This window comes from Moschus berezovskii, chromosome 10 (genome assembly GCF_049115385.1).
Source record: "Moschus berezovskii isolate FMDL1 chromosome 10, NW_MosBer_1.0, whole genome shotgun sequence".
Lineage (NCBI taxonomy): Eukaryota > Metazoa > Chordata > Mammalia > Artiodactyla > Moschidae > Moschus > Moschus berezovskii.
This window is the reverse complement of record NC_142469.1, coordinates 91,999,095-92,143,273: the sequence shown is the minus strand read 5'-3', so window position 1 is coordinate 92,143,273 and position 144,179 is coordinate 91,999,095. Positions and strand designations below refer to the sequence as shown.

Genomic DNA, 144,179 nt, shown 5'->3' with positions numbered 1-144,179 from the left:
TCACCAAGATCAAGTGGATTTTATTCCAGGAATGCAAGATGGTTCAATATCCACAAGTCAATCAATGTGATACATCACATTAACAAACTAAAGAATAAAAACCATATGGTTATCTTGTTGAATGCATAAAAAACTTTTGACAAAATTCAGGATTCATTTATGATAAAAAAAAAATTCAACAAACTGGGTATACTGGCACTATACTTCAGTATAACACAGTATGTCCCCTACTTGCGAACCTTCTAGTTGTGAACTTTCAAAGATTGCAAACATGTGTTTGCATGTTCAATCATGTAAGTTACTTCATGTTTGGCATACATTGTCACGTGTGTGCATCCTCTACAAGTGGTTGTCTTTTTGTGTATTTTGCTTTACAGTACTGCATGCAGTACAGGACAGTATCTTTATTTCAAGCTCAGGATGTCCAGAAGCAAAAGGGGAGACAGAATTGAATCCAGCAAGGAGTCAGAACCTGTGCCATCAATGTCAGGCACGAGTGAAATCACAACTTACCCTCCATCTCCTACTGCAGAGGACCCTTAGTTCTACCATCTCCCACCTCCTATCCCTCCTGCAGGCAGTAACTCTTCTTGCCTGTTCACTTGATCCCAGCCCCTGTATGCCAGCTGTTGTACTATACAACTGTACTTTATTCAAGGTACTGTATGGTAAGATTAAAAGCATTCATTTTTTATGTTTGTTTTTTATGTATCATTTGTGCTATGTATTATTACTGTAGTGCAATAGGTTTATAATACTTTTCACACAAGTCACTTTTTCTGTACTATTTGTGTGAAAAGTATTATAAACCTATTACATTACAGTACTATATAGCCGAGAAAGAAGAATACCACAATATCTCACTTCAATGGGGAGTCTAAAAGACAAAACATTCAAACAAGAAAAACTGAAAACAGATTCAGAAACAGAGAATAAAGGGACGGCTTCAAGAAGGGAGGTGAGTAAGGAAGTAGGTAAAATAGATAAACAGGATTAAGAGATAAAAAGCCTGTCAGCAGAATTCGGTAGCTCAGTTGTCTGACTCTGCAACCCCATGGACTGCAGCACCACAGGCTTCCCTGTCCTTCACCAACTCCTGGAGCTTGCTCAAATTCATGTCCATCGAGTCAGTGATGCCATCCACCCATCTCATCTTCTGTATTCCCCCTCTCCTCCTGCCTTCAATCTTTCCCAGCAACAAGGTCTTTTACAAGGAATCAATTCTTCACATCAGGTAGCCAAAGTATTGGAGTTTCAGCTTCAGCATCAATCATTCCAATGAATATTCAGGATTGATTTCCTTTAGGATTGACTGGTTAGATCTCCGTGCAATCCAAGTGAATCTCAAGAGTCTTCTCCAACACCACATTTCAAAAGCATCAATTCTTCAGTGCTCAGCTTTCTTTATAGTACAACTCTCACATCCATACATGACTCCTGGAAAAACCATAGCTTTGACTAGATGGACCTGTGTCAGCAAAGTAATGTCTCTGCTTTTTAATATGCTGTCTAGGTTGGTCTGAGCTTTACTTCCAAGAAGTAAGCTTGTTTTAATTTCATGGCTGCAGTCACCATATGCAGTGATTTTGAAGCCCAAGAACATAAAGTCTGTCACTGTTTCCATTGTTTCCCCATCTATTTGCCATGAAGTGATGGGACCAGATGCCATGATCTTAGTTTTTTGAATGTTGAGTTTTAAACCAGTTTTTTCAAGCTGGCTGATCTATTGTATAAGCTTCAGTTATATGGGGATGTACTATATAGCATAAGTAATATGGTCAATAATATTATAATAACTTTCTAAAGGGTAATATAGACATTAGACTTATCATGGTGATCATTTCCTAACATATGCAAATGTTAACTTATTATGTAACACACTTGAAACTAGCATAATACTGCACATTAATTATCTTTCAATTTAAAAATAATAAAGAAATAAACTGGAGCTTCAAAAGATTTCTGGGATCATCTAGGGTACATCTTGAGAGTCCCTTGGACTGCAAGGAGATCCAACCAGTCCATCCTAAAGGAGACCAGTCCTGGGTGTTCATTGGAAGGACTGATGTTGGAGCTGAAACTCCAAAACTTTGGCCACCTGATGCGAAGAGCTGATTCATTTGAAAAGACCCTGATGCTGGGAAAGATTGAGGGCAGGAGAAGAAGGGGACGACAAAGGATGAGATGCTTCGATGGCATCACTGACTCAATGGACATGAGTTTCGGTAAACTCCAGGAGTTGGTGATGGACAGGGAGACCTGGCGTGCTGCGGTTCATGGGGTCGCAAAGAGTCAGACACGACTGAGCGACTGAACTGAACTGAGGGTACACCTTCCATTTTATAGATAAGGAAGCTGATGTCCAGAGAGCTGACATTTCTACCAACAAGGATATTATTTAGGGCTTTTTCATAACCTTTGATATATGAAATTAAATGCACAAACAACAACAATGAATAAAAATGAGAAGAGCTGGAAGCTGAAAACTTTTATAAAATCTTTAAAGCAAGAAAGTTTAAAAGAAAATGGATTCTTTAAACTAAGAAATAATTACAAGTGCCACATACATTTTTGCAATAAGCTACAATAGCTCATTATTTTCCTATAGAGAAAAAGAAAACATATTGTGTGATGTGTGTATAATAACCTCGTTCTTCACTCTACAGGAAACAAAAGAGAAAGTTTCAACAAAAGGTGTAATTCATTATTTCCAGACTCTAGGAATTAAAATAGAACAATAAAACAGGACAACAAATCAAACATCTTTATGTTTTACTGTCATTGCTATAACAAAAACACAAGTATTCCAAGAATATGATTTTTCTTCTAAGCATCTTATAACTGAATTAAGAGGAATTTATTTTAGTAAATACATCATGAATCCAAACTCCAGTGAAACAAGCAAGAATTTTACTGCAAAACTCTAAAAGCTAAATTATCTCAAGTTTTTAGGTAAAATGAATAGATTCTATACTGCTTGCCTCTCATTAAACACTATAAATATAAGTCTTGCAGTGGCATGTAGGGCAGAATACCAAAGAAAGCTCACAGCAGAGTTTGAGGCAGCTGAATGTTAATCACGTACAAAGCTCTTAAAAATTTAGGATCTGGATCATTTAAAAACACACATTCTTTATAGACATTTGAAATTTTATGATGAGAGTCTCGTCATCCAATCATTCAATTTTTGAGCCAAAAATTTCAAAAAGACAATGAGAGGAAGAGAGTCAGAGTATCATAAGGTGGTAACCAAGTTGGAGAGACCAGCCTGACCTGCAGAAGCTCTGAAAGGCACCTGTCCTTGTGTCTCTTTTCTGAACACTGCCCTTTATACTCAGTCACTTCAGTCATGTCCAACTCTTTGTGACCATATGGACAGTAGCTCGCAGGGCTCCTCTGTTCATGGGATTCTCCAGGCAAAAATACTAGAGTGGGTTGCCAATTTTGCCCTTTACCGTGTTTAAAAGGTCCACCTTCCCAATGAGGTTGATTTGCTCCATCAAACCCACTGTGAAGAGAGCTCTTTGACTTCACTGTAGCCAATGAATCAGCTCGCAACTAAGTAGAGCCTTCCCCCGCAAAAGGGCAGAGGACTGGCTGCATCGTGTGCTGATGATGCCTGTTTTAACGGAAGGACATGGGAAAAGAAATTCTTGGAGGAAATTTTCCAATCTTGGATCTCCAACTTTGAATCAAATATCTCTGTTGCAATGTGGATGGACCTAAAGATTGTGATGCTAATTGAAGTAAGGGAGACAAAGAAGGAGATCTATCATATGACATCCCTTATATGTGAAATCTAAAAAGAAATGAGACAAATGAATTTATTTACAAAACAGAAACAGACTTAAAAAAAGAACTTATGGTTGCCAGGGGGAATGTTAGAAGGGATAGTTAGGGAGTTCGGGACTGACATGTACACACTGCTAGATTTAAAACAGATAACCAACAAGGTACTGGGGGCTTCTCTGGTGGCTCAGACTGTAAAGAATCTGCCTGCAATGGAGACCTGTGTTTGATCCCTGAGTTGGGAAGATTGCCTGGAGAAGGGAATGGCAACTCACTCTAGTATTCTTGCCTGGTGAATTCCATGGACAGAGAAGCTTAGCAGGCTACAGTCCATGGGGTAGCATAGAGTCAGACACAACTAAGTGACGAACACTTTCACTTTCAACAAGGAACTACTGCATAGCAGAACTCTGCTCAATGTTATGTGGCAGCCCGGATGGGAGGGGAGTTTGAGAGGGGGGGAATGGATACAGGTATATGTATGGTTGAGTCCCTCTGCTGCCCACCTGAAACTATCACAACATTCTTAATCAGCTATACTCCAATCTAAAGTTAAAAGTTTTAAAACAACAAGTATTTCCGTTGCAAGAGCTGAGTGCTGAAGGGGTTATTATAGGTAGAAGAATTCAGGAATCATGTTAAAAATCTGGATTTCTCAGATCCTGTATCCCGTCCCAGTCTACAAAGCAATTCCCATCTATCATTGTCCAACTATTATTAATGTCTCTCGGATGTTAAAGCAGGTTTACAGAGGATTAGGGAGCCTAAAGTTACTATTATGCAATTTTAAAGTTTCTACAAGAGTTCAATGAATCTTCAAAGGGATATTTGAGTTGAGGAGGCAGAACAAGGGAAGCTAACATTAAATTAAAAAATGCTTAACTGCTTAGCAACGAGATAAGTATCTGAGTGATCTTCTTGAAGAAAGTCCTCAGGTCTAACTAACTTTGGAGGTCATGGCTTTGAAGCAAAAATCTGACAAAGCCAGTGACCATTTGACTTGGCAACTTTTCTAGATGCTTTTCTGTTTTGCCATTAAGGAAAAGGCATCAAAACATCTTACTTCTTTTAATAAGGAAACTTCACATGAAACCTGTTTTAAATGGGGTGAACAAAGCAATCCTGGTTTACTGGGGAAATATGAAGTTTGAAAATGTACCTTTCTTCAAGTTGTAAGAAGATTTTAGAATTCTAACCATTTTTTAGGATTCCTCTCTGGAACTTGGCTAGATTTTGCAGAGCTCTGATGAATTTTACATGTATCCTCTCTTACCTCTAATCCTTTTAACTGCAATGTGTACAGTCTCAGTCTTAAATAATAATTATTCTTCTCCCCCGCCTTTACCCTCATAAAAAACCCTGCAATATCCTTGCCCTTTACAATTGGCAGCAACAACCTTTCCTAGTAAAAATCAATCCATCAATAACTTCCTCGATTGGAAGTTGTCCTTGTTTCTACATGGATATCAGAAATTACCTATGCTGAAGTTTTTAGGGAATGGATTAAAACAATTAAACAGAGTGGATGCTCGCATTGATGAATCTGAATAACTATTATCTCCTGATCTTCTAAGAGTGAACATATGAAAATCCTTCCAAAAAAGAAGCAAAGGAAACATGTATAAGCATGTTTTTCAATCCTTCTTAGTTAGAAAGGCAGCACCTCTGAGGGAATGGAAACCTATTTTCTCTCTATTCCTCCAGGCCTTCTTGCTAACAAAAGACAACTTTGTTGGCAGGAGGATGTAGCGCCCACACTTTGGTCATGGAGCCCGCTGAGATGAAGAGCCATCACTACTCAGGGGGACCCCAGAAGAGCAGCTTCATCCTTCCTGAGAAGGCTGAGCAGAGGTTTGAGCTTTGCATGAAGCTTAGCAACATCTCATATTGAAACTATCATTCATTAATTTAAAAAAAAAAAGAAAATATCATTCACACTCATAAATTTATGCATTGGCTACACAGAATAAAACCTGAATATCCTTACCTTGAGCATACCTTGAATATACGTATATTTTCACAGATCCAATACTGGATAATGTTCAGCATTTTTAACATTACAAATCTCATTAATTGCGCTTTTGTGTTTTGCTACTAATTCATACAACTAGAGTATTATACTTAGATCAGAACTGAAACCACATCAAAGTTAGAAACTCTGGCATCCTGGCATGGATGCCATGACTAAAAATTTCACAAAAGGTTAGAAACTGAATAACTTTCACTTGCCAAGTTGTTGAAAGTCACAGCTTAAATCACTGACTTTATCCTGTCTATTCTGAGGACCAGAATACACAGCACAGTGCCTGTGCACAACACACCTAGGTCGAAGGATGCCTAGCTCTGTGCCCTAACTATTCTTTCTTACTAGGAAAAATCAGCCAGCGTTTGGTGTGAAACAAATTAATCAACATACATGAAAACATCAGCCTACCAAATCATTAGCTAGTAAATGAATAGATTATTAAATTTGAGTCAAAATACATATACAGGTAACACAAAATAAACTTAACAGCACTGTCCCTGACTTAGAGAAGGTTACTATCTAAAATAGAAAATTTTGAAATTGACAGACTCATGAAGAATAAATTCTGCATTTAATTTATTCCAAATTAAGTCATAAAATGCTGGCATCAAGGTTTGAGGGCCCCCACACTATTTACCTGCAGATGATTTGGCCAATCTATTGGCCATGGCACAAGCAAGCTTACTCAGACCACAGTTCTCAAAATAATGTCATCCACCTCAGGGCAGGCCCTGCTGGACAGAGCTGAATTTCTAGTCAGTTGCATCTTACATTCCTAATCAGGCTTTTCAAAGGAATTCCCAAGGTAGCTGTGATTCACAGAATGGACAGAGAAAATGTAATTATGCTACTTTAAAAAAAAATCAAAATGTCAAAGTATATATCTTGGCAGAAAAAAATATCTTTATGTAATTCCTTTGAAGCCTTTGGTGAGCAAAAGAAAATTTTTGTCGTGTGGATAAATGGGCTAATATTCCTAACTGACAAACAACAAGTAGATTACATGTGCTGTAACCATCCTGTTTCTTATCAAGAGCAAAGCATTTTCAGAAATAACTGTATTTTAAAATAGCATCCAAATTGGCTTTTCCTTTGCTTAATGCTATATTTTTTCTAAATATTTGGTGGAAAGACGGAGAGAGGGAGATTGAGAGACAGCACAGGAGAGAGCAGGTATAAATGATAATGCTTTTCTCTGTAGTCCCACTACCATTGCTAAATGTAATTGAACACATTAGCAGGTCTCTGTAGGGATGTGATATGCTAACACACTCTAATTTTCATTAGTTTCTCAAAGCTGTCAGGTGAGGAATTTAAAATATGTACACGATAGAAATTAATAATGGCTGGTACTGAACAAAAGTATTAAACTGGTTTAAATGAATAAAAAAAAAAAAAAGCAGAAATTGCCCATGAAAAGGAAGATGGTTAAATAACACACAGGAATGCTCTCAGATGACAGTCCCCTATCCATTTTCCTGAAACAGCTGCTGTGCCAAAGAGTAAGAACACGTAAGAGAATGAACACGTACGTCCTCATGTCCCCATCATGGTGAACAGCCTTGGATCCTACAGTGGGGCGCTTAGAGAAGCTAAAACTGTGGAAGAGGTGGAGGGTTCCTTTTTCTTTTTCTAAAATGAAAAGCCATACAAGTGTCAGCTAAGACTTGTCAGTTAAACTGCACATTTTCAAGAGAACGCTGCTGATTTAGGAGAAAAAAAAAAGCCAGCTTCGCTGAGATGTTCATACCTGGACATATCTGGGGAGGTATCAAAAATGGCAAAATAGCTTTCAAGTCCATCCTTTACATTCAACAGGCACATGAGGGTTTAAGTCCATCTAAATGCAGTATTTCATTCCAATCTTGAAATAACCCAAAGGACAATAGGTAGGTAATATTTTCTCCAATTTTCAGAGAAGAAGAGCTGTGGTTCAGAGAACTAAAGACATACTTGCCCATGAAGACACATATTCACCAGGGATCTGGAGCTGAACTGAGTTTACTCCTTCAATCCTAGGTTGATGGAGACCCTTAGGTGCTGAGCTGAATATGGGAGGCACTCTTCATCCAACCTAGACTCCCCCTGTTGTGGTGGAATCTCCTCTTAATACAGTGAGAGCTTAGCAGATGAAGTCGTGCTGCCTGGAGTGTCTCGGCAGGTCCCAGAGAATGGAGGCTGGCCAGTGTCTGGGCTTGATGTGCCAGGTGAGCAGTCTTCCGTGGGCTTTCCAACACCCAGATTTCAGCTTACTCCTGGCTGCTGCCACTTCTCTCTCTGCTGTCCACATGTGGCTGGAGGATCACTTCTTGGGATGAGTGATTCTCACACATATTCTTCTATTCACCCAAGTCAATGTCTTTTATAAAAAAAATTTCCCTAAATCTTTTTTTTTTTCCATCTGAATTAAAGGTAGATTTAAAATTTGTCTGTTGAGCATGTCAGAACATTAGGCAGCAGCAGGGGACTCACGAGTCTCAGGAGCTGTTCATCAAGGGTTTAGATCATACTGTGAATAATAGTGTTTAACATCTGATAATAGTCTGCCACATGACTGACCCTTTATGAAGATTCCTTGGTGCCGAAAGGCTGGACCTTCACACAGGTTTATCTGACCCCAGTGTCTAAATGCTTAACCACTGGGCAACATCATGCCAGGCACTGGCCACAGGGAAAAAAAATTGGTAAGAAGTGACAGATGTAGGAATCCAATGACAGGTATCTTCTTTTTATGATCCAGGCCAAGTGACATAAAAAGAACACAATGAGATTTCATATTTCATCCCTACGGTTTCATGCAAGTACTTCGATCATGTGCTGATACAAATGGAGATATTTCAATTTCTCAATTTTTACTGATGGCTTTCTAATTTCTAAATTTTTGGTAAGCATGTCATCTCTGTTTACTAAAAACATTACAGTCAAACCTCACGAATGTGTACTTTTCTTGGTATTCAGCAGAGTTTAATTCTCTTAGTTATTACATACACTACCTGCCATTCTCATAGTCCCCCAGCCTTTCTGTATTCTTTCAGTCAGTCATAATATCCTCTCCTTGGAACTCCTAGAGCATAGACTTAGCTACTTGCTAGGGCACTGACAGGCACTTTATCCTGTGTTCTAATAATGTTATGGACACATCATCTTTCCTGACTTTCCAAAGACAAGACAATAAAGACTTTACTGGATGCATCTTTATAAGCCCAACACCTGCTACAAGGTAGACAAACAAATCAGCCTTGGTTAAATCAATTACTAACTGAATGAAACAAATAAATACTATTATAATACTCAGTACTGCCACAATAAGTCAGTGTAACTAACCATCTCACTCTGGTTGTTTGCAACGTCAAGCATTTAGTCTCATGCTCTTAGATTTGCATAGTTAAGCTGATCTGGGTGGGTTTCAGGCTGAGGGTTAGCTGGGGGTGATGCCAGACAGATGGGCTCAGGTCTGCTCCATACATATTCATTGTAGGCCCTAGTCTTGAAGGGGCAGAGGCTATTTGGGCATTCTCTTTTTGTGGTGGATGTATGGTGCGTGAAAGTTCAAAGAGTGCAAGCACGTTTAATGCCTCTGCTTAGGTCGTATCCCTTAACGTTCCATTGGCAGAAGCCAGTCACATGAGCCCCAATTAATGGAATGAGAAGCACATGCCATCCGCAGAGAAAGCAGGAGGGACGTGAATATTTACTGACAAGTACCTATAACTATGAAATTATTAGTTATTATACCATAACTATGAAATCATCACCAAGTCAAAAAGGGACTGAAGCAGAAATTAGACTAAAAGGTCAGGAGCTGAAACTAGAAATTACTTTAAAATAGGCACGGATATCAGAGTCCCCCAAATCTAGTTAAAAATCCAGCCTCACTTTTCTCATATATATTAATAAAACTGAGGCTATTAATAGGTCCTACCTCATAGAACTGTTCAGTTCAGTTCAGTCACTCAGTCGTGTCTGACTCTGCAACCCCATGAATCACAGCACGCCAGGCCTCCCTGTCCATCACCAACTCCCGGAGTTTGCTCAAACTCATGCCCATCCAGTCGGTGATGCCATCCAGCCATCTCATCCTCTGTCGTCCCCTTCTCCTCCTGCCCTCAATCCCTCCCAGCATCAGAGTCTTTTCCAGTGAGTCAGTTCTTCGCATGAGGTGGCCAAAGTATTGGAGTTTCAGCTTCAACATCAGTCCTTCCAATGAACACCCAGGACTGATCTCCTTTAGAATGGACTGGTTGGATCTCCTTGCAGTCCAAGGGACTCTCAAGAGTCTTCTCCAACACCACAGTTCAAAAGCATCAATTCTTCGGCGATCAGCTTTCTTCACAGTCCAACTCTCACATCCATACATGACCATGGGAAAAACCATAGCCTTGACTAGACAGACCTTTGTTGGCAAAGTAATGTCTCTGCTTTTTAATATGCTATCTAGGTTGGTCATAACTTTCCTTCCAAGGAGTAAGCGTCTTATAATTTCCTGGCTGCAATCAGCATCCGCAGTGATTTTGGAGCCCCCCAAAATAAAGTCTGACACTGTTTCTACTGTTTCCCCATCTATTTCCCATGAAGTGATGGGACCAGATGCCATGATCTTAGTTTTCTGAATGTTGAGCTTTAAGCCAACTTTTTCATTCTCCTCTTTCACTTTCATCAAGAGGCATAGAACTGTTAGGAAGACTAATAAAATGATCCATGTGAAATAGTTTACCCTAGCATCCTAAACACCAAGCAATGGTCACTTTCAATACATTTAAATATGCATTCAGTAAACGCTGCGGCAGCTGATGGCAGTGGTGGCAACAGGGGTGACGTGAGGGCGAAGCCAGTGATGGCAGTGGTGATGACAGTGACAAGTCACAACAAATGTCAATTATTCACGAATGAACTAATTCCCATTTCAACAACTTCATGGTATCTACAAAACTAAACAAACAAAGCAAAGCAAAATTTTGGCAGTTGTCTCTGCGCGTAAGCTGTGATGAATATTCTAAAATTTTGCTTCAACTCGAACTGCTCCTATGTGTCTACATGTGTCTCTAATTGGCTACTCCCACTCTTTGAGTCCTCTTTCCAAATCCCTCTTTGTCCATCTAAGGAGTTTTGCCCCTCTTCTTTATATATATATATATTTTAATTTCTTACTCATTCAATCTACTATGTCAATCATTTCTCTCACGGTTCCTTTTATATCTTTCCTTTATAACCTTCACTTTGTTGAAACCAAAAGAGCAAACTCATTTCTTCCACACCTACTTCTAGAGCATCAATTCAACACTACTGAATTTTCACTGTGTTACAGGTGTTGTATTGTATGCTGGAGAACACATAAGCCTCATAGGAGAAGAATCCGTCCTCTTAAAATACTTGTAATCTAATAAATGAGCCAAACGTTTGATGTCTCAAGAAGATGAGAGAATGGGAAAGGGGTAATCTCTATGCAGTAGAATATCAGTCAGCCATTAAAAAGGAATGAAGCATTGACTCATGCTTCAGTGTGGATGGACCTTGTAAACATTATGTTGAATAAAGACGCCCATTATAAAAGACCATCTATTATAAAAGACCAGATAAATGACTCCATTTATATTAAATTTCTAGAACAGAAAAATCTCTAGAGAGAAAAAGCAGATTAGCAGCTGCTGAGGGTTGGTGGTAGATGGGAGCTGAGGATAAATGAGGTGTGACTACCAACACATACAGGATTAATTTTTGAGGTGATAAAAATTGGCTGAGGTAGTGGTTACAAAATTCTGTGAATATACTAAAAACCATTGGATTGTATACTTTAAATGAGTGAATGGTATGTGGATTGTATAGTATGTGGATGACATCTCAGTGATACTATTTTTAAATAAAGGGGGGAAAATACAGTTTGCACCAATAATTCTCAAAATGAATTCTCAAAAATTCTCAAAATGAAGCAAAAGAAAGGGAAAAGAGAAATAGGAAGAAGGAGAAGCAGCAGTACCATAACTTTTTGGAATGGTGTCAAAAAATTATCTGGAATGTTCAAATTATATGCAAATTACCAGATCAAGTTAGATGCTTTGCATAAAAGCTGTTGTGCATTGGCCTCTAGAGAAAACTATTTCCATACCGATATCAGAACTTCAGTTGGAAAAGTAGCAGTTGTCAGCTCACGGGGTTATCCACAAAAGGCGAGACTAGTGAGAGCAGACGAGGTCTCCCGTCACTCCCAACGCACTCAGCAACCAGCAAAGCTAATGCTGTCATTGGCCATTTCCCCCGGTGACAGAAGGAATAAGAAATTGTGGCCTGAGGGTCAGGAAACTTCATAAAGAGAAGTCAGAGCAGGAGGTGCCAGCTGGAAATTTTCATATTCTCAAAGGAAGAAGAGTATAACCCTGATGAGAGTTTATCTACAATAATTACTACAGTTTTAAAATAAAGAACTAGGCACTTTGCCCCAAAAATGCTGTATTTGGTGCATTTTGGAAGAAACATCATTGAGCCTTAGGCATTGAGTAAGATGGTCTCTTTTAAGAAAGTAACCAAAAACTAAAACTGCCTTCTATCTTTCATTCAACTGTCTGCTGTGTCGACAGGTTATACCTGAACACTGACTCACTGACCACACTTTTTTTCTGTTCTCTAGAACCTTTTTTAGCATAGAAATGCTTAATATGTGTTGAAGGAAGGAAAGAAGTTAAGACAATGGCAAGGGAAGAATGTAAAAAAGAGAAAGGAAGAATTTAGATAAATTATAAGATTTTAATTAGAATAGCCTGCTACAAATTTAAGTTATGAGGTATAAATAGTGGAGTGATCTAATGTCCATAGCATGAACTTGGAAAGACTATTATTTTTAAGGCTTATTATGTTTAAATGGATGGCATCACCAACTCTGTGGACATGAATTTGGGTGAACTCCGGGAGTTGGTGATGGACAGGGAGGCCTGGCGTGCTGTGATTCATGGGGTCGCAGAGAGTCGGACACGACTGAGCGACTGAACTGAACTGAACTGATGTTTAAATGAGCATTAGCCACTGACACATGCTTTCAAATTTTATGACTCAGGACTGGATTAGAAGTGAGCAGTCAAGAGCAGTCTATTGTCACAGGACACATATCAAGCCTATAGTCTGAATCAACCCTGATCCTTTGATTTCTTCTTTTTTAGAACAGGGGAAAACTACATGAATTTTGTCTTTAAGACAATCAAAGGATCAGGACTCACTGAAAACTCTTCAGTGGATGGGAGTAGGTCATGGATCTTTCAGGGCAATCACTGCTGGTGACTAGGATGGCACCCAGGATACCTCCTCCATTGCCTGTGGGCTGTGAGAAGAGGTGACACCAATGGGAGATTTCCGATGCACCCACGCAAGAAGAATTCATACGGTCAAAAATCCAGGGATAACAGTCCACGCAAAGTAAAAGTAAGTCTGATGCAGAGCAAGCATTTAACAATGATTATGACCACACTGAACCCCACAATTCACATCGGTTCTGACAATCAGTATGAGATCACTGTGCTGTCCATTTTTAGACGTTATTCTTTTACTACTTTTGACTAGTAGTCATTTTAAAATGGACTAAAACCCCCAAACCTCTTCACACTTAAGTTCACACTGCTAAATTACATCCTGTGTCTTGTAGGCATGCGACTGGTGTTAATAACCTAAGTGCAGGGCTTTTCATGCATTCCACCACATTTCATTCTATTGGACTGCCTGTCACTCTACACCTTGAGAGCTGTTTAGAGTCTGATTTTGCCATCCAATATATTAATATTTTCCCTAGCATCATATTCAGGGATTTGATCATCACAAATACCTTTATCCACCCAAGAAAATTAGAAAATGGGGAGCATGAGATACAGATGATGAATCTCTGTGATGTTCCACTATAGGACGTATTCCAGAATGTCTTCAAGATAGCAGTGGGCACTGCCTGGGTATGGTCACTCAACCAATAAGAACCCAACCAAAGATGTTATTCTGTAGGCCAGTGGTTTCCCATCTATCCTCTGTAGAGTATTAGGAGTTCCAGGGACTGTAGGAGAGAAGGGAGCAAAGGGTGGGAACTCTCTCATCTCCCTAAGCCAACTCTTTTTCATTTATTTTCTTTCTTTTTTTTTTTTTTAACATATTGTATTTCCTCATGATGCTTTGTTTGAAAAAAATTCATGTGTTCAAATACATCTTTGAAAACCACTGATTTAGACCAAATTTCTCTATTTTCTATGAGTGCATTATGAAATCCTTTTGACAAATATCTTTTGAAATTCAGATAGACTGTCCTGACCTCCCCTCACCAGCACTCCCCTAATCCTACCATCAAAGCAAATCATCTTCCCAAGTTCAGTTCGTTCCTGGTGATCAGCTTCTTTTTCTCTTTTTAATCCCCCAAATATGTTTGTTTAAGGAACCCTCTCACTGGAATGAGCATTAAGTTTATTATTTTTAAAATTTAGTGCCATACTTGCCAAACCATAGAATTTTAGAAATTATTAATACTATTTTCCCCACAAATTCTTAGAAATGGTCAGTAATGGTGTAAAGATGCAATTTTCAAGTTATTTCAGTATGCTAGATTGCAAATCATTCCTACTAAAGGGTGAAGGTAATTTAAAGGAGTCAGGAGCTCTTGTATAATCTCCTTGTATTTGGAGCCTCATTCCTCTACCTAATACTTGTAATGAGATTAAAGAAACTTCATCAACATTCGGGAATCAAACAACAAGCACATCTATCAGCATTATCAAATGGCCTACAATAATAATAATTTCATTCATGAGGAATTATACATCTTCATAGACTAAAAATATTTATTAGGCTTTCCTTCAATATTCAATAACTATTCTGAACAAATCCCAGGCACTGGGCTATGGAGGCTGACATTATCAACCTTTCTGCACATATCAAAAATGTAGAACAATAATCGAGTGGCAGGGAATATCTGTACAAAAAAAAGGAAATAAAACATCAGTGAAATGTGAACAGTGTCTTTAAAACTCTGGTAAAATTCCATTTTTGCCAATGAAAATGGCAAAATAGCTTAAAAGAAAGAGCTTGGTTTCTTTTGAGCCAAATTTCATGTAGGTATAAGACTGGCAATACTTTAGGCTGTCATCCAAATACAAAGAAATGTTCACTGCAGATTTACTAGATAGCGCTGCAAAATCTAGCCTGGGCATCATAAAGAACACAGGAAAAAGGAAGGATAATTATGTAAAGCCAACATTTGAATGCATTGTGTGTGGCTGGCAGACTTCTCCTGACTCACATTAATATTCACATCGGGCACTGTTTAATGATGCCATTCAGAATGGGGATATGAGCAGGAAGAAGTATAGAGGCAATCAAAAAATAATTTATTACAAGAGAAATATTCCTCCCTTTGAAGCATCATTTTAAAAAGAGGCACTTTTTTTACCCCCTGTACCTAATTTTACTAAATAGATTCTCTTCCCTGTCAAAACCCCAAGGTTACTTTATGAGAAATATAAATTGGTATGATAAAAAAAATCCTACACAAAATGTATATCACTCAGGTGACACACCACACGGATCCTTTAAAAAAAAAAAATCACACTGTGTTAAACACAAGCAGGGGCCTTGAGTTAGCAATAAGGTGCTTTTCTAAATATTTTTTTCCAGTTCACCCAGGTAACTTTCAAAACCTGAAAGAAATGCTTCCATTGCTATCACTGTACTGCAGATCTGTCCAGTATCAAAAACCCAAATTAAAATTACATCAGGAATGAGAAACCATCAGGCCATTTCCAACACTGAATTTAAAGGTTCAAATTTCTCCTCCTTAGGTAAGTATTTCCTGAGTAGCTCTAAAGTCATTTGTACTATTAATGAAGTGGTACAGTTCTATATTTAACCTAAAATGTTTATCTTTTGTGGAAGACCTAGAGAAAGAGGAGGAGGAGGAAGAGAAACAGAAGAGTTATAACAATAAAACAACAGCAACAACACACACATATTGAGCAGTAATTATGTGCCAGACACTTTGCTAAATGTTTTATATGCATTAATTTTTTAAGCCCCCAAAGGACCTTATAATGTAGGTACTATTATTTTTCCCATTTTAGAAATCTGGAAACTGAAAGGATAAGTAATTTTCCAAGGTTGTGGAGTTTATTTAAAATGCATAAGTTAACACAAATTACAAAGGCTAAACCTGTATCTTGGGCTTCCCTTGTGGCTCAGCAGGTATAGAATCCGTCTGCAATGCAGGAGGACCAGAGTTCGATCCCTGAGTTTGGAAGATCCCCTGGAGAAGGGAAAGGCTACCCACTCCAGTATTCTGGTCTGGAGAATTACATGGACTGTATGGTCCATGGGGTTGCTAAGAGTCGGACATGACTGAGCAATTTGCACTTCAGTTTTGCCAGGACGAGGTGGCCGAGTGTTTAAGGCAATGGACTGCTAATCCATTGTGCTCTGCACACATGGGTTCGTATCCCATCCTTGTCGGCTTGCAGCTTCCACTTCCTGCCTTCAGCTTGGGCTTCCCAAGTGGTGCTGGTGGTTTTTAAGAAAAAAGAAAAACAACCTCTCCTGCCAATGCAGGAGACATGAGTTCCATCAGGAAGATCCCTGAAGGAGGGCATGGCAACCTACTCTAGTATTCTCGCCTGGAGAATTAATTTCCTTCAGCACAGACAACTACTTTTGGACTTCCTCCATAGCTTAGTTGCTAAAGCATCTGCCTGCAATGCAGGAGACACCAGTTTGATTCCTGGGTTGGGAAGATCCCCTGGAGAAGGGATAAGCTACCCATTCCAGTGTTCTTGGGCTTCCCTGTTGGTTCAGACACTAAAGAACCTACCTGCTAATGCAGGAGACTGAACAGCCGCGGGTTGGATTCCTGCATTAGGAAGATCCCCTGGAGGAGGGCATGGAAAGCCACTCCAGTATTCTTGCCTGGAGAATCCCATGGACAGAGGAACCTTGAGGGCTCAGTCCATGGGGTCACAAAGAGTCAGACACAACTGGGTGACTAAGTACACAGCAGAGAGAGGAGCCAAAGATGACCTTGCATGGGGCAGAGCTGGGACATGAACTCTGCAGTCTGGTTCTGAGCCTGAGCTCTTAACCACTAGACTATCATGTCAACAGAGGAGTTGACATGGAGAATTGCCTGGAGAATTAATTTCCCTCAGCAAAGGCAACTACTTTTGGGCTTCCCCCATAGCTCAGTTGTTAAAGCATCTGCCTGCAATGCAGGAGACACTGGTTCGATCCCTGGGTTGGGAAGATCTCCTGGAGAAGGGAAAGGATGCCCACTCCAGTATACTGGCCTGGAGAATTCCATGGACCTTATCATCCATGAGGTCGCAAAAAGCTGGACATGACTGAGCGACTTTCACTTCAACTTCAAACCTGTATCAGCATTAAGTAACAAGGAGACCAGGCAATCATGGATAAAAATAGAGGCTAAGAAAAGTCCAGTAACTCTTGATTGACCAGAAACCATTTCCTATGGGGAAAAAAACTGGAAAAAATCGAAATTTTTGAGTCTGGATAGTGCTCCTTTCAGTAGGAAGATATTTGATAACAGATAAAACGATTTCAGTGGCTTAAGCAAACATAGATGTAATTTCCTTACACATGGCAAGATATCTTGAGATAGGGGGTTGCTGCTCTTAGTTTAATAATGTTAAGGCCAATGACCCTGCAAACCTCATGGCCACTTCCTCATTGAAACAAAAGAGCTGCTGCACCAGCCATCATATCACATTCAAAGACGTGAACCAGGTGTCATCAAATGAACACTCCAGAAAAGCAAAAGCTTCCCCAAATGAATCCCATTCCCCTGATCCAAAGATTTCCACTTAGAGCTCAAAAAACAGAACTAAGTTACATGTCTACTTTGAACAGCAAAACAGACTGAGAAATATGAACAGAATTATCATGACTGACTGGATGATTTGTGACAAATTGTCTGGAGCTGAGCACCCTGCTGCCTGGAATTAAAGTGGGGTTTTGTTAGCAAGGCTGGGACTCGATTTGGCACTACATAGTCGGACATCTGCCTTCGGGGTCTTTATTCATATAAAGAAACTGAGAGTAAATATTTCAGACTTTGAGGGCCACATATGATCTTTGACATATATTCCTCTTCGTTTTTGTTTTTACAAATCCCTACACAACTTAGCAACTAAACAACAAACAAAAAAATCTTAGTTCCTGAGCTATCTAAAAATCAGCTATGAGTGGAACTGTAGTTTGCCTGAGGTTTAGGATAAGGATCCACGTATAAAACACAGCACTGAAGAAATTAAATTAAGACTGGTTAGAAGCATTAACATATCCCTATATCTAAACTTTTATTTTCTCAAAAGGAATAAGACTGAAAGTTAGGAAAACCAAATTCCTAGCCTAATAAATTTATTAATAAATTAACTAATAAATAACTGAGTGACTTAACAGCTAAATTATTGCAGTAACTCACCTAGTAACTTTAGCTCTTTCGACCAGACAATATTCTGTACAGTAAGAGACCAAAAAAGCCACAAGTCCACCCCAGTTCCAATACTGAGTGATTCTAACCCTATGAAAGTACAAAAGATGAAAGCAGCAGCATTTATCATGATGACTAAAAGCCCAAACAGTGGGACCGCCCATCCATATTAACCAGAAAATATTATCAGATTGATTCTACAATCCTTGGAAGACCCGGAGCCCTTCACAGACATGGAATATTCATACGGATATTCACACAGACTCTCCGCATATGCCCCCTCCCCCATAAAATCCACACCAATGGAATATTTGGTCTGAAATAATTTACCCATTTCTTTCAGTCTCCTGACTTGAATCTCATTCCAACTCCCCACTTCCCTGCAACTCCCAGCACAACAATGTCCAACCAAGGGAAGGGTGCTCTAAATAGACAATTTTTTATTTTAAAAAAAGTTTAATTTCAAAAAAAAACAAAAATCAAGAGCTTCTTGTATTTACTCTATAAGGTACCCCTGTTTTCTGTTTTTTTAATTATTTTTCAATTGAAGAAAAATGGCTTTACAGAATTTTGTTAGTTTCTGCCCAACATCAGCATGAATCAGCCATAGGTATACATATGTCCCCTCTCTCTTGAACCACCCTCCCCATCCCATCCCCCTAGGTTGTGACAGAGGCCCTGTTTGAGTTCCCGAGTCATACTACAAATTCCCATTGGCTATCTATTTTGCACAGAACATATCCCTTTAACATAAAAAAGTTTTTCATGACTTCATATTAAGCAAAACCAACGCCCCAGGCAGATAAGCCCTGGTTCCCAAGGCCCCACCAAAGGATCCTCTTATTAGCATCTCTGGATCCTCAAGGACGAGGCAGAGGTATTCATGCACCAAGCCTAGGATCCACTTTCAGGTTCCTTGTAAGCCTAATTGGCGGGTTTTACATTCTTCCCTCTCCTTTGATTTCAGTACTACAAAAATTCAGAAAATAAATTTAGCCAGGAAATAAACACAATAAAAAACAAATGTATATGCCCTCTGTTAAATTTCAGTCTAATTGAAATTGGCAGCTACCATTTACCGATCCTTCATTTCTCTAATGTGCGCAATCTTACTTAAGTTTAATGGCCCTTTGAGATCATAACTCTTCAGATACACTAGGCATAATGCGGTCAGAGTTATGATGAGCAAATGCTTAGTTTTCCACAACGTACACTGTTTTTAGGAAGAACGGTTACAAGGATCTGCTGAGTTATATTGTTTTTTTTCTGATGAAAATGTTCTCACTGGAAAACAAATCATGGAAACAGCAAAGATAATATCACATTACTCCATCTACCCTATCCCTTCCTGTATTATCTTCAGTGGGGAAGGAGCCAGTTACCGCTTACAATGCTAATGTACTATTTCTACAGTTCAAAAGCATAGCATATATCCTAAAATATGGGCATACCATTTTTATGTCCAAGGCCTCTGGAATTAGAACAACGGTTTTAACATTAAAATGGTTTGCCATAGGCGAAAAGCTTCACCATTCAGAATCCTAGTGTGTGTGAGGGGTTATTGAAAAACAATAACCAAGTAAGCAGTGAGCGTATAAGAACAGTACACCTATTCAGGGAGTATGGGCAGGTCACAGGACCCTGCCTGCTTGCCCCCTGCCCCGTCTCCCCCATATCCACACACATAAGGTTGCCCTCCTTGTAAATTGTAGTCTTACCGTCCTGGGCAGTGAATTACACCCAGCCAGACCGTCTGCCCAAGAATGCAAGATTGCCATCAAGTAACTATATTCCTTTAGGTTGGTCTCTGGAGAAGAGAGACAGGAAAAGGTTCCCGGTGCCTTTGACAATGAAGGATTCCAGCTCAGTTCAGTCACTCAGTCGTGTCTGACTCTTTGCCAGCCCATGGACTGCAGCACACCAGGCTTCCCTGTCCGTCACCAACCCCCCAGAGCTTATTCAAACTCATGTCCATCGAGTTGGTGATGAGATCCAACCATCTCATCCTCTGTTATCCGCTTCTCCTCCCGCCTTCAATCTTTCCCAGCATCAGGGTCTTTTCAAATGAGTCAGTTCTTCACACCAGGTTGCCAAAGTATTAGAGTTTCAGCTTCAGCATCAGTCCTTCCAATGAATATTCAGGACTGATTTCCTTTAGAATGGACTGGTTGGATCTCCTTGCAGTCCAAGGGACTCTCAAGAGTTTCTCCAACACCATAGTTCAAAAGCATCAATTCTTCAGCACTCAGCCTTCTTTATAGTCCAACTCTCACATCCATATATGACTACTGGAAAAACCATAGCTTTGACTAAATGGACTTTTGTCATCAAAGTAATGTCCCTGTTTTTTAATATGTTGTTTAGGTTAGTCATAGCTTTTCTTCCAAGGAGCAGGCATCTTTTAATTTCATGGCTGCAGTCACCATCTGCAGTGACTTTCAGTTCAGTTCAGTTCAGTTGCTCAGTCGTGTCCGACTCTTTGCAACCCCATGAATCACAGCACGTCAGGCCTCCCTGTCCATCACCAACTCCCAGAGTTCACTCAAACTCATGTCCATTGAGTCGGTGATGCCATCCAGCCATCTCATTCTCTGTCATCCCCTTCTCCTTCTGCCCCCAATCCCTCCCAGCATCAGAGTTTTTCCAGTAAGTCAACTCTTCACATGAGGTGGCCAAAGTATTGGAGTTTCAGCTTTAGCATCAGTCCTTCCAATGAACACCCAGGACTGATCTCCTTTAGAATGGACTGGTTGGATCTCTTTGCAATCCAAGGGACTTTGGGGCCCCCCAAAATAAAGTCTGTCACTGTTTCTATTATTTCCCCACCTATTTGCCATGAAATGATGGGACCAGATGCCATGATCTTAGTTTTCTGAATGTTGAGTTTTAAGCCAACTTTTTCACTCTCCTCTTTCACTTTCATCAAGAGGCCCCTTAGTTCTTCTTTGCCTTCTGCCATAAGGGTGGTGTCATCTGTGTATCTGAGGTTATTGATACTTCTCCCGGCAATCTTGATTCCAGCTTGTGCTTCATTCAACCCAACATCTCGCATGATGTCCTCTGCATATAAGTTAAATAAGCAAGGTGACAGCAGACAGCTCTGTTGTACTCCTTTCCCAATTTGGAACCAGTCTATTGTTCCACGTCCATTTCTAACTGTTGCTTCTTGACCTGCATACAGATTTCTCAGGAGGCAGGTCAGGTGGTCTGGTATTCCCATCTCCAAGAATTTCCCATAGTTTGTTGTGATCCACACAGTCAAAGGATTTGGCATAGTCAATAAAGCATAAGTAGATGTTTTCCTGGAACTCTGGTTCTTTTTTGGTGATCCAACTGATGTTGGCAATTCAACCCTACCTTATTCCTTACATATAAACTTCAAAACCTCCCCCAAGGACTTCTCCAGCCCATCTTCCTTTCTACCCCAAGAAATACATAAGTACCTAAGAAGCTTCGCTCTGATTATCACCCTCCACAAGCATAAACTTCACCGACAACCCAGACTTCAAAGTAAAAGTCAAGCTGAGAACCCTGGAGTGTAAGAAGGCCCTGCGTGAGGGCGCACTGATCCATCTTTTTAGCCTCACTGGCTATTGCTATGCACACAAAAATCCAGTCATATCCACAAACATAAAAACACAGAAGAGTCTCTACTGCCTCCCTCGGAACTCTCCCTGAGACCCACAATCCAGACGTCCAAATCTAACCCCTCTTTAAAAATAAAAAGTTCCTGCCGTTTTCCTAACAGGATACACGCAGGAAAATATAATTCTGTACAGTCCACGGAGGAAAACTGGCCTGACTACCTCCAGGCGCTCCAGTGGGCTGAGTACAAGAGATGAGCTCATCTGTATCCTATTTCCAGCAACCAGGGGAAGACGTGCTCTCTGCCTCAGGAACACTGTTTCCTTCAGGAAGTTTCTCCGGCTCTTTCTGGAAGTGTTTTCGCCTTCGGTAATGTACAGGCGCTTGGGGCATGCGATTTACACGCTCTTGCGGCCTCGAACCCGCATTAGTTATTCCCGTATGTTATCTCCCCCCTGGTGAACGCCTGCCAGGCTCTGCCCACGACGCCTGCTCAGGCTGCAGGAATGAACGTGCAAAGCAAACACTGTGCTCTGCGGTCTTGGTTCTGAGAGCAGAGCGGAGTAGGAAGTGGGCAAGTCGGCGGCTGAGGGGCCCGCCAGGAGGGAGGCTAAGGCGGGAATCTGTGAAGAGAAGAGGAGGAGGGAGTCCTGAGAGGAATAGGGGCAGGTTAGCCACGCAGGCTGAGCTCCAAGTTAAAGGGGGACAGACAGCAGGCTGGATGGAGTCAGGGCAGTTAGTGAAAAGGAAGGGATGAGACACACAGGCTGGCTCGGGACCAAGGAAGAGCACAGCGCCTTGGCTCTTTCCCGCAAGCAGTACATGTGGCTTAAAGGAGGAAACACCAACACTCAATTGATTTGATGAAATAACATCATACTTCCGACAGAATCCATATCAACTGAAATGGTGATCACGTATCACCAGTCCATTAACCAGAAAAGAACTGCAGTGGAAGCTTCCCTAGCCTACTAGGACTCCACCAGACCTTCTCCAGCGGCATAAGCCTGCAGGGGCTCCTGGAACTCTAATGCCAGGGTGTCAGTCTTTTGGGTAATCAGCACAAGAGGGCGCCCTCCTTTGCTAGGCAGCTTAGCTGAGACGCAAGGGGCCTCTCTAGACTGAGGATAGCAGTGACTATCGTCCAAACATGCCTGCTGCCAACTGCACTTAAATAGATGTCTCTAGTCACTGATACTGAAAACAGTTCCCCTGTCTGCTCTGCTCCTCAAAAATTTCCAAAGGAGGCTATGCGCCCTCATTCTTAGAAAACACAATGAAGCACAACTGGTCCGATTTCCCCTCCAATTCATTTATTTAGAGACAAAACCCAGCCATCTCGTCTTGCATTAATTTAGACTTTAGGAGTAACAAGGAGTATCTTTTCTTGAAAGTATCCTCAAGAGTAGCATACCCGCCATGCTTGTAGAGAAAATGCTTACAGAGAACTCAGCAAAGTTTCTCTCCAGATCAGGGGTTATGCTTCTTTTCTGTCAGGTTATAGGACTAAAGGATCCAGAGCATTTTCCTTTATACTTTGACTACTAGAAAGTTCAGCGATAAAAGCAATGTTCACTTAAGTATTTAATTCATTTCAAGTACATGATGACTTTCTATTATTTTTTAATTTTCCAATCTCATATATTTCTCTCAAGAATGGGGAAGATGTTATTTTTGAATGGTTTGAAAGCATAGCTCCCATTTAATTATGTTTTTGCAAAGAATTCCAGTTTTCTAGTTAGAGATACAATCTCCTTAAAAGATGAAGTAACTTAAGAAACATTGTCGAGCCAGGGGAATGTACCAAAGGAATACAATAATTGAAAGAGATGAATCCTATAGGCAGACTGATGTTGCTCAAATGGCTTAAACTGAAAAATGAGATGCTCAGAAGAATGAGCTTGGACGTCCAGGTACCCTGAGGGACACGTCCCACATTAGCAAAGTGAGTCATTGGTTCTAACTTCCTCAGAAACTGAAGCTCTCCAGGCTCACTAGAAAATGGGTTCCCCATTAAGGTCTAGGTATTAGAGGGTCCTCTCTGTCTCCTCACATATAGCTTCGGCAGTGGACAGTCCCCCCGAGTTTCTGACTTTACCTTGCTCTGTCTGTTCAGTTCCTGATAAAATGTAAAGCTCACTTTATTTTGACTTCTGATACTTTAACCACTGGCTTCAAAGTCCAGCTGCCTAGTGTATGCTCCAGACTCCCTTTAGTCCAAGCTTTCTCCCAAGCCCTTGGACCTTTTCCCCATCATTTGGTCCAAAATGCTTCCAGGTGTCCCTCCATGGAGCTCCTTGAGGACCAAGCCAGTTCTCCATCTTCAGGCCCATCAGTTTTCCTATTCTTGTTTTCCCCACAACTAGGCTTTAATGTTCTCATACTTCAGGCTGTATCTTATTGACCTGTGTGTTCCTACCACCCAGCACAGTGCAAGGACTCAAAAAATGCTGCTTTTATTTTATTTAAAGCACTTTTTAAAATGCTTTAGATTTAAAGCACTCAACAAATGCTGATCAAATCATTTCACCTCTATGCCTCAGCTATATCAGTTTTTTCACTTATAAAACAGAGATTATAGGGCTATTGTGAGGATTCAGTGAGCTAAAACAAAAAACACAGTGTTCTAGCATATTCTAAGCATTCAATAAATGTTAACCATTTTTATTAAGCACTCAATAAATAACCAAATTATTAGGCATTTGATAAATGTTTATTGAAGAAATGACTATGAATATAATGAATATAATGTGTATATTAAAAAGCAGAGACATTACTTTGCCAACCAAGGTCCGTCTAGTTAAGGCAATGGTTTTTCCCGTGGTCATGTATGGATGTGAGAGTTGGACTGTGAAGAAAGCTGATCGCCGAAGAATCGATGCTTTTGAACTGTGGTGTTGGAGAAGACTCTTGAGAGTCCCTTATACTGCAAGGAGATCCAACCAGTCCATTCTAAAGGAGATCAATCCTGGATGTTCATTGGAGGGACTGATGCTAAAGCTGAAACTGCAATACTTTGGCCACCTCATGCAACGAGTTGACTCACTGGAAAAGACTCTGATGCTGGGAAAGGTTGGGGGTGGGAGGAGAAGGGGACGACGGAGAATGAGATGGCTGGATGGCATCACCGACTCTGTGGACATGAGTTTGAGTGAACTCCGGGAGTTGGTGATGGACAGGGAGGCCTGGCGTGCTGTGATTCATGGGGTCGCGGAGAGTCGGACACGACTGAGCGACTGAACTGAACTGAACTGAATGTCATTATCTGCCCTGGGATTGGAAGATCCCCTGGAGATGGGAAAGGCTACCCATTCCAGTATTCTGACCTGGAGAATTCCATGAACCGTATAGTCCATGGGGTCTCAAAGAGTCAGACACGACTGAGTGACTTTCACTTTCCCTTTATAATGACAAAATTAATATTAAGAAGTACAAGACACACATGCCCAGTAAGCATTGCCTTTTATACAATCTGTGTCAACAAATCTGTGTGGCAATCATGGGAAGTGCATGCATGCATGCTAAGTCACTTCAGTCATGTCTGACTCTTTGCAATCCCTTGGACTATAACCTGCCAGGTTCGTCTGTCCATGGAATTCTCCAGGCAAGAATACTGGAGTGGGGAGCCATTCCCTTCTCCAAGGGATCTTCCCGACCTAGGAATTGAACCCAGGTCTCCTGCATTGCAGGCACATTCTTTACCATCTGAGCCATCAGGGAAGCCCCATGATGAGAAGTAGGTATTATTATTGTATGAGGCCCAGGGCTGGAATGCCACCAGAAATATGCATCGTATGGAAGGCAGCAGCCAAATTCTCTTTCTCCAAGGCCTGTGCGCTTTCCTAGAATCCAGGCCAGTCTGACAAGTTTTACATGTGACAGTGGAGAAAGTGACCCCCATAAGCTAATGTAACCCAGCATTTGTTTCCAGCATCTGCCAGAGCAATTTCAATTAGCTTCCAGAATAGACACTACCATGTAGCTGATGCAGCAATTTCCATTGAAAGCACTATGGAGCAATTTCATTTCATAAAGCAGTCCCCGCAGCTTAGATTTGAGAGCGTGCCGCATTTGCGAAGATGGAAATGACATAATTATGTTCTAAGTTGAGTTTATAAGTCACAAACCAATTCCAAAGGCCAATGAATCTGAAAAGTTGCTTTTCCCAGGTATCTTTTCAGTCCTTTGGGGCCTCGCGGCACGGCAGCCAGCGCTGTGCACACAGCCTACACAGGAGCTGCTGCTTCAGCTGAGGTTCCTGTGTTTCTCACTTACTTTTCAAGACACACTATTAATTTTTCTTAATATGTTTTCAGGTCACCATAGCCTATGCAAATCTCCTCTTCAGGGAACAGCATCTGTACACCAGGTAAGATTCTCTCAAGAGAAAGACTGTCTACAATATCCCCCAGATGGTGAAGAGAGAAAGCCACATGACCCCAATTATTCAAATTCACAGATGAGAAATTTGAATCCCATGGCTTCAACTTGCTAGGTCCAACTTGAATGTATTTATTAACACTGAAAACAAGGGAGAAAAACTATCTGAACCAAAGATCACTCACTCTATTCTTACTAATATATATTCTGAAATTAGTATATGGTAAGTGAACAGAACTATTAAAGCTAAAAGCTACTGTAGTAGTAGCTTTGTTATTCACTTTGCAACCCCGTGGACTGTAGTCCGCCAGGCTCCTCTGTCCATGGGATTCTCCAAGCAAGAATACTGGAGTGGGTAGCCGGTGGCTATTCCCTTCTCCAGGGGATCTTCCTGACCTGGGGATCGAAGCCAGGTCTCTTGCATTGCAGGCAGATTCTTTACCATCTGAGCTACAGGGAAGCCCCCAAAGCTGCTGTATGTATAGCTAATAGAGGGATCACAGTGGTCATGGTATCCCTGGAAAAGCAGGAAAGGAGGGGTGGAGAGAAGCACTTATTGAGCACCTATCATATGCCAGACCTGGTGTTTTTAGCTTGCCGTGCATTCACATCTCATGAGGCTACACATGGAGGCAGGTACTAGGAGCTTGCATTCCATTTCTCAGTAAGTCATTTAAGCAACATGTGTCTACCCAGGGATTCACTCTCTGAATATGAATCCTTGTTTTTCCATGGCTCAACAATGAGGCTTTCTTTTTAAAAAAAATTTTTTTGGCCACAAGGCATGTGAGGTCTTAGTTCCCCAACCAAGGAGTGAACCCAGGCCCCCTGCACTGGAAGCACAGAATCTTAACCACTGTACAGCAGGGAAGTCCCTCACCAATGTTTTTTAAATTACTTCACCCTTCGAGGACACTGGGGCTTCCCTGATGGCTCAGCAAGTAAGGAACCTGCCCACCAATGCAGGAGATGTAAAGAGATGCAGGTTCGATCCCTGGATTGGGAAGATCCCCTGGAGGGGGGCGTGGCAACCCATTCCAGTATTCTTGCTGCGAAAATCCCACGGACAGAGGTCTCTGGTGGGCTACAGTCTAAAAGGGTTGCAAAGAGTCAGACAAGAATGAAGCAGCGAGAACACAAGGGACGTTGAAACTCTTTGTAAAAACACAGTTAAATGGGAGATGTGCTTTTATTCATAAGTAACTTCTTCCCCCATTCTTATTTAAAGGAAATATACAAAATTTGGAATCTAAAATGAAAACAATAAATAGAAACTCACCATATACTTGAATTACGTACTTAAGTGAACATGCATTTATATCTGAACTTCCTAATAGCCAAGGGAAAAGGGGAAATGCATTGGGTTATTTAGTCCCCTGAGACCTTTGCAGCATTTTCTCTTACCAACATAAAAGCTAAGATTAAAGTCATGACCTCGGTCTAGAGCCACAGAGTTCCAGTGAAGAAACTGTTTATGTCTTTGGTATATTTCAAACTGTGCCTAATATAATTTACTTATTAAAAAAATACTTAATGCATATACTTTCAATTCACAAAAATATGAATCTTTCCAGCCAATATTTTCACATGACTACGTTAAGGAAAGTATGTTTATACTGACACACACCCCAGGCATATTTCAAGGAACTAAACATTTATTAATATTTGGATTTTGCTAGTAGAGCATGCACAGCAAATTTCTCAACTATTTCTGCAGGGCATTTATAAAAACAAGTTCACAGTCATGAATGAAATAATGGATACTTTGCTCCTCAAATAAATAAAAATAACATTTTTTTTCAATTTTACTAGTTGCTGATATAAATAAAAATGAGTACTTTATCCCAAGTCATAAAAAACAGGTGCCCAAATGGTACGAGAAAAACATTACCAGTGATCTATTTTTTAAGATGATAATTATTTAAAGGTACTCATTTATTAAATCTAACCTTCAAATCAGAACTATAATGTATTTGCATGGCACTAATGCAGCCTAATTTTAAATTTCAACAAGCTTCAAAAAATCAGAAATATACATTTTAAAATCAGGGCTAGTTGTCTAATAGACTTTCTGTTGGCATTTTAAATGTACAGTTCTATGTGTAAACTTTCTTCTACTTAGTATTTTTTAATTGCAGTATATTTCAGATATAATGAAATGCAAAAACCTTACATGTGCAGAATGATGAATTTTTACATATGTATATTCCCATTTGCTCATTATCCAAGTCAACACATAGCAAATTTACAACATCACAGAAAGTTTTTTAGTACTCCTTGTCCCATGGAATATTACCCTCAATTCCAGGTAATCACTTTACAGCTTCTAAAATCATAGATTTGTTTTGCCTGTTCTTCACCTTAATAAAGGGCTTTCCAGGTGGCCCAGTGGTTAAAAAATCCCCCTTCACTGCGTGAGACAAAGAAGATCCCTGGGTTGGGAAGATTCCCTGGAGGAGGGCATGGCAATCCACTCCAGGATTCTTGCCTGGAGAAGCCCATGGACAGAGGAGTCTGGCAGGCTACAGTCCATATGGTCGCAAAGAACTGGACACAACTGAAGCGACTGAGCAGGCATGCATCCTTATAAAATGGGGTCATAGGAAAGTCTCTCCTGTGTCTGGCTTTGACTCAAATAGTGTTTATGAGATTCTGAGACCACGGTGTTGCCTGTAACAATAGTTCCTTCATCTGTATCAGCTCATCTATTTGCCGAATAGTAAAGAATTTACCTGCCAGTGCAGGAGATACAAGAGACGCGGGTTTGATCCCTGCGTCAGGGGGACCCCTGGAGTCATTAATGGCAACCTACTCCAGTATTTTTTTCCTGGAACATTCCATGGACAGAGGAGCCTGGCGGGCTACAGTCCATGGGGTCGCAAAGAGTTGGACATGACTGAGCATGCGCGCGCACACACACACGCGCGCGCGCGCGCAGACACACACACACACACACCTTTTTGCAGGCTGGTCTCAACCTGGATACCTCATTCTTTGCCTAACACAGCCTGCTGATCTTGCTGGGCTCACCCAATGCCATCTCCTTCATCAAACACTTCTTCATCTCTGCAGATATTAGCAGCTCCTTTTCTGATCATGTCTTTTTCTTTAAAACATATTTTAATCTGCGTCTTGTGGTTTGATGCCCCCATTCTGCAGAGCAATCATCAGGAGAAGTAAAGGAGAGAAGACCAGATGGATAGTCACTTAGTGGATAAATATGAACAGGTGGTGCAGCTGTGGAGCGCTGGTTGAGAAAAATATGTAATTTAGGCAAAGATCTAGTCTCACAATTTTCCTTCTCTCCTGCCTCTTCTGCCACCTTCTTTTCCTCTGGCCTCTCCACCTCTCCCTCTTCTCTACTTTTTCCCTCCTCTTCTTCCTCACACCTTCCATCTATCTCCCCCTGTGTCTCTTAATTTAATTTTCTTTACTTTCTTTGCATTCATTTTTTTTTTCTTTTCTTGTGTTAGTTAATTCACTTGAAAAACGTTTAATGGAATATCAGGCCATTGAGCCCAGACAATAGGTGACATGACCAGCGGTCACTGAACAGGGTATCACGAGGAGAAAATGAGTGACTCAAGTATGCCCATGGAAGAGAAGAGCTGTTAGGAGTACAGAATAATCCCTGCATGTGTGACCAGGCAAGCGCCCAAATATCTAACTGGCCAGGAAGGTGTTGGACCATGACTGTGGGTTAGACTGGTCTCCCAGCACATGGGGCTCAAAGAAGGCGTTTAATAAGAGGCTCAGGACACTCAACAGGGAAGCAAAGCTACAGGTTCACAGGGCTCCCCTGCACTGCACAGCCCCTATAGGGGGTGCAGGAGCAAGGGGGAAGATTATAGAGCAGTGACTCTATCAAATATCATCACAATGAACTTTCAAACAAAAGCTGAGATTTCAAATGCAATGACTTCAGAAAAGAAAAAGAGATAAGATTGAGTCCAGGCACTGGTTCAGCCCTCCACAGGATATAAGAGGAAGAAAGAAACTTAGATAACATGATGTAATTTAGTATATTTTGTAAATGAGACAATGGCCCAGAGATGACAGATAACTTATCCAATATCACACAGCAGTTTCCTCTGTTCTCCAGCATTATTGTTGTTCTTGTTGTTTTTGAGGCCAATCCTAGCATCGTGCCTAACACTTTTCTCAAAACAAGAGGCTCAGGACTATAATTATTAGGGAAATAAATTTTAGAGCGATTCAAGATATCATGGAAGGTCAGAATAGAATAGTTATGGAAGGGGAGGTGAGGAAAGTAGTCTGAGGTCAGATTACTAAGAATTTGCACTCCAAGTAAGAAAGTGCAAACTTGATCCTTGGGAAATAGTAACAAAAATAAGGATTTTTTAACCAGAGGATATGCAAGTAAAAACAATGTTTGGGGAGCTGCATTAGTCCGGCACTGATGCACACTGTGACTGATGGTGCTACTTGTGTTTGGGTGGCCAGGTCACAGTATGGTACAATCTACAGCCCCTGTCACAAGCACCACACAGATAGCAGGTGACCACCCCATTACAGCCAGAGATGGGTCCTTGACCCAAGATCAGCCCGCCTTCCTGCTGGACAGCAACTAGGTGACAGTCAAGCCAACTAAACCGATACCACCCTTGCTTTGTGGGAGTGTGAACTTGAGACCTATGATGATAGATCAGCAATTGGTGGGTGCAATGGAAGCCAAGACAGATAAAGGAAAACAGAATCAGAGAGAGATGTGAACTGCATCAATGGCGCCACGTATATATATATATATATATTTTAGTTCATTTCATTCACAGTCATGTCCGACTCGTTGCAACCCCATGGACTGTGGTACACTAGGCTTCCCTGTCCATCACCAAATCCCGGAACCTGCTCAAACTCATGTCCATTGACTTAGTGATGATATCCAACCATCTTATCCTCTGTCGTCTCCTTCTCCTCCTGTCTTCAATCTTTACAGGGTCTTTTCAAGTGAGTCAGTTCTTCTCATCAGGTGGCCAAAGTATTGGAGTTTCAGCTTCAGCATCAGTCCTTCCAATGAACATTCAAGACTGATTTCCTTGAGGATTGACTGGTTGGATCTCCTTGCAGTCCAAGGGACTCTCAAGCGTCTTCTCCAACACCACAGTTCAAATGCATCAATTTTTCGGCACTCAGTTTTCCTTATAGTCCAACTCTCACATCCCTACATGACTACTGGAAAAACGATAGCTTTGACTAAACAGAATTTTGTTGGCAAAGTAATGTCTCTGCTTTTTAATATGCTTTCTATGTTGATCATAGCTTTTCTTCCAAGGAGCAAGTGTCTTTTAATTTCATGGCTGCAGTCACTATCTGCAGTGATTTTAGAGCCCCCCAAAATAAAGACTCTCACTGTTTCCATTGTTTTCCCATCTATTTGCCATGAGGTGATGGGACCAGATGCCATGATCTTAGTTTTCTGAATGTTGAGCTTTAAGCCAACTTTTTCACTCTCCTCTTTGGCCTTCATCAAGAGGCTCTTTAGTTCTTCTTTGCTTTCTGCCATAAGGGTGGTATCATCTGCGTATCTGAGGTTATTGATATTTCTCCCAGCAATCTTGATTCCAGCTTGTGCTTCATCCAGCCCAGAATCTCGCATGATATACTCTGCATATAAGTTAAATAAGCAGGGTGACAGCAGACAGCCCTGTTGTATTCCTTTCCTGACCTGGAACCAGTCTGTTGTTCCATGTCCAGATCTAACTGTTGCTTTTTGACTGGCATGCAGATTCCTTAGGAGGCAGGTAAGGTGGTCTGGTATTCCCATCTCTTAAAGAATTTTCCACAGTTTGTGGTGATCTACAAAGTCAAAGGCTTTGACACAATCAATAAAGCAGTAGATTTTTTTCTGGAACTCTCTTGCTTTTTCAATGACTCTGCGGATGTTAGCAATTTGATCTCTAGATCCTCGGCCTTTTCTAAACCCAACTTGAACATCTGGAAATTCACAGTTCATGAACTGTTGAAGCCTGCCTTAGAGAATTTTGAGCATTACTTTGCTAGTGTGTGAGATGAGTGCAATTGTATGGTAGTTTGGACATTCTTTGGCATTGCCTTTCTTTGGGATTGGAATGAAAACTGACCTTTTCCAGTCCAGTGACACTGCCGAGGTTTCCAAATTTGCTGGCATATTGAGTGCAGCACTTTCACAGCATCATCTTTAAGATTTGAAATAACTCAACTGGAATTCCATCACCTCCACTAGCTTTGTTCGCAGTGATGCTTCCTAAGGTCCATTTGACTTTGCATTCCAGGATTTATTAAATAAGAAAGCTTACTTATTCAATAAGAACTTGAACACGAGGGAAAATAGACATTTATTTAAAGTCTGGTGAGCTGGAGAGGCAGGAAGAGAATCAGAAATTGCAGCTGCCTTAGAGCCCTGATGATAACCATCCTTTTCCCAAATGACATTTGTATGACTGTTCCCAGAGTTCTAGGCAACTGAAGTGAGATTCCTGTCCCAGAGCCTTATAATGAGACTGCACTACTCCAGGTGACTTCAGGGAGTCTCTGTTCCTCCTAAATAAACAATTTAAGCAGCAGAAAAGCTGAGGACTATCTGGCTCCATTCTGGTCTTCAGAGGAGTCCATTCCCATCATGGAAAACCTCACTGAGGTCAGGGTGATTGCCCCTCACTCTCTCTGGGTGGATTTCCCTGGTGGCTCAGTGGTGAAGAATCCCCCTGCCAAACAGCAGGCGCGGGTTTGATCCCTGGGTTGGGAAGATCCCCTGGAGGCAGAAATGGCAACCCACTCCAGTATTCTTGCCTGGGAAGTTCCACGGACAGAGGAGCCTGGCGGGCTACAGTCCTTGGGGTCACAAAGAGTCGGGCATGCCCACTGCCTGGGTACCTCTGATCAGCTTCCACTGTAATCAATCCTCAGTCTCTCCTCTCACCTTCCTTACTTGCGCTTTCCATCTGAGAATATCTGGTCACTCCAGAGCCAGGTCTAATCTCCTATGAAGACCTCTGACTTTTACGGACCCCCCTGGTTCTTTCTTCCTCGTCTTCCCTCAGTAGGACACCCATCCCAGGTCATGCCCATGGGCCCAGCCCCAAATCCTGATCAAACCTTTTGTGGCAACGAGGAAAATGGTCAGACCCTCCCCCAAATGACTGGTTCAGGGACCTCGGGCCCTATCACAAGACTGCGGCTCCAGGACAGTGTGCAAAGGTCTGATTTAAAGGACTAGAAGGTGATCTGAATTTCAAAGATCGTCTGGTGTTACTTTGACATGTCCAGCAAGTGTCACACTCATAGTAAAATACTGGTAATAAGCCAAATTTCAATTCCATGCTTGAATACGATTTTGTGGGAGATACATTGCACAACAGATGGTGGTGGGTGGGGGGAGACTGCTGGAGAATCACATCCCCCGGGCACTGCTTACACACAACATCGCCCGGCTTGACAACTGCTCCCAGGAGTGCAGTCACTGCACGAGACCCAGCCATGTCCTGAATAAAGTCTCTGTTGAAAAGGGACATTTTTCTCCTGTTTTTACTCTGATGGGGCAGATCAGCAAGGAATAATAAAAGTTGCAAAGGACTAAATGCTTCAGGTAAATTACTTCCCTCCACTGTGTGTTTATCAGCCAGCCCAAATACTGTTCACATATAAATGTAAATGGAAACCTGAACACGGACAGTGTCAGATGTGTGACAAGAGGTGTGTGCCCAGCATGGAAAGTATCTCATAAGTGCGAAAATTATGTGCCTCGTTTACAGAAAGAACACAGCACAATGTGGGATCTTCACGCTTTGCTGGTGGCTCTTTTCCCAACTGTTTAATGAAAGCGACAAAAGTTGCAAAGAGTTGTGTTAATGTAAACCGGACTGTGAGTAAAACTAAAGCCAGATGTATCTGAGGAAAATAAATATTTCATATGAAGCAACTGTTTTCTCTTATCTACCAAATATGTTCCCCTGTTAGGGACCCAGTAGAGATGTAAAGTACTGTCTTTTAGGGACTGCACTACTTTGCTAGCACAGGTAGCTAAGCAAGTAGCACAAACTTAATGGCTTAAACAATAGAGATTTAGTGTCTGATGATTCTGGAGGCTAGAAGTCCAAGACCAAGGTGTTCACAGGATTGGTTCCTTCTGTGGCCAGTGAGGAAAGGACCCATTCCAGCTTTTTCTCCTTGGCCTGTAGATGTCCGTCTCCATGTTCACCTGGTATCCTCCCTGCACATGTGTCTGTATCCGGATTTCTCTTTTCATAAGGACCCTAGTTATTTCGGATCAGTGCCCATCCTAATGAACTCCTGCCGGTGCAGGAGCCACAAGAGACGTGGGTTTGATCCCTGGGTTGGGGAGATCCCCTGGAAGAGGAAATGGCAACCCACTCGAGTACTCTTGCCTGGAGAATCCTATGGACAGAGAAGTCTAGCAGGCTGCAGTCCAAGGGGTCGCAAAAGTCAGACACTGAGCACGCACTGTTGTATTGTATTTGTATCTAATGAGCTCGTTTTAACTTGATTACCTCTGTAAAGACCGTATCTCAGGGAAGATCACATTTTGAGGTATTAGGAGTTAAGACTTCAACAGATGAATTTTAGGGGAGACACAGTCAAACCCATATCAGGGGATTTAAAAGTAACAGCTTTTCAAGGTGGTTCTTACCTACCTAATACAGGAAAGTAAGCAGCTTTTAAAATGTAACTGGACTTTTAAACTCCCCCAGAGTTTATAAAAAGAATTCTAAACACTAAAATGGAGTGGAAACATCAGCTCCTCTCGCCACACATACAGTGTATAGGACAGGGGTCCCCAGCCTCCAGGATCCACTGCCTGATGATCTGAGGTGGAGCTGATGGAGTGATAATAGAAACAGTGCACAATGAATGCAACGTGTCTGAATCCTTCCGAAATCAGCAACCCCCCAGCCCCCCCACCCCAGCTCATGGAAAAACTGTCTTCTACAAAGCCAGACCCTGGCGCCAAAAACGCCGGGGCCTGCTGGAGAGAAGATCCAGTGAGGGCCACCCAGGCCTGCCTCATCTCACGCATGGCTTTTTCATTTTCTTTTGTTCTGTTTCAATAAATCCAAAGGCATTGGTATTATAAAACCTCAACATTTGCCAAAACAGAATGAGGAAATTGAGTAGGATTCCAAGAAAAACAAACAAACACAGAAGATCACTTTACAGCATGTCAGAATCAAAAGGAAAAAGAAAAAGCCAGCAAACTCCCCTGACCCCATCTTCTCTGCACTTCTTGAATCCTCTCCATGGCAACCACAGCAAAGGGCCGTGTAGTCTGTACTACTCCGCAAACTCACCCAGAGGATGCTGGTCCCTCTTTACACAGTTGGAAGTTCTCCCTTTTATGGAGTAGACTGGATCCTAACTCTATCTATGGGACAAACCTATCTTATTCCTTTCACATGACAGTCCCCAAGCATTATGAAGATAGGTATTCATGCGTTCAACAAATATTTGCTGTGTACATACTGTATGGCAACACATTTCTGCTCCAACTAGAATCTTGTCTATGGTAAACAGTCTTGTGCCTCAAACATCCTTCATGGGAAATAGTTCTTTTCCCTTTACCATTCTGGCTTTTCTGCTTGAAAAAGGAATTTTTCTCCTTGTAAATGCTGGGAAAAGTTGGGAGCGGGAGGAGAAGGGGACGACAGAGAATGAGATGGCTGGATGGCATCACTGACTCTGTGGACATGAGTTTGAGTGAACTCCGGGAGTTGGTGATGGACAGGGAGGCCTGGCGTGCTGTGATTCATGGGGTCGCGGAGAGTCGGACACGACCAAGCGACTGAACTGAACTGAACTGAAAGTATATTACCCAGAACCAGATAGAAACTTTATGGTTAATTTGTTTTTCTTTCAGTCCTAACAGTAAATTTGTTTATCTTTTTGGTTCAGCTCATCACTCCATCTTGAATTACTGCATGGCTGGAATCAAGATTGCTGGGAGAAATATCAATAACCTCAGATATGCAGATGACACTACCCTTATGGCAGAAAGTGAAGAGGAACTCAAAAGCCTCTTGATGAAAGTGAAAGAGGAGAGTGAGAAGGTTGGCTTGAAGCTCAACATTCAGAAAACAAAGATCATGGCATCTGGTCCCATCACTTCATGGGAAATAGATGGAAAAACAGTGGAAACAGTGTCAGACTTTATTTTTTTGGGCTCCAAAATCACTGCAGATGCTGATTGCAGCCATGAAATTAAAAGACGCTTGCTCCTTGGAAGGAAAGTTATGACCAACCTTGATAGTATATTAAAAAGCAGAGACATTACTTTGCCAACAAAGGTCCGTCTAGTCAAGGCAATGGTTTTTCCCGTGGTCATGTATGGATGTGAGAGTTGGACTGTGAAGAAAGCTGATCGCCGAAAAATTGATGCTTTTGAACTGTGGTGTTGGAGAAGACTCTTGAGAGTCCCTTATACTGCAAGGAGATCCAACCAGTCCATTCTAAAGGAGATCAATCCTGGGTGTTCATTGGAGGGACTGATGCTAAAGCTGAAACTCCAATACTTTGGCTACCTCATGCGACGAGTTGACTCATTGGAAAAGACTCTGATGCTGGGAAAGGTTGGGGGCGGGAGGAGAAGGGGACGACGGAGAATGAGATGGCTGGATGGCATCACTGACTCTGTGGACATGAGTTTGAGTGTACTCCGGGAGTTGGTGATGGACAGGGAGGCCTGGCGTGCTGTGATTCATAGGGTCACGGAGAGTTGGACACGACTGAGCGACTGAACTGAACTGAACTGAAACTTGCAAAATGTCATGATCTAATTAGTGTAAATTCTGTTGAAGAAAACATAAAGAAGTAAATGATTGCTTTTTATGGAATTTCAGTAGATTTTTTAAATGTATTAATATTTTTTAGAAACATCCCTTCTATCCTTCACATTTTTCGTAGGTTATTTTGTTTTTAAAAACTTGAAAAATATTTAAATTTATTTCAAATACCCTACATAATTCTTTGGTTTCCAGAATAAGACTAAAGCCACTGAGATTACTCAGTTCTTCACCATCCATTCTTACCAACATATTTTATAAAATTAAAAATTAAAAACAGCAACATGAGCACAACATTGACCTGATGCTGAAAGTGACACACAGATAGTGCCAGAGAAACCTTGGATGGGAAAACACAACCAGACCATATCTGAGTGGTCAAGACTCTGACTGTCCGCCACAAGATACACATCAGTGGCCACAGCTCAGAGCTTCAGAAGTTCTTACAGTAAAAATTTTTGTTCTCCATTTTTTTTTAAATTATCTTACTCTCTTCACTCCAGTTATCCAGTGAGGCACAGCCTGGCATTTTCCTAACAGCAGCGTGCGTGGAAAGAAGGTGTTGTAGAAGACGTACTTGGGAAGCTATCGGGAAGGCAATTACACCCAATACGAATTCATTTGGTAAATTTGCCAGCCTTGGTTCACAAATTCCATGATGCTGAAGCTTCATTAAGTCAGTGTGTCAGAGGATCAAAAGAATTCTTCCCACCAAGCTGAGCAAAGGATTCATGGTACTTGAAGGAAAGATGAGCCAATGCTAGTTCCCTCCTCAAAAACTAGAATTGAAACTGAATTCCCATCTAACACTGCTGGCACATGCTTATATGTTTCAAAACTCTCCAGACCTGACAACTGACCTCACACCCCTATCTTGAAAATGACTTTGTAATTACAGAGCACTTAATCTGACAGGGAATCTATCTCCTGGCTCCGATCTACCTGGTTGGAGGGAAAAGGGTATAATTTCCTCACAGTCTCATACCAACTGCAGAACACTTGTGCTGTCTTTTCAAACTATATTCATCAAGAACTGCCAGGTCTTTATAATAGGAAAAATTAACAGTAGTTTTAAAAAGGAGATTTTTACCTATGACGGATCCATGCTGACCTATGGCAGAAACCAACACAATATTGTAACTATCCTTAAATTTAAAATAAATAAATTTATTAAAAATGAGATTTTTTTTCACAATCTTGTCACAGCTCACTTTTGATGGTTTCATTAAATCTAAAATTCTCCAGCTGTTGGTCTTCATGTTAGAAATGAAACATTGCTTTCTACTAATATTAAGTCTATATCCTAAATTTAAAAAAATATTAAATTTAAAATTGTGTATTTTTAATCTAGCCTCTGTGGAAAATCAAGGCCTAAAACTACACACACAGCCTCATAAACTAACACAAAATTTCTTTTAGAAAAATTCCTAGAGGGTATTTCCAATGAAAGTTAGAAGCACACAGGAACTAAGTCTGTCCTGCCCAGTTTTCAATTACTGCATAAATACGGAAAAATCTAAAAAACCTCTATCTCCCAGAAAAGGTAGAGTTTTTTTTGTATCAAATGACTTTGCTCCATTCACAGATATGCTAAAATGTTAATGTACCTGAAATCTTTGTGTAACAAATTAATGGAAAGCTATTGGTCAGGAAATTGGGAAACCACTATTTCAGACCTGACTCCACAGAGAATTAGCTCTGTAACATAGCAAGTCACCCACCCTCAATGGACACTGAAGAAACTAAAGAGCAGACAGCAGTGAAGGCACAGGTCCTGGGGTTCTGAGAGAGGGTACCAAATGCCCATCACTCCCCAAACTCAATATCTACTTATTATTGTCAGTTTCTAACTGGAGCAAATCTGAAATACTGATTCTCTGAACTTTTTCTTTTTTTCTTTGGCGTCAGAATATTTAACATGAGACCTACCCTTTCAACAATTCTTTTAAGAGCACAGTGAGGTATTAACTCTAGTTACAATGCTGCATATTGTCACCCTGCTTATTTAACTTATATGCAGAGTACATCATGAGGAACGCTGGGCTGGAAGAAGCACAAGCTGGAATCAAGATTGCTGGGAGAAATATCAATAACCTCAGACATGCAGATGACACCGCCCTTATGGCAGAAAGTGAAGAGGAACTCAAAAGCCTCTTGAGGAAAGTGAAAGAGGAGAGTGAAAAGGTTGGCTTGAAGCTCAACATTCAGAAAACTAAGATCATGGCATCTGGTCCCATCACTTCATGGGAAATAGATGGAGAAACAGTGGAAACAGTGTCAGACTTTATTTTGGGGGACTCCAAAATCACTGCAGATGCTGATTGCAGCCAGAAAATTAAAAGACGCTTACTCCTTGGAAGGAAAGTTATGACCAACCTAGATAGCATATTAAAAAGCAGAGACATTACTTTGCCAACCAAGGTCTGTCTAGTCAAGGCTATGGTTTTTCCGGTGGTCATGTATGGATGTGAGAGTTGGACTGTGAAGAAAGCTGATTGCCGAAGAATTGATGCTTTTGATCTGTGGTGTTGGAGAAGACTCCTGAGAGTCCCTTGGACTGCACAGAGATTCAGCCAGTCCATTCTAAAGATCAGTCCTGGGTGTTCATTGGAAGGACTGATGCTAAAGCTGAAACTCCAGTACGTTGGCCACCTTATGCGAAGAGTTGACTCATTGGAAAAGACTCTGATGCTGGGAGGGATTGGGGGCAGGAGAAGAAGGGGATGACAGAGGATGAGATGGCTGGATGACATCACCAACTCGATGCATATCAGTTTGGGTGAACTCCGGGAGTTGGTGACGGACAGGGAGGCCTGGCGTGCTGCGATTCATGGAGTCACACAGAGTCGGACACGACTGAGCGACTGAACTGAACAATGTTGTACAGCGATCTCTAGAATTCATGCATCTTGATAACTGAAATTTTCTATCCCTTGATCAGCAACTGCCATTTCCCCCTCCCTCCGGCTCCAGAGTCAGCATCACAGACTCAATGGACATGAGTCTGAGCAAACTCCAGAAGATGGTGAAGGACAGGGAAGCCTGGCATGCTGCAGTCCATGGGATCACAAAGAGTTAGGCACAACTTAGTGACTGAACAACACCAGCTCCAGAAACAACATTCTACTCGCTGCTTCTATGAGCTGGACTATTGTAGATACTTCCTGTAAGTGAAATCATGCAGTGTTTGTCTCTCTGTGGTTGGCTTATCTCATTTAACTTCGTATCCTCCAAGTTCATCTAAGTCGTCATGTTTTATAGGAGGTCTTTCTTCCTTAAAGTTGAACAATATTATGTTGCAAATATAAACCTTTATTTTGTTTATCCATTCGATTGTCAATGGACATTTAAGTTGTTTCCACATCCTGGCTATTATAAATAATGTTGCAATGAGTAGGGGGGTGCAAATATTGCTTTGAGATCTTGATTTTGATTCCTGTAACTTGAAAGTAAGGAGTGCCTTCAACTAGAAATCCAATAAACAGTATCTCTTCTTTTGTCAATATAAACTCACATTAATATCTACATAGACCTCCACACACAAAATTATTGCATCAAGCACTAAAAACATCACACTTGCCTGGGTAATATTATATCAGCTGGCCTAAAATTATGCTGACAACAGACTCTGTTTTATTAATACTTGGGATCTTTTCCTCCCTAATACTCAATTTAATTTCTGCTGTAATCACCTAGAAATAACTTCAGTTAACATACCTGATGCAATTCCTTAGGAAGAAACATATCAGTTTCTTTTTAAAGAATGTGAATCTTGAACTTAAAGTCTTATCTTTTCAATTTTATCTTTACCTTTACATGGCTTTAAAATTACAGCATGTTAATCTGCTTCATACATAGACAATGTATTTCCATTACATCCATTCTAGCAGATGCTCATCAACTTCAAATAATGTAGCTGTTTTGACATGAGTTCTAGTGAACTGTGTGCTTTCAGGGTCCCCATCTTTCCCATCCTACACCATTTTGCTTCAGTATTCTTGACCCAATATTTTCCTATACTATTTTTAATTACCTAACAATTTTCCTTATTCTGGAACTATACTTATACTACTGGGGTGAGAAACTTTTGTGACTTTGTTTCCACAATGATCCCTTCAAACAGAGCAAAGGCACATTCTGAAATACGATCTAATATAGTACCCCCATATAATTTTTAAAATAGATTAGTAAAGAAAAAAACTGCAGAATTTATAATACTGATTCAGCCCCACCATTCTTTTTAATCCAGAAGTTCTGCTCTGAATTCAAAATGTTATGTTGAAAATGATGAACCTTCACTGCCAAAAAAAGAAAAAAAAGAATGTGAGGTTTTCAGCCTGTCCAACCTCAAAGGGGAATGAAAGATGTTTCATAAGTGAGAGATTTTACCAATTTTCAGGCTGTTACAGAGCTCTCAATCTGTGCTAAGACATTTCAAAAGTGTAAAATACATTTGTTTCTTTTACAAACTAAGACAGCACAAATGAAACAAAACAAGTTGCTGCAATTTGGTGTGAGCAAATTCAGGCAGCTGCTGCTGTGCTAACGAGACTGGGGTTATCTTTCCAGCTCTGCTGAGCCTTCAGCCCCTTCCTCAAGGATAATTGAGTGGTAATTCAAGGGTAGGAGGCAATGGACCAAGATAGTTTTCATAAAATATGAACACTCCCCAGCACACATTCCTTCTGGCAGCTGCTTCTTCATGAAAATTCTGAAATGCATAATCGCATTCACAGTGAATGTGGTTAGCTCTATCAGTTCTATAGGTCAGCCAACATACCGTGATTAATCTTTTTGTACCATATGGATGAGAATCACAGTAACATAAGACAAAAATAATGCTTTAACTGAACTGTTTTTTATATCTTCTTAAGTTTTCTGACATGACTAGGATTTAGGATTGTAATCTAAGGTACATTTACATTCACACAATGTGGATATGTGTTCTTCTGTGAAGGTGTGTGAAGAAAGTGTCCTCAAGATGTACCAAGGTTTCAAGTCTCTAAAACAGTATTAAGCAGACACACATACAGTGGTATTTTTAAAAAATAATAAATCACAAGTTAGAACTAAATACAAGTTTTGAACTAAAATAAACTCTTACATGAATTGGAGAAGTTGTTCTGGATATAAAAGTAACCTGATTAAACATCTGAATGAAATAGTTGCATGCAGATCAGCAGAAAAGATCTAATTGGTGGTGTTCGGTGTGTATACAATATTATTAATTTATAATCTATAAATTTTTGTGGCAGAAACCTGATGGATTTCATGATTTGCTTATTTTTGTATACTTGTTTCCTAATGAACCACTGCCAACTTGCCTGCTATTCTGCACTGATTCAGAGTAAGAGATAGACCTCATATAAGAAGTCCCACTGGAGAAGCAAATAAACTCAGTGTGTCTCGGAGTCAGCTTGTGAGTTCCACATGAAATCTATGGAAAATGAATCAATCTGCTTTCATGTTATGTATGTTACACAATCATCACAGTCCAGTCCCGAACACTGCAAGAAAAATCTACACCTATTTTTGAAGAGTCTGTTCATGTGGTTAGGTCGTTCTAAGTTTTAGCAGTCATCCCCATTGCTTGATGAACTAGTCACACAGTCAGGAACAGAACAGCTCTCGAGCTGTTTGATTTCCTTAAGGAATTCTGATTTGGCATCTCCTCGCCTCACCTCTGGCCTCATCCACAAGAATCCATAATTTGTCCTCACACTTCCCACTTTCTCCAAGTCTCCTGAACGTGTCCTATATACCATCAGACAGAACGTAGAGATCCTGTGATCAAGTCTTGACAAGCTTCATCTCATTAGTGCCTTTTTTAATCATCCAGGGTGACAACCCATGATAAATTATGTCAAAACATAGGATTCGAAATGAGGAGAGGGAAAGTGAAGGAAAGGAATGTACTCCAAGAATAGATGTGTTTATTCATCTAATTTTGAAATTAAGAAGAAAGAAAGATAAACCCAAGAAGGCCAGGGAGCACTTTAAACTAGACTGGGGTTGGGGGTTGGGAGGAGAAATGAGGAAGAAGAATTGCAAATGAAACTCCCCAAAAGCGAAAAGACAGGGAAGCTAGCCATTTCTCGGTTCTGTTTACTGACCTCTTTTACCTATCAAGGGATAAAGAATGTATCTGAATCCAAGAAGGAAGGAAACAAAGAAGAGAAGGAGGAGGGAAGGAAGCAAGAAAGGAAGGAAAGCAGAGAGGGAAGAAAGAAAAAAAAGTTTGGCATCACGAACTGAGACACTTGGTTAGTTCCTTTGCAGGAATACATTGACTCCTCTGTGAATTCCCGGAAGCAGAGTTGGAGTGAAAGCAGAGTTAGCCAAAAGAGGCAGGACCAGGGAGAACCACTGCAAGAATCATTACCATCCCCTGCTACACAGAACATCCAAGAGGGGGCCTTCCCCTACGCTCTCCTGCCCTAAAGGAGCTTCTCAAGGACCCAGAGGCTGAATAAGCAGCAGTTCTGACCACACTGCAAAGAGAGTCCTATCTCCTTGTCACTTTCCTTCCTGTCTCTGTTAATAGTGTGACTCTCCCTCCTAAAAATAAGAATCCGGGGAAGACAAAAAGGGGAGGAAAGATGGGGAGAACCCTGAGCCCAGCAAAACTCTTGAGTTTAGCAGCTGTTGCTCACAGGTCAGCTGCTAAACTGACCTGGGCTTTTTTGCTGGGCTCAGGGTGACCTGACCTCACAGGTCAGACTCATCCAATAAGAATCTATGTAATGACTGAAAGAAAGGGCCCAGGATCAGTTTGATATAGTGGGGTCTTTAGTTTAACCAAGCAGTCAGGCAAACATGTTCTTTTTTCTACAAATCTCCTATGACAAGGGGTCTGGTTCTCATTGCTTCTAATTCCAACTCGGGAAGGAAACATCTGAGCTTAACACTGAGGCGTCAAAGATGTTCATGGAAAACTGTTTAGATTGGGTCTTTTTCCCCCAAAGTATTTCACAAGTCAAAATATCAGGTTTAATCTGCAAAAACTGAATACAAAATTTAAAGTAAATGCATTTCCCCTCCAACTCTGACAAATACAATAACTGTGTTAGGTTAGAATTTATATCTTACTTCAATCATTAAAATGGAGGTGACAGATTAATTTCCATTTTCACAATTATAGAAACCTTAGTTCATTGCAAATTTTACACTTTTTTGGCAAGCAAAACTCCAGAACGTATCACAACGTGCTCAGTCTCCTTCATCTGAAAAAACAAGCCTGTCTTAACTCTTCTTGCCTCTTTTATTGCCTTCTTTCCTACAAACCCATGCTTCTTTCAAGAAATTTATATTTCCACCTTGCTATCCACCTCCAAAACTATGACAGTTTGGCATCCGTTGCCATGACTCCATCAAGGCCACCAACATCTTGGTCTTGCCGAATCCAAGAGACACTCAGAATTCAAGCTGTGTCCCACTGCCCACTGGCTCCGTGGAACTCCCTGTGTCTTCTGTGATGCCACCCGCTGTGGCTTCATCTCCCTTCCTGGCTCTCCTCCCACCCCACTGATCACACCTCCTCAGTTTTTATTACCGACCCTTCTTCTGCTCTCCTTGTAAATGTCTCTGTTCCCCAAAGGTCCATCAACAGTTTTTTTTAATTTCCACACATTTCTGCTGGTGAGTTCAAATGGGTCCACAACCTCAACAACTTCCCATGGCATATTCTTCCCTCTGGTCCTCTTCCACACCTTTATGCACCCGGGACACATCTTCAAGACTTAACACAGTGTTGGACACAATGGATGGACACTAAGTACCTACTGAAGAATGAATGGATGCACGCGTTTGATTTACAGAACAGTCTTAACTCTGCTGGGGAAACCAACAGCTGAATTTCCAAAGAGGAGCCTGGATTACATTCAGTCTTGCAATAGCTCAAAGCTACCCTTGTAAAGTCACCATCATCATCACTACCCTCTGTTTAATGTATGTAGACAGTGGATATTCATTGGAAGGATTGATGCTGAAGCTGAAGCTCTAATGCTCTGGCCACCTGACATAAAAAGCCAACTCATTATTGGAAAAGACCCTGATGCTGGGAAAGACTGAAGGCAGGAGGAGAAGGGGGAGACAGAGGATGAGATGGTTGGATGGCATCACCTACTCAATGGATATGAGTTTGAGCAAACTCCAGGGGCTAATGAAGGACTGGAAGCCTGGCGTGCTGCAGTCCATGGGGTCACAAAGAGTCGGACACGACTGAGGGACTGAACAACAAGACAATAGATGGACGAATACCCAAATCCAAGTCTTTCTGGTTCTAAAACTCATGGTATTTTTTGCTATTTTATCTGTTCCCACAAAAAGGGGAGAACCATTCTTTCCCACTTTTAAAAAGAGTACTCAGAAGTTTTGTCACCTCATGGACTCCTCTGCATCAGTGGGTTGGTAAAGCTGTGCCAGACAGACTGGCATCCTCCAGTCTGAGTAATGTAACTCCAGGAAGGAGACAGCTATGCAGCAGGACTGGCCAAGCAGAGCTGAGGTGATGGGCAGCCTTCAGGGAAGAGAAGTGGCCCTATTTTAGCAGTAGACAAGTAAACAGAGGCCACAGTAATTCAGCCATGCCCAGAGGAGGAAGTCATTCCTTTACCTACTAGACAGTGACTCTCTGGGGATTCCCAGGTATTGCCCCAGAAAGGCTATTCTGGGAACCTGGAGTCAGTCATGGGTTTGGAGTTAAGACTGAGGAAAACAGTTTGCCATGAAAAGTTTTACCTTGGAATACAGTAGCTCTCAAAGAAGTCATGAAATTTATATGACTAGAAATATCGGTATAATTTTCTTGCTTTATTGAAATAAATAAATCATGTTTTAGAATGTGATGACTCTTCTCTTTTCAGCAGGAATGTTTAATTTTGTAAGTACACTTTCCCATAAGGTGAGAGGAAATATATCTGAAAAGCTATTAAGATTTTATCAAATGTTATCAATTCATGACACCAAAGTATGTCACATATGCCAGTGAGAAGGATATCCTGAAATAATTACAAATAGATTTTTGCTCACAGCAAACCCACAACAAGCTCTGTTATAAATAGTCTCCTTTTACCATAAAGTTGAGTAAATGAAAGGGATTAATTCATGGTCTGAACACTCATCCCAGCAGTGCTCAGGGGACAGTATCTCAACAGACATCTGGAGAAGCCACTGATTAATTAATAGATTAATTAATCAGACAGCTGTACTCTTAGGAGAAAATTTAATTGTTTGGATTAATAACCCTACTAATTAATCCTAAAAATCAACAACCCTACAGTTGAGAAACTGCTGATTGTCTAAAGCCCCATCTGTATGATAAATATCCTTCTCAAGCACTTACTGGCTAACTGGACAACAGCATACCAGGATGCTCAGTGCCATCAAGGTGATTTTTCAGCTGGGTCAACACTCTTCCTCCCTCACCCCCACCATCATAACCCCACAAGTCTTTATGGCATGAAGGGGAAGTCCTCAGATGGTGTTTATTTGAAACTTGAAGCACGTGACACCAAAATAAAGCATGCCATTTCCTAGAAAGAAGGCTGTGAATAAATTTAAAGAAAGATTGCCACAAGCTAGTATGATTGGTCCATATGACATTTTTCAAGATGAAATAGAAACAGACAGAACCTTATTCCATATCACCTATCTAACAGATAAAGCAGGCATGTACAAATATTAATAAATGGGCATGTTTGTCAAGTTAGGAGGAAAAATGGTTTGGGATAGCAGCTTATTAATAACTGGGGACAGAGAAACACTTGAGCATTTGATAACTCATTATTCAAATAGAATTTTTTTCAAGTGACATTCTTAGAGCAAAAGATAATTTCATTTCACTGGAAAATGTGTGTTTAGAGAATAGACATTAGTTTCCAATTTTCAAGTACACATACACAGAATCAAAAATTTTGCCAAAGTAGCATTTATGGCCACAATTAAACCCCAGTAGTTTAATAAACAAGCTGCCAGAAATATACTTTTAATCAATTTTTGCAAATCATATTAAGTTTCACAAGTTGAGAATACTGTAAGTTCACGGTAATGACTATGCAGAGATAAAGACAGTCCTGGACCAGTAAGTCCATCTACATCATGACATACTGTTTGACAAAAGTAGAGGAGGCATTAAAAAAAAAAACCTACAGAGAAAAAAAAGACAAGTACATATCCTGGCAAAGAAGAAAACATTAATGAAGATAAAAGAAATACTAGAATAATGTGATTTTCTAGATAAATTTTAGTTACTTTTACATGGCCTAAAGTACCTTACCTAACCGGGAACCTGGCAAACCAGCAGGGGTTCCAGCTAAATACATCATATAAACAGGATGTATTCCAAATATATTTTCCTTAGATACCCATGCCAGCTAAATCTATGCTGCATAAGTCTATATCACATTCATCTGTGTCATAAAGATAAAATAATAATACTGAGTTGTATAATGGACTCCTGTTATCATTATTTTCCAGATAAGAATTCAGAGGCATGAAGGGTATGGATGAAATGCCTACAAACTAAAATGTAGATAAATGTTGAAAAGGGTGTGGAGAAAAAGGCTTCTTCTTACACTGTTGGTGGGAATGTAAACTGGTGCAGCCACTATGGAGAAGAGTATGGAGATTTCTCAAAAAACTAAAAATAGAGTTACCATATCATCCAGTGATCCCACTCCTGGGCATACATCAAGAGAAACACATATAACTTGAAAAGATACACGCACCCCAATACTCATTGGCTATTTACAATAGCCAAGACGTGGAAGCAACCAAGTGTCCATCAATAGATGATTAGTATACAAAGAAGATTAGTATATACACACAAGGGAACATTACTCAGCCATAAAATAGAGTGAAATAACGCCATTTTCAGCAACGAGGGTGGACCTAGAGATTATCACACTAAGTGAAGTAAGTCAGATAAAGTAAAAATTCATATGATATCACTTACATGTGAAATCTAAAAAAAGGATACAAACAAACTTATTCAAAACACAAATAGATACTTATGGCTACCAGAGGGAAAAGCAAGGAGAGGGATTAATTACACAGGAGTTTGGGATTAAAATATATACATTATATAAAACAGATAACCAACAAGGACCCACTGTACAATACAGGGAACTACACACATACATATATTCTTTCTTAGATTCTTTTACATTATACATTATTACAAGATACTGAGTATGGTTCCCTGTGATCCATCTAGGTGATCATTTACCTAGAGCCAGACACCCTGGAATGCGAAGTCAAGTGGGCCTTAGGAAGCATCACTATGAACAAAGCTGTGGAGGTGATGGAATTCCAATTGAGCTATTTCAAATCCTAAAAGATAATGCTGTGAAAGTGCTGCCCTCAATATGCCAGCAAACTTGGAAAACTCAGCAGTGGCCACAGGACTAGAAAAGGTCAGTTTTCATTCCAATCCCAAAGGAAGACAATGCCAAAGAATGTCCAAACTACCACACAATTGCACTCATCTCACACGTTACCAAAGTAGTGTTCAAAATTCTGCAAGTCAGGCTTCAACAGTCTGTGAACCATGAACTTCCAGATGTTCAAGCTGGATTTAGAAAAGGCAGAGGAACCAGAGATCAAATTGCCAACATCTGCTGGGTCATTGAAAAAGCAAGAGAGTTCCAGAAAAACATCTACTTCTGCTTTATTGACTACACCAAAGCCTTTGACTGTGTGGATCACAACAAACTGTGGAAAATTCTTCAAGAGATGGGAATACCAGACCATCTTTCCTGCCTCCTGAGAGATCTATTTGCAGGTCAAGAAGCAACAGTTAGAACTGGACATGGAACAACAGACTGGTTCCAAACTGGGAAAGGAGTACGTCAAGGCTGTATATTGTCACCCTGCTTATTTAACTTATATGCAGAGTACATCATGAGAGATGCTGGGCTGGGTGAAGCACAAGCGGGAATCAAGATTGCCAGGATAAACACCAGATGACACCACCCTTATGGCAGAAAGCAAGGAAGAACTAAAGAGCCTCTTGATGAAAGTGAAAGAAGAGAGTGAAAAAGCTGGCTTAAAGCTCAACATTCAGAAAACAAAGATCATGGCATCTGGCCCCATCACTTCATGGGAAATAGATGGGGAAGCAGTGGAAACAATGTCAGACTTTATTTTTTTGGGCTCCAAAATCACTGCAGATGCTGACTGCAGCCATGAAATTAAAAGACACTTGCTCCTTGGAAGAAAAGCTATGGTCAACCTAGACAGCATACCAAAAAGCACAGACATTACTTTGCCAACAAAGGTCCATCTAGTCAAAGTCATGGTTTTTCCAATAGTCATGTATGGATGTGAGAGTTGGACTATAAAGAAAGCTGAGCGCTAAAGAATTGATGCTTTTGAACTGTGGTGTTGGAGAAGACTCTTGAGAGTCCCTTGGACTGCAAGGAGATCCAACCAGTCCATTCTAAAGGAGATCAGTCCTGGGTGTTCACTGGAATGACTAATGTTGAAGCTGAAACTCCAATACTTTGGCCACCTGATGCGAAGAACTGACTCATTTCAAAAGACCCTGATGCTGGGAAAGATTGAAGGCAGGAGGAGAAGGGGAGGACAGAGGATGAGATGGTTGGATGGCATCACCGATTTGATGGACATGAGTTTGAGTAAGCTTCGGCGTTTGGTGATGGACAGGGAAGCCTGGCATGCTGTAGTCCGTCAGGTTGCATAGAGTTGGACATGACTGAGCGACTGAACTGAACTGAAAATTAACGCAACATTGTAAATCAATACTTACAAAAGCAATAATTTTTTTTTTGTAAATAATTTATTTTTTATTGGAGGCAAATTATTTTACAATATTATATTGGTTGGTTTTGCCATACATTGACATGAATTCGCCCCGGGTTTACATAAGTTCCCCCTCCTGAACACCCCTCCCACCTCCCTCCTCCCTTTATCCTCCCTCTGGGTCATCCCCGCATGCCAGCCCCGAGCATCCTATAACATGCATTGACCCTGAACTAGTGATTCATTTCACATATGACAACATACGTGTTTCAGTGCCATTCTCCCAAATCATCCCACCCTCACCCTCTCCCACAGAGTCCCAAAGACTGATCTATACATCTGTGTCTCTTTTGCTGTCTCGTATACAGGGTTATCATTTGCATCTTTCTAAATTCCATATATATGCGTTAGTATGCTGTATTGGTGTTTCCTAGATGTCCATCTGCAGACGAATGGATAAGAAAGCTTTGGTACATATACACAATGGAGTATTATTCAGCCATTAAAAAGAATACATTTGAATCAGTTCTAATGAGGTGGATGAAACTGGAGCCTATTATACAGAGTGAAGTAAGCCAGAAAGAAAAACACCAATACAGCATACTAACGCAACAATTTTTTAAAAGCAATAATTTTTTAAAAAATTCAGTATTGCAATCACTGTGAGATGGGGTGGGAAGTCGGGGGGCAAGTAGCCCAGAACACCTTCATGACCAGGGAGGACAAAAAACAAGGGCATAAGGGCTGCACTAGAGACCTGAGTTAGAATCTGAACTCTACTGACTGACTCCTGGGAAAGTTATTCTAAGCTGCAGTACTAATTGGGAAAAATAATAGCCTTGATCTCAGAAGGCTGATGTGAACATTAAGTTATTGATTGTGTATAAAGCTTTTTGCACCATGTTAAAACAGTAATACTTATTGTCTTCAGTATGAAAAAAAAAAGATTGCACGGTCTGTGTAAGCATTCCACACAGAATGTGGAGTTTTGAGGGGGTGGCTCAAGGTGCAGCGGGCCTCAGAGCAGGATCAGTTTTCAGGGTGACATACTGTGCAGTGGTGTTAACATGCTGAGGAAGTTCTAAGGCAGTTGATGAAAATCTTTCTACCATATAAAATTAAATTAATAGCTTTACCAAGGTTTTCTCCTGTAGCTTTAGAGAAGCTAAATTCTGTTCTCCATTTGGGCCTGGAGGAGAGACGTTCAACTCAGTAAATATTCTGGAAACAGAACTGGCACATTTTAAGAACACATGTCGACTTCTAAGGAAAGCGTCAAAGTGTTAGTCCCTCAGTCGTGTCCGACTCTTTGTGACCCCATGGACTGTAGCCCACCAGGCTCCTCTGTTCATGGAATTCTCCTGGCAAGAATACTGGAGTGTGGTGGGTTGTCATTTCCTTCTCCAGAGGAAAACATACACACATATGACACACATATTTTAAAATGACATCGAAGTTACTTCAGTTTTTCCGTAAGTTTTCGAAGATGCTTCAAGCTCTTGAATTACCCAAGGACCAATCAGGTTGAACCTCGATTTTCCTCTAATGGCCAGAATTCACAGACATGCAAGTTGGTGGCAATTTCTGATTAACTGACTATTAATAAAGACTGTTCAGAGTTTCCTTTCCAGTAATATGTCTCAAGAGTGGATGACTTCTGAACGCCCACCTCCTTGCACCATACTCATGCCTAGTATCTTTCTCCTTTCACTACTGAAAAGAATCAGCCATCATAATAACTCTCTGAAATCTGTTTAATTATATACCTTAAAGTGGAAACAGCTATTTACCAACACCCATCTTTGTCACATAACGGATTAGATGAAAACTTGTAAAAATCCACTCAATTTCAATTACCTCTGCTGCTCAGAACTTGGTATAATTAAAGTCAATGGCATTATCTGCAAACTTCATTATAATCTCATTTTACCTTCAATCCTCCCTGCCACCAAAACCTTTTACAAGAGCTGTTAATAAAAAGGAAAAGAGACTATTGCATTCTCCTCTTTCTGCTCTTACCTAACCTCTGATCAAGTCTTAACAAGCAAAGAAATGAGAGAAAGAAGAACAAGGGAGGGGCACAAAGAAGATCAAAGTGCTCAGATAATACCAAATGGACTAATTAAGGCTATGAAATGGAAGCGCTCATGGTTGCACTTTTCTCTTTGGCTTCTGGTGCTTTGTATTTTACCTTCACAGGAATGAGTTTGCAGAAAGACTGTCGACCTCGTACAATGGATCTGTTTGCTAAGCCTCAGGACATAGAGGCAGAAAGTAAGTACAAGAGATGATCTGGGAGAAGAAAGCACAATGCAGTCTGATGTCAATGAATGATTTTGCAGTTTTAATTCTTCTGAAGTTCATGCTCAAGTGATACCGGTATCTGGGACAAGCTTTCAGATACAGACAACCTGAAAAGTACTGCATTCAGCCAACTGCGGAGAAGGAAATGGCAACCCACTACAGTATTCTTGCCTGGAGAATCCCAGGGACAGAGGAGCCTGGTGGGCTACCGTCTATGGGGTCACACAGAGTCAGACACGACTGAAGCGACTTAGCATGCGTGCATGCGTGCATTGGAGAAGGAAATAACAACCCTCTCCAGTATTCTTGCCTGGAGAATCCCAGGGACAGAGGAGCCTGGTAGGCTGCCATCTGTGGGGTTGCACAGAGTCGGACACGACTGAAGCAACTTAGCAGCAGCAGCAGCAGCCAACTGCAAATGCCTGGTACCCAACGCCACTATACAAAGCTTGGGCATTAGTTACAATTTCAAACACATTAACTGTAAGGAATCTACCAGAAGTATTGACCAATCATTCTGTAGTATTAATAACAGGTCTATTAAATTGGCAACTTTTCGTACAGAAGGTCTTTCTTGTTTCCTCGGTCTAAAGTAGGTCACCTACCCCTCCTCCCAGTGTCCTGTCCTTTGGCTTTAGTACACTGATCATATATTTATTTGAATATTTATTCATATCACTATGTTGTCTGCCTCTCCTCTAGATGGTAAGCTCTGTTAGGACAGGGAACCAAGTCTATTTTGTTTGCCATTATAAATTCATATATTTTCCAGGATGACAGAGGAGGCTGTCAATATTCAATAAAATGAATGAGAGAATGAACGAGTGGGCAAATACATGGGGGCTAGAATTCAGCCCTGGTCACGAACTTCCGATGTGACCTCGTGAAGTCACTCCCCTTCACCAAAATTTCTGTTCTCTCTGTTGCTGTTATTGTTGTTTAGTCAATAAGCTGTGTCTTTTGTGACCTCACGGACTAACCCACCAGGCTCCTCTGTCCATGGAATTTCCCAGGCGAGAATACTGGAGTAGGTTGCCCTCTCCTTTTCCAGGGATCAAACCCACATCTCCTGCTTTGGCAGGCAGATTCATTACCACTGAGCCACCTGGGAAGCCCTCTTCCCTCTACACAGCCTTAATTACCTCTGCAATATCCCAGGACATGACTTCATAATTTTTAAAAAAATCATCATAAGCTGATCACAAAAAAAAGTTCAAAACTGCATTCATATGTCACTCAGTGAGGTCAAGCAGACTTCTAACTACTGAAGTTTGTTCCCGGTAAACAGGAAATGGGAAGAAAAAAAAAAGACCATGAAATCAAGTAGTAGCTGCCCCCCTCATGTGGGGTGTGACCCCTTTCCCTTCAGTAAATGCTCACTAGTTTCTGATATGTACAGGACCCATGCCAGGCACATGAGGGATACAAAATACTTCTTTCACTGAAGGAACTTGTATTCCACAGGAGTTATATGTTCTTTGAAGAATGCTAAAGAAAAATAATTTCTCTTGGTTCCTATGTGAAAATAGCTATTGGCCATTTAAGAGATAAATACAATCTTTCTCTCCTGGAAAAACCCAAAGAAATATTTGGGAGCATTAAACCATCACAATTCTGGCTCTGACTTCAAATAAACAGGACCAATAAACCCTCCCTTCTCTGCATTTCTAATTTAGCAAGGCCTTTATACACCCTCTAAGAGCAAGTGAATTTCATATTTGCATCTATTCAAAATGTGTTGGCATTTTGCTAGATTTTTTAACTGTAGTTGGCAGCACTGAACCATCTATTTGGGAATACAGAGCAATATCTGCTCAGAGCTCCTATTCTGGGCCCATACACACACATACCTGAAAGTACATATTTAGAATATCTATGATGAATGTTTTTTTAATGGAATTAGGGAGGGAGAAAAAACAGAGACACATCAGGTTAGTGTCCAGTAATACCACTAGATCTCATTTACTGAGTGCTGACTATGTGTTCAGTTCAGTTCAGTCGCTCAGTCGTGTCCGACTCTTTGCAACCCCATGAATCACAGCACGCCAGGCCTCCCTGTCCATCACCAACTCCCGGAGTTCACTCAAACTCATGTCCACAGAGTCAGTGATACCATTCAGCCATCTCATTCTCTGTCATCCCCTTCTCCTCCCGCCCCCAATCATTCCCAGCATCAGAGTCTTTTCCAGTGAGTCAACTCATCGCATGAGGTGGCCAAAGTATTGCAGTTTCAGCTTTAGCATCAGTCCTTCCAATGAACACCCAGGATTGATCTCCTTTAGAATGGACTGGTTGGATCTCCTTGCGGTACAAGGGACTCTCAAGAGTCTTCTCCAACACCACGGTTCAAAAGCATCAATTCTTCGGCGATCAGCTTTCTTCACAGTCCAACTCTCACTTGCATTTATATCATATTTAATTCTCTCAGAGCACTATAAACAATTACTATCACTTACCTAGTACTGGTGGTTCAGGCAGTAAAGACACCGCCTGCAATGCAGGAGACCGGAGTTCAACCCCTGGGTTGGGAAGATCCCCTAGAGAGGGAAATGGCAACCTATTCCAGTATTCTTGCCTGGAGAATTCCACGGACAGAAGAGCCTCACAGGCTACATTTCATGGAGTCGCAAAGAGTAGGACATGACTGAGCAATTAACACTTTTACTTTTCTATGAGCCAGGTTCTATTTTAAGAGCCTGTAAATGTGTCGTCTTATTTAAGGCTCTCATAGTCTTATGTTATGGCAGAGCACTCAGGCAGTTGGGCACCAGAGTCGAGTCCTGTAACTACCTCTCCATGAAATGCTGCTGTAACCCCACGTGCAAATGAAGGCTGGGGCTTGGCAGGCTGGCTGGCTGGCCCAAGGTCACATACCCTGCAAATGGCCAAGCTGGGCTCTCAAACTAGGTCATCTGTCTTCAGCTCCCAATCCTTTATGTCCTCGTGGTATGATGGCCACGCTAGATTTGTCTCTGTGGCATATATGAGGAAGAAAAGCTTGATGTTTGAGAAGCAGAGTTAGAGAAAAGAGGGAAATGTTTAGAGTATGAAGAAGTTGTTCTAAAAGGCCTTACAGACTGACTAACCACAAAAGTTACTGTCCAAACTTTCAAAAGTGAAATGGGTGCTGTTAATAATAATACCTGGACAACAGGCATAAACCAAGAGGTGTGATCACCCAAAAGAACTTTGATGCGATTCACCTTATTAGTTGAAGTGAGTAAAAAGATGCATAGGAAAAGTAACCCACATACCACTTTCTCTAAGTTAGGTGATCCTTATGAGCAACAAAAGTATAAATCACATTGACGAACAGATGATTTTTTTTTAGTAGTCCTCTAAAATGTATTTCAAAATCATATCACAGAGTAAGAAAATGAGTTTTATTCAGGGAACTGAAGTAATTGTCTGAAACCAGGTAATATCAATCACATCATATATTTGCCTAAAATACTTGAAAACAAATTAGGTGTTTCAGACTCCTAGGAAGACTTGTTAATTAGCATAAAAATGATTCTCAAGAATAAATGAGGTAAATTGAAAGCAGCTTTACCCTGGTCTTTGCTTCTCATCTTCCTATTAGACTCACTTTATTGCTTGTTTCACCTTAATTTCTTGGCTTCCATTTTAAAAATCCTATAGTAGCAAGTGTCTACCACTGTAAGAAATCAATAGAATTTTAAAAGTGGAAACAGATCTTCATTCGTTTTGAAAAACGCAAAGCTTCAAACATGGAAAGTTTCCAGGTTGTAGACTATCTTTCTGGCAAATGAGTCCTCACAGTCCAACTTTATTTGTTATTATAATCTCAGAAATGGAACAGAAGAGAGGGGCTAAGTTCTAGGAGACTAAACAACAAAATAAGTCATTGCTCTGGCAGGCTGAGAGGGGCAACGCGTGTTAGACAGTGGAAGGGAAAACACAGAAGCGGAGAAGTCCCATCAAGTCTGGAGAAATCTGCAATAGAAAAAATAATCACACAGTCAATTCCAGGGCCTACAGGGGCATCCCTGCTGGTATATTAGTAAATTCACTATGACATGAGTGGAAAATATCTCTTAACCATCTATATTCATTTATTTTACAAGATTTTAGATTTATTATACTTGATGATACTTTTACAGAACAGCATGTCTTCAAGAGTCATTAAAAAAATATCTTTAGCAAGAATTATAGTTGTTGAAGGAATGATGCTGAGGCTGAATCTCCAGTACTTTGGCCACCTGATGAGAAGAGCTGACTCATTAGAAAGGACCCTGAGGAAGAAGAATGGAACCGGGGGAATCAACCTGCCGGACTTCAGGCTCTACTACAAAGCCACAGTCATCAAGACAGTATGGTACTGGCATAAAGACAGAAATATAGATCAATGGAACAAAATAGAAAGCCCAGAGATAAATCCACGCACCTATGGACACCTTATCTTTGACAAAGGAGGCAAGAATATAAAATGGAGAAAAGATAGTCTCTTCAACAAGTGGTGCTGGGAAAACTGGTTAGCCACTTGTAAAAGAATGAAACTAGATCACTTCCTAACACCATACACAAAAATAAACTCAAAATGGATTAAAGATCTAAATGTAAGACCAGAAACTATAAAACTCCTAGAGGAGAACATAGGCAAAACACTCTCCTACATAAATCATAGCAGGATCCCCCAAGACCCACCTCCCAGAATATTGGAAATAAAAGCAAAAATAAACAAATGGGACCTAATTAAAATGAAAAGCTTCTGCACAGCAAAGGAAACTATAAGCAAGGTGAAAAGACAGCCTTCAGAATGGGAGAAAATAATAGCAAATGAAACAAATGACAAAGAATCTCCAAAATATACAAGCAACTCCTGCAGCTCAATTCCAGAAAAATAAACGACCCAAACAAAAAATGGACCAAAGAACTAAACAGACATTTCTCCAAAGAAGACATACAGATGGCTAACAAACACATGAAAAAATGCTCAACATCCCTCATAATCAGAGAAATGCAAATCAAAACTACAATGAGATACCATTACACACCAGTCAGAATGGCAGCTATCCAAAAGTCTACATGCAATAAATGCTGGAGAGGGTGTGGAGAAACGGGAACCCTCTTACACTGTTGGTGGGAATGCAAACTAGTACAGCCACTATGGAGAACAGTGTGGAGATTCCTCAAAAAACTGGAAATAGAACTGCCATACGACCCAGCAATCGCACTCCTGGGCATACACACCGAGGAAACCAAAATTGAAAGAAACACATGTACTCCAATGTTCATCGCAGCACTGTTTATAATAGCAAGGACATGGAAGCAAGCTAGATGTCCATCTGCAGACAAATGGATAAGAAAGCTTGGTACATATACACAATGGAGTATTATTCAGCCATTAAAAAGAATACATTTGAATCAGTTCTAATGAGGTGGATGAAACTGGAGCCTATTATGCAGAGTGAAGTAAGGCAGAAAAGAAAAACACCAATACAGTATACTAACGCATATATATGGAATTTAGAAAGATGGTAACCTTAACCCTGTATACGAGACAGCAAAAGAAACATAGGTGTATAGAACAGTCTTTGGGACTCTGTGGGAGAAGGTGAGGGTGGGATGATTTGGGAGAATGGCATTGAAACATGTATATTATCATATGTGAAACGAATCACCAGTCCAGGCTTGACACATGATACAGGATGCTCAGGGCTGGTGCACTGGGATGAACCAGAGGGATCGGATGGGGAGGGAGGTGGGAGGGGGGTTCAAGATGAGGAACGCATGTACACCCGGGGCAGATTCATGTCAATGTATGGCAAAACCAACCAATATAATATTGTAAAGTAATTAGCCTCCAATAAAAAAAAAATTAAAATAAAAAAAAAAGAAGGGACCCTGATGCTGGGAAAGATTGAAAGCAAAAAGAAAAGAGGGTGGCAGAGGATGAGATGGTTGGATGGCACCACCAACTCAATGGACATGAACTTGAGCAAACTTCAGGATATAGTGAGGGACAGGGAGACCTGGCGTGCTCCAGTTTGTGAGGTCACAAAGAGCTGGACATGACTTAGGGGCTGAACAATAACAACATAGTTGTTGCAGGTGATGGGAATAGAATGGTGAAAAAGTTACAGGCCTCATGTCTAAAAGCTTACAGTCTAGCAGAGAAGAGAAGAATTAAACAAGCGCACACACAAATAAAGACTGTCAAGTTCCCTAACTAAATCTAACAGGAAAATAACATTTGTTCTATTGGCATTCACGTTACAATCAATGTTGCAGGAAAACAGCTATTTCCTTCAAAACTTAAAATAACATATAAAACCTTAGACGAGGAGCAGCAGAATACATCATTTATGTGCTAATAACTGTTTATTATTTCTCATAATTTTTTCTTTCAGCCTATTAGAGAAAGGCAGGTGAGGAGGAAAAAAAAAAAAGGAAGAATGCTAATTTTTTTTTTCATTTTGACTTTTATTAATTGGCCTTTTATTTTTGCTGTCATAGGCCCTTTTCCATTCTTTCTGTGTCTTTATATTTATATCACTTACATCTTTATATTATTGCAGTATGAATTATAATGGCTAATACTATAACCCCTGTTATTTTCACAGAGTATGGAGGAAATGATAAAAAGAAAAATCTAGGCAGCATGGACTTATTTAGAGAAAGACCATGGTATTATTGATTGGTTTAAATGTGGGGGGATATTCAGGGAGAAATATTCTAGACTCTCCACTCAGCAATCTCTCTGTAAACACCCAAAGAGCTATTAACATCAACATTAACACAGATATCCCTTCTTTAGTTTGTTTCCCTTGTGAAAGGCAGAAGCATTTTTATTAAATATTTATATGAGTGAAATTTCAGAAGATTGGGTGTTTTCGAATATACGTACACAAGGATTTTTCCCCACCCTTTAAAAAATAAGTCAAATACTTCTGTTTCCAGAGCTTTCCAAAGACACACATCCTAACAAATTGGTTTGTGATGATATGAAACTAGGCAGTTTGCCCATAATTGGAGACATTTTGCAAACAAGTCCCAGGCTGCCAAGAGAAGCGGTGACAACACTCTGAATATGAGTGTATGATCCCTATGTAAATATCTAGGCATTCTGCCCTTTTGAAGCCATGATACAGGCCCATATGACTGGCAGATTCCTTAATTAATCGTGGCGCCCTGTGATGGCCATCCTTAAGGATGACTGCTACCTCAGCTCCAAGCTAATATTCACTTCCCACCCCATTCTTTGATCTGACCCATTTCTTTTTGTCATGACCGCATTGTTCAGAAATGAGGCACCAAGAAAATTCACTTAAACTACTACTCTTATCTTTTTGTGGTCCTTACCACTAAAAGAACTTTGATTTTCTTAACACATAATTTTCACTTTTCACTAGCTATTTTCTGCATTCATGGTATGAATATATGTATATATTTCCTCTCTCAAACTGAGATGGTATTAGGACTTAAGAAAATCAAAGTTCTTTACAAATCCATAATTTAAGACCAAAAATAAGAATCCTTTAAATGACACCAAAAAATGGCAGGTTCTTCATATGTATATAGGGCTTGTTCATCCTGAAAAGAAGGAAGTAAATTGCCACTCCATTGGAACACTTTTTCAAGCTATGAAGGAGTAATTTTTTATGCTAGAGTAGTAATTTATTAAATGAATTCCTAGTGACCTGAAGACTTAATGCACCTACTAACAGAAGCACTTTGCTGCCTTCTCATTAATAGTTCTTGCCCATTACATAAAGTTCATAAGAGGCAGGAGCAAGCCCATCACTGCTCTTAAGAGCAACATCTTACTCTCTTTGGTGAGATTAATTATTGACTTTGGGGGCATGTTTTCTGACTTAACAATCACTGGGCAAAGTGTTCATGCTATAACTTCACCCAGCTTCATCCTTTCCCTCCAATAATATTAACAGCAGCATTTGGAGTTATCTCTGTAGCTTTTCATTTGAAACTGTCAGTGTTTAAAAATCCTCCACGGGCCTCCTGTGCTTAGTCGCTCAGTCATGTCCGACTCTTTTCAACCCCGTGGACTGTAGCCCACCAGGCTTCTCTGTCCATGGGCATTCTCCAGGCAAGAATACTGGAGTGGGTTACCATGCCCTCCTCCAGGGTATCTTCCCAACTTAGGGATTGAACCCAGGTCACCCACATTGTAGGTGGATTCTTTACCATCTGAGCCACCAGGGAACCACTGGTCTCCATCCCTCTCCATTAATAGATCCTCATCTATTTGCCACGACATTCTGCAGATTCTTGTATCTATCAGTGGTTCTCAACCTTTTGTCTGCACTATATACACTTCCTATAAATAAGAGATGTTCATTCAAGGGCTGGGGCATTGGTGGTTGGGAATGAAACTTATAGAGTCAGTGTGTTGGTAATGTGAGCAGCTCAGTCATATCTGACTCCTTGAGACCCCATGGACTATAGCCCGTCAGGCTCCTCTGTCCATGGGATTCTCCAGGCAACAGTGCTGGAGAGGGTAGCTGTTCCCTTCCCCAGGAGATCTTCCTGACCCAGGGATTAAACCTGGGTCTCCTGCACTGCAGGCAGATTCTTTACCATCTGAGCCACCAGGAGTCAATGTGGATGGGTGCAATTTTTAGAACCCTACCCCAAAATACGGTTAACATAGCTATACATTTATATATCCTTGATAATATTAAGAACCATTTGTTTGTCATAGCTATTTCTACCAGCAAGCTACTTTTGAAAACTCAACAATTTTCTCTCATGCTCTTTTCTTCCTTTCTGTCACATTTCCTATTAAGGGTTTTATAGTTGATAGCACATTTGCCAAAGATAACACCCAAGTTACATTCTGCCAGGCACTCACAGAGCTAATCTAATTAGTGGCTTGAAACCCTTTAAGGATAAGTATGTGTCCTCATTTACTTATTCTAAGAAGGTATGTTACACTAACAAAATAAGTATCTAATTGGAATTTATATAATAATTCATCAGTGGTAAGACACTGTGTAGAAACAGGGAAACAAATGTCACCCAAAGCCATGTTCCCACGCTGCCTGGCATGGTCGCTGGGCTGCATTATCCAGTCATAAGGAGAGGGGTGTGGGCCAGGAATTGGCCAGAGCAGCAGCTGTGAGTACAGAGCAACGCTGGCTGCGCTAGAAAAGCAAGTGGAAGGCGTAGGCTCTGGGCAGCTTCAGGCTAAGTAAGCCCTGCCCGGAACCAGCACTGGGTCTCTGGTATCTTAGGATAAGGAGTATGAGTGGCAAAGAGTTAAAGAAGCTTTGGATCACACTATAGAGATTAAAGAATTCCTTTATAAATATAATGAAAAGACAAATGACAGTTCTCTGAGAAACAAAAGAAAGTCCTTAGTCAAGAGCATCTGAATGGTCTCCATGAACTGTCCATAAAAATGTGTGAAGTGGGCTGGTTTGTTTGTTTTTGATGGGCTGTCTTTAGTAATCATGGAAGCAGTACATGCTCAGAGTTAATATTCATTAATAAAGGAAAAATCATAACAATGACTATAAATCCAATCAAAGATAAAAATTGTTGCATACTGCCTGGTATTTTTCCTACATGGATAGGCTGTATAAATTTTTACTGAAATCCTATATGCTTTGAAGTAGGTTAAAGTATTTTAAACTTGGTAATATAACTGAACATTTTATGCATATACATCTTAGAGGAATATTCCAGAGATGTAGCTTTATTTGAAAAAAAAAATGAACTAGTTTTTTTTCTAATAAGTTTCTTCCAGGTAAATTGCCAATTTTTGCAGACTTTTTTTAATTCCACGTAATTATCAGGTAACTCATTCCAGAGCAACGGAATCCTTCCATAAATTTCCTTTGCTCTTCATTTTACCACTCTTCGAGCAGAATGGCAAGAGGTTATGGACTACTTTATGAGCAGTTTTTCATTTCAGTATAGGGCTGATGGTTCCTGCATAAAAATTACCTGTAACCTTCTGGATCTATCTTTCAAGTAGTTATGCATATGATTTAATATGCTGGCCCAGGCATACTAGAGTCAGCTAAATATATGGATTGTATGTGTCAGCTCTTTCTCATAAATAATAATGTTGTACTTTCTCTCTCAAAACAATTGGCTGCCACAATGACAACTGATTGTAGGAAAAACAAAGAGGGTTTCTTGAGATGGATCCTTAATAGGTTTTAAATAATAAAAATTAGAACATGATAAGCTCAAAAGCATAGCGATTACATTTCCCTTGTTTAGAATGTAATCCAAATTCTTGCATTAATTCCGTGCTGTGTTTATATTTTGGTTCACTGAGGTTCACTGATTAGACCAGATACATCTTGTAGCATTTCTTTCAATATCCAGCTCACTGTGGTATTGGATTGAGCAACTATTCCCTCCAGAGCGCTGATCTGGCATCTGGAGAAACAGCTGCTCTGTTTCATATTGGAGAAATATTCACATAATGAAATGTTTACACTTAAAACTGGATATGGATTTTATACATCCTGTTTTTATGTAATGAAAGGGGTATGTTATTTTAAGAAATCATTAAGTATTCTAATGTTTAGTCAGATTTTCATTTCGCGTAACAAGATTTTCCCAGAAGCTGATGCCACACAGACCCCAACCCACCCCATCCGCCTAAAGCAACTGTGTTTTCTAGCACCTGCAAAAACAATGAAGGTTTCAGCTGTGCACCACGGCAGGCAGGCGCTACGGAACCCAATCTCACACAAGCAGGTGCAGCTAACACCAGGCCCACAGTACTGGGACAATCCGAAGTCTTACTCACAGCTTTTGGGGCTCTGCACCTTAGAGACTCAAACTTGGGTTTCCCCGGTGGCTCAGTGGTAAAGAATCCACCTGAAAATGCAGGAGATACAGGAGACGTGGGTTTGCTCCCTGGGTGGGGAAGATCCCCTGGAGGAGGAAATGGCAACCCACTCCAGTATGCTTGCCTGAAAAATTCCATGGAGAAAGAAGCCTGGCGGGATATAGTCTACAGGGTCACAAAAAGCCGGGCATGCCTGAGCACACACGCATACTATGGTATGGTACAACTTAGAAACTCAGGGATGTGTTTTCATAGAGTTTTTAAAATTAAAACCACACATTTGCAATACAAAGTGCAGAGAGGAAAAGCCAAAACAGTTACTATGCTCGTTTTCTGCTTTTAACATACTCAAGGGGGATACCTAGAACTCCCCTTGATTTTAGAGCCTGCATACTGCCTGCTGCCAAGACGTCCTTCTGCAGAGGACAGCAGGCCAGTCTCTTTCCTAAAGCCCGGGACCAACTTCGGGAGCACAGCTTATTCTGATGGGCACTCTTTTGATGAGCATATTACTATTTCTATTAGGTCAAATATAAAGGTCACTTTAGGGATACAGAGAATCTTAGACATAAAACTAGCTTTGGCAAAGCCAGCACCGGGGATTTTCTCACTATCTACTAGCCTACTAACTTACCACTCTGGTCCTTTCTATCTTAGATGGAAAGACGCCCTCCTCCCCCTGCTGAAGGTTGCTGTCTCCCCCTGTACCTGTTCCTGACCCCTTCTTAGGAACCCCTCTCTGGATGATCTGCTCACTCTATCCCCACATCTCACCTTTAACTCCTCTCTACAGACCCCTCAACCATCACTAACCTACCTGTAGAACTAAACAAAACCAAATCCAAACACCTCTGCAGCCATCTCCCCTCCCCGCCGGCTCCAGTCATTCCAGCCCCCTCCCCTTCACAGCCACACTTATTCTAAGTGGATCCCTCTTGCTGCCCTTGTTTTCTCACCTTCCATCCATCTGTCAAAGCCATGTCACCCTTTTTTCATTGTAGTCTCTACCTTCCACGTCGTGGGACTTCATCTAATGGCTACTTTTCAGTCCTTCCTTACCTAGACCTTTCACAACACATGACATTGTCCAGTGTTCTTTTTCTGGGAATTGTCTCTCTTTTTGTCTTTGGCGACCTTCTTCTCTTGGCTGTTTCCTCCTACCTTGATCAAAGCTCCTATGCTTCATGGGTTCATGTGAATACTGATGCTTAGGGCTATGAGCTGTCTCTTGTCCTTTCCTTCTCTCACTTGCCACACTGTGCCAGGGCCACCCTATCTTTCCTGTGGTTTTAATTAGCATATGCCGATGACCCCCAGACAGTTATCTCTAGCACAGATCACTCTCCAGAGATGCAGACATACATCCTCCATCCAACTGCACATCTCACCCAAGACCTCAAATTCAACGCATCCAAAATGGAGTTCACCATATCCCTAGCCCTGCTAACAGACTCCTTATCTTGTGCATCCTTCATGAATGAATGACATAATTCATGGAGATACCTGTCAGGTCATATATGACCCGTCCCTCTCCTTCACCTCCCATCCCCCAACTACCAGGAGCCAGTAAAGGAGAATCATATCACTTTTCAGAGTACCTTTCTGTCTCAACAGTACTATCTCTTCTCTCTCGCGACTCTTAGCTTGAGGAAGCCTGTTCAAAAAGAGAGGAAGAAAAATACTGTTCTTTTCCTTGGTGAGAGACTGGCAAGAGGTAGATTAAAATAAAAAGCCTCAACAAAGCTGTACCCCCAACGTGGCATCTTTTTCCTGCCTGCTGCTGTGGCTGGAAGGCCATGTGTAGACAAACAGCAAGAGGTAATGTCACTTTCCTGCTCCTAGATCTAGGTGAGAATTTTCATTAAAAAAAAAAATCATAGATTGGCTGCAAAAAGGGAATTCCAGCTATGTGAAAACTAGAAAAATCAAATGTAAGAATTTGCCAGAAATATGATCGTCAACCAAACAGAATATGGGCTTGGAGAGTTTTTATGAACATCTACTTCTACACTGTCTAACATGTTACTGCTAGCCACCAAAGACGATTTAAATGTGAGTTAATTAAATTTTAAAAATTAAATTAAATTTTAAAATGTTGTATCCTCAGCAGCATGAGCCGTACTCCAAACACTCAGCAGTCACATATGGCTAGTGGCTACCGTATTGAACGGGGCAGAATAAAACATTCCCGTCATTGCACAGAGTGCTACCTGACAGGGCTGGTCCAGACAAATATAATTAAAGAAGTGAGAATGGGAAATAAAATAGAGGGAGCTAAGATTGAATGAGAGGAATGGGCCGGTGGTAGATTGGCACTGACAAGAGCTGTACCTTTGGCCTTTAAGGTATAAAGGTGGTGAAGACCAAATAAGAAGGAGGAAGTCTCAGGGGAGAACCAGGGAAGGGCTGTCATGAATTCTCAGAATAATGGTGCTCACAGGAAGACTAGCAATTTTTTCTTTTTTCTTGGCCGCACAGCACAGCATGCAAGATCTTAGATGCTGGACCAGGAATCAAATCTGTGTGCCCTGCAGTGGAAGCACAGAGGCTTAACCCCTATCAACACTAGCCTTAATATTAGCATCCTCTGGTTTCTTCTCAGATGACATCACTTCCCTCCTCAAAGACTTGAGCAGCAGTTGTCAGTGCTGGGAGCCAGACACTCGGAAGAGCTGGTGTGGATTTTCAGTGTACCAGTAATCTGCTGACAAGAATATTTAAAGCTGCAGTTTGTGCATAATTGGTGATTTTATGCACTAGGCTCTTCCTATCATAACCAGATTATCATGGATTTGCATTCTAATATAGCACTAAATGACCCACACCTATATTTCTTCAGAAAATCACTCTCCATGATGGCAGTATTATGTCTCGTTTTCCCTAGCACTTAAAACAGTGCCTGGTGTGACTAAGGAATCAATACGCATTTGTCATATATGAAAATACGCTGGGCATGTGAATGCCGACAGCCATACACCTTGAGAAACAAAAGCTTGAAAATATCCAGCCTACAAAATAAAGGCGGTCCTCTCAGTATATTAATAATATTTAGGAATCAGAGACCACTTTCCAAGCCAAGACATATCTTCCCTTTATTCACCTATTCATCCTATGTGCCTAGGCTCCAGAGCCACTAACCGACATCCTTTCCTCCACAAACACCACACACTTTCAACCCTTTAGGCCTCTGCTCAAGCAGCTCCCCTCTTGGGGAATCCCTCCCCCTCACTTCTCTTTCACCCTCCCCAAAATCAAAATCCTACCCAGCTTTTAAGACTGTTCATCTAACTCATACACATCATGCAACAGGAATTTACTTGGCACAAAAAGGAGATCAAGCCAGTCAATCCTGAAGGAAATCAGTCCTGAATATTCACTGGAAGGACTGATGCTGAAGCTGAAGCTCCAATACTTTGGCCACCTGATGTGAAGAGCTGACTCACTGGAAAAGAGTCTGATGCTGGGAAAGACTGAGGGCAGGCAGAGAAGGGGGCAACAGAGATGGTCGAATGGCATCACCAACTCAAGGGACATGAGGTTGAGGAAACTCTGGGAGATAGTAACCGACAGGAAAGCCTGGTGTGCTGAAGTCCATGGGGTTGCAGAGTCGGATAGGACTCAGCAACTGAACAACCACCAGTGCCATTTTGTTTTGATGGAGTTTGAATCCTCTGTACACCCACCTCCTTCCTATATACAGTAAATACTTTGTTCATTCCTCCGTGTGCTCCCTTTGGAGCCCACTGTGGTACCTGCAGGAATACTGCTCAATAAACTCTCCTCAAATAGCCTCATTTAGAGTTGGGCCTTGGTTCATGACACAGCAAAGTTGTCGAATGTGAAAATGAATTCTGATGCAACTACTAACATTTATTGGGCACTTACTATATGCATTCAGTTCAGTTCAGTTCAGTCGCTTAGTCGTGTCCGACTCTTTGCGACCCCATGAACCACAGCACGCCAGGCCTCCCTGTCCATCACCAACTCCAGAACTACACAAACAGTTCATATAATCCTGACATAGGTGAGGTAACTCACCCAAGGCCACATGGATTAAGGTGGCAGAAAGGAAGTCAAATCCACGTGTAACTCCTTTCCACTGACTTTTGTGTTTTCTTTTCTTTGCACTGTGTTTTATGATCTGTAATAAGTGTAGATCAGCTTAATTTTTTCACTTTGAGTATATGACTCTATAAAATATGAATGATTGTTACCCACAGACAACTCTCAACCTCTGCTGTATATTTTTTCCTGCGGATGTTAATTCCAAAATGCTTGAAAGCATTTTTAACTACAGGATGTGGATTATAAGCTATTAATATTTATCATGCTCTATGTCTACTGTAACCAAGTTTACCATCAAGGGGAAAATTATGCTTAATTTTTTTTCTATAACTAGACAATGCCTTAGAATTGTTTTTGAATCATGCAAAAAATAAACTCATCCTTTATTGTGAAGACGTATTTATACTCATGCAATTTTTCAATAATTAGAAGCTCCCTTGGGATCCCCAAGGTGAGCAGAGAGGAGCACTGGGTAGTTCAAGTTACTCTCCTAACTGGAAGTCACTCTTCTTTTGGGAGGTGGGAATGAAAATGGGCATAGCATTTTATTTGTTCAATGTTATTTACTCTTTATGAAACAAGGTGGATTTATACATAAGCAGACCCCAAATGTGGGGCTTCCCAGGTGGCGCTAGAGGTAAAGAACCCACCTGCCAATGCAAGAGGAATGAGACTGGAGTTCAATCCCTAGGTCACGGAGCTCCTCTGGAAGAAGGTGTGGCAATCCACTCCAGTATTCCTGCCTGGAGAATTCCATGGATAGAGGAGCCTTGTGGGTTACAGTCCACAGGGCTGCAAAGAGTTGAAACAACTGAAGCGACTTAGCAGGCACACAGAGCCCAAACATTCTACTAACACCACAACTAAGCAGTACACTATCAAAATGACTAAACTTCAAGCAACTATTAATCAGAGTCAAAAAAATCTAAAGGCAAGATGCAAAACACTTATAAAGCAGAAAGGCAATAAACCTCTGATGGCAGTAAGCTTCCTTCACAGCACTTTCTGGTCCTTATTCTGTCAGCTGTATGTAACTCTGTGAAGCAGGCTCTGCAAATGTGTTCCAACTTCTCCCCATTGAATGATACAGTCAGAGGCCTTGCCTTATTCTTATTATTGCATTTAACAGACCTATTATTTTGACAGATTGGACTTTTTAAATAGTACACTCGATGTTAGAATATAGACTTCATCAGTTTATTCTTTTCAATTATTGGTTGAGATTTATACTATGGTTTGTGTTTTAAAAACACTAAACACTAGACTTATATATAAATTTAGTTGTTACATGCTTTTTTAAAAGACTCATTTCTCTAAATCACATACAACTGGCTGTTTTCCATACTACAAACGCTATTTTGGTTTGTATCAATGATGTCTGGAGATTTTAAATCTAAGTAGAGATTTAATTTTTCATTCAAAAGTAACTTCTTTGCCAACCCTTTCCTCACACCTCTAAAATCTAGGAAATGTGCCAAAATTTTCAGAAAACATATTTACTTATTCTTTGAATGTACTTGGAGGGAGATTAAAGCATAGAAAAATAAAAGCAGATGAATAGGACTTGTGGGCTAAAAGAGATATATTTGATTCATTTTGTTGTCAGTTACAAGTAGGAAAGAGAGAAAAACAAAAAAGGAAAGAAGACAGGCTCAAAAATTTGAGGCAATGAGTGCAATGTTTCCTAAAACTATGCCTTAGTCAATTACATCTAGCAAACTCTTCAGTGAATTCCTTTGTCTTAACATGTACATAAATATTACCCTGTTTTGTATTTCATGGGGGGCAATAAATTAAAAATAATATTTCTAACGCTAATATTGGGATTTCATCAAGATGAGAACTATTGGAAGTTATAGTTTGTTATAGTCTAACTGGATGATCATTGGTTCAAAGTACAGAAGATACTACGTTTTCTCCCCAAAGGCCCAATTAAAAAATATTTGGTCACCAAATTCCTTCAGATCAGGCATCATGGAGAATATTCACAGACATTTGGAAATGTTTGGATCTTGGTACAAAGCTGCCCACTAGGTTATATAAGTAAAAAAAAAAATTTGACATGTACACACTGCTATACTGAAAATGTATAACCAACAAGGGCCTAGTATATAGCACAGGAACTCTGCCAAATATTATGGAAAACCTAAATGCAAAGAGAGTTTGAAAAAAGAATATATACATATATATGTATAACTGAATCATTCTGCTATACACTTGAAACTAACACAATGTTGTTTATCACTTATACTCCAATATAAAAAAAGGTTAAAAACGGTTATCAGTTGACAAGAAGAATCAATATGTGTAAGAGAAAATGATTTGGGGGAGGGTCAAAAATCCCAAAATGTTTATTTTCCTCTCAGAATGTATAGAGTGATTTCAAATGGCAAATTATTATATCTTAGGGGGCACACATCGGAGAAGGCAATGGCACCCCACTCCAGTACTCTTGCCTGGAAAATCCCATGGATGGAGGAGCCTGGTAGGCTGCGGCCCACGGGGTCGCGAAGAGTCGGACACAACTGAGCGCCCTCACTTTCACTTTTCTCTTTCATGCATTGGAGAAGGAAATGGCAACCCACTCCAGTGTTCTTGCCTGGAGAATCCCAGGGATGGGAGAGCCTAGTGGGCTGCCGTCTATGGGGTCGCACAGAGTCAGACACGACTGAAGCAACTTAGCAGCAGAGGAGGAAAAAGTAATTAAAAACCAGTGTAATAAAATTAGTTTCCATTTCAAGCATCTGATATATGCAGTGTGTTTCCAGGATATGGCTAGTACTCACAAGCACACCTTTTATAAAACTAAGGACACCTAAAATGAAAGAGGTGAAATGAATTTCCTAAGATACTTTAAAAGTCTCTGTGTCTTAGTTTCCTTACCTATTAAATGGAGCAGCAACAGCTACTTTATTGGGTTATTATAAGAATTAAATGGAATTTGCATACCTTGCTCTGACCAATGAAAGCACTGGGTATTTTTTCACCAAGGCCACTCAGTAGGGCGCTAGGGTTCCTTTCTCCCAATGACCCACCCTCTTTCTGCTACATCACACTTACTCTGAGCATAAGGAATGGAAGCCTAATAGCTCCTGAGGAAATTTAGAAACTTCAGATATTTTAACAGGGCCCTAATATTTAAAGGTCAAATAGTAAATTATGAGCTGCTGCTTGGAATTTCTTGCCCTGAAGCATTAGTGAGAACAAACTCCTGCTTTCAGCAGTGGTTGGGGACACTGGTGCTATGATGGCTAACTCTATAATAAGGCATCATCATTAAAGGACTCAGGCTTCCCTGATAGCTCAGTTGGTAAAGAATCCATCTGCAGTGGAGACCCTGGTTTGATTCATGGGTCGGGACGATCCCCTGGAGAAGGGATAGACTACCTACTAGTATTCTTGGGCTTCCCTGGTGACTTAGCTGGTAAAGAATCTGCCTACAATGAAGGAGACCTGGGTTCGATCCCTGGGTTGGGAAGATCCACTGGAGAAGGGAAAGGCTACCCATTCCAGTATTCTGGCCTGGAGAATTCCATGGACTGTATGGTCCATATGGCTGCAAAGAGTTGGACACGACTGAATGACTTTCATACACCATTAAAGGACTCAAATGAAAAATTATCATTCCATAGCAGAAGGTGCTAAATTTTATAAAATATAATATTTAAATCATCATTTAAAACTCTCCATGAACCAGAGATCCCCATGAAATACAGAATACAGTAAACCAAATTTACCAGTATTTATTGTGTGTGTATGTATGTGTGTGTTAGTTGCTCAGTCCTATCGGACTCTTTGCAATCCTATGGACCGTAGCCCACCAAGCTTCTCTGTCCGTGGGATTCTCCAGGCAAGAGTACTGGAGTGGCTAGCTATTCTCTTCTCCAGGTTATCTTCCAAACCCAGGGATCAAACCTGGTTATGTCTCCTGCATTACAGGCAGATTCCTTACCACCTGAGCCAACAGGGAAGCTCACGTATGACATGACTGTAGGGTAAATCAGATCAGAAGACCACAGAATAATATTAACACAGATTCAACTACAAAAAATGTCAAAAGAAATTCTTATGGAGTCTAAGGTAGTTACAGACAAAATTACTAATATATAATTATCAAAAGTTAGTAATATATAATATATAGAGGAACAGAAAGTAAAATGAGATGGATGGTCTAATTTTCCTCATAATTTTACAGACAAGTGTATTTTGTGGATTTGAAAGCACACTTTGTACCATTTCAATGACATCAGGACAGACACCCATGGAAGGGAAGCTACAGCTGATGACACAGGGCTAGTGACACAACTGCTATGAGGTGTGCATATGCAAACTCGGATGCCACTCCTGGCAGGACAATTGCAGAGACTCTAGCCTACATTTCAGCTAACAAACCATTTAATCACCATTTGAAGAAAGAATGAGACACTGTCTGGAAACCTTCTGCAGACAAGTAAGATCAAGATAGTCCCAGCATCTAAACTCATATTAATAGAAGGACTTGGATGAAATCCAGGGATGACAGAGGCTCTCAGACAGGCTCCATCAGCCATCCTCCTGCCGACCAGGACACTGTGAAGACAGACCTGAGTCCAAAAGTGACTCAGAAGAGTCTGCCTAGAAAAACGCTGAAGGATGACCTCATGCTTCCTTTGCTTTACTTCTACAGCTGTGTGTGTCTGAGTGATAAATCATAAATATCTACAAACAAAGAAGTCTAAGATAGCTCTGCCGATAAGCTAAAAAGAAAAATCTTAATGAAAAAGCTGTAAGGTGCACTAGTTGAACATTTCTTCTCTCTCAGTGGCACTGACTAGTGGCCTTACCCTCTACAGCACCTTAGACATGCAGTATATTTCACCCCTTCTTCACCTTGTCTCCTGACCCCTCTAGCATTCCATCTTTTAAGATAAACTTTCTCTCATCAATCTGCCCTCTCCTGCTTCTTAATATAAGGCCCTCATAACAGAGGAGCCGGGCAGGCTACAGTCCATGGGGTCACAAGAGTCAGACACAACTGAAGGACTAAGCACACGCTTGGTCTCATAATTTAACCCTATAAAAAGTAAATAAAGGTGAAGGTGCTCAGTCATGCCTGACTCTCTGCAGCCCCATGGACCATAGCCTGCTGGGCTCCTGTGTCCATGGAATTTTTCAGGCAAGAATACTGGAGTGAGTCTTAGGCACTCCATTTCCTCTTCCAGGGGATCGTCTCAACCCAGGGATGGAACCTGTGCCTCTTGCATCTCCTGCACTGGCAGGTTCTTAACCACTGTGCCACCTGGGAAGCCCCACTGTTTGTGTAGGACAGGTTATCAAAGTATCTTTGCATCTTTCCTAGTAACACAGCATACACTAGCATTCATGGATAAGTACATTCATCAGAGTTTGATAAACTTTAATTGCAAGAATAGATTTATATTTTATTAACTTTAATTGCAGGAATAGGTGATATCTTTCTCACAATCCATGATAGGAAAATATAACCAAAGGAAAATCAATTTGGCAATTTGGTACTTTCAGACGCCTTCACAAATTATATTTGATATATTTCTGCAGAAGAAAACTTAAATGAGCATGTAGATTTTTATTTTATAAAATATTTGCACTTATAGCTTTATACAAAAGGAAACAGGAAACTCTGAGGACTTGAACACCAATAAACCCCCACCTCAAGGTGAACTTCTGATAAAGAGAAATTTGGTTTCTTGGGTCCTGGAGTGAAAGGCACATATTGTGCAACTGCTCAGTCGTGTCCGACTCTTTGTGACCCCATGGACTATAGCTCTCAAGACTCCTCTGCCCATGGGATTCTCCATGCAAGAATACTGGAGTGGGTAGCCATTTCTTTCTCCAGGGGATCTTTCTGACTCAGGGACTGAACCTGGGTCTCCTGCACTGCAGACAGAATCTTTACAATCTGCGCTACTAGGGAAGTCCCAGTGAAAGGCATGCTCTCGTTCAAACACAAAGGCCAGCAAGTTCCTGCAAGTTCCCTGAGACCAGAAATGCCCTGGTAGAACCAACTGACACAACTGGAGTTCAGTTTCCTTATGCATGTGAGCAAGTTCACTTGGCTCTTCATTTATTCAACAATATTATTGAACACCTACAATGTACTAGAAACGCTCCAGAACTACATAAGGATCAGTTATAAGCAGGAACAACTCTAGTGGGGGTGAACCAGATGTGCTCACAGCCTTGGGAAGGTCACAGTAAAAAAACAGACCACGTTACTCAGTGACTTTCTTCTGAAGGACGTGACGTTATTCACAGATACCATCTGTTTCCCAGACCTTTCAAGGGTGTGTTTAGGTAACGCTGTCCAGTGGAACTGTTTACAGACCTGAGCACAGCAAAGGGGTGAAAGGAAGTGGTTAGATAGCTACTCACCAGAAAAACCAAGACTAGATTGCAATCAGGGCTTCTGATTTACAGGTCAGGATTTAGAAAAAGATTAAATGTAAATGCTTCACTCAAAATGGCTATTTTCGCAAATGCTAGTATGTAGACTGATTAATTTCCAAAATGAAGTTGAAGTTGAATTGATGAAGCTCGATGGATGTACAAGAATGCACACCGAATATATACAATCCATGATTTGTGTTCATTACTCAACCAAGAGACAGATGAGATTCCACAGATATCCTGTTAATGGTATGTGGATATAATAAAGCGGAGAAAGTGAGCCAAAAAAGTGTCCATAATTATATGAAGGCGCTCTGTCCTCAGAGTAACTCTAGGGTCAGGGAGGGAGGGGAGTAAGCTTTTCACTAAAATTGTTCAAGATTCCTCTTTTAAATTAGGAAATCCTCAATGGAGCATATGACCTGCAATGAAACTAAAAGGTATTCATTTCCCGGATTCAGCTGACAGACTTTAAAGGCTGCCTTAGGCAAAGTGATTTTACTAATAACATAAACCATCTTATTTTCCATTAAATCCTCCTTACTTGGGATCACCACTGCATGCTCATAGGAAAAACATTTTTTAAAAAATACATTTTACAGCTGCTCACCAACATTATTGACTTTTCTAAATAATGCTCAACAGATCAAGGAAGATTTGAAGCATGAGATTTTAGAGCTGAAAGATTAGGTTTTCATACCATAACGCTGGCCCCTGCAGAACCCAGAGGCTGGTTGGAGCTTTAGTTTATGAACAAAAGCATGTCTTGAAAACCTTTGCAACTAAGCTGAAATTAAGGCCAGTCTACAAAGATGGGTCTTTTATTTAAGATGCCACAGATCCCTTTAGGTATCTTTCTAGGACCTGACATCAGACAAAAAGCCAGGATTAGAGGATCTGGGAAAACCTCAACTGTCTATTGCCAGCCCAATGTTATGGTGGGCTTGTCACACATTCCAGGCTCCAGTGTGTTTTAACTACACTATTTCTGAATCTATTTAGGTCTTCCTTAGGTCCTTTTCCATTTCTAAAAATCAGAAATCTGCATATTTCTTCCTAATATTTATTCCACGTCTTCCTTGTTTTAAATTTACTTTCCTCTCATCTTGTATTCAGTGTGAATAAAAACAGCTATTCATTATCATCAAAACATACCACATGATACCATATATACAGAACCCAAAACATTATTTCAAAACTTCTTTGAATTAATGTTGGGGGATGCTTATCATGTGCTAATTAGTGTGCTAAGCATTTACAATGATTATTCCATTTGTTCAAAGGTCCTGAAGGCAGAAAGTGGTAAGGCTGGAATTTAAATGTTTAGGTCTCATGACCCCCGAGATGCCACTTATTTATAGTTGAATCACATCAACCTGTGGGTGATGGAGTTTCAGGGACTCTGGAAGCCACAGCAGTATCCGTGGGAGAAACTCCACAAATGACCCCACCGACCCCCTAATATATCCCAGCACTCTCCCTCCCACTCTGGGGGGCCGCAATAACTGGCACAGAATCGCATGCTATTTATCACCCTCAAAAGTACTTTTTTAATCAGAAAAGAGGTGGGGAGAGAAGGGAGAAGCCACAACACACACATACATAGCCATCACACAAACAACGCATCCAAGCAAACATCATCAAGGATTTATTTGAATTTTGCAGGCAGTGTGGGGAGCCAGGCTTTCTCCTCTTCTGTGTTAGCACTCTGATTTCCCATGCTAACCATAATGCTCCAGTAACGTAAACATTTATATATCATCCATTTAAATAACGCACATACTAGGTCCCATTCATTGAAATGTAAATGATTACAAAAGAGCCAAGGCGGGAATCGCAGTGAAAGCTGTAACGTTTATTGAACAGAGGACATATGTTTGCAGATCACAGCGCTGCGTGAGCATACATTCCAGGATTCATAACATGGTTCCAATTTAGCTTCCTCACACAGTCCCTTTTTCAAACGGTAACTGAAAGGAATAAGGTGTCAACTGCAATTATACATGCAAAACCACAGGGCAACTTTCATTTAGATGCATCTCTGCTCTACTACCTAGATGGACACAAGGTGCTTTTTCAGGTCCGTGCACCCATTTTTGTATGATTAGAACTTTTCAAAGAACAATGCTTTCATAACTCACAGGGTATCCGAGAATACTGTCCAGCTTATCAAGCTGAGCAACAACTTCAATGAACAATTTCTAACATTTGTCTTAATCAATATCCCACTTTGCCCTCAAGATACTCAATACAGCATCTCAGTTTTTGAAATAACAAAGGAAAATTCATCTGACAAAGGGCATGGTACAGAATATATCTATAAAAGGTATTTCTCATCAACATTAAATAGCCAACTTCTTTCCTTTTGTTCTAGTGGAAGAAATTCTGGCCAAATTGTAAAAAAAAAAAAAACCCACCAAGCTCTTGAAGTAGTCTTTAACCTGCAATTTTTCTCTAAATATTATCTTTAAATAATAACAATAAAAAAATAAAATTTAATTTCTAGGAATTTAAACAATTTAAAAGAAAATCTCTATTTTGATCAGTTAAAAAAAAGTAAGGTTATTCATTTTTCTGAACTACTGTTCTTTTTTCTTTCCTTTTATGGAAATATCTAAAATAGTGATCATGAAATAGAAAACAATTATATTTTATCTCCTTAAGAGATTAATAACAAAAAGCTGAAGAGGATTTTTGAATCAAAGAATCTGAGAGTGTAAAACATCTGATATGCTTCATTGATTACCACTCAGACTATTAATGAGAATAAAATTAGGAAATCTAAAAGAGAAAGCCTAGCTGATTCACTTTGCTCTGCAAAACTTATTTTGTTTAATTTAATACAGCATCTATGATCTAGGATGGCTTTCTTCTAAGCACAAGTTGTCAGTTGATCTCTTCTAAGAATTCCCTATTACTCCATCCTTGGTCTGAATGGAGACCTGGCCATTTTTAAGGTGAAGCTCTTGCTTATGTCTTGCATATGTCTTTGGATATAATCTTCTTTATTTTGAAATTCAGAAATCCTCTGCCTGTCTGAACATGATATTTTAACACATAATTAAATATTACATGTAAATATTAATCGTTTTGTCCAAGAACTAAATTTTCTTTGACCTTTTTTGTTACTGCTCAAGGCTCATGTAAAGACCTTTTTACAATACCCAGACTCTTCACTGAGAACAAACCAGACAGGCTCATCTGTTTGCTGGCAGGTGCATCCCAGGCATAGCACATCTGGTTTCTCTTCATCTAGAAAAGAGTTTGCCGATCCACCATCATCTGCTTTGTGTCTTGGCAGGATTTATCTCAGAAAAGGCTTTGGGTGAATGCCCACGTGCACTCCTAATTTGTAAATCACAGTCATAAAATGATAGGAAAATGCACATTTTCCCTCACTAATTTGCAGAGCAAATTTATAAATTTAGAGCTGTTTTAAAAAGAGGTAAATTAAAGAGTTCCTTTATATGTGACTATTTCCCCAGACTTGAAAAACGTTGACCTTAGTCATTGGTTCATTGTTTTTAAATTCACAGTCTTTTTCAATCTATCAATAAACGTTTATTCAACCCTACTATGAGCAGGCACTGAAACCCTGTTTTATCCTTCCTAAAAGAAAGCAAGGGTTTCCCAGGAGCCACAGTGGTAAAAAAATCTGCCTGCAATGCAAGAGATGCAAGAGATGTGGGTTAAATCCCTGGGTGTAGAAGATCACCCAGAGAAAGAAAAGGCAACCTACTCCAGTATTCTAGGCAGGGAAATCCCATGGACAGACGAGCCTGGCGGGCTACCGTCCATGGGGTTGCAAAGAGTCAGACAGGACTGAGCACACACACAAACACACACACGAAAGAAAGCAAAGGGGGTTTTAAAACAGCCACGAGGACGTGTCAATTTATGCTTGAGTGGTCTAGGCAGTTTTAAGGCAATCTCTTTTATATGAGGAAAAAAAGAAGGCAAGAGAGGGAGGCACTGTGCCCCTACTATGTGTCAAATGCCATGAACTGTGTGGGGTTGTTGCAGAACTCTTAAGCCTCCAGAGAACTAAGGAGGGTACTTATTCTTCCCCTTGAATGGACAAGGATAAAAAGTCTTTGATGAGTTCAGTAATTGTTCAAGATCATTTCCCATGCTACAGTCTCAGCTTCTTTTTTAAAAATTTTATTGAAGTATCATTGATTTACGATGTTGAGTCCGTTTCATGTGTGCAGTACAATGAATCAGTTATACACATGCATACATCCAGTCTTTTTTCTAGATTCTTTTCCCATATAGGTCATTATAGGGTATTCACTAGAATTCCCTCTGCTACATAATAAGTAGGTCCTTATTAATTATCTATTTTTATATATAATAGTTAGCTTATGTTCATAACACAATCACCACAGGAAGAAGCTATCAACATGATTCTAGAATTTGAACTCGGATCTGAGGAACTCCAAAATGAAAACTCAATGCTTATTGTTTCTGTTATTAATTTCACAACATTAAGATGCTATAAATTTCTCTAGACAGAAAAAATGCTTGAGTAACAGCTATTCTCAATTGATATAAATTCCTTTGTGAGGAAAGAACTCTTAAAATTATGCATTCACTCTGCCAAAAATATGAGTAAAATCTTCATCTGCAAATTTTTAGATCAAATGAAGAAAATTTTGCTATAATCCTCCCCATTCCTCAATATTATGAAGTCTGTAATTAACCTCTCTCGATGGTCTAGGAAATACAAATCCAGATAATCCTCTAGTTTTGATAATATATTTATTTATCCCTCCATTACTTCCTTCTTAAAAAATTAAGCATACCATGAATATTAGATAAAAGAAAAAAACACTGTGAAAAATTACTCTTCTTAAGCATTATTATCTCCAGATACAATTCACGGTAAGATTTCTTCCTTTCTCATACCTATAGTCTAACTCTTAACTCATCTTCATTTCATGCAAAGGAATTAATGGGCTTCCTTCAACACTTTTCTGCTTATTTTAAAGCTTTCTTCCTCTACTTTCAGGTAAGAAATCTTTAAACTCCATAGGCTATTTCACTGTTCTAGATTGTGCCTCTTAATTTAGATTGCTGTTGTTGTTCAGTTGCTAAGTCATGTAACTCTTTGCCACTTTGTGGACTGCAGAACACCACAGCTCCTCTGTCCTCCATTCTCAATGAGTTTGCTCAAATTCATGTCTACTGAGTGGATAATGCTATCTAACCATCTTACCCTCTGCTGTCCCCTTCTCCTTTTGCCTTCAGTCTTTCCCAGCATCAGGATCTTTTCCTATGAGTAGGGTCTTTTCCAGTGAGTCAGTTCTTCGCACAGCTGGCCAAAGTACTGGAGCTTCAGCTTCAGCATCAGTCCTTCCAATAAATATTCAGGACTGATTTCCTTTAGGATTGACTGGTTTGATCTCCTTGCAGTCCAAGTGACTCTCAAGAGTCTTCTCCAGCACCACAGTTCAAAAGCATCAATTCTTAGGTACTCAGTCATCTTTATGGTCCAACTCTCACATCCATACATGACCACTGGAAAAAAACCATAGCTTGGACTATATGGACCTCTGTTGGTAAAGTGATGCCTCTTCTTTTTAATAGGCTGTCTAGGTTTATCATAGCTTTTCTTCCAAGGAGTAAGCGTCTTTTAATTTCATGGCTGCAATCACCATCTGCAGTGATTTTGGAGTCCAAGAAAATAGCCTGTCACTGTTTCCATTGTTTCCCCATCTATTTGCCATGAAGTGATGGGACTGGATGCCATGATCTCTGTTTTTTGAATGTTGAGTTTCAAGCCAGCTTTTTCACTCTCCTCTTTCACCCCATCAAGAGTCTTTTTAGTTCCTCTTCACATTCTGCCATTTTGCCAGTGGTATCATCTGCATACCTGAGGTTGTTGATACTTCTCCTGGCAATGTAGGTAGAGGATTATCATTTTCAAATTTCAAGAGCAAACCCAAAGAGAAGACTTAAACTTGGCAAAATAATTGAAGTTACACATTATACAAACAGAAAATCAAACTTGAAATGACTGAAGAATTTTCTAGTTCCTGTAGATTGCATCATAATGCCCAGGGTGAAAATAATAGATTTTTCAGAAATCAGGTCCTCTCCAGCAACAAATGCATGAAAATATACATCTGTGAAATAAATCTGCCACAGATGCTGCACCTGGAAATGAGGTCTAGAACAGGAAGCCATTTATGATCACAATAAATCATATCTATAATCTACAGAGATCCCCACTCCTGAAAGAAAACAAAAACAAAAACCTAGTTTGGAAATTTTAAAGACTGCAGTTCACTTAAAAAAAACAATGATGAAAGATTGATTGGAATATAACTCTTACAGAGTTGCAAGCTACAGCACGTTGTTTAAAAGACAATGTATACATACTTTCAGAGCTTAATTTCCTTGCATTTGTACTTAAGAATGAGACTGAATTTACCCAATCTAAAGTAATCTTTGGAAGTGGCTAAACTATGTAAACCTGCTATTTTTAAAGTGATTAAAAAGGCCCTTGGAGACCTTAACTGCCTACCCATCCCAGTATGCACCAGGAAAAAAATGAAGGCAAATTTCTCTTTTTTCTGAGTTGCCTACCCTTGAGTATTGTGTGATGTAAACTTTTATCTCTTATGTACATCTAAGCAGTGCAGAGAAGATTTTGGAATACAGTACTGCCTAGCTGCTCTCAGAAGCTGGCTGTGTTTCTAGATCTTTTTGATGGTCTTCTTTCAACTAAGTTTTTGGTCTTCTCAACATGGTTGCATTTTCTAAGTAGAAAAAGAAAACTGCCAACATCCAAAGGCAAGAACACCAGGAAGCAGAAAAAATTCAAGATTCATCTTCATTTCCTCCTCTCACCTCCTTCTATGCTCCTTTTAGGCTTTGGTTATAAAAGGCTTTTAATATCCACTCCCACTGCTCACTCCTCGCCAAAGGCCTGCAATCAGAATTTGGGGAGGCAATCTGGGCCATAGCTGCGTCCAGGGCTGAGGAAAACCAGCCTTCAAGCCACACAGCTGGCCCTTGCTCAACGTATGTCAGAGTAAGACACTCTTACAGGTCCCAATACTCAAGTTCAGTCAGATGAAATTTAAAAAGAGAAGTTAGAAAAAAGTTTCTTCCTTTGCTTTTCTTTCCTTACAAGTATATCTTGTAAGAAACATAAATTTGTCACCTTTATCATTGTACTTATATGTGAAATAACTATATAAAGTACCTTAAAATAAGAGCTCCTTCACCAAACTATTCTACATAGAATTATGTAAAATATCTCAACCTATGAAAACACAATCTTATATAGAATGGAAAAAAAATGTTTATAAAATTAAAATGACTATTCTCAAATTAAAGGCTAATTTAGAAATGATGTAATGTCTAGCTCTTGCCAGAAACTTTTTTGTCTTGTATTATACACGTAGTCAGATTTACCAAAAGCTTTAGCCAGTCTCATTTGTTTTCATCAGAATTTATAGTACAGAGGGCAGAACCCCCAAACACGCAGAAGACTGTTTCTAACAATGGTATGTTTTTTAAAAAAATGAATTCAGTACTTCTTTATGTGTGATATTTCACTGCCTTTTGTCTAACTATTATGAATGTGTTACCCAGTGTACTAAGTTGATAATTCCAGAATTTTTCCAAGCAAAAAGTTAGGCTGATGAGTATTTCCAGGGTCATCATCCATTTCCCTTTTTGAAAGAAGATTATAAATATGCCCTTTTCCAGTCTTCAGGCACCTTATCAGTCCTCCACGAGTTTTCAAAAATGATATCTAGCGGTTCTGTGATGACTTCGGCCAATTCATTAAGAACTCTAGGATGCCAGCCATTGGGACCTGTGGATTTGAACATATTGGGGTTATTTAAGTTCTCCTTCACCCATTCTTCCCCTAGTCCATCACGGATTTCTGCTCCATTTTTTAAATCATACTTGTCCCTTTCTGGTTACCATATGGACTTTTGAAAACTAACTTTAAGACTCTGTTGTTTATCAATCAATTTTCTCTTTGAAGCTAATAATAAGAAAATGTATTTTATTCTTCTCAAGCCTATATTTGTTTTTTTTAAGGTCTATTTCTCTTTCCTTTAATGTTTCTTATGAGAATAGGAAAGTTTAAAAAAATTAAATAAAAATATATCTTGTAAATAGTTTGCCTTCCTAAATCACATCACTCAGTTCTACACTCTGGCAGCCTTAGTCATAGAATATATACTGCAAAATATTTCAAATGCTACCTAGCTCATGCTCAGGAGGTATGTATCTATCCAGCTTGTCTGTGTAAAGGCTAATTCAAAATGCACCTTCCTAAATAAAAGATTCACAATCATCTTTAACCATAATCATTTGTGTGCACAAACAGTAACTTTTTCACACAGGCGTTTAAAAGCATATTTGTGCATAAGCTGGAAAGAGATGAATAAGGATTTCTTACAAAGCAGTAACCTAGCAGAATTCATCTGCTATTGTGTGGTCACCTGCACCAGTGTTCTGGGATTGATATTACACTAATTATCTCCAAGCTCTGATTGGTGTTGACAGTTTTAACCCCTTCATGGTCACCATGATCCCTCCACAGATGAAAAGCAGCAACAGATTACAGTTTCCTGCCCATCTGTCTCTGCTATGCCCTGGGCCAAGAGTCCCTTGACAGATCAGAATGGACAAAGGAGAAGGGAAAAAAGAGTGCAAAGGAAGAACGAGGAAGCCTGGCTCTTTCCCGTGATTTTTGATAAGACAGGCAGATTGTGCTGCTTGGATTCAACCATTTACTTGTTTTTTGATGTGTTTGTTTTTATTATTGTTTAACTGGAAAAGCTTTTGGAAAAGGTTGAAGCACTTTTGTTCTCTTTCATTTTTGTTTTTCTAGTCTACAACTCTCCAGTGTTATCCCCAGTTCTATCTCTTGCAAAAAAATTGTATTACAGGCATTATTGAAAGACTTTAAAAAATGATTCTGCACATTTCTCTAGGGTACAATAATTTGTCTTAGCACATGCCATGTTCACCCCTGATCAAACAGCCACCTGCTGATAGCAATATGTTAACTAATATGTCACTATTAATTACTTTGGGTAAAATCATCCAACAATTGTATCTAAATGGATAGAAAGTATTACTAGCCATGCTCAGAAAGTTTCTTTCCCCAGAGAATCAGGCTGTTGTGAGATCTTTTTGTCCCTGTAATACCAAGTAATAATATCTTAGTACTCACTAATATATTCAAATAGTCACTCAGATAAACCCATATCCAAGCCAATCAATTCTTCTATGAAAATCAAGCTCTTATTATAAACTATGTAAAAGTAATGTTCGATCTAACTTGACAAGCTAAGTTTTTTGGTTTTATTTATTTATTTTTTTGAAGGGAGGAGTGAGGGAAATTTAGCTTAACATGAAGGCAAAACTGTTTCATTTTCAATGCTGTAATAAATGAATAAATGAAAAAGTGCTGCAACAAAAGTGTATCTGCTTTAGAGTGTGAGTTAACTTGTATTTCTACCTGAAAAGCCAGAAAGAGCCTCTGGTTACAGCATTAGGGCAACTGAGAGCCAACTCATTAGAAAAAACTCTGTTGTTGGGAAAGATTGAAGGCAGGAGGAGAAGGGAATGACAGAGGATAAGATGGCTGGATGGCATCACTGACTCAATGGACATGAGTTTGAGCAAGCTCCGGGAAATAGTGAAGGACAGGGAAGCCTGGAGTGCTGGAGTCCATGGAGTCGCAAAGAGTCGGACACTACTGAGCGACTGAACAACTGAACAGCAAAAGACCTCAGGAAGACTACAGCTGAATTTTGACAAAGTCACCAAGGAAGGAGACACCATCCTGAGAAGACTCTTGTTAAAACAAAAGATTCTCAGATGTTGCACCATGCCTGATACAGATCTGGCTGAAGTCAGCAAGATACCCTCCGCCAACCACTAAAGGTCACTGTGTTAAAGATCATTGTCTTCCAGGAACCTATGGAAATAAAAAAAATGCCTTGGACAGGCTATCATCTAGTAAACGCAGGCACCCTCCACATTAAACTTAGCTAAAGATGTGGACCACGAAGTCATTCACAAATACAGCATCAAGCTAACAGCCCCAACTGAAAGCTCTTGCGTCTTAGGTTCAGCGAAAACAAACTGCATTGATTAAACAAGCCCAGCCTTGCCATTTGCTAGTTTTCATTCTTTGGGGGAAAGGGTGGGAGGCAGACCAACAGGATTTCTGCACTTGGGTCATAGAGAGTTTCAAGATGTGAGAGTCTAAGAGAACAGTAATTAGCGGAACACATGTTGCTTCATGATCAGAGGAAACATTAGTAATTTCCCTGCGAGGAAGGCTCCTTGGAGCTCTGGCACCTGGCATGCACTGTGACATCCTAGATCCTGCTCCTTATGGATCCCACTCTTCAAGCAGAAGAGAAATGAACAGATGTTTACAACACTGATCAGCATTAAGGAGATAACTGCTAAAAAGAAGTCTTATGGGCAAACAGGCGATGTCAGTCCAGTCTCACTTCACAGAGCTGCTCCTATCACCTCACATTTTTCCATTTCATGTTCCCCCTAAATTGTCCAGCATATTCCTACAGAGAAAAAAAAAAAAGCCCTTTCTTCATTCCTCCAAGGAAAATAACAATCTGTTTTATACACGTTTGGGCTTTCCAGGTGACGCTAGTGGTAAAGAATCCGCTTGCCAATGCAGGAGATACAAGAGACACGTATTCAATCCCTGGGTCAGGAAGATCCCCCGGAAGAGGAAATGGCAACCCGAATATTTTTGCCTGGGAAATCCCATGGACAGAGGAGCCTGCCAGGTTATAGTCCATGGGCTCACAAAGAGTCATACATGACTGAGAACACATACATACACACACCTTATAAGCATTTACAGCCTTCTTTGGATATATATAGGACTATGTTGACTTAAAAAAAAATCATGAAAGAAACTGCCTCAAATCTGGTCCTTTCTCAAAACTCGCAAAAATCCATCTCTGGACCAATAAACGAGTGAGTGCGTGAGTGAAAGTAGCTCAGTCGTGTCCAACTTTCTGCAACCCCATGGGCTACACAGTCCATGGGATTCTCCAGGCCAGAATACTGGAGTGGGTAGCCTTTCCTTCTCCAGGGGATCTTCCCGACCCAGGAATTGAACCTTGTCTCCTGCATTGCAGGCAGATTCTTTACCAACTGAGCCATCAGGGAGATCACACGACCAATAAATGGTAAATTACATTTTTGGTTCTACTAATGCTCTTGAAGCTTTACTGTTTTTAAAGACAGAGTTTATAAAAACTGAATGCCAGCAGTCTGTAATGTGCCAAATTATTATCTGTTTCTGAGGAGATATTACTAAAACATTTATAACCCTAGCTGGCCTAATTCTTCCCCGACCTGCTTTGAGACACTCAGAGTTCTTACCTCAGGGCCATACAAACCTAATTCCTGGGCTGAACTGTGGCTTTCTCAGTTTTATTTGTTCTAGGCTATTAAGGAGGGTGAGAGAAGAAGAGAGGACATCTTTCATTTCCCACATATCTGGCAATTCTAATCTGTTAGAGTTCCAATCGGAAAAACAAAGGTGGTGGACGGAGGCACAGAAAAAGTTATTTAAAGAATAAAAAAACTATTATCCTGTGGCTAAATATTAAGTTTTATGAGATAATGTGTGTTTTTTTCTCAGCTGATTATTCTGATTTTTAACTGACTTCAGGACTGTTACTTGTTTTAGCTTCTAATTTCCCCCTAATTAAAAGGCAATCAGTGTCAGATGCAGGCTAAGCCATTTAGACGTTATTTTGCTATTGTGATATCATTTGAAAGGATGTAGCCCCACTGCAGATGTAGAACCAATAAATTCTCCACATTTGGTGGCTGAGATTTAAAAAAAAAAACAAAAACTGGTGACTGTATAATAATAGTCCATGCAATTTCCTTACAATTGGGGGTGGGTCAACTGTCTCTTAGGAAAAAATTAATAAAAAATAATGGTACAAATTTTGCCGGGATGGCACACATGCACTAATCTGGTGATATACAAGATTTTCTTTTACCACATGACTTTCTCAACATTTAGCCATGTCACACTACCTATCACTATGGACCCAAGGAAGATTGGTAATACTCTAACAGACCGGGGAGGTGGCAGGTGTGTATAAATACAGCCTCTTTTTAACTTCAAATTTCTCCAAAGGCATAACCACATTTTACACTTCTTTATATCCACTGCAGCCGTGAAATTAGAAGATGACTGCTTCTAGGAAGGAGAGCTATGATGAACCTAGAAAGTATGTTAAAAAGCAAAGACATCACTTTGCAGAGATCCATATAGTCAGGGATATGGTCTTTCCAGTAGTCATGTATGGATGTGAGAGTTGGACCATAAAGAAGGCACAGTGCCAAAAAATTGATGTTTCTGAACTGTGCTGCTGGAGAAGACTCTTGAGAGTCACTTGTCAAGCAAGAGATCAAACCAGTCAATCCTAAAGGAAATCAACCCTGAATATTCATTGGAAGGATTGATGTTGACGCTGAAGCTCCAATCCTTGGCCACCTGATGCAAAGAGCTGACCCGTTGGAAAAGACCCTGATGCAGGGAAAGACTGAAGGTAGACGAGAAGGGCAACAGAGGATGAGATGGTTGGATGGCCATCACTGATTCAATGGACATGAACTTGGGCAATCTCAGGGAGATGGTGAGGGACAAGGAGGCCTGCCTTGCTGCAGAACATGGGGTCACAAAGAGTCAGACAGGACTTGACCTCTGAACAACAACAGCAATATCCACCCTGGGAATATTATAGAAAACGTCATACTACTACTGCTGGCTGATTCAACTTTCCACAGTACAATTTTTACATCCAACTTCTCAGTAAACTAAGTTGCTATCAAGAAATTTAAGTCTAGCAAGTCAGACAGGAGTACAGATACCTTTGCCTACATGTCAGAGAAAAAAATATCAATATGTTCACTAATCCCATGGGTATCTTCATGGTCACCTCTCAGTTCCTCCAAAGGCCTCTGAGGGGCGCCTCTGAGCTGCTGGGAAGGTTGAAGCTGCCTCCCTGAACAACAATCTGGAGGACACAATGTCATGTTACACAGTGAGCTGGCATGGATGTCCTTTTTCTTGCTACAGGAGTTTCACAGGGTAGGTTTCTTAGGGATTCTACAGACTAGAAAAACATTTGCCCTCTCCAGAATGATCTATGTATACTTTCTTTTTTTGACTGTAAACACAAATACCCAAATGCATTATAAACTGTTCTTTACAGCTATCCTGTCTTCATGTATGGTGTGTCCTTGCTGAGTACTGATTTACTAGCTAGTTCCTGGACAAAACTAAATAGGTTATAACAAACTGCACTGCTACTCACCACCTTCTCTGGACTCACAAGAGTTCTAGGCTTCACTCAGGATTAAATTTGCAGGTTTTCAGCAAATGGAAAGGATACTGGAGAGGATGGAAATTTTCCTACCCCTTCTTATTCAGAAAAATCTCAGGAAAAAACTCGGAGGTTAAAAGACAAAAGCGTCTTTGTTTATTCTCTCCTCCAGGCATTAACTGGCTTTATAATTTTTCCAACTGAATAGCTATGTAAATTCCCGATTTCTGAAAAGCACTTCGTTGTAGTCATCGCATATTCCGAATATGCAAAAATTCCCCCACATGGAGAGCAGCCCACAGGCCTATGGTCTGCAAGCTGCAGAAAACTCAAGGAGACAAGAGGCCTGGGACCTCCCTCACTGCCCAGAGCTGGTCCTGTCTTATCTCTACCAGGAAGAAATTATCAGGAGTTGAACTGTTAGGAATTCTGAATTGTTCTTTCAGCAATTTTATAATAATTAACAGCTGGTCACAACATGAAGCTGAGGTTAGATCACCACACTTTCAAGAAGTATAACAGCACAGTTAAGGAGGCAAAATAGTAGCTGGAGGGGACAGTGCTTTTAAGAACAAGGAAGGATCTGGGCACGTTTACAGAAGGAGTGGAAGGGTTCCATGGAGAAAGACCAAATGCAAGAAAACAAAGGGATAATTATGGGCCATAATTATGGCTAGGACCAAGAGTAGATACGCAGAGGATGGATTAGTCTTAGAGTGGAGAGGGTAATTCTTCACCAGTAACAGGAAACAAAGAAAGATGGGCAAAGATGCCAGCACACTTTGAGATGAAGGAGAGGCGAGGGAGGGAGATCTTGTGCAATAGACCCGACGTTCTAGGTAATGACGTAGCCAATGCCATCTGCACAAGGGGAGGTGAGGGGGCAAGGGTAGTTTTAAGGCACCTGAAGGTGGCATGGGGGGATCTGAAACAGTCACCAAGAGAACTGTGACATGAAATCAGTTTGACAGTTCCAAGGGGACAGATTAGGCTGGGCTGGGCAAGACTGGCACAGAATTACAAGGAAAGGGCTTTTAGAGATTTTCTGTACTATGCTTCAAAGTCTCCAAATGCTGCCCAAAATGTGATCAAGACACAGGCCTAGAAACGCTCAACAGAAGTCCAGAACAGAAACAATGATCAATGCTACAGTATGCTGAATACTAGGGCTTCCCAGGGGGCTCAGTGGTAAAAATGCACCCGCAATGCAGGAGATGCAGGAGACGTGGGTTCTCATATCCATCGAGTCGGTGATGCCATCCAACCATCTCATCCTCTGCCATCCCCTTCTCCTCCTGCCCTCAGTCTTTCCCAGCATCAGGGTCTTTTCCAATGAGTCAGTTCTTCGCATCAGGTGGCCAAAGTACTGGAGTTTCAGCCTCAGCATCAGTCCTTCCAACGAACACCCAGGACTGATCTCCTTTAGAATGGACTGGTTGGATCTCCCTGCAGTCTAAGGACTCTCAAGAGTCTTCTCCAGCACCACAGTTCAAAAGCATCAATTCTTCGGCGATCAGCTTTCTTTATAGTCCAACTCTCACATCCATACATGACCACGGGAAAAACCACAGCCTTGTTGGCAAAGAGATGTCTTTGCTTTTTAATACCCTGTCTAGCTTTGTCCTTACAAGGAGCAAGTGCCTTTTAATATTGTTGCTGCGGTCTCCGTCCACAGTGATTTTGGAGCCCAAGAAAATAAAAGCTGTCACTGTTTCTACTTTTTCCTCATCTAATTGCCATGAAGTGATGGGACCAGATGCCATGATCTTGGTTTTTTAAATGTTGAGCTTTAAGCCAGGTTTTTCACTCTCCTCTTTCATCCTCATCAAGAGGCTCTTTAGTTCCTTTAGCTCTTTATGTTTATAGTACATACTATGATTACAAACAGTCTACCTCAGTAACAGTCAACAACTACTAATAGTAACTGAATAAACTTCTTCTGTGCCAGGCACTGTGCTGAGGACACAGCGTATTTAAACATAATCTCCTTTACTTCTTACCATAAGCCCACATGATGGCTGTCCTGGACTCAGTTTTACAAGGAATCTGAGGCTTTGAAGTGTAGATATCCTGATAGTGTCAAATTAGTGGCAGAGCAGTTCTATCCAACCGTGAAGCCCACCCTTGTAAAAGTATGTCTGGGCACTCCCCATCATTTTTGTTTTATTTTATTTATGTATTTACTTATTTATTTTGGTTGCACAGCATGCAGGACTCACCCAATCAGGGATTGAACCCATGCTCCCTGCAAAGGAAGTAAGGAGTCTTAACTACTGGGCCGCCAGGGAATTCCCCCCACCATTTTTGATTGGGAATGTACAACAGTTGAATAACATCCCCCCAAACTCACAGCCACCTGAAATTCCAGAATGTGAACTTGGAAATACAGCCTTTGCAGATGATGTAAGCTCTGTAGATGCCATCACTGGTGTCCTTTCAAGAGGAGAGGAGACACACACAAAGACGGCCATATGAAGACAGACACGCAGAATCCAGTGATGCAGCTATTAATACAAGCCGAGTAATGCCAGGAGCCATCTGACACTGGGAGAGAGGCAGGGAAGAATTCTCCCTTCAAGGCTTTGGAAGGGAGCATGGCCTCACCAAAACTGTGTTTTCATACTTCTGGACTCCCAAACTGCCAGAGAGTAAATGTATGTCACTTTAAGCCACTCAGTTTGTGGTACAGCCCTCAGATACTAATATGGAACCCTTTCATAGAAATACATAATTTCTCAAATGAGCTTAGGAGTATTTTTAATCACTTCATTTTCAGCAGTACATGCAAATGTGATTTTAAGCAAAAAGTATTTCATTTTTATTCAGGGTAAGAAATGTGCATAACACTTACTTAGATATTATATTTAATGTCATTCATAATATGTAAGAAAATTTTAACTTCATCTTATTAAATAAATGATGCCAACTATTTAATTATGTAGGAAAAATATGATTTATAAAAAATACATTAAAAACTAAATACTGTGTTTCTGCATGGCCTCCATGTATATTAAGATGCAGACTGAGATTTAACTATTTCCTACAAGATCAAAAATATAAAATAGCCAGCAGTTGGGGTTAATGTTTTTATTTTGCTTGATGTCCACTAGTTTATATACCTGAATATTTATGATTTGCTTTAAATTGCAAGATAAGAAAAAAGGTTTCAGTGACTACTTGTAAGTATCTCTCTACAAATCACATATTACATACGTGGACATTTTTATTTCTAATAAGTTAAAAATGAATATAAACGCCAGTATTTTTCTATTCTGCTGTCAGTTATTGAAGAATTGAAGAATGAGAGTTTGACGTGCAATGTAAGCATATTTGAGCTCTGAGAGGTTTTCATTTCACAGAGGTAAATATTTAAATAATTTCCATTGTATGTTTAAAGATAGGCAATGAAAGAGTTACTATTCCCAACCTGGAGAACTTTTTTGACTCCCTTAACAGTTCAGAAACCTCCAGCTAGTCAACATGGCGATTTCTATATTAGCAGTTCTCAAACATCTGGTTCCAGGAACAATTTGCAGTTTTAAAAACCACTGAGGATTTCAAAGAGCTTTTGTTCATGAATTGTAACTCATATATATATGTATATATATATACATATATAAATAAAATAACTTGATATTTACCATATTTAAAACTGCAAATGTGAAATATTTAAAATATATAATTCATTTAAAAATTAAAATAGTACATTCATCATGTTAACATGAATAACATTTTTATGAACGATAAATATATTTACCCCCAAATTAATAATAAGCATGGCATTGTTTTGCATATTTGCATATTTATTTAATGGCTACTTTAATAGGCTACTGAGTACTTACATCTTCCACACTTGAACTGTGATAATATGTTGTTTTAGTTGAAATATATGAAGAAAATCTGTCATTAGAAAGGAAAATATTTTAATAGTTTTTTTAGGTAGACAATTGTAGACATTCTTTTGATACCATGCCAAAATTTACAATGTATAGTTTCTTAAGTCAGTTACAATGTAAAATCTGAAACCATATCAATAAACTTTTTGTACTCCATTAATTACATGAAAATCTGTCTGTCTTCTACCATTAACAGATCCTTTCTCATATGTGACTCGGTAATATCATGCATTAATCATTTGGAAAGTACTGGGTTCCTGCGTTATGCAAATCTTCAAATGTTAACACTTAATCATCATTCAATGTCAGAAAAGAAACATATGCTACTATCACCACCCACCTCATCAAAAAAGGCTTCCAAGTCTTGGGAAACTGTCAGTTTTACTGTGGCATACACAAGTTTTTAATGTAAGCTTTACTTAAATATTCAAATTTTATCATTAACAAATATTGTCCATTGTTTTTCTTAAACTATTCCTAGTTGTTCAGTAGTGTATGATTCTTTGTGACCCCATGGACTGTAGTTCACCAGGTTCCTGGGATTTTCCAAGCAAGAATACTGGAGTGGGCTCCATTTCCTTCTCCAGGGGACCTTCCCAACTCAGGAATCAAACCTGGGTCTCCCACATTGCAGGCAGACTCTTTACTATCTGAGCCACCAGGGAAAGGTTCAGTTTATCCACTTTCAAGAAATTTAGCTGCCAAACATCCAGTAGGTAACCACAGTCTGTTCTGCAGTGTTCTTCTAAGTGAAAATGATATTCCATGACTAAAGCAGCTAATTGAGCTGGTAACTTAGACAACTTAGAAGGGTTGGTAAGAGGCAAGGTTCACGTTCACTTCCATTTGCAACAGAAATCTTTGTGAGCAGTTACCATTTTGTCACACAAACTTTCTTTAAAAAACATGTACTCAAAAGTTGAGATTTAATAAGCTTACTAATTTCTATTGCTTCATTAAGGACATTTTAAGGAAAATGGTCATTTTTTTTTGGCATGTGTACAAGAATGCCATAAGCACCAACGTAGTAGCCTTGATTGGCATTAATAGCATTTTTACACCTAGTGGCTTTTGTGATACTAATGCAAATGTCCACAAGGTGGAAAAGGCAAATAATGTCAAAGAGTATTGTTATGAAATAATTATGACCTTGTAAACTACTGAGTCTTGGAGACCCCCAGGGAATCTATAGATCACACATTGAGAACCACAGTCTAAACCACTTCTAGACACCAGAGTCAAAATACAGGCCACACACACACACAAATCACCAGTGGATCTCAGACCAGTGCATCAGTCTGGAATATAATTCCGCCCTTTGCAATGATAACTCCTTCCTTACAATCACTCTGCATTTACCTTCCTGGCTCCCTACCTGCCTCAACCTCATGAAACTAGGAAGTCTGTATATAGTCTTTCTGCCTTGAAGGTGAGGTGACTTTCCTCCTCTGGGGAGAGGGTTTGCAAAGATAGCTAGGTTGGCTTGGGCGGAAGGGGTGGGCGGGGAAACACATCTCAAAAGGATTGTGCTTACCAGCCTTTACAAAAGCAAGAGCTTTTGAAGTGACTTAGGCAATTCTGATCAAAAATAACCCTTTGTCTCTTGGTGTCCAGTCCCAGCTCCCTGAACACTGAAGCGTGGCCTCCACTGGGCTTTAACCTCACCTGCCAAATTGGAATGGGCAGGGAAGCAAGACAACTGTCATAATCCTCTTTAGCAATTCCTTGGAAAGCACATTTGCATGTTTAGTGGCAGCCAGAGTGAAGCACTACTCAGGGGATCTCTGCTATTTTCCATCACTCCATCTCTTCTCTGGTTTTGGCAGGGAAAAGAGGGACACTTTCAAATGTCTCAAGAAAGCCACAAGCTCTGATGCCCTCATTCTGGGTCTTAAGAACCATCATCTAACTGTTTTTATAAAAAAATAAAAAATAGTCCTTATGAAGTCTTCTGAATAATCAAATTCTGGCCTTGTCCAAATGAACTCTGAGGACACGTAAATGGGTTACTGAAGCAGCAAAACATGTCAGTAGGACTGAGTTCCATCACTCACTGAAGGTCTTTTGCACACATACACTTGCTGTTATGAAGTGATACTCTGAGAAGGTTTGGGTGCAAAACACAAATCAGAGGGCTTCAAACAGTTACCGTTCAAGGTAGCCTAATGTCATATGTCCAGAGTAAGTCCAGGGTGGCTCTGTATGTGTGGATGTGTGTGTGAGAGAGAGCTGTTGAGGCGGGGAGGGTGGGGGAGAACGGAGGAAGCATATCTACTTCCTCAAACCAAACCAGCCTATCCTCCAGGTTTTCCTCGGCAGTCATCACATCCCTTCCTGCCAGGACAGAAGTGAAACCATGGGGGAGGCAGTGCAGGGTTAGAGATCCGTGCTCAGACTCTAGAAGGAAACTCCAGGCTGATGGCTCCCTGGATGGGTGGCCACGGACACATAGCTGCTCTGTGCTTCTTTCCCATCTGAAATGGGAACCACAGTGCTACCTACATTTCAGAGAGTTATTATTAGAATTAAATGAGAAAATATTTGCAAGATGGTTTAGAACAGTATCTGGCACAGTGTAAGCCGACATAAGTATCTTAAAGTTTTTTCTAACACATGCCCCATAACAGGCATGGAATTCTATTTCTTCATTCAATCACAGAGTGATATAAACCCACCCCTAAGGTGGACATGAGTTTGAGTGAACTCCGGGAGTTGGTGATGGACAGGGAGGCCTGGCGTGCTGTGATTCATGGGGTCGCAGAGAGTCGGACACAACTGAGCAACTGAACTGAACTGAATTGAAGGAGGCATAGATACTTAGACACATTTTCAGACCAAAAACATAATGGATGTGCGGCAACATTATTAAGTTAGTCATCCACAAATGTTATTAGAATAAATCATGAATAATGTGTATGCTTTAAGCACTGTCTAGCCATTAACTTTTAAAAATTTCATTTAGCTTTGTGAAGCATGCCCTATAGAACATAACTCCCATAGCAGTCGTTCTCAGCTTGTTCAAGCATAAAGACCTTTTTTTAATTGTTTTAAAACATAAGACCCCCCCCACTTCTGCCATAGGGCATGTCTGATGCACACCCCCAACCCCACTATACACTCACAAAAGAGAGTAACTCATATTACATTCTTCTTACTTTTCTCCCACTCTTTGAGAAAAACTGTTGCTTTAAAAGTGGCCAAAAGGGAATTCCCTGGTGGTCCAATGGTTAGGACTCTGAGCTTTAGCTGCTGAGGATGTGGGTTCAATCCCTGATCAGGGAACTAAGATCCCACAAGCCCTATGATGCAGCCAAAAATAAAGAAAAATAAAATAAAATATACATTGTTGTATAAAAAAGTGACCTAGAATTCAAGAACTCCCTCAAATAAATTTATACGAAACATAGTATTTATGCACAAATCCACTGAGAATAGTTGGTACCCAAGTAAGTTTCCAAGACCCTTGGATTAATTCCTCAAGAGTCTGGGTTTCTCATGTTAGAAGATGCTTTCACAGAGGAAAGGGAATCATCAGAAACTAAGATCATGTTCTTGAAGAAATTCAAATACATTAAAATAGAAGATTAACCAAGTGAAAGTCAAATGCCAGAATCACGACTTCTTTAATACCGTGTGGTCGGCCCAGTTATGCATGGGTGTGTATGCCAGTCAAGAAGTATTTCAGTGCATCTGAATACAGCAGTATTTCAATAAGCTAAAGGCCAACATTTTTTATGACTTGAATCAGAATAGCTTGCTTTCATCTTCACACAGTCTTCCACAGTTGAGCCTGACAATTTTTCACTGTTTACTCCTTTAGGAATCTGACCCACTGCAACAAAGTTGTTAAAAAACAGAGAAACAGATAATCCCATGTAGTTTCTGCAAGAATCATGTCTGGTTCCAGAGATAATAGAAAGGACTGAAATTTCCTGGAATTAATACAGATCCATGGAAACATCCCCAAGCAAAAACAGAGAAATTCAATGGACTGGACATCTTTCAGACAATTCAAAACTAGGATAACAAGAGATTTCAGAAACCCCCTATTGTTGATAGGAGTTTCCCTTGTATGACATGGAACACAACCCCAAGAGCTGACTTTTTGTCCCTCAGATAAAACTGTATTTTAAATATGTATAAAGTTATGTATAAAGATCCACATTTAGGAACCAGTTATTCAGTTATTTTCTTCTGTGTTTCCCATTTCCTTTGGGACCTAATGTAAAATCACCTCTCACATAACTGCATTCTGCCATCACTTTGAAGGCAGAGTTGTTTTTATTTTAGGATATCAAGTGCAAAATCATGCTATATGACACTACATTATATTCACAGATGATGCAAGTTAAATAAAGACACCTTGCTGATTTCTTAATATAGATTCAGCTAAGATTAGTTATGCATCTGCCACCTTAACATTCAGACTGGGGGGAAAAAAGCCTTAGTTAAAAATCACACTTGCATCAGAAGCACTTAGAATTTCACGGTTCATTTAAGAGCATCACAATCAAGAATTTAATTATGTCAGAAAAGAATGGTAGCTTCTTAACAACCAAAATGGCACCCCCTCCATTTCTCTTGCGTCCACCGCCAAAGTGGGTCATTTTCCTTAACCTTTATGGGCTTGTCCTCTGATCTATGGAACACGGAGTTTGATGAGATGATTTTCAGATACCCTCTGGTCTTACCATGCTGTGATTTTAAGACTTTTAGAGAACAGACTGACAAGGAGGTGAAGGGAAACAGAGCCAAGATGCTATGGGAACTTGGCCAATTCAGTTCCAAAACAAGGCAGTATTTCCCACGATGCAGACACACATTTCACTTGTCTCTGTCAGTGGACTGGCCACTCGGAGCTCCCAAAGAACAATTTCACCAAAACCACAATTCTGTATTAACATTTAAACAACATCTGCCTACTTTATTCAATCCATCCTATTGTTCATGCAAGGAACTCTATGACACCTGTTATAAAACAAAATTCAACTGAGAAAATGTGAAGATCTAATTGGCTTTTAAAATAAATAAAACTTAAATAAACATTCGCCTAGTAGTAGTAGCAGTGTAGTGTTAATCACTCAGTTGTGTCTTGACTCTTTGCGACCCCATGGACCGTAGCCCACCAGTCTCCTCTGTCCATGGGATTTTCCAGGCAAGAATACTAGAGTGGGTAGCCATGCCCTCCTCCAGGGGATCTTCCTGTCCCAGTGACAGGACTTGGGTCTCCTGCATTGCAGGCAGATTCTTTACTGTCTGAGCCAGCAGGGAACCCCAACAGTATGTTAGTCAATAAATCACTGAACCTCAAAAAAACATGATTCCTCCCAAATAAAGTCTGTGTTACAACATCAGAATAGACTGAGAACTAAGGACAGGAAATTAATCTCTGTGAGGTGGAGGGGAAAGTCATATTTTGGAATCAGCAAATCTAACAATAACTTCCAGGCTGAGTAACAAAGTGCTTATGCTTCACAAGCTTCTATAAATGTAGTAAAATCCTTTACAGCGTCAAGTTAAAGTTTACACCACTGAATTACTTAAAGAATTCACTCTGGTGGTGGATAACGTTCTAATTGTTTCAATTTAAAAAATGTCTGACTGGTTTCTCCACCAAACATAAACTGAGACAAAAGCTTTAGGTACGGGTCATTTATTTGAGAATGTGACCCCAGAGAGCCGGAATAGTGGCCAGGGAGAGTGAAATAAACACAAGGATGCAACTGGCCACTCTGTGATGTGCTGTTCGATTCTGTAAGATGGTCAGAGGAACCTCAGGAAATGCATTTCAAAACCATGCATTCGAGAGAGGAAAGAAGAAACATTTAGCCCTCATCTCCTATTACCCACTTGTCAAGGTTTGCTTTGTGGGTGGTCCTTTTTCTGCACTTCCTGCTTACACACGTTGAGTGCCCAGTCAGCTCTCATAGGAGCTAGTGACAAAGTCAAAGTTGCTCCTGGCGATAAAACAAGAAGCACAGACTTGAGCCAATGAGCCGTCAGGCTACACCTCAGAGCTACCTGTTGAAGCTTGTGCTGAACTGTTCACTCAGCAGTGGGTGGAATAAGAAATAAGGCCAAGATGATTTGAACTGATGCACACAAGCGTCAGGCATGTGTATGAGTCAGGATGGGCCACTTATGCTGCAGTAACAAATGACCCCATGATTTCAATGAATTACAACTACAAAGGTTTCTTTTTACTCGTGATGCGATTCCAAGGTGGGTATGCTATGCTTCTGGGACATTTTCTTCACTCTAGGACCAAAACTGACAAATCAGTGTCCATCAAAAACATAGCCAATCATTGTGCTTTGAGGGAAAATATTAAATTTGTGAACTCTGCACAGTTTTATGAAGCTTCTGCCTGGAAGAGGTCCATACCACTTCTACTCACCTTTCATTGACTAAAGCACGCCATCTGCCTAAATTTAATTCAAAGGGCTGGAATATCTAATCCTTTGGCAGAAAGGGGCATAATGTGGCAAGGTGACTCAGAATACAGTAACGCAGTCTATTACTCTGTACTTTCATTTTCACAGGAGAAAAGCCAAGCGTAAGAGGAGCAATTCCCTTTAAGGAACCCTGTGAAAATTCTTTCATGGCACCATCTTTTCTTTGAGCACATGGCAATCAATATTTAGGAATATTAAGTTTCAATCAAAGAAACTAAATCTTTTACCAATGAGGAAAAAAACAAAGCATGAGGGATACCTCATGAGGAAGGATAAGAAACCATCACACGTCCTATGCTGTGAATTTCTTCATCTTATGGATGTTGAAATGATTCTCAGAAATCACAAATAATGTTGACTTCCAAGGACGTTAATGACAGACCTGGGCCGAGGCTTCAATTCTCTGTATTCCCATTCCAGGGCAAAGTTGATAGGGAACATTCATGATCATTTTATTAAATACCACTGCAACTAAGCATGTTACAGTTAGAACATTTGATTTATCAGCCTGCTGACCAGAAACATCGAGGTCTTTGTATTAATACAAACTTAAGTATCATCATCAGAATTCTATTAGATGAGACAACCAAGTGGGAAGAGGGAAGAGGTTAGAAGAGCCTCATAAAATAAAGGGAGTCCCTACTTGGGAGAGAAAACTGTAACCTCCAAGCCTTTACTTAATTTGCTCTGCCTCAGGGGCCAATGACGAAAGGGCGGTGGACCATTCCAGTAGTTTATTCATTCCATCTGTATTTACTGAGTGCTCAGCCTGTGCTCAGCAGAGTTCCAGGCACTGGGCTCAATGCCTAGAAGAGCAAGGCAGCTGTGACCCTCCCTTCATGGAGTGTACACTTTAGGGAGAGGGAGGGGATACAGAGAATAAACAATAAGATGTGCAAATAACCAAGATAACTTCAAATTAGGGCAGGTCTTTAAAGACAGTACCAGCAGTTTGAAGGGGAGAGATGGGATGCCAGTCTCTAAGTGGTCATCTCTCTGAATGGCAACATGTAAGAAAATTATGACACCGTGTGTGTAAAGTGCAACCTGGCTGTTAGAAAGAGCAACATATCCTTTAAGGGCTGTTGTTACTCTAGTAAGATCTCCGAATGTTTTAGTCTCTGCGCTCTCCCCCCACTTCCCATTCTCCACTAAATCTCTCTTTTAATTGCCCAGTATTATATTTTTTCCTTGCTTTATTTATTAAATGCATTTTTCTGATTATAGTCTTAATTTAAAAAATAAGCTATTTTATATCCCCATTATCCGAATTAAGTTGCTTTTTAAGCATTTTGTATACATCATGAATACTTTGCAAGAAAATTCATCCTCCCACCTCACCAACCTGTTTCCTCCTCTTCCCCTGCTGCTGCTGCTGCTAAGACGCTTCAGTCGTGTCCGACTCTGTGCAGCCCCATAGACGGCAGCCCACCAGGCTCCCCCATCCCTAGGATTCTCCAGGCAAGAACACTGGAGTGGGTTACCATTTCCTTCTCTACCTGCATTTAATTCCTGTTGTATAAAGATTTCTTCCCTTTCAAAGCTGTGTTTGGGGGAAAAAAAAAACAAACAGGTTCTGCACAACAAAAACTTCATTTCTAACGTATCCTGGGCAGAAGCACTTAAGGGAGACAGAATTCTAAGAATGTCGTCACTGACTCTCGCCTTTGTCCAAACCCCCTGCCCTTTGAGCAAGGCTGACACCCATGAGTACATGATGTCACTCCCATGACTAAATTACACTGTATGACAAAACGCAGATTCTTCGGGTTGGCTTAATCTAATTCTAGTCATTGTAAACCACAGTGTTCCTCTGGCTAGAAGACAGAAAGACAAACTGGGAGCAGGAGAAGGACTTGGCTCACCACTTCCAGTTGGAAGATGGAAGGGCTTCCATGAGAAGGAATACAGTCAGCCCCTGGTTGCCCACCACTGCTGCTGCTGCTGCTAAGTCACTTCAGTCATGTCCGACTCTATATGACCCCATAGATGGCAGCCCACCAGGCTCCGCCATCCCTGGGATTCTCCAGGCAAGAACACTGGAGTGGGTTGCCATTTCCTTCTCCAATGTGTGAAAGTGAAAAGTGAAAGTGAAGTCGCTCAGTCGTGTCCGACCCTTAGCGACCCCATGGATGGTAGCCCACCTCTGTCCATGGTATTTTCCAGGCAAGAGTACTGGAGTGGCTTGCCATTGCCTTCTCACTAACAGCCAGCAAAAACGTGGGAACCTCAAATCTACAGCTGAACACATTGGATTCTCCCAACAACTTATGATCTGAGGAGCAGATTCTCCCCCAAATCCTCCAGATAAGAGCCCAAGTTGACTGATACCTTGGCTTTGCCTTCTAAGAGCCTGAGCAGAGAATCCAGTCAACTTGCCCACTGTGGACCTACAGAACTGTGAGATAACCAATGAGGGTTATTTTTAACCATTAAGTTGGTGGAAACTTGTCATGCAGCAAGAGAAAACTAATACAAAATGTAACCAGATTTATCAACCTAGTATTCTATTGTCCAACCAGTCCATTCTAAGGGAGATCGATCCTGGGTGTTCATTGGAAGGACTGATGCTAAAGCTGAAACTGCAATACTCTGGCCACCTCATGCGACGAGTTGACTCACTGGAAAAGACTCTGATGCTGGGAAAGGTTGGGGGCAGGAGGAGAAGGGGACAACTGAGAATAGGATGGCTGGATGGCATCACCGACTCTGTGGACATGGGTTTGAGTGAACTCCGGGAGTTGGTGATGGACAGGGAGGCTGGCATGCTGTGATTCATGGGGTCGCGGAGAGTCAGACACGACTGAGCGACTGAACTGAACTGAACTGATTCTATTGTTAAATGGCTGAATAATGACTCTTTTCCACCTTCAGAATGTGTATCATTAATTCTAATGAAAGGAGGGGAATTTTCTGGGAACAAAGGGGGAGGAGGGTCAGTGATGAAAAAGTGGGAGCCAATGTGGGACAGATTCAGGGCAAACACACTGTATGATTTACCCTGCCCAGGTTCAGTGTCACAGTTGTGCTGGGCCACCAACTTCTCTAAAGGAAGGAAAGAGAAAAGCTAGGAAAAACTAACATGTGTCATAGCACAAGTGACAGGAAACTAGGTACAACCAGCTGATTTTCTTATCAATTCTTAGCACATGTGGTAGGGGATGCTGCTGCTGCTGCTGCTAAGTCACTTCAATCGTGTCTGACTCTGTGTGACCCCATAGACGGAAGCCCACCAGGCTCCCCTGTCCCTGGGATTCTCCAGGCAAGAACACTGGAGTCGGTTGCCATTTCCTTCTCCAATATGTGAAAGTGAAAAGTGAAGTCGCTCAGTCGTGTCCGTAGGGACCCCACGGACTGCGGCCTACCAGGCTCCTCCATCCATGGGATTTTCTAGGCAAGAGTACTGGAGTGGCTTGCCATTGCCTTCTCCAGGTAGGGGATGGGGGAATGATAAAACTGCTTAAATGATGTCATGCCTTTCTGGCATTTTTCCAATGATAAATTCACATGATTATATGCAGAGTTCAGAAGCATTTGCATATTGCAGCAGAGGAAACACTGTGTGTTCCCCTGACGCCCCTTCCTTTTCCTTGGCACATAGGAAGACTACTGTTTCAGGCTCCCCTACAAATATGTTAGTGATATGATGGAGTTCTGGCAAACAGGATTTAAGTAGAAATAACAGAAGTCATCTCCAGTTCACTCTTTAAAAACAGCAAGATCCAATCTCAAGCTCTCTTGTCCCTGAAGAGGCCTTGTGCTGAGAGGACAGGCCACTAGATAGAGGGAGTCTGGATCTGAGTCACTGTGTGGAAGAGAGCCTCCACCAACACATACTAGACTTTCTTGGGGCCATACATAAGTATCTGTAAAGGTTTTGAAATTGAGTGGGGGCTCATTTTCTTATTATGGCACAGCTTAATAATATTAATTTATCCTAAATAATACATATGTTTTTGCTCATTTGATTTAATTTAACAAGTTTGGATAGAATCTCTTTATCTTAGACTTTTTCTTGATTTAGTGCAACATCTAAGCATTACACGAGGACATTACAAAGGAACTTGAATATCAAATTTAATTACTGTTATGAGAAACTCACATTCGGACACATCTGATATTTATACTGGATAATTTCTGTCTTACATAAAGCTACAATGAGGAGCACATATACACATGCAAATTTATACACATACATGTAATTACCAACAGCAGGAATAATGACAAACTCCTTCCTGCAGTGCCAGTTTTAAAAGTGTATTGGCCTTAATCACATCTCTGTCCCCCATTGACCCTCACATCAGAAGATGGGGCTAACCCCATGATCTTCTCAGCCTAATTTAAGCAATGTCAACCTGGAACAAGGACAAGTTGAAAGTAAAAACTAGCAATTGTTTTGGACTCACAATAAGAAGTCAAATTATTTCCCTGAACATTCAGAAACAGTGTTTAACCATTTATAAACCAGGAGAAGAAGTGAATATACCAGGATTTCTAACCTAATCATCCATCAGCCATTTACTTGAAATGAATTTCAAAAGACCTAAGAAAAGACAAAGGGCTAATACATATTCTTAATGTACAAGATTATAATTAACCTAATGTCTGTTTCAAATTTACTATTATCTATTAAAGAATAAATAATTTTACAGCCTTCTAATACAGCTCTTAGCTTTAAATCACTGACCATAACTAATAAGCAGCTTAATAGCAAGAATACCCTAAATAGAGCCACAGACCGCAATTTCACTGAGTGTAAATCATCATTTTTAATGCAAAGGCAACGGCAAATCTCTATAATTACTGGGTACATTTTGAATCACTTTTATTATTACTGCACTGGCCCCATTAAAAATCCAAAACACTGAACTGCATGGAATATAAAACTGGAATTATGATACCCTACAAACTCTAATTGAAATCCATAAATTTTCTGCTAGTATTCAGAATTATTTTGTTGCCAAAGAATTTCAGCTATTCAGAATTAACTTTGAAAGCATTTGCTTTGTCTCAAGCAATAAGTAAGAGCATTTTACACTGCCAAATTAGGGGAAGTCAATTTTGTAACAAAACTATGTGGATGGTTTCTTAATCACTAGGATTTTACATTTCTAAGGAAAATCATAATATGAAAAAAGAAAAATAGAAAAGAAAAACCAAATAGAATATACCATTCACAAAAGGACAGTAAACAGTACATCGCTCGCCAAACCACATCAAAAAACTAAAATCATGGCATTCCGTCACTTCACAGCAAATAGAAGAGGAAAAAGTGGAAGCAGTGACAGATACTCTTTTCTTGGGCTCCAAAATCACTGTTGATGGTGACTGCAGTCCCGAAATTAAAAGACTCTTGTTCCTGGGAAGAAAAGCTACAACAAACCTAGACAGCATATTAAAAAGCAGAGACATCACTTTGATGACAAAGGTCCATATAGTCAAAGCTATGGTTTTTCCAGTAGTCATGTATGGATGTGAGAGTTGGACAATAAAGAAGGCTGAGAGTCAAAGAACTGATACTTTCGAATTGTGGTGTTGGAGAAGACTCCTGAGAATCCCTTAGACAGACAGCAAGGAGATCAAACCAGTCAATCCTAAAGGAAATCAACCCTGAATCTTCATTGAGGGGCTATTGCTGAAGGCGATATTCCAATACTTCGGCTACCTGATGCGAGGAGCTGACATTGGAAAAGACCCTGATGCTAGGAACGATTGAGGGCAAAAGGAGAAAGGGGCAGCAGAAGATGAGATGGTTAGCATCAGTGACTCTTCACATGAATTTGAGCAGACTCCAGGAGATAGTGGAGGACAGGGGAGCTTGGCATGCTGCAGTCCTGCTACTGCTGCTAAGTCACTTCAGTCATGTCCGACTCTGTGCGACCCCATAGACAGGAGCCCACCAGGCTCCCCTGTCCCTGGGATTCTCCAGGCAAGAACACTAGAGTGGGTTGCCATTTCCTTCTCCAATGCATGAAAGTGAAAATTGAAAGTGAAGTCGCTCAGTTGTGTCTGACTCTTAGCGACCCCATGGACTGCAGCCTACCAGGCTCCTCCGCCCATGGGATTTTCCAGGCAAGAGTAACAGAGTGGGTTGCCATTGCCTTCTCCAATGCTGCAGTCCATGGGGTCGCAAAGAGTCAGAAAGGGCTTAGCGCCTGAACAACAAACAACAAATCACTGCCACAGCCACCCTCACCAATTGGATGTGAGGGGGACCGCAACAATCCCAACAACAGCAACATCAATCTCCTTATGAAAAATGACCAAAGGATGTCACTCCATTTACAAAAAGTTTATAATGACAACAATCTTGTCAGTGCACGTATGAGCAATGAACATAGGATGGGCCACCAAGCCACTGGAAGGGATCGTGATATTATGAACATAACTCTATGTGTAAGTTTAATAGCTAATGATGTAATAATGCCTCTTAAATATATTCCATAAATACTGGCATTCACATGAATGCACATATCTGTGTAGCTATAGTATTTACTATTTACATCACAGGGTTGAGCATGCGGTGTAACCATCCTATTAAAATTAAATTTCCTATATACTAACTCCTACTAATTTGCCTAATGTCCACAACAGAGGTTACAGCCCTGCAAAACTAACAATTTTCTTTTAATGAGGTTGTGCCACCATAGGGAGCCTTTTTATAAATTGCATGCATTATAATTTTCCAATCACAATGCACTGGCATCTGAAGGACCTTAGTCTCCTTTGAGTATCTTATTTTTGAATATACTTTAAAAAAAAAAAGGATTTTGCTCTCCCTTGAACATTCCTTTCCCACTGCTTATATGTGTTTGCTTATATTTCACGTTCTCCTGGAATGCCTCCATTCCTCCTCTCAATTCTTACCTAAACCTGACTCAAATTTCATCCTTTATGTTAGAAATTCCCCGATCACCCCACCCTGAAGGGTTCATTCTCCTTATTCTAAACTCAGTTCAACTAGCAGCCCCCTGCTTTCCCCATCTTTGCTGCCTTAAGCTATCACTTAACTTACACATGTAATATTTCACAAATTCCTATTTTCTTATGAACCATAAGTTCATCAACAGAAACCATGCCCTCGTCGTGCTGAAGTATTTTTAAAAACTGCCCATAATTCCCAATACTCAAGAGTTCCATAATTTTAGGTTTAGATGTTCTTCCTCAAGTTATTTAGACCTAAAGGTTGTCATAATATTCAGTTTGGCTCCAAGCAAATCAAACCTATAGATATGGCAAAGCAAACACTCTGATAGTAAAATTTTTTTAATTAAAATTTTCTCACTTTTATATAAGTTCAAGTTAAGTTCTATAATTCTGACTTTGATATCCAGTAATGATCTATACAGGAAAATAATAAAGAGTGGTTATATGCAGATGTATAATTAATTCAATTCACTTTGCTAGATAGCAGAAACTAACACATCTTAAATCCACTATATACCAATAAATTTTTTTTCTAAGTTTCTGACTTGCTCTCACTAGAACTTTCTCCAGAGGAGTGAGCAGAGGAAATTCTCACTTAAAAATCATAAAAAAAAATGTTTCTAGATGTCAAAATGTACACTTGTGTTTAAGGAAATCAGTGCAAGCCAGGGCAAATGATACAACTTTCAACAGAGAATTTTCTAGCCAATTTTGCAGCCAGGAGAAATGTGACTTCAAATCTTGATTTTGTCAAAGCCAGGATGGGAAAGAGGGTTAGAATGACACGAACCGGTGATTCTCAAACCAATGAGTTACCCAACCCGCTGTGTGTGTTGTCTGACTCTTACTCCTTTCCCTAACTGTTCTTTCAGACAAGTTCCTGTTAACTCTGCTTGGGAATTCCTTATGAGATTTTTGCTTTATAAAAGGTACCACAAAAAAATTGAAAACCCCAGCCCTTTCAATTCTGACATAGCATGTCTCTACAAATACTGTCATTTTATATGGAAGGAAACAGGCTGAAAAGGCTAACGGGCTCACCTCACTCAGGACCCCAAACTAAAGTAGCCAATGGCAAAGCAGGGATCAAACCCCCCAAAATCCACCTGTGTGGTTCTGCTGCATGCTAGGCATGGCAAGCCGTCATACTGTGGCAGGAGGTGACCTGCCCCCTCCCACTCTTTGTTGTGTCCAGGAGGGGAGTTCACGCTGGGGTTTGTGATGTTCATTTTCTGTATCAATGTGGCATGGCTATGGTGCCCCAAGACAGTCTGGACATTGGTATGAAGATATTTTTTTTAATGTGGTTAACATTTAAATCAACCTACAACAGACTAAAGCAGTTTTGCCTGAACAACATGGGTCGGTCTCATCCAGTTATTTCAAAGCCTTAAGAGAAAAACCAGAAGTCTCCCAAGAATGAAGAAATTCTTCAGGCTGACTTTGGACTGAAGACCACAACATCAGCTCTTTCCTGAGTCTCCAGCCTGGCCCGCAGGTTTAGACACACCAGCCCCACAATCATGTGGGCCAATGCCTTAAAATAAATCAGACTCTCACTCCCTCCTTCTTTTTCTCTCCACGCATACATGCACAAACACACACACCATGCACACACCCTACTGATTTATTCTGATCCTATAATATAGAATCCTCACCCTTTTTCAGTAAGTCTCTTACTGTCTTTTGCCACCACTAAGATTCCTGGGTATCACGTCTTGCAATCCTGTTGTCCCTGAAAGCTTTGCCTGATCCCTAAAATGTTCCCTTTACTTGATCAAAGTCAGGTCTGCCATGAAGGCTTCATCGGTGGCTCAGATAGTAAAGAATCTGCCCTCAATGCAGGAGACCTGGGTTCGATCCCTGGATCAGGAAGATCCCCTGGAGAAGGAAATGGCAACCCACTCCAGTATTCTTGACTGGAAAGTCTCATGGACAGAGGAGCCTGGCAGGCTATAATCCATGAGGTCACAAAGAGTCTGACACAACTGAGAGACTAACACATACACACAGAAGCCTCCAGGCTTCTTACTGGGCTTTTCCCAGGCCTTTGACCTAATTGTATATTTTGTTCCTTTAAAGTGGCCTGCCCACTCAATTTGACAAATCTTCATCTCCAAAAGATCTGGCTCCATCCCTGGGTTCTACAGATGGGTGGGCCTGGGCCCCTAGTTGGAGTCTGAGCTCCTAACCTGCCCATCCCACCTCTGGCAGTGCCACCAGACTCCTCCCCTGCCCAACGTCTGACCACTCCTGGGACCAGGTTGCACGGCAGGTGTATAAAATCTCAGCTCAGAAGAACTTAAGTTAACCTTGACTACTTAAAATCCGAAAAGTAACTCACACAATAAGGCCTCCTCAGTGGAGTGCAGTTAATATTTTAATAACTGGCTCCCCAGGGGTCAGGACAAATGAAGTCTGTGCGCAGGCGACAGCAGGGAGGTGGCAGCCGCGGCTGGAGTGGCGGGGACCCGGGGTGGTGACCATGACCCAGCAGGGCACAGCACTGCTGAATTACAACAAGCTGGAAGGGCTTTTGTAGTAGCTCAGCTGGTCAAGAATCTCCTGCAATGCAGGAGACCCCAGTTCGGTCTCTGGGTTGCAAAGATCCCTTGGAGAAGGAAACGGCTACCTACTCCAGTATTCTGGTCGGGAGAATTCCACGGGCTGTAAAGTCCATGGGGGTCACAAAAAGTCAGACACGACTGAGCGACTTCCATTTTCACTTTCACAGGGGAGAGATGAATGCACACGGATACATTCATAAACATATTACACATGTAACTGATATAAATGATACATAGCACATCACTTACAAAAAGATATCCAGTATCCTTGCCTGGAAAATCTCATGGACACAGGAGCCTGCTGGGCTGCAGTCCATGGGGTCACAAAGAGTTGGGCACGACTGAGCAACTAACACTTACATCCCTTATTGTAAATTCCATAATACCCAAGTGATTCTCACAGTATGCTTTTGTTGCTTTGGACTGAACGCTTGTGTTGGAAGCCAACCCATAATAATAAAGAGCATGGTTCTGACCTGAATGTTGGTTGCTCGTTTGTTGAAATTAATGAGCAAGATGAAAATGGAGGCAAGTGTCCTCTTAGCGCACATTCCATTGAGTGGGTGCCTGCCAAGCACCAGGCATGGTGTCCTGCCTTGGGGCTGAAGAGGTAAATAAGACAAGGGCCTGCCTTCACATCTTATAGACTGAAAAGACTTAAAACTGCAATTATCCTGACAGTCATCTAAGATTACAATTAAGTACTGCAATTTCAGGCAGAATATTTTAAGTGTTGTGCCAAATTCACTTCTACAATTTACATAATCATAACTATTGTGACTTGAGTGTAGATTTCATAAGTGGACTGGACTTCATTCACAAAAACATGTTTAAATTTCTTTCGGAAACATTAGAACAAAAATTAATTGAGCGTTTTAAATCCTAAAGAGTCTCCTTGGTCTCCAAAACGGAAAAGAAAAATATATACATTATTTTTAAATCCTTGAAAGTTCAAGTGCCCTGGGATAATCGAAATGTATATTCTGGTTTTGTTACAGAGACTTCTCAAGCCAGAAGGGATCTACAGTGGGGAGAAAAAGGCATGTTTCATAAACAGAACACTGTTTAACGTGCCACAGTCAAGACAGTAGTTTACAATTTTAAATAAGGCTAATTCTAAATGAAAGTAGGTCAAGTTCAGAGGTTAACTTGGATTAACTTGGATCTGTGTAATATGATTTGGTAGTTCTTAGAATAACAGATTAAGACATCAAATGGCAGAAATTGCAAAGAAGGCTGGTTATGCAAAATGCCCAGAGCTCAGAACCAAGGACTTTTCTCCCAGTGTTTAAGAAGCACAGCCTGTCATGCATCTCGCCAATTCCTCAACTCCACCCCAAGCCACTCTGCACCCCTGCTTTCTGTCTTTTAGTTGGTGATCCTTAGCATTTACAGCAAAACCTTTGTAAGGTTTGCTTCTCACTGTTTGTTCTGTTTGATTAATTGATTTCACAACCCTCAATAGTCACCACAAAGATTTAAAAAACAAAAACTACCAGCCAGTTGTGGTTGAAAAGGCAGGGGTGGGGGCTGGATGGCACGTCTCTAGGATGCCAGCAAAAGGAAGGAGTGGGCAGGCCCCAGAGGGTACCGTAGGCTGTTTCACTTTGCACTTCTCTGCAGAAAGGAAATGAGAACTGACATGCCCTATCACTTATAAAAAGCTCTCTGAACCTGCCTCCTGCACACTGCCCACCGGCCCTGCTCCAAGGTAAGTGCCAACAATAAAATGTCCATATGTATATGTGACACACGTGTACAAGACTGTGGTAATTATTACTAAAAAAATTCCTACACTAATATTAACATGATTCCTTTCCTAGTCACCTCTACTTATAGTTTAAAAGGTTAATTTTTTTTCATTTTTATTGGATGGCTCAGCAGGTAAAGAATCTGCCTGGCAAAGCAGGAGACATGGGTTCGATCCCTGGGTAGGGAAGATGCCCCAGAGAAGGAGATGGAAACCCACTCCAGTATTCTTGCCTGAAAAATCCCATGGACAGAAGAGCCTGGTGGCTACAGCTCATGAGGTCACAAAGAGTCGGACACAACTGGCACACACACAGCACACAGTTGATTTCCAATGTTGTGCTGCTTCTGCTGTATAGCAAGGTGAATCAGTTATACATATATCCACTCTTTTTTAGATTCTTTTCCTATGTAGGTCATTATGGAATACTGAGTAGAGTTCTCTCTGCTATACAGTAGGTCCCTATTAGTCATCTAATATGTAACAGTGTGTATAGGTCATTCCCAAGCTATTCCTAACCTCCTTCCCCCAGTAGCTATTAGATTGTGTTCCACACCTATAACTCTGTTTCTGTTTTGTAAATAAGCTCATTTGTACCATTTTTTTAGATTCCACATATAAGCAGTATCATGTGATATTTGTCCTTATGGTAATTATTGCTAAAAAGCAATCCCAATCACAAAGAACAAATATTTCCTTTCCTGTGGAAGAATCTCTTAATATGTTTGCTGGATAGCTCTGTTTGTAGGATTTTTTTAAAGGAGACTATAAATATTAGAAAAGTACCTTTTCCATATGTGATAAAGACTAATCTATCTTAAGAAAAAAAAAAAAAAGATGCTGAAGAGTCCCAACTATTTATGATGTTTTTAAATGTCCTTTCAATCTGTTTCTAAAACTAACAAACTTTTTCTGCTAACTTTATTCTTTTAAACATGCAATACAAATCTAAGTATCTCAGTTACCGTTTGCATTGTATAAACTGGGCAACTTCTGAAAAAATTATTTTATGATACTATTCAAAATAGCCATATAGCTCTTCCCTTCTGTGGCCATTGCTGAAGCGCCAGTGGCCAAAATGAAGTTCAATCCTTTTGTTTAAAAAAAAAAAAAGCCATATATTCAGTTCAGTTTAGTTCATATATTACAAAGTATTTATAAGTGCCCAACTCATTCTTACCCACTCCGGTGTTCTTGCTTGGAGAATCCCAGGGATGGGGGAGCCTGGTGGGCTGCTGTCTATGGGGTCGCACAGAGTCAGACACGACTGAAGCAACTTAGCAGCAGCAGCAGCAGCAACTCATTTTTATTGAATGTTTCAAAATATGCTAAAGTGAGTATAGGACTAGCAAAGTGGTATGAAAAGCATTAAAAATAAATTGCTTTGCTCAAAGAGGGAAGAAGTAGGCAGCAAGTACAAAAGGTTCAAGAAAATCATTACCAGTGAGTTTATTCAGCATTTTCTGCGAATGCCATCCTTTCTTTATGCAAACCTTCATATAACATTATCTGTAATCGGTGTCCAATTGTTCTGGGTATCTTAACAGCACAAAGAAATAACTTATTTGCATCTACACCACATAAATAAGACAATTAAATTTATACTGTTAACAGAATCAAATGTTCAATTCTAGAAAATAAAGCTACCTAAGTCAATCCTAAAGGAAATCAGTCCTGAATATTCATTGGAAGGACTGATGCTGAAGCTGAAACTCCAATACTTTGGCCACCTGATGCGAAGAAGTGACTCATTGGAAAAGACTCTGATGCTGGGAAAGATTGAAGGCAGGAGAGAAGGGGACGACAGAGAATGAGATGGCTGGATGGCATTACCAACTCAGTGGACATGAGTTTGAGTGAACTCTGGAAGTTGGTGATGGACAGAGAGGCCTGGCGTGCTGCAGTCCATGGGGTCGCAAAGAGTCGGACACGACTGAGCGACTGAACTGAAACTGAAGTTACATCTAAATTGATATTTCTCAAATTGCGGGATTAAGGCCGAGAGTTATTTTTCAAAAATATTACGGTGTACACAAGAATAAAAAGTACACATTATTTGATAAGGTTACCAGAATCATATTTATAATATTTTTAAAATATATAAGAAAAATGGTTTACTTTATTTATACAAATATGGCTGGAAAGACGAATATTTTGCTAATAGTTCTACTGTTAACATGCCTGTGCAAAGATTCACCATTTTTATCTCTAATGGCAGCTAAACTTTGAACACATATTAGTTAACTTCCTGAGTGCTTACTATGTACCAAGCACTGTGATAAACGCTTGGTATACATTTTCTCCTTTAATCTTCAGAATAATCATATAAGGTAGGGAACATTATCTTTCATCTATAGATAAGGAAAGAGTGGCAGAGAAAGATTAAGCCATCTGCTGGAGGTCACACAGATCAAAAATGATGGAGCCCAGAGCATCTGACTTGAGAGCCTGGGATCTCATCAACTATATATGCCGTTGAGTAAATATCATACAATTATGCTATTGACTTACCTTCTTCCTTTCCAAACTTACTTAAAACTACTGTAATAAGGACTGCTTCTGGCTGTGGGAGAGACAGCTCTTCAGAATGGATCACCTTCACTAGACAACCACCTAGCTCCATCAGCTTCTGAGCAACTAGCCACTTTCAGCCTTAGAGTCAAGCTCAGATCCCAACACGTGACCCAGATTGACTTAAACCCCAACAGCATGACTGCCTGTCAGGTGGTAGAATATAGATGCAACCCCCTTATGTCACTGTTATGCGTTGAATTGTGTCCTGCCCCAAATTCACGTGTTGAAGTCCAAAGCCCCAGGATTCATGAATATGACTGTATTGAAGATAGGGCCTTTAAGAGGTAATTACAGGATAATAAGGTCATATGGGTGGGCTCTCATCCAAAAGGACCGGTGCCCTTATAAAAGGCGATCAGAAGATCAGGACACAGACAACGCACAGAGAGGAGACCCAGTGAGAAGATGGCCATCTGCAAGCCAAGAAGACTCCTCAGAATGTAATGAACCCTGCCCACACCTTGACCTTGGACTTCCAGCCTCCAGAACTATGAGGAAATTAATTTCTGTTGTTTAAATCACCCATTTTGTAGTATTTTGTTATAGCAGCCCCAGTCAACTAATACAGTTTAGCAATTAAATCCATAATCAACCCTTGCAGGAATATCCTGAATTATATGCTTTTGACCAACAAAAGAGGAAAAGTAGTTGATTACCATTAGAGAAATATAGCAGACAGTTTTTTAAAACAAAGCCGCGAAGTTGGAGGGTAGGATGGAACCCGATAAACTGGTGCTTGTGGAAAAAGAGAATCAGAATTCCTGAGGAGATAACAGCAAAGAAAACAAAGAATGGTGAAAGCATGAAGAAACTTTGTAAAATAAATAGGTTTAGGTAAATGTCCTGGTCAAACATATCTGACAGGTCCCACGCAATGGAATAAATTCTACACTCCTTAGCACTAAAGCTGGATCATGGAGAAAGCAAGAGGGTTCCAGAAAAACATCTATTTCTGCTTCATTGACTATGCCAAAGCCTTTGACTGTGTGGATCACAATAAACTGTGGAAAATTCTGAAAGAGATGGGAATACCAGACCACCTGACCTGCCTCCTGAGAAACCTGTATACAGGTCAGGAAGCTACAGTTAGAACGGGACATGGAACAACAGACTGGTTCCAAATAGGAAAAGGAGTAAGTCAGGGTTGTATATTGTCACCCTGCTTATTTAACTTCTATGCAGAGTACATCATGTGGAATGCTGGGCTGAAAGAAGCACAAGCTGGAATCAAGATTGCCGGGAGAAATATCAATAACCTCAGATATGCAGATGACACCACCCTTATGGCAGAAAGTGAAGAGGAACTCAAAAGCCTCTTGATGAAAGTGAAAGAGGAGAGTGAAAAGGTTGGCTTGAAGCTCAACATTCAGAAAACAAAGATCATGGCATCTGGTCCCATCACTTCATGGGAAATAGATGGGGAAACAGTGGAAACAGTGTCAGACTTTATTTTTTTGGGCTCCAAAATCACTGCAGAAGCTGATTGCAGCCATGAAATTAAAAGACGCTTACTCCATGGAAGGAAAAGTTATGACCAACCTAGATAGCATATTAAAAAGCAGAGACATTACTTTGCCAACAAAGGTCCGTCTACTCAAGGCTATGGTTTTTCCTGTGGTCATGTATGGATGTGAGAGTTGGACTGTGAAGAAAGCTGATTGCCAAAGAATTGATGCTTTTGAACTGTGGTGCTGGAGAAGACTCTTGAGAGTCCCTTGAACTGCAAGGAGATCCAACCAGTCCATTCTAAAGGAGGTCGATCCTGGGTGTTCATTGGAAGGACTGATGCTAAAGCTGAAACTCCAATACTTTGGCCACCTCATGCGAAGAGTTGACTCACTGGAAAAGACTCTGATGCTGGGGAGGATCGGGGGCGGGAGGAGAAGTGGACGACAGAGAATGAGATGGCTGGATGGCATCACCAACTCGATGGACATGAGTTTGAGTGAACTCCGGGAGTTGGTGATGGACAGGGAGGCCTGGCGTGCTGTGATTCATGGGGTTGCAAAGAGTCGGTCACGACTGAGCGACTGAACTGAACTAGCACTAAAGCAAAGTACTTCAAAAACCCAGCCCAGCCCTAAGCTGCATCCTACGCTAAATAAGCCCGTGGAAGAGGAATGTCAACCCACTCTAGTATTCTTGCCTATATAATCCCATGGACAGAGGAACCTGGCGGGCTACAGTCCATGTGGTCACAAAGAGTCAGACACGACTGAGCGACTGAAATGAATATCATAAACCATTTCCAGATGGCATACTGGCTGTCTCAGTTGTGCTTTTCTACCTGTAGGTAAGCATATCAACAGACTGATCCTTCAAAAGCAGCAGAATTTGTCAAGCACATTCGGAGACACAGACAATAACCAGCACTTCTCTAACACAGGCTGAGAGATGTTTCTCTCTTCACGAGACTCTGTGACACAGGTTTCAGCTGATTTTGCCCACACAGGAACCAACCACCATGGTTCACACCTCAACTTAAAATCTTAACTGCTCTCTTTAGGAATTTGAGGGCTGTGGTTTAAGTCTGACCTTTCCATTATGACTAACAATGATGCCAAGTTGCAAAGGGAAAAGGTTTGAATCAGATCCTTTGTAAGCTCTAGCTATGTACACTCTGCATATCAATTGATTTTACTTAAAGACTGAATACTATTTACACAGATTGAGTTCTGTTTTTTAAGGTTCTATTCTATCTGTATTGGTGTTCCATGGACTTTTAAAAATGTAATTCCACTCCCAAACAGGCCAACTGATGACCAGCTTGCATCAGGGGTAAACCACATCATCACCTCCTCCAGAAGATCTTCCTGCTTTCCAGATCAGATACCCACTCCTTTGACTTTCATAACAGGCTCCCACGCCTACTCAGAGTACTTATCACAGTCAGAGCATTGTAATTCCATATTGAGTGGTCTGTTCTCATAATAAGTTCTTGAGAGCACAGACTGAGTCTTATGATAATTCCACCACCTAACAAAGTCTAACAGAGAGAGAATGCCCAGTCAAAAATTTCAAAAGAACACAGAAATGAGTTTATGCACAGCACAAGCAAACATCAATTTTGTAGTGAAACAGCATGGACAAAGAATGGCACCTGCCTTTCAGCAAACAAAGGGTGTTGCAGCCATCAAGTCATCAACCACTTCAGCCACCCTTGATGGTGTGCCTAAGGGGAACACAGGTTGGAGAAAAACAGGACACTGGCCCTAGTTAAAGTGCATATCAAAGGAGTAATTTGAATAAGCTCAGACTCTTGCATCTTCCCATACAGAGAAAAGTGCTAAACTCATTAACTTGAGACGTCTGTTTTTTCTTTAATTAGAAGTAATCTTTTGATATTTCAACTACTTGGATTTTTGTTTGGTTTGGTTTTTATTTTTTTTTACAAAATCGCCTATATACCTGGCTCCTCCCTTACCTCTTCGGACCCTTACCTCCCTTACCTCCTCTCCAAGTTATGTAAGAGGCTATATCCAGTAAGTCTGCTAAATAAAACATAATCCTCAACTTTTAGGTTGCAGTTTTTCAGTAAGCAATAGTAATATTTATCTAGATTCTTACTTCAAGTCATCAAGAACACATGGAGATCTAAGTCTTCTGTCCCCTATTACATTCAATTGCTAAAGCAACACAGAGATAACATTATTTGAGTCCTTACTATGTTCTGGAAATTTTCTTAAGTCCTTTATGTGTATTATTTAACTGCTCACAAAAAATTCATATAAGGTATCAAGGATTGCTATCCCATTTTACAGATAAGGAAAATAAGGCCCCAAGAAGAGCAGTAACTTATCCAACCCTCCTCACATAGCACAGCATTATTGGAGACAGAAAGTATCACACGATCTTAAAATTATATTATAAATTTTTTCTAAGACCTTACTATGTGTCCTTCTAGATTATACTAGCATTTGGGGATAGGTCTGTTTAAATATAATTTGCATACAATAGTGTATCCTTTTAATCTATTTGGCTCAATGAGTTTTGACAGACATATACAGTCATGAAACCACAACCACAATAAAATATATAACATTTTCATCATCTCAAAAATTTTCCACGTGCCCCCTGGCAGTCATTCCCACCCCTCCATCCCATGGCAATCACTGATCTTTTTTTCTGTCACTATACTTTTGTCTTTTCTAGAATATCACACAAATGCAAGTATACACTATGTAGTCTTCTGAATCTGGCTCCTTTCATCTTGCATAAGGCTTCCAAGGTTATTGCTAAGGGTCAGTTATTTGTTCCTTTTTCTTGTTTGGTAGTATCTCACAGTATGGATATATGACAATCTGCTTATACACTCACAAGCAGATGAAGATTCGGGTTGTTTCCAGTTTGGGACTATTTTCAGTAAAGCTTCTATGTATATCCATGTACAAGTTTTTATATGGACATACGTTTAACGTCTCGGGTACAGCTATGAATGAGGCTGCTTGGTTTATGGTAAGCTTATGAGTACCTTCATAAGAATCTGCCAAACTGTTTTCCAAAGAGGTTGGACCATTCTGCATTCTTATCAGAAATGTGCATTCTACTTGCTTTATATTCTTAACAGCGCTTGGTTTTGACAGGCTTTTTCACTTTAGCCATTCTAACAGTATCTCACAGTGGTTTAAATCTGCATTTCTCTAATGACTAATGATGTTGAGCATCTTTTCATGTGCATAATTGCAATCCATAAATCTTTAGTGAAGGTCAAAATGTTTGTCTATTTTCCTGCTGAAATGATTTTCTTCTTATTGGTGAATTGTTAGAGTTCTTTATATTAGAATATATAAAGAACTCTATAGTTAGTCAGTTCATCAGTTCAGTCACTCAGTTATTTCCGACTCTTTGCAACCCCATGGACTGCAGCACGCCATGTCTCCCTGTCTATCACCAACCCCCGGAGTTTGCTCAAACTCATTTCCATCCAGTTGGTGATGCCATCCAATCATCCAATCATCTCATCTTCTGTCATCCCCTTCTCCTGTCTTCAATCTTTCCCAGCATCAAGGTCTTTTCCAATGAGTCAGTTCTTCGCATCAGGTGGCCAAAGTATTGGAGCTTCAGCTTCAGCATCAGTCCTTTAATCCGACAAGCACTTTGCAAATTCTTTCAGTCTCTGGCTTAAACTTTTATTTCCTTAATAATATGTTTTAAATACATTCTTTAACAATATAATTTTTAATAAAGTTTATTTTAGAAAAGTTTCTGATTTATAGAAAAATCAAGAAGGTAGTATAAAGAGTTCCCATATAATCCCATACCCATTTTCCCCTATGTTTTTTTTTTATATATATAATTAATAGCCATTTTTTAACTTTCAATCTGATAGTTACAACATCCCGGTCATTCCGAGGTCTGGTTCTATTGACTGCTTTTTCTCTCCTAAGTCAATTTACTTTTCCATTCCTTTTGCATAACTGTGAGTTTTGATTAAATGCAAAACACTATATGTAAAAGAGCAGCTGAGGCTAAGGTAAATGAATTTACTTCTGGGAGGGGCACATCGCTTCTGTTATCAGGCTATTATGCTATTATTGTGAGTGGCTGTGTTAATCTAAGAGTACTGAAGTGGGTGTGTGTTTTGTTGTTGCTATACTAACAAGGTACAGCAAAAACTATGAATTCATCTAGCAGTAGATTCCAGCTACCTTATGTTTAGTGAGAGATCTGGAGTAACAGAGGTGTTTTCCTTAGTGTTCCGGTCCACACCAATTCATGGCGGGGTCAAAAGGAGTTTTCTTTATTCTCCTGTTGCGCATGTCTTTGACAGACGGTGTGCACCTAAGCTTCAGAGGTGAGGCTTTCTCAGCACCCCTTCCTTCTCCACCCGTGAATGACAGCCAGCCTCTACCTTGCATGGCTGGAGGATCATGGGTCCGCGCCTGCTCCCCGCCAGCTACGGCAGACCCCTGGCTAACATCAGTTCAGATCCTGGGTGTAAATGGACTTCCCACTCCTCCCGTGGTGGTGGTGGTTGTTGAGTCGCTCAGTCGTGTCCCAACTCTTCGCAACCCCACGGACTGCAGCACACCAGGCGTCACTGTCCTTCACTGTCTCTCCGAGTTTGCGCAAACCCATCTTTGAGTCAGAGATGCCATTCAACCATCTCGTCCTCTGTTGTCCCCTTCTCCTCCTGCCTTCAATCTTGTACCTCCCTTGGTACAGACGGGCTTTATCCAGCATCAGTGCAGGGCTGGGATAGTTATTTTCTATACCTATCCAACTAATCTGTCAAAAAGAACCTGGATCCAGGTGGTTGGGCAGCTTTCTTGCCCATCCCCTGCCTATGACACCTTTTGTATCCTGTGACAAAAGTTCTGGGACACTGGTGGATTTTGTGCCTGTCTCCCATCACCTGCATGCCTGCATCACTGACAGGATCTCTCTGGTTTTCTGCCCCACTCTTAATCTTTCTCATGAGTACTGAGTGAAGGCCTATGGAAAAGAGTGGCAAGCATATACAGATCCTCTTTGTGTCTGGGGTGTGTTTGTGTTTGTGACCATTTAAAATTGTTGTGCCAGTCCATACTAGCTTTTTAAAATTTTCAAAAGATTTTGTTCATTGTCTTAACATCTGCCTTGACGGCTGGTAAAAGCAGAGGCATTACTTTGTCAACAAAGGTCCGTCTAGTCAAAGCTATGGTTTTTCCAGTAGTCACGTATGGATGTGAGAGTTGGGCTATAAAGAAAGCTGAGTGCCGAAGAATTGGTGCTTTTGAACTGTGGTGTTGGAGAAGACTCGAGTCCCTTGGACTGAAAGGAGATAAAACCAGTCCATCCTAAAGGAAATCAGTCCTAAATATTCATTAGAAGGACTGATGCTAAAGCTGAAACTCCAATACTTTGGCCACCTGATGCGAAGAACTGGCTCATTGGAAAAGACCCTGATGCTGGGAAAGATTGAAGGCAGGAGGAGAAGGATGAGGATGAGATGGCTGGATGGCATCACCGACTCAATGGATATGAGCTTGAATAAACTCCCGGAGTCGGTGATGGACAGGGAAGCCTGGCGTGCTGCAGTCCATGGGGTCGCAGAGTCAGAGGTGACTGAGCGACTAAACTGAACTGAACTGAACCCTCCCTCTTGGGCCCTGCCAAAGTCCAAACCATGATGTGTCTCTTCTCTCCTTGGAATTTAGATCACCTGGATGCCTTTATTTTTTTTTTTTTTATTTTTTAAGTAATTTTTTATTTTCTTATGCTTTAGAGATGTATACAAAAACACTTAAGGATGAAATGAAATCCCAGTGTCTGGGATTTGGTATTTGCATAGGGGGGAAAGTAAGTGGGGATATCAATGATACAAGATGATGGTTTTTGAAGCAGGATGACGTGGATTCATCTTATTATACTACTCTCTTTACTTTTTCTTATGTTTGAAAATGTCTTTAACAAAAAAGGTTTTTTTTTTTTTTGAAATGAACAGAGGAAAATTTGGATGCCTTTAGAACTCAGATCTCTGATGGGAGAAAAATTAGGCATGATATTGTCCATTATGCATATTTTTCTCATGGTTAAAGTGAGAGCAGTGTCTTCTTGTGGCTTTCTATACCTTAAATGAAAGCAGAACTATAAAGCTTAATATTATTTAAAACAAGTTATTAATCCTATAGGACATTATAACCAAAGGCTTTCTCATTATTTTGAAACTCCTTCTTTCCAACAAAATTAAGCCTCATATTCAGTATGCAAGTCTTTTTTTCAGACTCAAATGATCTGAAGGTTTCCTAGGCATATTCCAAATAAGACACACATGGTGCTCACAGATGTAATGTGGGCTGAGCTTTACTGGAACTCAAATATGTCAACTAGTTCTTCAGAACAAGACAGCTTATTTCCCCAAGTTTGTAACTGCTACTCAATTTCAAATATCCTTAATTTTATTGCAAAATAAGACCGTTAAAATAGATGAAGCTAAGCAAAGAGGGTACTTATTATAAATGAATAAATATATTTTTAAACAAATTAAGACATGTGCAGCTGAAAAAAAGTATCCTTAAAAGTAATTTTTGTAAACAGTGCTGCAATGAACACTGGTGTGTACATATCCTTTGAGGATATTTACAATAACAAAGACATGGAAGCAATATAAATGTCCATTGACAAAAGAATGGATAAAGAATGGTATACACACACACACAATGGAATATTACTGAGTCATAAATAAGAATGGAACAATGCCATTTGCAGCAACATGGATGAGATTATCACTTCAGCAACATAGAAATTATCGTATTAAATGAAGTAAGTCACAGAAAGACAAATATTGTATGATATCACTCATACACAGAATCTAATTTTTTTTAAATGATACAAATAAAATTATTAACAAAACAGAAACAGACTCACAGATATCAAAAACAAACATATGGGCTTCCCTGGTGGCTCAGATGGTAATGAATCCGCCTGCAATAAAGGAGACCTGGCTTCCATCCATGGGTTGGGAAGATCCCCTGGAAGAGGAAATGGCAACCACTCCAGTGTTCTTGCCTGGAGATCCCATGGACAGAGAAACCTGGTGGGTTACAGTCCATGGGATCACAAAGAGTTGGACCCGACTGAATAGCTGAGCACAAGGTTATCAAAAGGGAAACAAAGCAGGGTAGCAGGAAGGATAAATCAGGAGCTGGGATGAACATACACAAACTACTCTACAGAAGACAGCCAACAAGGGCCTACTGTATAGCACAGGGAACTCTATTCAGTATTCTGTGATAACTATATGGTTTTTCCCGTGGTCATGTATGGATGTGAGAGTTGGACTGTGAAGAAAGCTAATCGCCGAAGAATCGATGCGTTTGAACTGTGGTGCTGGAGAAGACTCTTGAGAGTCCCTTATACTGCAAGGAGATCCAACCAGTCCATTCTAAAGGAGATCAATCCTGGATGTTCATTGGAAGGACTGATGCTAAAGCTGAAACTGCAATACTTTGGCCACCTCATGCGAAGAGTTGACTCACTGGAAAAGACTCTGATGCTGGGAAAGGTTGGGGGCGGGAGGAGAAGGGGACGACCGAGAATGAGATGGCTGGATGGCATCACTGACTCTGTGGACATGAGTTTGAGTGTACTCCGGGAGTTGGTGATGGACAGGGAAGCCTGGCGTGCTGTAGTTCATGGGGTCGCGGAGAGTCAGACACGACTGAGCGACTGAACTGAACTGAACTGAACTGATAACTATATGAGAAAAGAATCTTAAAAAAAAATGAATATATGTATATGTATAACAATCACTGCTGTACGTCTAAAACTAACACATTGTAAATCAAACATACTCCAATAAATTATTTTTTTAATTTAAAAATAAAAATCTTTTAAAAAGTAACTTGTTGGGAGACAACGCTTATTACAACAGTAGCACTATGTACATGATCAAAATATTAATAAATCATTTCTCCCTAGAATGCACAGTTCTAAGAAAATCAGCTTTGTCTTGTTAGAGCCACATTTTTTGTTTGTGCTACTTTTTATTTGATTGTTTGGGATTTGGAACTAAAATAGGACTACCCACCAACTAAATGGCAACCCACTCCAGTGTTCTTGCCTGGAAAATTCCATAGACAGGGGAGACTGGTATGGGGTTGCAAAGAGTCTGACACGAGCGTGACTGAGCACACACTAACTAACTTGTTTACTAAAATGACTTCCAGTTGTTTCAGTACCCCACCTCAAACACCAAAAATGCCGTTACAGATGTTCAATACCTGTGTTGGAGGCTACAAAAGCAACTCAGAAGAAGTATTCCAAGAAAGAAGAGAATCACGGATTAAACGTCTGCTTCCCATAATACTTTGACTGTGTGGATCACAATAAACTGTGGAAAATTCTGAAAGAGATGGGAATACCAGACCACCTGACCTGCCTCTTGAGAAACCTGTATGCAGGTCAGGAAGCAACAGTCAGAACTGTACATGGAACAACAGACTGGTTCCAAATAGGAAAAGGAGTACGTCAGGGTTGTATATTGTCACCCTGCTTATTTAACTTCTATGCAGAGTACATCATGAGGAACGCTGGGCTGGAAGAAGCACAAGCTGGAATCAAGATTGCCGGGAGAAATATCAATAACCTCAGATATGCAGATGACACCACCCTTATGGCAGAAAGTGAAGAGGAACTCAAAAGCCTCTTGATGAAAGGGAAAGAGGAGAGTGAAAAGGTTGGCTTGAAGCTCAACATTCAGAAAACAAAGATCATGGCATCTGGTCCCATCACTTCATGGGAAATAGATGGGAAAACAGTGGAAACAGTGTCAGGCTTTATTTTTTGGGGTTCCAAAATCACTGTGGATGCTGATTGCAGCCATGAAATTAAAAGATGCTTACTCCTTGGAAGGAAAGTTATGACCAACCTAGATAGTATATTAAAAAGCAGAGACATTACTTTGCCAACAAAGGTCCGTCTAGCCAAGGCAATGGTTTTTCCCGTGGTCATGTATGGATGTGAGAGTTGGACTGTGAAGAAAGCTGATCGCCGAAAAATTGATGCTTTTGAACTGTGGTGTTGGAGAAGACTCTTGAGAGTCCCTTGGACTGCAAGGAGATCCAATCAGTCCATTCTAAAGGAGATCGATCCTGGGTGTTCATTGGAAGGACTGATGCTAAAGCTGAAACTCCAATACTTTGGCCACTTCATGCGATGAGTTGACTCACTGGAAAAGACTCTGATGCTGGGAGGGATTGGGGGCAGGAGGAGAAGGGGACGACCGAGAATGAGATGGCTGGATGGCATCACCGACTCTATGGACATGAGTTTGAGTGTACTCCGGGAGTTGGTGATGGACAGGGAGGCCTGGCATGCTGTGATTCATGGGGTTGCAAAGAGTCAGACATGACTGAGCAACTGAACTGAACTGAACTGATACTTTTTCTAAAAGAAGAAAAGTCCTGCATCTTAAGAACTTATCTTAAACTAAAATTGGGCTTCCCTTGTCGCTCAGTGGTTAAAGAATCTGCCTGTCAACACGGGAGACATGTGTTGGGTCCCTGATCAGATGCCACCTTCCATGGAGCAAATTAAGCCTGCTGGGCCAAAACTACAGAGTCACGTGCCCTACAGCCTCCACAACAAAAGAGGGAGCAAGCTCCATCATGCCCAGCTCTTTGCGACCCCAAGGACAGGCTCCTTTGTCCATGGGATTATCCAGGCAAGAATACTGGAGTGGGTTGTTATTTCCTTCTCCAGGGCATCTTCCTAACCCAGAGGTAGAACCCAAGTCTGTTGCATCTCCGACACTGGCAGGCTGATTCTTTACCTCTGCACCACTTGGGAAGTCCCACAACAACAGAAGCCACCGCAATGAGATGCCCAAACACCACAAAGAAGAGTAGCCCCCGCTCACCACAACTAGAAGAAAGTTCGTGAAGCAATGAAGACCCAGCACAGCCAAACATAATTAAAAAAAAGAAAGACAGAAACTAAATCACAAGTTATATATATAGCAAAGACAGTAATGCAGTAAAAACTGGAACTTCCCTAGTTGAGACTCTGTGCTCCCAATGCAGGGGGCCCGGGTTCAATCCCTGATTAGGGAACTAAATCCCACATGCCACAACTAAAGATCCCAGGTGCATGCAGCAACTAAGATCTGGCACAGCCAACTAAATAAATACTATTAAAAATACAGCAAAAACTCTTAAAAATCAGAACCAAAAAGAACTAGTATTTGCTGTGCAGAATATCTTGGACAGTAACATACACAGTTAGTGATGACTAATTGCTTCATCAGTGGATTAACACTGATGAAGATTAACATTCACGATTAACAGGGACTCTTGTCACCAAACCGATGTGATTTAATTTCTATATGACTCTCTTTCCAGTCTCCTTTGGCCAATCAGTATCTGTAAGGCATGTTGAAAGAATGAAGGCATTCTCTTTGTCTTATCAAACTCCCTACCCCACAAGTAGTCCTCATCTTCCTCACCGATAAAACAGGGACAGTACAAATAACATCACTCGCAGAGACCTGTGATGAGGACAAAATGCAATACTGTGATAAAGCATTCTTAACTAATGTAGACTGTTATCACGATTATTATCCTGCACGAAGGAGGTAGTTTAGTGAAGAAGTCCCCTCCTGATATGAAGAGGAAAATCAGACATATCCATGATTCATTCATATAAGGTTAGATCAGGAACGTATATGTGTTCAGTCTCTAGTCGTATCCATCTCCTTTTTGCAACCGTATGGACTGTAGCCCGCAGCTTTTCTGTCCATGGGATTTTCCAGGCAAGAATATTGGAGTGGGTTGCAATTTCCTCCCCCAGGGGATCTTCCCAACTCAGGGATTAAACCCACCTCTCTTGCCTGTATCCTCTGCCTTGGAAATGGATTCTTTACACTTGAGCCACCTGGAAAGCCCTTGAATCAAGAATACATCTAAATTTCACAATGAGTGAATCGAAGTACAGTGAAAGTGGTCATATTACAGGGTGAGCTCGCTGCTCTAGGAAGCTCTTGCTTTTTCAGTTTGCTTTCCTTCAAAAGAACACCTCTCCTACTTTTCCTACAAATCACTTGTAACATAATTCAGCATGTGCATCCCAAACAGCAATCTTGGGGGTGATATAGAAGATGATGCTTCCTGTCAGAGAGCAGGACTAATATGACTCAGCAGGTCAAGCGTGTCACTGTCACAGTGTTTTAATAAACGATTAGAAGATTCAATTCACCACTATTTTCAAGGTGAGTATATCAATATAAGGAACCATATTAACAGAGATAAACACATGGCCCAAACTGCTCTGCCAAGAAATGGCAGTAAAAAACTGATTTAAAATGACATGGCAATAAAACTCAAAGTTAATGTCACCAACCTAACTCCAACTCTCCACCACCTCTCTATAATGAAGTAGGTCTCAAAAGAATAAATTACTTTGCATACCCTTTGGCTCCACTCTAATCTATAATGGATGCAATATGCATATCTTGAATTATTCTTCTATTGTGCAAGCCTAAGCAAGCCGGAGATACAGGGGGTTTGTGGGACCCCAGACAGGAACTAATCCCATCTTTTCTTCAGATGCTTTACAAATGACGGTGACTAGAGCACTGACTTTGGATGCAATTAACAACTCATCGAATTTTTTTTTTCTTTCACATTTAGGTAGAGCCACTTTTCATCTTAACTGGATCCTGTAGTTAGCAAGTTCTAAGAATTACTCAGGGACTTCCCAGGTGGCTCAGCAGTAAAGAATCCATCAGCCAATGCAGGAGACACAGGAAACACAGGTTCAATCCCTGGGTTGGGCAGATTCCCTGGAGGAGGGCATGGCAACCCACTCCCGTATTCTTGCCTGGGAAATCACAAGGACAGTGGAGCCTGGTGGGCTACAGTCCATAGGGTTGCAAAGAGTCAGATACAACTGAGCGGCTGAACACACACACACAAAAATTACTCAACTTTTTTAATGTAAAATATTTCCCCTTCATAAAGACAATCTACCACTTTATTACTTTCTGGCCATGAAAATATGGCTAATACTTAAAGTAGTGCTACTTTTGTCAATCAAGAGTTTCCCAAGGAGAGCAGCAGTGTTTCATTCTGCGCTGATACATGGCTACTTTAAAGTGCCTATATGTTTACTGCATAATTGATGGCCAGCTTGGGAAGTGTTGGGTGCATCCATTTCTACAAACTAAGCTGAACACAGCAACTGAAGTAGCTGTTTCATCTAGAAACATACCATTCCTGTATCCCATCTTTAATATTTGCTTCAATGGCCTTTTAAAATGAAAGTCATTCTATTTGACCTTTCAACAAATGTTTAATTGTCAATCAAGGATTTGCTCCAATAATATTTCTTACAGAGTTCTCCAACTTTATCTTTATTACAAGTGGACTGTTGTTTCTCTGCAAAGCCAAACATTCAAATTAAAATGAACGCCACTTCAATTTCTTTTATAAGGGTTTTCTATTTAACATGGCATCTGGCAAGCAGCCCCATCTGTGCTTTCCACTAAAAGGTGTGGGGTGGGGTAGGGGCAGAAAGGGCGAAGACTAATTGATCAGGGAGTACAAGGTATGTGGGGGAAGTGGAAGAGTGGGAGGATGGAGGAGAAGAATATAATTCTAGAATCTGGGAGCAATTTCCTGAACTGCACATGGTGGAGGGGGGAGCCCATTTTGGCTGTGAAAACAGTAAAATCAATAAAGATTCAAGTTAACCCCTCACCCCCCTCAGAGTCTGCCCTCTGGTTCAAAGACAAAATGTCTCCACAAACCAGAAAGCTAAATCATTACTCACAACTCCGTGTCAGCTGCCTTTTGAGTAAGAAGAGTGTGGCGCTGGTCCCCCCTCACTGCTGTCACTGCCTTTCCTGCTGGTCTAGACAGAGAACTTCCAAAAGCTACTGGCAGAAGTCAACTGTAATAATATCATGACAACTGTCGCAGTGGTTACCAAACTGAAGGTAAATGTCAAACATCACGGTGAAAGGAAAGATACATAGCACAAAACAATGTGACAATAATCGGGGCGTGAGATCACAAAATTCCTCCTCTCATACTCAGGTGGCTTCGAAAGACATCACTTAAGGATGGTTTCACGTCAGGAAATCTGTTCATGCAATACATTACAGGGGTAAGCCCAAGAAGAAAAAGACTCTCCACTATTTTTAAGTTGCAAAAAAAGACATTTACTAGAATCGAATGTCCATTCCTAATAAAAAAAATGCCTACAAAATTACTAAAACCAAGATGCTCTTCAACATCACGAAGGATACCTTAAGCTGAGAGCCTGGCAAAATACTAATAAAATCCTTATAGCATGTCCATTAAAATTTGGAATAAGACAAAAACATTTACTTATCATTATTATTTAGCATTGCCATATAAACTCTAGCCAATGCAATAAGACCAGAACAGACAAATAAAAGCTATAATTCCTGTGAAGTAGGTGATAAAATTTTGTCTATATCAGATTACATATAAGGTTAGAACTTTATCTTATATCATGTCCCTAAATAAATTTAAGATGAATTAGAGAGTTTGATGTAAACCTGAAACCAAAGAAATTAACTGGAGATATCGGTAAACATTAACTGATTTTCAATAGAGAAGAAATGTAAGGGTAAAATAATCACAAATATTACAAGGATATTATGATAAAATATTATAAGGATAAAAGTAGTCATGAAAATAGAGATGGATTATATTTCTTCATTCAAAAAAAGAGAAAAACATAAAAAGCACATGGTAAATAGGGCAAAATATTTTCAACTGCTACACTGATAGTATAAAAGTTTTTCGAAATTATAAAAGAACAACCAGCCTCAACAGAATCACAAGGACATAAACTAATAATTTAAGATAAGTCTTCATATTAAGAATAACCTCATAATCATAAGGTTTTGTATTATACCACAAACATTAGCCAGATGTTTTGAGGAATTACTATCCGACAGTACTCTCTGAGGTGTTTCTCATATACTGTTTCTGTATTCAATACTCTTTAAAGAAGTGGGTGATCAATTCAATTAATCAATTCAGTCGCTCAGTCGTGACCGACTCTTTGCGACCCCATGAATCACAGCACGCCAGGCCTCCCTGTCCATCACCAACTCCCGGAGTTCACTCAAACTCATGTCCATCAGGTCGGTGATGACATCCAGCCATCTCATTCTCTCTTGTCCCCTTCTCCTCCCGCCCCCAATCTTTCCCAGCAATAGAGTCTTTTCCAGTAAGTCAACTCGTCGCATGAGGTGGCCAAGTATTGCAGTTTCAGCTTTAGCATCAGTCCTTCCAATGAACACCCAGAATCGATCTCCTTTAGAATGGACTGGTTGGATTGCCTTGCAGTCCAAGGGACTCTCAAGAGTCTTCTCCAACACCACAGTTCAAAAGCATCAATTCTTCGGTGATCAGCTTTCTTCACAGTCCAACTCTCACATCCATACATGACCACGGGATAAAACCATAGCCTTGATTAGACCAACCTTGGTTGGCAAAGTAATGTCTCTGCTTTTTAATATACTATCTAGGTTGGTCATAACTTTCCTTCCAAAGAGTAAGCTTCTTTTAATTTCCTGGCTGCAATCAGCATCCGCAGTGATTTTGGAGCCCAAAAAATAAAGCCTGACACTGTTTCCACTGTTTCCCCATCTATTTCCCATGAAGTGATGGGACCAGATGCCATGATCTTTGTTTTCTGAATGTTGAGATTCAAGCCAACATTTTCACTCTCCTCTTTCACTTTCATCAAGAGGCTTTTGAGTTCCTCTTCACTTTCTGCCATAAGGGTGGTGTCATCTGCATATCTGAGGTTATTGATATTTCTCCCGGCAATCTTGATTCCAGCTTGTGCTTCTTCCAGCCCAGCGTTCCTCATGATGTACTCTGCATAGAAGTTAAATAAGCAGGGTGACGATATACAACCTTGACGTACTCCTTTTCCTATTTGGAACCAGTCTGTTGTTCCATTTACAGTTCTGACTGTTGTTTCCTGACCTGCATACAGGTTTCTCAAGAGGCAGGTCAGGTGGTCTGGTATTCCCATCTCTTTCAGAATGTTCCACAGTTTATTGTGATCCACACAAAGGCTTTGGCATAGTCAATGAAGCAGAAATAGATGCTTTCTGGAACTCTCTTCCTTTCTCCATGATCCAGCAGATGTTGGCAATTTGATCGATGGTGCTTCTGCCTTTTCTAAAACCTGCTTGAACATCTGGGAGTTCACGGTTCACATATTGCTGAAGCCTGGCTTGGAGAATTTTGAGCATGACTTTACTAGCATGTGAGATGAGTGCAATTGGGCGGTAGTTTGAGCATTCTTTGGCATTGCATTTCTTTGGGATTGGAATGAAGACTGACCTTTTCCAGTCCTGTGGCCACTGCTGAGTTTTCCAAATTTGCTGGCATATTGAGTGCAGCACTTTCACAGCATCATCTTTCAGGATTTGAAATAGCTCAACTGGAATTCCATCACCTCCACTAGCTTTGTTCGTAGTGATGCTTTCTAAGGCCCACTTGACTTCACATTCCAAGATGTCTGGCTCTAGGTCAGTGATCACGCCATTGTGATTATCTTGGTCGTGAAGATCTTTTTTGTACAGTTCTTCCGTGTATTCTTGCCACCTCTTCTTAATATCTTCTGCTTCTGTTAGGTCCACACCATTTCTGTCCTTTATCGAGCCCATCTTTGCATGAAATGTTCCCTTGGTATCTCCAGATGGGGCAACTCTGTTTTAGAATGATTAAATAATTTGTCCAAGTAAATGGTTAAAAAAAAAAAAAGACTTTAAGTTGAATTCTAAGTCTGTATCCTCTATATTTCTTCAGTCTGAAAGAAACAACTAAAATTATTGATAAGGAAGAATACATAAGAGTTTAAAAATTTTGGCCATCCAAAAATAAATCATAAAATTCTAAGCTAAACCAATACTCTGAAAAACCTCTGCAACCTTTCTGCAACAATGATTATTTTCCTTAATATAAAAAGAATTCTTGCAAAGCAACTGGAAATGGTTTAAGACCAACAAAAAAAAATAGGCAAACACCATTAAAAAGCACTACATAATTATAAATATAAAAGCCACAAATACAAAATTATGTTGATTGGTAATCTGAGAAATATCATTCAAAGAATGATGAAATACTACTTCTCAAACATGACATTTTCACATAATAAAGAAATTAAATAATCAATAATAACATGGGTAAGGCTTCAACCCAATAAGAAAATGATTGAATTAATTATGGTGTTAAACTAAGATGGAATATGTCTTAGTATTAAAATCATCAAATGATATCTGCTAACACAAGAATAGCCTTATGCTTCTTCTTATCCAATACCAGATTTGTGCATGTGTACAAGACAGAAATTCTAATTCATGGGTGATTTTTAAAGAAATACACTATGAGTGTTAGAAATTGTACAGACCATTTTAAATTTCTTCTCAATCTGCTTCATGTTCTCCAAATTTTCTCAATTCAGTGTATTCACTTTTCAATCAGAAATATTTTAAAAATTGTATTAGAAATATGATGATTTATGCACTATCAATAAGAACACTTTAAATTTGTATAGTTCTTTTAGAATTTACAAAGTAACCTTATAAATATTATCCCATTTAATTCAAACTACAGTCTTTTGAGATATATACTGGCACCATTTAACAAAAAAATAACTTTTCTTAAACTAAAAAGATTATGTTTCTTTATGTCTTCCAAGGACAGAGCAGAGAGAGGGGCAGGCAAAGAAGGGCCCTTAAAAGAAAATGAAACTCTGAATTATGAGCATGCCCTAGAGAAACTCTAAACAATGTCAGTGATACAGCATTTCTCCCTGAAAAAATCTTTTGTTGGCTTAACTTCTAGCTGTCACAGTTATTGTCAAGTGATAATGGTATTACATTCACTTCAAACTAGCATCTTTTATTACCTGTCGTTTTACAAGCATTGTGTTCTACACGGGAGTTAATTCAGAGAACTCCTGGTTATATAACTGGCACCAGCCCACAAACTTGGTTATAAGAGTTTTTTTCTAAAATAAGTTGGTAAAAGTGGTCATGTCCCTCCCATGGCACTACATGAAAAAGTCAAACAGACTGAAAATAAACAATGATAGCACCATGATTTGTCAAAAAACAAAACTTGAAGAATTAGCTCAATTCTATTATTCTTATGTGACCACTTAAAGAGTTTTCATTTGTGTTGAAAAGTCAAAACAGGGAAACACAGTACAAACAGGTACAAACCACAAGGGGGTAGTATGTTAGTTTGGTTAAGTGCAAATTCTATTTCATAGATGAACTGGTTTTACTAAACTTGAATTCTTTAAAACTGAAATGCATTCCTTATTTTCATTGTTAACTGTTAAACAAAAAAAAAAAAATCAAGAAAATAAACACTGTGTATTATTCTCTGACTTGTACTTAAAACAATCTTGTCAAGTAGAGGTAGAGTGCTAAAAAAAATACAGGTGTCAAGTCAACAGGTTCATCTCCAGTCTCATTATAAGGTTATGCTCTAGGAAAAATACCTTAAAATCGGAATATCTGTTCATTAGGATTTTGGTGAAGAATACACACAAATTGTTTTTCTTGTCTTTTGAGCATGTTTCAAATGCAGTAGATCTTATTTTGTTAGTATTTATAACTTTATGGAAACATAATAGGAAGGTTTTAAGAGCTCATCAGACCATTTATTTCAATTAGAAGCGGTAATGAAATCTGTTTAAACTATTAGATATCACTTAGTCTCTATGCAAGACAGATTGTATACTTAATGCCTTCTGGCATGATCCACAATTCCTTGTCTTTAATACTTTTCATATTGACTGAAAACAAGGATTCTTTTCCTACTCCACCCAAACCTCCTCAAGCCCAAATCAGCAGTTTGATCTGAAATAGCATTTTTCATAAACCTTAGAAAATAACTGTTATAAACCTATAGCTCATGTGCCGGCAGTAGCATTAATAAGCCTTAGCTATAAGCCAAGGATTCGATGCTGTTTCCAGCTCTACACAGACTACGACCTTGAAAAGTGATAACTATCATGGTCCTGGATGTACCTGCCCTCACCATGGGCAATGTTCTTCCAAATGCCTTTCCTTTCCAAAAAATGACACACTGGACCACTATACTCATGAAATCACGCTGCTTGGACCTAGTAGGCAAGATGTAGCAACTACTCTAGATGTATCGGTAAGACTTCTGCATGTCAGAAAGTGGGAAATCTAACAAAAATTCAGGGGCTTTCTATCTAAATGCAACTCTCAGCAGTCCAGAGGTATGGGTTATACTGAGACATCCTATCTAAACTAAAGATGAGCTGTTCCATCTGGCCTCTCTGACAATCAAAGAAGGGGCACAGTGCCCCTTTGAATTCTGGAGAAAACCTATTCCCCTTCTGGATGTGCTGCTCCAGCCCTTTTACCAAAAGACCCCCCAAATCCATTAGTCTGAGTGGGACCCAGACCAAGGGATTCCCTGGTAGCTCAAACAGTAAAGAATCTGCCTGCAATGCAGAAGACCCGGGTTCGATCCTTGGTCAGGAAAATCCCCTGGAGAAAGGAATGGCGACTCCCTCCAGTATTCTTGCCTGGGAAATTCCATGGACAGAGGAGCCTGGTGGGCTACAGTCCACGAGGTCGTAAAGAGTCAAATTCAACTGAGCGACTGACACCTGCACTTTCAGAGCAAGGGAAGGCTGGGCACCAAGTCCAGGCTGCCATGCAGACAGCCTGGACATCTGGGCATATGCTCCAGCAGGTCGGCAGTGCCTGTCCTCTCAGTGGCAGGGAGAGATGCACTGTTTGGAGGTGCTTTGGGGAAACCTGTAGGTAAATCAGTGCACACCTTTAGGATCTTGGAACAAGACTCTACCAAACCTTAGTTTTGAACATCTAGCCTCCAGAACCAGCAGAGAATAAATTCCTGTTGTTTCACACATCTAGTTTGTGGGAGTTTATGATCACAGTCCCAAGAAATGGATAGAAATTTTGTTCTAATGAGTTCAAGGGTATTAGCTCATCTAATCACTTTAAGGACTACAGCCCACCAGGCTCCTCTGTCCATGCAATTATCCCAGCAAGAATACTGGAGTGGGTTGTCATTTCTTCCTCCAGTGGATCTTCCTGACCCAGGGTTTGAATCCACAACTCTTGAAGTTCCTGCACTGACAGGCAGATTCTTTGCCACTAGTGCCACTGTACAGGACCAATCACCTTAAGAGCATGAGTATTACTACTTTTTAGAGAGGGGCTTCCCAGTTAGCTCAGCTGGTAAAGAATCTGCCTTCAATGCAGGAGACACTGGTTCGATTCCTGGGTCAGGAAGATCCTCTGGAGAAGGGATAGGCTACCCACTCCAGTATTCTTGGGCTTCCCTGGTGGCTCAGACACTAAGGAACCTACTTGCTAATACAGGAGACGTAAGAGACTCAGGTTGGATTCCTGCATTGGGAAGATCCCCCAGGGGAGGGCATGGAAACCTACTCCAGTATTCTTGCTTGAGAATCCCACGGACAGAGGAGCCTGGCAGGTCAGTCCATGGAGTCACAAAGAGTCAGATACAACTGGGTGACTAAGCACACAGCAGAGAGAGGAGCCAAAGATGACCTTGCACGGGGCAGAGCTGGGACATGAACTCTGTAGTCTGGTTCTGAGCCTGTGCTCTTAACCACTAGACTATCATGTCAACAGAGGAGTAACAGGAACCCATAAGCCTCTCTCCCCTGGATGACCTCAGTGGGCTGCCATCACCATAGAAACCATGTCCTCTTAGTTTGGGAGCTCAGCTCTCTAACTAGACTCTCAGCACCCTGCTGTTGAAGGCAGGTTCTGTGTATCTGAGTATCTGACTGCCCAGTGTTCGACTTAAAGGCTCCCTGCAATGCCCACAAATATCCACTATTTCCTGGTAAGGGACTGATTTTGTTAATGGCAGACTGCCCAGGCTGCCACAATCCCGAGGGTGATCCCTTTCTTCAATTTTGCACCTTGGCACCCCACCTGCCTTACCCTGGTTCTGGCCCTGCTGCCATGCCAGTATCTTCTTTTCAAATGACCTGCAAGAATAGCACTTTAAGTCCTGTTCTTCTTTGATACTACTTAATGAAGAAAAAAAACATTTTGATTTTAAACTTCATCATCTCACTGGAGTCTCAACCACAGTTGATCTTTTTTTTTTTAACATCTGAAATAAACACAAGCATAAAATTCTCCAATCCTCGCTAACTTTTGGAAGTAATATTCAACTTTTACATGGTGCATCCATTCCATGTCAGGCAATGGGCTGGACCCTCAACATCAAGGTCCATTAAAGAGTAAACAGGAAGATGTCTGTCTAGTTCTCTACTATAAAGCTAAGGGCTTGGCACACGGCATTTGCTTAATGTTCATTAGTAGGGCGGGTGGATGGATTGATGGATGCATGGATGGCCGAGGGTCCACGGATGCTGAAACTCCACAGAAACTAAATTATGAGGAGCATGATGAAACGGGCAGCCCTGCCAGCACACAGCTCTTGTCTCCTTTCTCTCTCTTTTATCCACAGTATTCTTTTCAGGGAATAAAACCAACCAAACAAAAAAGCCTAGAAAGATCTTCTCTTGCCCAGATTGAGGATACTTGATGATATTGACTTGATTTGAAAAAACTGAAATTTGCCAACCTCCAGTCTGTCCAAAATAACTTCATAAAGGCAGAAATTCTTGGGAGAAGGGATATTTATTGTCATTTCAGCTTCTGCCAGGACCCAAGGCACAACTCCAAAGGACACAAGTCTATCTGTGCCAACCTCTCTCTTTCTAAATATTTCTTCTATATCCTTCACCCTGGTGCCAGATACAGGAGCCCTCATGCTACCTCCAAACACCTTCATCCCAAGCTATCTCTCCCAAACACCTATGAATAACCCTATTACCATGAAAGTCTGAGGCGTGAATGAAGTTTAACACTCCTATAGTATCATTAAGTAAGGTTATACTAACAGAAACAGCTCTAGTTGGTAGCGTGTGTTTAGGAGGTATTTTCCAGTGAAATCTATATACCTGGTCCATCTACGGTCTAACCGAGAGCCCCCTTCCACTTTCCCAAGTCTGCTAGAAAACAGGATACTTTCCTGTTTTCTACCATCCACATCTTCATGGCAAGTAGATGGGGAGACAATGGAAACAGTGAGAGACTATCTTCAAAATCACTGCAGATGGTGACTGCAGCTATGAAATTAAAAGATGCTTCCTCCTTGAAAGAAAAGCTATGACCAACCTAGGCAGCATATTAAAAAGCAGAGACATTACTTTGTCGACAAAAGTCCATCTAGTCAAAGGTATGGCTTTTCGAGTAGTCATGGATGGATGTGAGAGTAGGACTATAAAGAAAGCTGAGCGCCAAAGAACTGATGCTTTTGAACTGGGTTATTGGAGAAGACTCTTGAGAGACTCTTAGAGATTCAACCAGTTCATCCTAAAGGAAATCACCCTGGATATTCACTGGAAGGACTGATGCTGAAGCTGAAACTCCAATACTTTGGCACATTAATGTGATGAACTGACTCATTGGAAAAGACTCTGATGCTGGGAAAGATTGAAAGCAGGAGGAGAAGGCGACGACAGAGGATGAGGTGGTTGGATGGCATCACCGATTTGATGGACATGAGTTTGAGCAAGCTCTGGGAGTTGTTGACTGAAAGGGAAGCCTGGCATGCTGCAGTCCATGGGGTCGCAAAAAGTCAGACATGACTGAGCAACTGAACTGAACCATTCACAACTACCATGACCCCTATGCACAAGCATGGCCAAACTTACACAACACAACATCGTACATAGCTTATAACCTGCAGGACAAGCATATGAACAGTGAGCGTGGTTTCTATTCATGTTTACTTATATAGATCCTTTTAGCACTGTTCTATAACATTTCTATTTAGGCAAAGTTGCTTCCCTAGTGCCTCAGTAGTAAAGAATCTGCCTGCAACGCAGGAGACCCAGGTTCGATCCCTGGGTCAGGAAGATCCCCTAGAGGAGGGCATGGCAACCCACTCCAGTTTTCAGAGGAGCCTGGCAAGCTATAGTCCATGGGGTCACAAAGAGCTGGACACAACTGAAGCGACTAAGCAGAAGCAGTAGCATAAACACCAGATTCAAAACACCTAACATTTATCTATTAACACAACATTTGCCAAAACTCTCTAATCTCTCCATCTATCCCCTCACGGGTATCAAGTGGGCAGAGAGAGAAAGGAAGACTCTTCAATGTCACCCCAGCAAAGTTCCCAGTCTGCTCATCCATCCTTCCTCTCTACCCCTCTGCCACGGAGAAAGTATCTCCTCTCCCTTTGCTTCCAGTTCTCTGGACACAATGCCCTCCACTTCCTTGATCTCTTGGGTCATCTCCCTTCTCCCGTTATCTTCACAGGCTCCCTCTCCCTGACGTTCTCCCACCAACACCTAGACATGCTGTAGCTTCTCTCATCCTTGAAAAAAACACAAATCCACAAAACTCCTCGCTTGACCCAAATCCCCGCTTCTTCCTCCAGATGTAGCTTCAGTTCTATCTTCCCAGTCTGACTTCATTAAAAAGTTGTCTGCAGTACATCCGGACAATGGAATATGACTCAGCACTAAAAAGAAATGAGCTATCAAGCCATGAAAAGACCCAGAGGAATCATAAATGCCTATCGCTAATAAGTGAAAGAAACCAATCTGAAATGGCTACAGAACTCTTAACAATGTGATGTTCTGGAAAAGGCAAAACTATAGAGATAGCAAAAAAAAAAAAAAATCACTTGCCCTCAGGGGTTGGGAAAGAGAGGGATGAATGGGCAGAGTACAAAGGATTTTTAGGGCAGTGATACACTCGGCTTGATACCATAATGATGGCTATATGTCACTCAGTATACATTTGTCCAGAGCCACAGAATACATACCATCAACAGTGACCCCTAATGTAAAATCTGAACTTTGGGTACTTACAATGTACTAATGTAAGTTTATCCATCGTAACAAATGTACCACTTCTGGTGGGGGATACAGATAAGAGAGGCAACCATGCTTGTGTAGGGACAGGGGTATATAGGAAATCTCTGTACCATTCTCTCAGTTTTGCTGCGCTTTTAGAGACTTTCAGGATGGGCCAGTGGTTAAGACTTCACCTTCTAATTCAGGGCATATGAGTTTGACCCCTGATCGGAGAGCTAAGATCCCACATGCCTCATGGCCAAAAAAACCAAAGCATAAAACAGAATCAATATTGCATCCAGTTCAATAAAGACTTTAAAAATGGTCCACATAAAAGAATCTTATTTTAAAATCTTAAAAAAAAAAAAACCTGCTCTTTTAAAAAAATTAAGTCTTTTTAAAAAAAAAGTTGTTTGTGCTCCCCGTTTTTACTTCCTCTCGGTCCATCACTTTAACCTGCTATTTCAGAGGTCCCCGCTGACATGGCTGCTACTTCCCATGGATACACTTAGCTCTTATCCTGCTTGATCGCACTCTGACCTCCTGACCAATCCCTACTCCTTGAAGCAACACTGCTTCCAATGACTCACCCTTTCACTTCCCTCCAAGGTTCTTCATCCTCTGCCCATCTCTCAAATCCTGGTGTTCCCCAGGGTTCTGTCCAGGTCCCTTCTCTCTTCTCCCTCTACAGCTCACCCATACTTGTGGCTTCAACATGGGGACAACTCCCAAATCTGTATCTTTTGCCCCAGCATCTTTTCTCTGCTCCATAGCCGTATTTCTGTTAACTAGATAAATATGTACAAATATGCCTCTGGCATTGTACACTCAGTGTGTTTAAACCCGAAGGCAACATCTTTGTTTCTAAACTTGCTTTTCTCCTGGGTTCCCTACTCAGGAGAGGGCATCGCAACCCTAGACCGGAATTCTCTACCTGTCATCTCAACCTCCCTCCTCTCTCACCCTTGTCATTCAAACAGTCATCCAATCCTGGCTCACTTACCTCCTTGGCGCCTCCCGCTGTCGCCAAGCAGTCCAGGCTGCAGCACTTGTCTCCTGACAGTGCAACCTCATCCTAATCCTTTACTACATCTCTGGTCAGGATCCATCAATAGCTCCCCTCTTGAGATACAGTCCAGGTCCATTTAGGGCCAGCCCCCGCCTGTCTCCACCTCCTGCCCACTTCCTCCAAGCACTCTGTGCTCCAGCCAGACTGAATCCCTCTACATCCCCTCTGCCCTGCTGGATGGTGCCATCCTTCACTTTCTGACCCTTGCGCACACCATTCTCTCTGCCTAGAACACTTGTTCCCTTGAGGTCCCTCCTCTCCTTCAAGCTAACCCCTGCATCCTTCAGTTCTCAGACTAAAGACTGGTTCTAGAAAGCCTGTCATGATCCCACCTCCCCACAGACTAGATTGGAGGCCACGGTCCATGGATCATGTGCCTCCCATGAAAGCAATCAGCAGTTCTTATCACTGTTTGTCATTCTATTCTGTCTTCCCCACCAGATCCCAAGTTCCGTGAGGGCAAGGCCTAGTGCACTCTGCTTATTTCAGGAACCTGGAGCCTGGCAGAGCCTCCACAGAGAGAAGCTTGGTAAAGTATTGAGAAGGGGCTTCCCTGGTGGCTCAGATGGTAAAGCGTCTGCCTGCAATGAGGGAGACCTGGGTTCGAACCCTGGGTTGGGAAGATCCCCTGAAGAAGGGAACGGCAACCCATTCCAGTATTCTTGCCGGGAGAATCCCATGGACAGAGGACCCTGGTAGGCTACAGTCCATGCAGTCGCAAAGAGTCAGACATGCTTTATCTAATCCTTACTGTGTGAAAACATGTCCTCATTTCATGAAGGTAGAAAATCACCACAGTCAGAGAAGTTAAGGACAGGGTAAAGGAGGGAGTCATTCAATGTTTTTAGATTTTAAGCAGCGCTCTTTCCAAAGCTGTACTGCCTTTGGAAAACAAAGAGAAACTTACTTTTCTTACACTTTAACTGACCTAAATGAGGAAATTGACAACTGTTGATAAGATGTAATGAACACAGCACTGCAGCCGAGTTCCTGGTAACATTAACTGTTACTGAGGCAAATACCACAATCCTACAGTCCTTTCAAGTAATTCTTGGGGAAATTCTGAAACTTACTTTCTTCTGTAAGAGCTCACTCTTCATGCCTTGATCACCCTTGGTAAAATCTGCTTTCACACCATCTAATAATCTCACCACAGTACAAAAAAATTACAAGGATCAGCCATGCAGAGACTATAAAGGAGAGGTGAGGCCTCTCTAATAAGCAGAATTCCAAATGCATATAATAAACATTATATTTTCTGATCATGACAGAGCCAAGGAATCTGAAGAAATTAAAAATTGGATCACATTTTAAAGAGTAGTCCTAAACCTGTCTGTAAAGAAACAAGCTGCATCTGAAAACATCTTAAATAAACTAAAATCCAAAACTGGAAGAGATAATGGACACATAAGCAACAAATTCAGAATGACCAACATATCTGGCACTATACATGTGCATGCTCAGTTTGGACTATACTAATTATATTTTGGTTTCTAAGTATAATTATTTATAATTTAGCGTATGTTTTTCTTGCAAAAAATATATAAAGTAACAGAATTTTTTTACAATTAAGTTTGTCGACCACATTTTTCTGGCCCCCAGTTGGGAGTATCAATGGAAGAGGTACAAAAACATTCTGGCCCCATTTTATTCTTCAATTTGAGAAAGAGAATTACATATGTATAGAAAGTGAAAGAGGATATACTTTTATTATCAAACATTATTGTTATGGGATTGATATACAGAAGTTGACCAAAATTATTATTTACATGGAAAGCAAATCGTACTACAATGTAAGCTGAAATTTTCTTCAGTAAATTGCTCTTACTCAAATGTACTACCATATCATACTCTGATTTAGGCAGGAATGCACAGTCCAAAGCCGAAGCCCAGATACTCATGCCCTTAGAATCCTCCTCCACTTATCCTTTCTAGCTTCTAAGTTTGATATCTAGCCTGTCTTTTTAAGCATCAGAATCAAAATGTGCTACGTTCTACACATCAGCCTCGCCTACAGCTCATACTCTCCTCTGTCCTCCCAGCCCAGCGCCCAGCTCTCCTCCCGAAGAAGTGATACGAACTTGCTCTTGGCATCCCTTTCTGGCCAGGGCTTGACCTGTGCTCTCACCATGTGCCCAGGGCCTCACACTCTCTCAGCCCAAGCCCACCTCACTTCCTGGGCTGTTATCACAGGAGTCTGAGTGGCCTGAACTCCTCTGACCCTCTGTCTCCAAGAATGAGTGTTTATAACACACTGACAGTCAAAGTCACTATATATGCACTGTGTGGATCTCTAACTCTATATGCCTGAGAAAACTGCATTCTCCTCTTCATTGTACTATTTGGGGCACACATCAGAAACACAGAGTGGGTAACTGGAATACATGTTTAATTTGAGGCAAACTGTCCTTCAGACTTGCCCTCTTTACTGTCTTTACATACTTCTTATAAAACAAAAGTGTGCTCTTTGAAGATTATCTGAACTGCCTATCTGTCTTACAAGACAACATATGGGTAATATTAAACCTTCTCTTCCCCACTACCCTACATACTGTTGTCTGCTTTTTACAGAGCTTTCTTTGGAACTTCCTTGAATCCAGATATTATGGTCATCAGACTATAAAGCAATGCAAGCGCCCCAGACAAGCACACAACGTGTGGATTATCCGCCGGCCCTGTTCGCAGGCGGTGTTCACTCCTCGACAGCAGCAGCAGCCCCACCATCATTTCCCCGGGCTTCTCCCTGTCCTGACTTTCCCGCTTGAGGTGCTCCTTTTCCTACAATAAGCCCAGGCAGGCTTGAGGATTCCCTGTACTGTCTACTTCCTCCTTTCAAGTTAGGACCCCTCTACCTGGATGGCTGCAGAAGCCTAAGCTGAACAGTCTCAGCTGGAGGCCGAGCTCTAGAAAGAAATAAGACTTTCTGCGGTTAATCATTAAACACCCAAATCCCCAGTTCAGCCTTCCTCACACAGCGGCTGCCACAACTTCCCTGCTTCTTTCCAGGCTCCTTCCCTGGGGAATTCCTCACTGGTGACGGAAAATCTCACTTCTTTGGTTGTGCCCTCCTTTCCCACATTCGAACCCACTGAAACGTCGGTTGCACCTGCTTCATCTCATCTGAATTAATAATCAACCAAACTGGTGACCCAGCACAGAACGGAGCAGCGCACCTTCAGTGGCCCCAGGACCTCCAACGTCCTGATCACCCACTACCTCCCTCTACCTAAGTCGAAGGAACTTATCCCAAGTGGACGGATTTGGCTTTCTGTTAACTTTTCCCCTACACTGTTCAAGTCAGTCGTTCGCGTTCCAAATGTGCAGCAGTGCGGGATTCGACCGAATGGAATTGAGACCAACAGGGCATCAATTCTCACTCTTTTATGAAAAGAGCTGGCCAGTTTCCCTTGGCAGCTTCTCGAAAAGGCAAGGAAAAGAACGAGAAAATAGAAAGGTCGAGAACCATATGGGGTTTAACCATTCTTCTGGTACCCCTAGACCCAAAACTACACGGAGGCTATCAAGAACTGCCCGAGGCCCCCCTGGGGGAGCACCGAGCGTCCAGTTGCTGATCGAGACTACGCGGGAGACTTGGTCCTAGTGGAGAATGATTAACATCTGGGTGAGAGGTCCTGTCTTAACACCAGGGAAGAGGGAATAAAAAAGCGAAGACAGAAAGAACACAGAAAAGGATCCCAAACACCCGAAGCATCCTCGTCTTGCGTCGTCTCCCGGAATGGGCTGCCCCAAGCTAGAGCCGAGAGGCTGGGCGGGTCCCTCCCGCCGCGCGCCCCGCGCCTCCGGGCGGCGCCTCCTTACCTTGCGGGAGTACGGGGGCTTGCTCAGGTGGATGCCGTCGCGGACGAGCTTATCCCGGATCATGATCTTCAGCTTCAGTTTCGGGTAGCTCACCAGCTCCCTGCCGCGAGGGGCGGTCGTCTGGCCGCGGGGGTCCCCGCGGGGGCCCTGGTTCGGGCCGCCGCACGACTCCCCCAGGCGGCGGGTGGGGACGGCGAGCGGGGACGGCCCGGGTGGCGCGGGCGGCGGCTGCGGCTCCAGCGTGAAATAGAGGCCGGCGGCGGCGGCGTCCTGCTCGCGCAGCCGGCGCACGGCCTCCAGGATGCGGCGACGGTGCGCGGGCGCCAGCACCCCGATGGCGTCCAGGTCCGGGTCCCCGATCTGCTTGCACACCTCCAGGTCATCGTAGCCGTTATCCACGAAGGACTCGGCGTACTGCGGGAGCTGCAGCGCTTTCAGCCACTCGTAAACTATGTTGGTGCACATGGTGGCACCGGAACCCCACCGGCAAACAGCGTCCCGGTGCCCGAGCGGCACCAGTTCTGAGAACTTTTAATCCTCTTCCTCCAAAGGGGAACAAGAAATCTCGGTAAAGTTTTCCTTTTAAAGAGAAGGACAGGGCCGGAGACAGAAAGCCATCAGAAGCCTGAGGAGGGAGTAGCGGCAAAGCAGCAAAGTGAATTCCCCAAGCAACCCGGAGCTGGCAGGCACTGGCGGCTGGGCGAGCCGCTCCGCGCAGCCCCTGGATTCGCCGCCGCCGCCGCCGCCGCGGGGAGGGGCGCACCGCGGGCGCGCGAGGGGGCGGAGGCGGGCGGGGCCCGGGCACACCCCTCGGACCCGCGCGAGGTCAGCGGTGCCGGGCTCCGCCCCGGCCCTTCCTCAGCCGGGACGGGCCCCCGGCTGCGCGCCGCATCTCAGTCCCTGGCCGCCGCCGTGGGCGTCTGAATGCGCGCCCGGCGTTGGAGAGGCACCTCCTCCGCGCAGACCCGCGGCCGCCCAGGAGCGCCTATGTCTCCGCGAGTGCGAGTCACGGTTGTCCTCCTAGCGGGAAAGGGGGTGGTCTTCCAAACTACCGGGCTCCAGCGGCCGCCTTGGATGGCTTTTTACGTGTCTTTTTAATCCGTTTTCTCTAGCCCGTGGAAATCTCTGCGCTCACTTCTTCCCGAGCCTCTCTGACTCCAGCCTGCGCTCTCGCGGGCCGCCCAAGGGCACTTCCCCCGGCTGGGCGAGGCTGTGAGGTCAAGTCTTCCCGATCCGTGTTGGATTCCCCCTTTCGTCCGAGCCCGCGCGCGGGCCGGAGCCCGGCGGTCCGGCTTCTCAGGTGGACCGCGGCTCAGCGCCGGGAGCAGCGGCGCTTTGGCTCGGCGACTGGGCGCGACGCGGGGACCGCCCGTTTCCAGCCGGCGCTGCGCTCGGCCCCTCCTCGCTACAGCTGGGCGCACCGGGCGGTGGGAGAGGCTGCTGCTTCTGCCTGGCTCGCGCTTCTTAGACCCCGGGGTCCGCGAAAGTTTGGGTTGGGTTGTGCTTTCCCTCGGCTGGCGCATCCCTTGCGATCCGCCACCGGGTCCTCTCACCCTGGTGGCCACTACGCTTTCCTTCCGGTCCCACCGCCACCACCCAGCATCCTGCCCGACCTCCCTGAGCGTCTCTGTCCTCCAGGGACGACACTTGGAGGTGTTCAGTCCCGGAGCCTGAGGAGTGCACGCCTCCCGCCCCGGGATCGCGTGGACATCGATACACCACCACCCAGCTCGCGTTGGAGGAGACGCGCGGACCTCCGCCCGCCACACTTTCTCTCTTGGGAAGAACGAAATCTACCGAGTTGTCTCTTTCGTGCTCAATACCTGAACAGGCCCCAGGGGTGGGTCCCGAGGAGCAGGTTGAGCAGCCCGAGTACCTCGCCCTAGTTTCCTTGAGTGGCTTGACCTCTTCTTGGGCTCGGGAAATTTGGGTCTAGGTACTCGGTGGGCAGGATCACTGTCTCCTCTCTTTTCGGGGAAGGGCGATTCAGCTTCGCACCTGAGCCATTTCAGGGCCTGAACTGGACATTTCTCCTGGAGTCTCCGTGGGGGCGTGCCAGCCACTAGCCCCGACCCTGGAGGTGGACCATGATGATTTCAGTGTCGTTTCCAGACCAGCATATTTGGTCTTTAGGGCGGGGAGAGGGTCCGCTTTATCTAAATCAGAAGAACTTAACCCCTTAAAGAATCAAATAGCTTTTGCCCTTTGAAGCGGGAAACTAACGCACCTAATTGCACCCAAAATATTCCCTATAGTTGCGGGCGGAGGGAAGAGGATGACCCGGGTTCCCAAGCCTCGGGACTAGCAGATAAAGAACAGTTGCAAGGAAGGATCTCCCAGGAAGGAACCTGGTGGGAGGTGGGAAATCGAGCGCGGAAAGCCGTGAGGCTGCAAGTAGCCCTTTCCCATCCCCTCTGGGTCACCCGGTCACCCCTTCCGGAGCTCGAGCTGGAGTCGTCGGCTCTGTACGATGCTCGTCTTCTGCGCGCTTCGGCGCTGGAAGCACCAACCCCTTTCAGCCCCTCGCGGCTCATCTCTCTCGCGCCAAGGCGGACTCACAGTGCCCCCTAGCGATAGCGTGACGGAATTTTAACGTGTTCTGCTGCTGCTGCTAAGACGCTTCAGTCTTGTCCGACTCTGTGCGACCCCATAGACGGCACCCCAGCAGGCTTCCCCGTCCCTGGGATTCTCCCATTTTCCTTCTCCAGTGCATGAAAGTGAAAAGTGAAAGTGAAGTCGCTTAGTTGCGTCCGACTCTTGGCGACCCCATGGACTGCAGCCTACCAGGTTCCTCCGTCCATCGGATTTTCCAGGCAAGAGTACTGGAGTGGAGTGCCATAAGGTGTTTAAGTTGCCTCAAACTTGATTTAGTTCAGCAAAAGAAGTATCTTCACGGTTTTATACTAGTTCCTGGCCCCCTTTTAAAATAAGAGTGTTTATATTCATCAGATTCACCCTTGTACCCAGACACTGTTTCATAAGGACCTTTGACTTGTAGGAGGCAAATATTCCAGCACTTTGAATAATGCTGCTGAGAAAAGAAGTTATAGCAGATATTTATTTGGAACTTCCTATATGCCAGGAACCTACACATTTCTCTGTATATATGGCAAGTATCATATTATCATACAGTATGGGGCTTCCCTGGTTGCTCAGTGGTAAAGAATCTTCCAGGAGACAGTGGTTTGATCCCTGAGATGGGAAGAGCCTCTGGAGAAGGAAATGGCAACCCACTCCAGTATTTTTGCGGGAGAAATCCCATGGACAGAGGAGCCTAGTGGGCCCTAGTACACCGGGGTCACAAAAAAGCAAGACACGACTTAGTGACTAAACAACAACAACATCCTGCAGAAGAAAGGGAGGCAGCTAAACTAATCCTGGTTCCTCCCACCCAAGATGTCACCACTGTTCACAGGAGAGCGAGGGTTAGAACTCCAGAGGCATTGATTCAGTGCTTGTGTTCAGCCAGGAAGCTTCTGGGGAACATGCAGAAAACATCTGACTGGTTGCAAGAGGGGAATGCATTTTGTTTTTAGAGTGGAAAGTGAAAGGTCCAGGTTGTACTGCTGTAATTTTTTTTTTTCCTTTCCCTGGTTGAATGAAAAGTGTTACCAAGTGTTTTAGCAACAGTGTTACCAAGGGGTTCTTTGCTTGCTTATCTACAGCCTTTTCCCCTCTGTGAGCTGAGAGATGTTCACCTTGCTCATTAATCCTTAGTGACGGGCAGCAAGTGTTTTTATTTCCAGTTTATAATTAGAGAAACTGGTTTGGGAAAAGATAAATGACTTGACCAAGGTCATACAGTAAATCAGGGCAGAGACGAGAGCAAACCTGCCATGTCAAAGTGTCTCCCTAGCCGGCGGCGGTGATTCTCCCTTTATTTATGTGCAAGTCAGTATCCAATTAGGAAATAAAGCATCCTGGTACTCTCTTTGGAAGGGAAGCCTTTTCTAAATTAATCACTTGCTAATCAGTCATAAATAAAACTTACTATT

The 144,179-nt window shown here is 41.2% G+C and overlaps 1 protein-coding gene and 1 non-coding gene across 3 annotated transcripts; one reads left to right on the top strand and one right to left on the bottom strand.

Annotated features, from left to right (window-relative positions):
- The first annotated feature begins 16,191 nt into the window (after positions 1-16,191).
- On the top strand, positions 16,192-16,273 carry TRNAS-GCU (transfer RNA serine (anticodon GCU)). Its single transcript has one exon. It is a non-coding gene; the product is annotated as a tRNA-Ser (tRNA).
- A 39,341-nt stretch (positions 16,274-55,614) lies between these two features.
- Positions 55,615-140,855, bottom strand: SAMD5 (sterile alpha motif domain containing 5). Of its 2 annotated transcripts, none has more exons than XM_055433364.2 (2): positions 140,185-140,855; positions 55,615-56,044 (listed from the first exon to the last, which is right to left on the bottom strand). In XM_055433364.2, exons 1-2 carry the CDS (start codon positions 140,647-140,649, stop codon positions 55,988-55,990), a joined length of 522 nt encoding a protein of 173 aa, XP_055289339.1. In that variant the 5' UTR covers positions 140,650-140,855; the 3' UTR covers positions 55,615-55,987. The 2 variants fall into 2 exon arrangements, with proteins under 2 accessions (XP_055289339.1, XP_055289338.1); XM_055433363.2 differs by lacking the exon at positions 55,615-56,044 and adding an exon at positions 75,077-81,183.
- Positions 140,856-144,179: the final 3,324 nt, after the last annotated feature.

Coding starts and splice junctions, on each gene's coding strand:
- SAMD5 (XM_055433363.2), bottom strand. CDS start 140,649: ATGTGCACCAACATAGTTTACGAGTGGCTGAAAGCGCTGCAGCTCCCG. Junction 81,184..140,184: donor AGCCCCCGTACTCCCGCAAG/GTAAGGAGGCGC, acceptor TCAAATCCACAG/GTCCCAATGGCTGGCATCCT.